General features: G+C 45.0%; 3 protein-coding genes and 1 non-coding gene across 8 annotated transcripts in view; 3 read left to right on the top strand and 1 right to left on the bottom strand.

Annotated features, from left to right (window-relative positions):
• Positions 1-14533, top strand: part of LOC145357606 (uncharacterized) — a 15241-nt gene extending 708 nt beyond the window's left edge. Inside the window, exons 2-3 of the mRNA XM_080211091.1 lie at positions 730-1684; positions 13377-14533. Coding sequence (XP_080067217.1) covers positions 868-1684; positions 13377-14326 — 1767 coding nt within the window. The 5' untranslated portion in view covers positions 730-867 and the 3' untranslated portion in view covers positions 14327-14533. The remainder of the gene's footprint in view (positions 1-729; positions 1685-13376) is intronic.
• Positions 14534-34922: 20389 nt separating this feature from the next.
• LOC145357379 (uncharacterized) lies at positions 34923-135970 on the bottom strand. The gene is given in 8 exon segments (XM_080210698.1): positions 34923-35809; positions 35811-35955; positions 38290-38587; positions 68195-68944; positions 132503-132641; positions 132752-132817; positions 134036-134935; positions 135865-135970. Coding segments are annotated over 7 exon segments (2946 nt in total). The 5' UTR covers positions 134837-134935; positions 135865-135970; the 3' UTR covers positions 34923-35062.
• LOC145357625 (U4 spliceosomal RNA) lies at positions 54977-55117 on the top strand. Its single transcript, XR_013889320.1, has one exon. It is a non-coding gene; the product is annotated as a U4 spliceosomal RNA (small nuclear RNA).
• Positions 100387-107965, top strand: LOC145357602 (uncharacterized). 5 transcript variants are annotated; one of them, XM_080211082.1, is made up of 4 exons: positions 100387-100472; positions 100819-100910; positions 102131-103681; positions 107476-107965. In XM_080211082.1, exons 3-4 carry the CDS (start codon positions 102237-102239, stop codon positions 107558-107560), a joined length of 1530 nt encoding a protein of 509 aa, XP_080067208.1. In that variant the 5' UTR covers positions 100387-100472; positions 100819-100910; positions 102131-102236; the 3' UTR covers positions 107561-107965. The 5 variants fall into 5 exon arrangements, with proteins under 5 accessions (XP_080067208.1, XP_080067210.1, XP_080067213.1 ...); XM_080211084.1 differs by having other exon boundaries at positions 100819-103681; XM_080211087.1 differs by lacking the exon at positions 100819-100910 and having other exon boundaries at positions 100393-100472.
• Positions 135971-144179: the final 8209 nt, after the last annotated feature.

The following is a 144179-nucleotide window of genomic DNA, read 5'->3' as shown; positions in this document are numbered from 1 at the left end:
CCCTTTCTCACTCCATTAAAAAATTGACTTCTGATCATCCTTCAGCATATCCTCATATCTTGTCTTTGGTATTTGTTATGAAAAAATTCTGGTCTTGTTCACCCTCTGGTGAAGGCTGAAAAAGGAAAATGTTACGGGGGCTGTGAAGAAACAGCAGAGACTGACTTCTTTTGAAGATCAGTAAGCCGATAAGCATTTTCGACTACTGCACAAAGAAAGCATGATTTTTTTTTAATTTGAACACTTTAACTTCCGCACAATTTAATTTTCAAACTATGAAGCTTTTTAATTTCAACAAATGCAAGGTAGGTCGATTCAAAGTCTGACAGCAACGGGGAAGAAGCTGTTCTGGTGTCGATTGTTATGTGCTGCAGCAGCGTGAAGTATCGACAGAGTCAATGAGGCTGGTTTTCGCGATGGATTGGGCTCCATTCACAACCTTTTGTAGCTTCTTGCGGTCTTGGGCAGAGAAGGAGCCATACCAAACTGTGATATAAACAAAGAATGTTTTCTATGGTGCATCTGTAAAAGTTGATGAGCATTGATCTGTTAATCAGCCTGAATCTGTACCTTCAGGAGAATTGGGAGGGTGAATATTAGATGCAGCAGAGTGAGAATGGAGGGAGAGTGTGTAGGATGGAGATTTGCAGTTTTTGGGCAATGAGAGACGAAAGAAAGTTTGATTGAAAGTAGAATTGTCTGTTTTGAATTTCTATCTTTTTTTTCCAGTGCACTGACCGCGGAAAGAATTTTAACAGTTGTGCAGCCTGAAAAAAAATCACAGCAATAACAGCAGAGACAGACTGGACTCATGTTCTTTGTGGTCAAGGCTCCACCTGATTGTCTGACCTGAAGGAAACTTAAAACATGCGGAAACCGTGGCAATGTGGGGACTGTAGAAAAAGATACAGATCCCCATCTCTGCTGGAAGCTCATTGGCGCAGTCACACTGGCGAGAGACCGTTCAGCTGCTCTCAGTGTGGGAAGGGATTCAGTGATTCATCCACCCTGCAGAGACACCAGCAAGTTCACACTGGGGAGAGGGGATTCATCTGCTATCAGTGTGGGAAGGGATTTACTCGATCATCAACCCTGCAAACACACCAGCGAGTTCACACTGGGGAGAGGCCATTCACCTGCTCTCAGTGTGGGAAGGGATTCACTCAGTTATCCAATCTGCGGACGCACCAGCGAGTTCACACTGGGGAGAGGCCGTTCACCTGCACTCAGTGTGGGAAGGGATTCAGTCATGCATGCACCCTGCAGACACACCAACGTGTTCACAGCGGGGAGAAGCCATTCACCTGCTCTAGATGTGGGAAGGGATTCAGTAATTCCACAATCCTGTGGAAACATCAGAGAGTTCACACCGGAGAGAGGCCATTCACCTGCTCTCACTGTGGGAAGGGATTTACTCAGCTATATACCCTGCAGTCACACCAGCGAGTTCACACTGGGGAGAGGCCGTTCGCCTGTTTTGGCTGTGGAAAGGGATTCAGTGGTTTATCCACGCTGCAGAGACACCAGCGAGTTCACACTGGGGAGAGGCCGTTCACCTGCTCTCAGTGTGAGAAGAGATTTACTCAGTTATCCACCCTGCAGTCACACCAGCGAGTTCACACTGGGGAGAGACCATTCACCTGCTCTCAGTGTGGAAAGGGATTCAGTGTTTCGTCACACCTGCTGAGACACCAGCGAGTTCACAAGTGATTACTGGGGTTGGATTCTGCTGTTGTTGCTTCTGCTGTCATTTACGACATGCTTCAAGGGGAACAACCCAAGCCTGACATTGACAATAAAGACCAAACTAACAAAGTATGTTAATACCTGAAATCAAATGGGAATGTGGAGTTTGTTTTAATGATTTGGACTGTAAGTGGGGGGGATAGATTTACCCCCTGCTAGAGTAAAATCACAGGCTGGTCAAACACTGATACCCCCAGGTCCTGACATCAGCAGGACTTGCCAACAAGGTTATTTACTTTCTAGAAGAACAGATCATTTTCTAACAAGCTTTTGAGTGAAGGTTTAATGACAAACCTACGTTGGTAAGATTGGTTTAAAATTCCAATGTTCTGTGTATTGAATAATTGTGTAAGCTGTCTTTATCTGTGACTTGAAGCTGAGAGTTGTATTAGAATGCTGTCTGTGTGATTACTGTGTTAGAGAGCTGTATCACAGGAGGGTGCTCCTCCAGAGGTTTCCAGTAGTTCCCCCCCCCACCATGCTTGAATCATGAATTAACTACTGTAACCTGTCCCTGGAAGAAATACACAACAGACAATAAAGGAATTGAAATAACTCAAGTTCAGTGTGCTTGAATGGAATATATCCATCTGGTATCCACCTACCGTCTAGTGAAAGTCAGGAATGTGTCAATGGGACGAATAAGTTGATCATTTTTTTCTGGGAGATATTTACATCCTTGCCCGTGAACTTAACTTAAAACAAACCCGGACCATTGCATGAAATATCAGCACCATACCAGGGGAGATGAGGAAAGCAGACACTCACTTTGATCTTTTCATCAGTACATCTGAGAGTTAAGAATGTGTGACATGATTTGGGGATACCGCAGTGAGTGTGCAGATGTGATTTGTTACATGTGAAAAACAGCAAGTCTAAATTCATGGTGAGATGGAGTGAAGAGCGAGTCCCAAACACACACAGCTACTGGACACACAGCAGGAGATGAAATGGTTAATGTGGCCAGGGGATTGAGACAACACTGTGACACCATCAAGGCAGCAACACGCACTCCAGAGAGAAACTGAGTTCCAAACTATCAGAATCCAATTAAACACACTGCACATGGACACAAAGTGAGGAAAATTAAAGTAAAATGGATAATATTATCGATTGGGAGAAATAATACTGAATAAGAACTGTCCACAAGTTGGATCGGGGTAAAGAGAGAGCTGGAGAATCTTTAACATCCGTGCTCGATCTGTTGTTTGAAGCATCTGTCCTTATGTACAGTAACCTAGAACTCACAGTGTTCCTTCAGGAGAGGAAAAGATCGAGTAGATATTATTGCAGACAGGGCTAGAACAGAACTAGAACATAGAACATTACAGCGCAGAACAGGCCCTTCGGCCCACGATGTTGCGCCGACCAGTTACAAAACAATGACCCACTAACCTAAACCAATCCCTTTTCGTCCATAAACCTATCCACAGATCTCTTAAACGCCCCCAAACTAGGCGCATTTACAACTGCAGCAGGCAGGGCATTCCAATCCCTCACCACCCTCTGGGTAAAGAACCTGCCCCTGACATCCGTCCTATAACTACCACCCCTTAATTTAAAGCCATGCCCCCTCGTGCTAGCTTTCTCCATCCGAGGAAAAAGGCTATCACTATCCACCCTATCTAAACCTCTAATCATCTTATATGTTTCAATAAGATCCCCTCTTAGCCGCCTTCTTTCTAACGAAAACAACCCCAAATCCCTCAGTCTTTCCTCATAGGACCTCCCCTCCATACCAGGCAACATCCTGGTAAACCTCCTCTGCACCCTCTCCAAAGCCTCCACATCCTTCCTGTAATGTGGGGACCAGAACTGCACACAGTACTCCAAGTGCGGCCGCACCAGAGTTGTGTACAGTTGCAACATGACGCTGCGACTCCTAAATTCAATCCCCCTACCAATAAACGCCAAGACACCGTATGCCTTCTTAACAACCTTATCTACTTGATTCCCAACTTTCAGGGATCTATGTACACATACACCTAGATCCCTCTGTTCATCCACACTATTCAAAGTCCTCCCGTTAGCCCTATACTCGACACATCTGTTATTCCTACCAAAGTGAATTACCTCACACTTCTCCGCATTAAACTCCATCCGCCACCTCTCGGCCCAGCTCTGCAACCTGTCTAAGTCTCCCTGTAAACTAAGACACCCTTCCTCACTATCTACCACACCTCCGACTTTGGTGTCATCAGCAAATTTACTAATCCACCCAACTATACCCTCATCCAGATCATTAATAAAAATTACAAACAGCAGTGGCCCCAGAACAGATCCCTGAGGCACACCACTCGTAACTGAACTCCATGATGAATATTTACCATCAACCACCACCCTCTGTCTCCTATCTGCTAGCCAATTCCTGATCCAATTTCCTAGACTACCCTCAATCCCATACATCTGCATTTTCTGCAGAAGCCTACCATGGTGAACCTTATCAAACGCCTTACTAAAATCCATATATACCACGTCAACTGCCTTACCCCCATCCACCTCTTTGGTCACTTTCTCAAAAAACTCAATAAGGTTAGTAAGGCACGACCTACCCACTACAAAACCATGCTGACTATCTCCAATCAATTCATTACTCTCCAAATAACTATAAATCCTGTCCCTAATAATTTTTTCTAAAACCTTGCCCACAACAGAAGTAAGACTCACCGGTCTATAATTCTCGGGGAAGTCTCTGTTCCCCTTCTTAAACAATGGGACAACATTCGCTATCCTCCAATCTTCCGGGACTATACCAGAGACCAACGACGACCTGAAGATCAGAGCCAGAGGCTCTGCAATCACCTCTCTTGCCTCCCAGAGAATCCTAGGGTAAATCCCATCCGGACCAGGGGACTTATCTATTTTCAAACCCTCTAGAATATCCAGCACATCCCCTTATCAACTGCAATACTGTCTATTTTACTCCCCTGCAACCCAGTGTCCTCCTCAGCTATATTCATGTCCCCCTGCGTGAACACCGAAGAGAAATATTGGTTCAATGCCTCTCCAATCTCTTCCGGTTCCACACACAACTTCCCTCTACTGTCTGTAACTGGCCCTAATCTTGCCCTAACCAACCTTCTGTTCTTGACATACCTATAGAACACCTTAGGATTCTCCTTAATCCTATCAGCCAAAGTCTTCTCATGTCCTCTTTTAGCCCTTCTTAACTCACTCTTCAACTCCCTCCTAGCCAATCTAAAGCTTTCTAATGCACTACCTGCACTGGAAAATAATGGAGTGAAATTGAGCGCAGGGTCAGAGAGAGAAAGTTCTCCTCCCCCTCAAGAGGACTAAGAATCCTGGGACCCCAGACTTCTCGGTTTTTTTGTTAAGTAGTGAACATTAAATTAACTTTGACTGTAGTGTTTATTTGGAACTTGATTGTTACACTTCTGTTTTTATTCCTGCTGTGATTACACTCTGGGTAAGGATGGTTGACAGGTGACAGGATGGGAAATTGTGGTTTGGGTCTCCACTGACTAAAGTCAAGGTTTAATATTGGACTTGAACTTTAGTATCCTGTGAGATAAATTATTATTGATTAAGTCAGTGATTAATAACCGTATGAATAAATATTATTGTATTAACAAGAAGTCTACTTGCAGTTCTTTATCCACCATAAAACAATTAAACAGACTGTGTGGCAGGTGCAGCAACAATTGGCGACTCTGGTGGGACATCGATAAGAAGTAACTTTGCTCCAATATTGAAACCCACAGAACTTAATATTCCTGGAAATTTAGCCTAAGCCTGAATTAAGATGCAAATGCTCCACCTGATGGCCAGGATATCAAGTAATTCGAAGGGAGTGGAAGGTCTATATTGATCCATTATTTAAAATTTCAGAGCGAACAGGTATAGAACATAGAACATAGAACATAGAACATTACAGCGCAGAACAGGCCCTTCGGCCCACGATGTTGCGCCGACCAGTTACAAAAACAATGACCCACTAGCCTATACCAATCCCTTTTCGTCCATAAACCTATCCAGAGATCTCTTAAACGCCCCCAAACTAGACGCATCTACAACTGCAGCAGGCAGGGCATTCCAATCCCTCACCACCCGCTGGGTAAAGAACCTACCCCTGACATCCGTCCTGTAGCTACCCCCCTTAATTTAAAGTCATGCCCCCTCGTGCTAGCTTTCTCCATCCGAGGAAAAAGGCTATCACTATCCACCCTATCTAAACCTCTAATCATCTTATATGTTTCAATAAGATCCCCTCTTAGCCGCCTTCTTCCCAACGAAAACAACCCTAGATCCCTCAGTCTCTCCTCATAGGACCTCCCCACCATACCAGGCAACATCCTAGTAAACCTCCTCTGCACCCTCTCCAACGCCTCCACATTCTTATAAACTTATAAACTTATAAACTCCTTATTGGACAAATTACTGCTTTCGGGAAATTGTTACTGTGCATGTGCTGTTACCAACAAAGAGGATGGGGTAAGCTTCATAGGTTTCCATTAGAATCCTGAGGGGTTAGGACTGGAACAAACTCAAAGCCGTACTCGTAGTCCGATCAACTCCCTACCCCTTTGTTGTCAAATATAGAATGGCGGGAAACAGCACAGAGACAGAGAGATATCCCATATGGGAAACAAAACTCAGAGAATACATTAATAAGAAAGGAGGCCCCTATGGGCAGAATCTTGTGCCAATATTGAGATGGGACTGGGGTCTCTAAGACAGAAGTATTGGGACGATTTGAGGACAGTTCTGCAACAGGAATCAGCTGAGTCAGCTCTCAACTGAATTTGGCTGTTGGTTTGTACAAGTAATTAAAACCTGTTCGTAAGTCGTGCTCATAAAAACAATGTCTCAGAGCGCTGCTCCGTCTGCTCGGAGAGCGCTGCTCCGTCTGCTCGGAGAGCGCTGCTCCGTCTGCTCGGAGAGCGCTGCTCCGTCTGCTCGGAGAGCGCTGCTCCTTCTGCTCGGAGAGCGCTGCTCCTTCTGCTCGGAGAGCGCTGCTCCTTCTGCTCGGAGAGTGCTGCTCAGTCTGCTCGGAGAGCGCTGTGAGGGGTGCTCTGTGCATTCATGTTTTATGCATCAAATACTCACATTATTCATAGTTTCTCTGTGAAGCCCACTTTATAAATGTGTCATTTGGTGTTATTAAACTTGTCACAGTAAATGTAACTTTGGTCAGTCCCATTTTCGCCTCTTTGAGATTCTCAATTAATTTAACAAATAGCTCTGAGCTCCAAGCCTGAATCATCTTCTGTTTCCTTATCGACTGTGCATATCTGCTGATGTCAGTGTTCCTCCCCAGGAGATCTCGTTGATACACCTCAGATTCCTCCCAGTCTCTTGGCCTCTTTTAGCACAGTGGTTAACATTGCTGCCTCACAGCCCAAAGGAGCCGGGTTCAGTTCCGGCCTCGGATGTCTGTGTAGTGTTTCCTCCGGGTCTGCGTGGGTTTCCTCTAGGTTCTCTGGTTTCCTTCCACACTCTAAGGATGTACTGGTTAGGTGCATTGACCATGCTGAATTGCCCCAGATTCATTCTGGGGATGAAAGGGCTGACGTATGAGGAGAGATTAAACAGTTTGAGCTTGTACTCACTGGAGGTTAGAAGGATGAGAGGGGATCTGATTGAGATGTATAAAATTTTAAAAGGGATTGATAAAGTTAAGATAGACCAAATGTTTCCTCTAAAGAGACATTTGAGAACAAGTGGTCACAGGTGTAGGTTGAGAGGCAGTAGATTTAAAACTGAGATGAGGTGGAATTATTTCTTGCAGACGTTGGTGAATTAGTGAAACTCGCTGCCCCGTAGCGCAGTGGAGTCTGAATCATTGAATGGTTCCAAGAAGGAGATAGAAGTATTTTCATTAAAAAAGAGATAAGGGAATGTGGGGAATAGGTAGGGGAGTAGATCTGAGACCAGGAACAGATCAGCCATTATCTAATTGAATGGCAGAGCAGGCTCGAAAGGCTGAATTTGCCTAGTGTCCAAAAGGTGTGTCAGTTAGGTGGATTTTCCATGGTAAACGCGGAGGGTTTCAGGAATAGGGCGGATGGGTGGGTCCGAGTCGGATGCTCTTTTGGAGAGTTGGTGTAGACACGATGGGCTGAATGGCCTCTTTCTGCATTGTCAGCATTCTATAGTATAGAATTATAGAATTCTAGAATCCTTACAGTGCAGCAAGAGGCCATTCAGCCCATCAGGTCTGCACCAACCACAACCCCACCCAGGCACTATCCCCATAACCCCATGTATTTACCCCGCTAATCCCCCTGACACTAAGGGGCAATTTAGCATGGCCAATCCACCTAAGTAACACACCTTTCGGACAGCGGGAGAAAACTGGAGCATCCAGAGGAAACCCACACAGACATGGGGGGGACATGTGGACTCCACACAGTCACCCAAGCCAGGAATCGAACCTCGTAAGTAAATCTTTTCCTTCTGATTCACCATTCTTATTATGATGGCTGGCTTTTCCTCTTTTTTTCTCTTCCACGGCTGAGAATATCATTCCTCTCTCAGCTGATCCCTTTATCAGTGAAATAGTTCTATCCCCCAGGAGGCTTCAATTTATCAACCCATCCATCAGGGTCACCTTGTACAGAAGGTGCTGCTTTTGCCTGTGTCTGATGTCTGCTTTCCAATCCATTAACGATGAGATTTTCGCTCCTCGTTTATTACTGCAACTCTTCCACTCGACCACAAGACACAGGAGCTGAAGTAAGCCATTCTGCCCACCCAGTCTGCTCTGCCATTCACTGAGATTGTGGTGACTTGAAACCACAAATAAGGTGGACAAATGTGTTAAGAAGGAACTTCTTCATGTCAATAAGTACAAAAGGTTACCAATTACAGTAACTCAGCAGGATAATGATCACAATGAAAACAGGAGCACTGGTAAAACAGATCTTGTTTACAGGTCATCTTGTTGCAAACTGAAAATCCTGCCCAAACCCTACAGACGCTCAGAACCCTCATCAGAAGCCAGTAAACCAATTACATCAGCTAAAAGGCTTATATAAACACTCTGTATTCAAAATAACACTCGGTTAGAGAGATAATAACTGATATGATGTGATAATCCTCAACTCCATTTTCCCAATTTATCCCCATAACCTTCGATTCCCTTATTGATAAAAACTCTGTTGATCTTAGCCTTAAATACATTGAACAACCCAGTCTCTACAGCCTTCTGTGGTAATGAATTCCACAGATTCACTACCCTCTGAGAGCAGAAATTTCTCATCTCTGTCTTAAATGAGAAATCCTTTCCTCTGAGATTATGCTTTCTGGTCCTAGACTTCCCTACAAGTGGAAATAACATCTCAGCATCTACCCTGTCAAACCTTCCCACGCACCTGCTGAACTTTGTATAATTTATATATGAGGATCCTGAAATCCCTCTGTGCTGCAGCTTTCTGCACTGTTTCCCCATTTAAATAAAATTCAGCTCCTTTTTCCTTCCAACAAAGTGCACCATATTGTACTACATTATACTCCATCTGCTAAGTTTTTACCAATTACACTAAGCCAGCAATGAGCCAATGGATAAATGAATAAATTGAAAGTCTCCTTAAAACAACACTGATAAAGAACATAAATCCCAAAGGAAACTTGCAAACTTTAAACCACAGTAAGCTTCCTTGGGGTGGCAGGAGGGGGTGATGGTGCAGTTCAGCAGGCAGTCAGGCCAGAAAAACCCCTCGATTGCCCGCTGCCTGGACTTGTTGATAAGTTTGGCCAGGCTCAGGAGCAGGTTCACAAGGGGGTCCTCCTCCCTGCAGCATCCCTCTCCCCAAAAATCAGGAATGTGGGACTGAAGTGAAAACAAAACTGGAGTAAAAGCTTTCCAAGTAACTGAGAAGGGGATGCAGTCTGTTACAGCTTACACACATACAGTCCACAGACTCCACAAGGCTGAAAAAGGCACAGCATCTTACAGTGTGTGAACCAATGCAACTTATGGTTGAATGAGACGTGTAATATCCTCCACCCCAGGACACGGATGGAAAACACATTACATGGGCTCAAGTAACCATCCAATCAATGCCCTCCATGTATATAGATTTGACTCAATTGATACAATGAACATCTACAATCTCAATATGAAAAGTCTCCATTTGCTGTGACCGGCCTGGTGTCTACACAGGCTGGATAACCGAGTGAATCCCTTTCCACACTCAGAGCAGGTCAGCGGCCTCTCTCTGTGTGTACATGACTATGCTTCTGCAGGCTGGATGAATCAGTGAATCTATTCCCATGCTCAGAGCAGGTGAACAACCTCTTCCTGGCGTGTATTTACTGGTATCTATGCAGGTTGAATGAATGAGTGAATCCCTTCCCATACACAAAGCAGGCGATCAACCTTTCCCCAGTGTGAATTCGCTGGTGTCTCCCAAGACTGGAGATATCTTCAAAACCCTTCCCACACAGTAACAAGTCTCACAACACCAGGTTAAAGTCCAACCAGTTTATTTGATAGTAAACCCACAGGCTTTTGGGGTTTGCCCCTTTGTCAGGTGAATGGAGAGTTCTGGTCTCAGGGCACATAAAGGCACACACAGTTTACAGATTACTGATTAGAATGTGAGTCTTTACAGCTAACCTGCTATTTCAAGTCTTAAAGATGCTGACAATGTGAATGGGGATTGGGGTGAGGGTGGGGATTGGGGTGAGGGTGCGGATTGGGGTGGGGGTGGGGATTGGGGTGAGGGTGGGGATTTGGGTGGGGGTGGGGATTGGGGTGAGGGTGGGGATTGGGGTGAGGGTGGGGATTTGGGTGGGGGTGGGGATTGGGGTGAGGGTGGGGATTGGGGTGAGGGTGGGGATTTGGGTGGGGGTGGGGGTGGGGATTGGGGTGAGGGTGAGGGTGGGGGTGGGGATTGGGGTGAGGGTGGGGGTGGTTGGGGTGAGGGTGGGGGTGGGGATTGGGGTGGGGGTGGGGGTGGGGATTGGGGTGAGGGTGAGTGTGGGGATGGGGATTGGGGTGAGGGTGGGGATTGGGGTGAGGGTGGGGGTGGGGATTGGGGTGGGGGTGGGGGTGGGGATTGGGGTGGGGGTGGGGATTGGGGTGGGGGTGGGGGTGGGGATTGGGGTGAGGGTGAGGATTGGGGTGAGGGTGGGGATTGGGGTGAGGGTGGGGGTGGGGATTGGGGTGAGGGTGGGGGTGGGGATTGGGGTGAGGGTGGGGGGGGGTTGGGGTGAGGGTGGGGGTGGGGATTGGGGTGGGGGTGGGGATTGGGGTGAGGGTGGGGGTGGGGATTGGGGTGGGGGTGAGTGTGGGGATGGGGATTGGGGTGAGGGTGGGGGGGGGTTGGGGTGAGGGTGGGGGTGGGGATTGGGGTGGGGGTGGGGATTGGGGTGAGGGTGGGGATTGGGGTGGGGGTGAGTGTGGGGATGGGGATTGGGGTGGGGGTGGGGATTGGGGTGGGGGTGAGTGTGGGGATTGGGGTGATGGTGGGGGTGGGGATTGGGGTGAGGGTGGGGATTGGGGTGAGGGTGGGGGTGGGGATTGGGGTGGGGGTGGGGATTTGGGTGGGGGTGGGGGTGGGGATTGGGGCTGATTTTAAAAAGCTATTATCCAATGGGAAAGGCGAGAAGACCCGGCCAGACGATGGTCAGTGCGCTGGCTTTCTCACCACCCAGTCCCCGCCCCCACCCTGACCCCGCCCCGCCCCGAGTCCCCGCCCCGCCCCCTGTCCCCGCGCCCTGTCCCCGCCCCCGCACTCCGTCATGCCGGCGCCCCCCCGCCCTCCCCAAAGCCCCGCCCGCACGCCACACCCGCACATGCGCATTCATGGGCAAGTCAGATTCACGCGCATGTCAGATTTACATGATCTCGCTGGCTCTGGCCAATGGGGAAAGTTGGAGGACCGGAAGGATTCTGGTCCTCCAGCCAATCAGAGTGCGGGCTTTGTGTGAATGAGGATTGAGCTTCAGACAGACTCAAACTCCCTCCTGTCTCCAACATCTGTGAGTAAAACACTTTCTTTCCCCCCCTTCCCATTTCTATTCTCATTCTGGGGGAAACTGGGGACCTGCAGCAACTGAAGGGTAAGGAAGTGAATCCAGGGAGGGAGCAGACTCTGGAAAGGTTGGCCCAGGTCTCTCTCTCTCTCTCTGAAAGACATTGACAGCCTTTGCTCCCTCAGCCTGACACATTTATTGGTCTGGATAAAAGGATGGGCTCTTTCCAAATGTTCACAATTAAAGGGCTGGTTTCCCCAGGGGGTGGCTGACATTTACCGGGACAGTAAATTAATACAGGACAGAGATATGCCTAGAATGGTTATATTGTACAGATTAGATATTTATTGTTGTGTAATAAAGTACATTTATTATTACTAGTCTTGTAATATAGTACTGTAGTTACATTATACATTTCCACTCAGAGTCATTACGGTCAATACATATTTCTAAATAGGTTTCTAGATATTGAAGATTCAGGGAATATGGGAATAATGTGGCAAAATTACTCTTGGAGTACTGTGTTCAGTTCTGGTCGCCTCATTACAGGAGAGATGTGGAAGCTATTGAGAGGGTGCAGAGGAGATTTACAAGGACGTTGCCTGGATTGGGTGGCCTTATGAGGATAGGTTGAGGGGGCTAGGTCTTTTCTCCCTGGAGAGACGAAGGATGACCTGATAGAGGTGTATAAGATGTTGAGAGGTATTGATCGGGTGGATTCTCAGAGGCTTTTTCCCAGGGCTGAAATGGTTGCTACAAGAAGACACTGGTTTAAGGTGCTGAGGAGTAGGTTCAGAGGAGCTATCAGGGGTAAGTTTTTCACTCAGAGTGGTGAGTGAGTGGAATTGGCTGCTGTTGGTGGTGTTGGAGGCAAATTCTACAGGGTCTTTTAACAGACCTCTGGATGAGTGCATGAGACTTAATAGAATTGAGGGCTATAGGTAAGCCTAGTAGGTAGGGATATCATCGGTGCAACTTGTGGGCCAAAGGGCCTGTTTGTGCTGTAGTTTTTCTATGTTCTGAAATGATGCAGAGGTAGATTGGCCAGTGATCTCACGGAGTGGTTGAGCAGACTTGATGGGCTGATTTGCCAACTTCAGGTTCCGTTTGTTGTGATTTTTGTATCCAGGACTGGAAGTAGTGAGCATGGATCTGTTAATCAGTCTGAATCAGCCCCTTGAGGAGAACTGGGAGGGTGAACAGAGTGAGAAAGGAGGGAGATTGTGTGAAATGGAGATTCACATTTTTTGGGGGAATGAGAGAGTAAAGAATGTTCCATAGAAACTCAAATTATCTGTTCTGAATTTTATCCTGTACTGACATTGAGGTATTTTCTAAATTGTTCTTAGAGGCGAATCACAGGAATACGCCCATTTCCTTGGGATCTGAATATCGTTGGCCTTTGAATCTCAAAAGATGAATGTTTGCCCAGTCGGCTGCTGCAAATGATCAGTGTGATTGTAAGAGTATCGAGACACACACACTCCTGAGTGAAATTTCCAGTGCACTGACTGTAGAAAGTTAGACCAGTTACACAGCCTGGACAATATCCATTCACACATGTTTTGAGTAAAGTCAAGGCTTCAGCTGATTGTCTGACCTGGAGAGACACAAGGACATTAATAACATGGAGAAACCATGGAAATGTGTGGACTGTGGGAAGGAATATGGAGCCCCATCTGTGCTGGAAGCTCATCGACGCACTCACACTGGCGAGAGGCCATTCACCTGCTCTCAGTGTGGGAAGGGATTCACTCTGCTATCCCATCTACAGTCACACCAACGAGTTCATACCGCAGAGAAGCTATTCACCTGCTCTCAGTGTGAGAAGGGATTCAGACATTCATCTGCTCTGCAGCGACACCAGTGGATTCACACCATGGAGAAGCCGTTCACCTGCTCTCAGTGTGAGAAGGGATTCGCTCACTTATCCCAACTGCAGACACACCACCGAGTTCACACTGGGGAGAGGCCATTTGCCTGCTCTCAATGTGGGAAGGGATTCACTCACTTATCCCACCTGCGGACACACCAACGACTTCACACTGGGGAGAGACCCTTCACCTGCTTTCGGTGTGGGAAGGGATTCAATCAATTAATCAGCTTGCAGACACACCAGCGAGTTCACACTGGGGAGAGGCCGTTCACCTGCTCTGTGTGTGGGAAGGGATTTACTCAGTTATCCCATTTGCAGACACATCAGCGAGTTCATACTGGAGAGAGACCATTCACCTGCTCTCAGTGTGAGGTGGGATTCAACCAGTTGTCCAATCTGCAGACACACCAGCGAATTCACACTGGGGAGAGACCATTCACCTGCCCTGAGTGTGAGATGGGATTCACTCACTTATCCAATCTGCGAAGACACCAGAGAGTTCACAATGCAGAGAGACCATTCATCTGCTCTCAGTGTGGGAAGGGATTTAGTGAATTATCCAGCCTGCAGACACACCAGCGAGTTCACACTGGGGAGAGGCCATTCATCTGTTCAAAGTGTGGGAAGAGATTCAGCCATTCATCCACCCTGCGGACACACCAGCGAGTTCACACCGGAGAGAGACCCTTCATCTGTTCAGAGTGTGGGAAGGGATTTTGTAATTCATCCCACCTGCTGAGACACAAACAAGTTCACAAGTGACGACAGGGGTTGGATTCTGCTGTTATTGTTTCTGCTCTCAATCACACCCATGACTGCATTTTGTTCATTCTCACAGTTGGTTAATGTGGAGGGTTGGAGGCTTTCTTGATGTTGGACTGACCAGTCTCCAGACTTTGTCTCTAGTGGGTTGATACTCTTTAAACCTTGTTGCAATTGTATGGCTTCAGATCTCTCAAGAATTACAGAATGACAGGGTGTTAGGAAGTTAAAAACATTTTGTTTGCAATTCTGTTTGGAAAAAATCGATTTGCAGGGGAATTTGGCCACACAGTTGTAGGTGTATAAGGAGTATAGTAAGGGGCTGAGAACATAGTCTCCTGGGACACCGGTGTTGAGGATGATCGTGGAGGAGCTGTTGTTGCCTACCTGTCCTTACTGATTGTGATCTGTGGGTTAGGAAGTTCAGGATCCAGTCACAGAGAGAGGAGCCGAGGCCCAGGCCACAGAATTTGGAGATAAGGTTCATGGGAATAATGGTGTTGCAAGCTGACCTGTATTCAATAAATATGAATCTGACATAGGTTTCTTTGTTATCTAGGTGTTCATGGTTTGGTGCAGGACCAGGGAGATGGCATCAGCTGTGGACCTGTTGTGGTAATAAGTGAACTGTACAGGATCCAGGCAATCTGGGAGGCTGGAATTGATTTGTGTCGTGACTAGCCTTTGGAAGCATTTCATAATGATGGATGTCAGCCACCGGCCAGTCCTTCCACCTGAGTCATCTATATCAATTGTGAAATGTTGTTGCCCCAGCACTGTATCCAGTGGCACAGCCAATCAGACCCACTATGTCCTGCTAGCTAGTGAGTCTTCTACCCACACCAATGTTATCCCCACAGCATGAATTTTTATTTGCTGCAATAACCTTTGCTGTGGCACCTTATCAAATGCCTTCTGGAAATCTAAGTATATCCACTTGTTCCCCTTTATCCCATTTTCACAGTAACTTCATTGCAGTGTTAATGTAACACTTGTGACACTAATAAATAAACAAATCCACTTCCTAATGAACTCCAATGCATTGGTTAAACATGATTTCCCTCTCGCATTTTAATGTTGCTTGATTTCCTTGAATTTATTTAAGTGCTGTTCTATAACATCTTTAATAATAACTTCAAATATTTCCCTTGAAGCCAACTGGCCTGTAGTTTCCTGTCTTCCTCCATTTTTGAATAAAGGATTTACATTCACTATTTTCCAATCTAATGAAACCTTCTCCAAATCTAGGGAATTGTAGAAAATTAAAGAAACATTTCAACTTTCTCACTCACCACTGCTGTTAAGACCCTAGAATGAACTCCCCTTGAATCTCGGGAGTCAGCAGAGCAATTTCTCTGGTAATTGTAATTTTACAGAGTTTGTCCCACACTTTTTTCTGAGTTACAAGTGTTTCTGGGTTGTTACATGGATCCTGTATAGTGAAGACCAAAGCATCATACTTGTTCCCTTCATCTGCCAGATCTTTATTTTTCATTATAAATTCCTGGACTCACTTTCTCTAAGACCAGTGCTCAATTTGTTAACTATTTTCTTTTTCAGTTACCTACTCTTACATCTACATTTTGAATTAACTTTTGCTAATGCACTAATTTTTCTTTCCTTATCATTCTCTTGGTGGTTCTTGGCCTTTTTTAATAATCTGACCAGTTGTCTGTTGTGCCAGTTGTCTTTGTGCAATTGTATGTGTTACAGTTGGTCACGGCTGAGGCAGCTGTGTTTTATATATCCATATGTACTATATTAACAAAATGGAGTGTTACTGTTATGTAAAACATCATGGGATTACTATCTAGCTGACCTGACCACATTCCTCTAGCTATACAGTCAATACAGACACAGTCATGAATCATTAAACTTGCCTAGCAGGGCCTCTCGTTTCAGCACACAGGCAGCTGCTTTGTGAGATTGCTGGCAGGACAGACGAGGCAGAGATAAAAGTGTCCTGAGAAGAGAGATTCATTGTGAAGGCTCAGAGATGGTTGATAAGATGTAGATTTTAATGAACATTCTTTCCTGTCTTGTTCCCCAAAAAGCTGTAAATCTCCACCCCACACACTCTCCCTCCATTCTCACTCAACTGCAGTTAGTGAGATTTTGCAAGCCCGGGTAAGTTATGGGGGTTGCAGTTGCCTGGGCTTGCAAAACCTCACTAACTATCTTGGCTGGAGATCATTTCAAACATTGCCTTCCTTCTTGACCATTACACAATAGAAAAGTTTCTCAATTTATTTAACCACTTATCACTGACTCAGCCCTGGTGGTGAAAGCAGACTCTGAACCACTAGACCACCCAGACTCCACTATGACTAGCTCAATGTTGCTGCATCTACCATTCCTTCTGTCAGTTACTCCATTCTGTCTTGTTCTCTATCACAGACTTTTCCTTTTATTCTTTGTTACGGGTTGATCTCTTTACAGAGCAGTGTTTCTATGAGTTAGTGAAGAGCGTGTTCATGTAACACATCAAAACTTGTTCTAAGTGTGGCAGGTTATGCAAACAAGGAATGATAGAACAGGCTCGACATTTGTTCTCTGGGGAGTGGCAGCTGACCTGATCTAATTACAGCCTTTCAGATGGGTGACAGGATAAACAAGAGAAATGTATTTCCACTTGGGAATGGAGGATCAATATAATAGATTGTGTTTCTCCCGCTTCACACACACACTACCTGTACTCTGTCTCGTTATTGTTTGAGATCTGAGTCGCTATGGTGGTGAACTGCATATGCAGTATTTTCCGTTGTTATTTCAGATGTCCAAGATCTGCATAATTTTGCTATTATTTCCCTGCAGTGTGTTGTGAATATGCAGCCCGTCACAAGGTCAGAAAGCCATGAATGAGCTGGTAATCCAGGGGTAAAATCCCACCGTGTAAAGGATGCTCACCAGCTGAAAGTGGAAAAGGATTCACTCAGTCATCCCTTTAACTGACACAGCAGAACAGTCACAAGAGGAAGAGATCATTCAGATACTTCATGTGTGCACAGGGATTTATTCAGTTTCTCCATCTGGGGAAGGTGGGGATCAAGTTAGATGATCACCCATGATCATGTCAGACGGTGGAGTAGGCTCAAGGGGCTGAATGGCCTCATCCTTTGCCTATTATCTATGTTTCTGTGTTAACACTCCAGCTTTAAAATGTCAAAGGATTTGGTTGACAATCAGTGCATGCTTATTGTCAAGAGATGATTGAAACAGTCCATGTGTGGGGACAAAATAAGCACTTGTTTTATTCACAAGCTGAGACTCCAATGGGTTCGTCTTTAATGATTGAAGTTTCTTCTGCTGTTAATTACACCCAGAAATGTGGACTTTGGCTGCTGTGTTCGATATTTTCACAACCCTATACCTTGGTGCTTTGGCTTCAGTGGTTATCAAACCATAAAACGTGATGATCTTTTTCCACAATAACATCATTCAATGGTGGCTGTCTTATCCAGTATTCACAGTGGGTATCGCTCCTGCAGCAAAGCAGTTATGTCGGCTGTGGGTCTCCAGAGAAATGGCTGATTCTGGAGGATAACAAAAGTGGCAGAGTGGCTGCAGAGGTTTGATAAACAAACCCGAATAAGAGCAGCTTGGTACTGCAGTCACATCAATCGGGGTAGCTGCCTGAATTGGAGTCCCTGAGTTACCGGTAGTCAGTAGGGGCAGTAGGGTGTATGTGCGCTCATCCTGCCCTGGGCAACAAGAGGAATTAATGTTATGAATTTCTGTTCTGGACTCACACTGATGGCTTTTGGAAAATTCTTTTTCAGTGGATTACTAGGGGAGCATTTACACACAGAACTCAAGCAACAGAAATTGTTGTCTCTTCTCTATGTATATCCTAGACTGTCTGCGATGGTTTTACAAGATATTAGAATCAGGATTCAATGGGAGAAAACTCAGAACTAACATCTGATCAAAACCTGACAGAGTCACTCTACTTGTCAGAACCTGAATGTAAGTTTGTCTGTGGAAAAAGATTCAAATATCTGCGTGTCTAGAAATAGGGAAGAGCAATGCCTGGGAGGGATTTGAAAAGAAGGATGCAAATTTTAATTTGAGTTGCTGTTTAACCGGTAGCCTGTGTAGGTCAGTGAAGACAGGGTGATAGGTGAGCAAATGGGATTCAGAATCAGAGATTTAGATAAACTAATCTTCATTGAGACGTATAAGATGTTGAATGGGATGGATAGGATAGAGGTGGAGAGGCTCTTCCCGCTCAGTAGGACTAGAGGGCACAGCCTCAGGATAAAGGGGGGGCGGTTTAGAACGGAGTTGAGGAGGAACTTCTTCACTCAAAGGGTGGTGAATCTCTGGAATTCTCTGCCCGTTGAGGTGGTGGAGGCTGCCTCACTAAATATTTTTAAGACGCGGGTTGATAGGTTTTTGATAGGCAAGGGGATTAAGGGTTATGGGGAGAGGGCGGGAATGTGGAACTGAGCCACGACAGATCAGCCATGATCTTACTGAATGGCAGGGCAGGCTCGAGGGGCTAGATGGTCTACTCCTGCTCCTATTTCTTATGTTCTTATCTTGGATTGAATGTCAGACAAGCCAAAATACTGTATGACTTGGAGTTGATGATGTTCACACACACCTGCTAACTTGGTCTTTCAATGTGGTGGATTTGAGAGATGCTGTGAAAGTTCTGGTTGTGCTGTAGAAATGTCTAATGTCTGTCTCCTTGACCCCCTGCTTCTCATCTCTCTATGCCTCTCACAGAATAGAATTCCTATGGTGCAGAAGAGGCCACTTGCTCCATCAAGACTGCACCAACTCTCTGACAGAGTAACGTACTCTGTCTCCCCTGCCTTATCCCTGTAACGCCACACATGGCTAATCCATCTTGGGAATACTAAGGGGCAATTTAGCACAGCCATTCCACTCAACCTTTTGATTTGATTGTTTTATTATCACATGCATTAGTATACAGTAAGAAGTATTGTTTCTTGTGCGCTATACAGACAAAGCATACCATTCATAGAGAAGGTGTAGAATGTAGTGTTACAGTCATAGCTAGGGTTTAGAGAAAGATCAGCTTAATGTGAGATAGGTCCATTCAAAAATCTGCTGGCAGCAGGGAAGAAGCTGTTCTTGAGTTGGTTGGTATGTGACCTCAGACTTTTGCATCTTTTTCCTGATGCAAGCAGATGGATGAGAGAATGGCCAGGGTGCGTGGGGTCCTTCATGATGTTGGTCCTTCATGATGATGTGACATGAACCCAAGGCCGTCCTCAAGAATGTCCCGAGGGCATGGTACATTGGGAAGACCATGCAGACGCTATGACAACAGAACGAACACCGCTCGACAATCACCAGGCAGAAAGTGCTCCCTTCCAATCAGGGAACACTTCAGCAGTCGTGGACATTCAGCCTCTGATCTTTGGGTAAGTATTCTCCAAGGCGGCCTTCACAACCAGGCCAACGCAGAATCGCTGGGCAGAGACTGATAGCCAAATTCTGCACACATGTGGACAGCCTCAACCAGGATCTTGAGTTCATGTCACACTATCTGTAACCCCCACAACTTGCCTGGGCTTATAAAATCTCACTAATTGTCCTGGCTGGAGACAATAGACACTTCTTAAATTTGTGCTTGGCCCTCTCTCCACTCACATTGTACCTTTAAGCTTTGATTACCTGTAAAGACTCGCATTCCAACCACTATCTTGTAAATTGAGTTTGTGTCTATATATGCTCTGTTTGTGAACACAACTCCCACTCACTTGAAGAAGGGGCAGTGCTCCGAAAGTTTGTGCTGCCAAATAAACCTGTTGGACTTTAACTTGGTGTTGTAAGACTTCTTATTGTGCTTACCCCAGTCCAATGGTGGCATCTCCACATCATGGCAAAGGATTCAGTCAGACATCCACCCTAGTGAGACACCAGTGAGTTCACACTGATGAGAAACCTTTTAAATGCCAGACTGTGGGAAGTGTATCAAAATTTCTGGGAGTCTGATGACCCACCAATGTATTCACATTGATGAGAAACCTTTCAGGTGCTGTCACTGTTGGTCAAGACATCATCTGATCTCACTGTACACCACTGAATTCACACTGGGGAGAGTCCATACTCCTCAGACTGTGGGAGGGATTCACTCAGTCATCCGCTCTACTGAGACACCAGTGAGTTCACAGCTAATTACTGGGACTCAATTTTGCTGTTATTCACATTTAGGTCAGATCCGTTCCTTGGGGTCAGTTTCTGCTGATGTTCATCAACTGCAGCCCAGTTATAGGTGTGAATATTCTGAATAAATGTGAAACAAATCAGCTTTGTGAAAACTACCACGTGTGTCAAGTCTTTTTGATACCTCTGAACCAGATTAGTTCCCTTTGAAGGGTCTCCCTCTCTCCTACCTCCTCCATCCTCACCTCCGACAACAGGTGTGAAGAGCTCATGGAGCTTCTTTGTCACTAAGTTGTGACAATCTAATTTAATTCCTTCCACTGTTGGACAAATGGTTTCTAACATCATGCCTTTTCTGAGCCCTGAACCCACATCATTCTTTATTTCATCTCTCCTCTTCATCCATGCCCTCTCTGTGCTCCTCCTGTCCATGAGATCTATCTGCTCACTAAACTGATTATCCTATGCTACCAGGTTCCTTGACATTATCAACAGTCCTCTCTTTCAGTTACTGTTCTTCTCTCTTTCAAATCTTTAATTCTTGATCTGCCATCATCACCTCCTCCAAACAACAACCTTGACCCAATGTCCTTGCGAATACCCTCTCCCATGTCCTGGTCTTCTCCCAAATCCATGCTCATCTTTCCTGGAACTTCCTGTTTGAATGCTGCAGTCAGGTTTGTGTCCCACTCACACTGCTGGAGCAGCTCTCCTCGGTCCTGAATGGAATCGCTGTCAATTCCCCCCATTGTCCACGTCACTGATACTGACACCTAACTCGGTTGATTGACGGTAGCTCCGGGCCAATAGGAAGAAAGGGGGCGGGGCTGGAGTACCGATAGGGGAGGCTGGTCCTCCAGCCAATCAGAATGAATGAGGGGCTCGAGCCGTGATTAGAGCATGCGCAGTGCGAGTAATGGCAATGGAGAAGTGTTTTTCTTAAATGTGCACCCGGTGTGTCTGTGAGCAAGAGTTACCGATCCGGCGGGTGGACAGAAAGGCTTCGGAACCATGCTGTGTAAGCTGAAAATTCTCTTCCCTGTCCCACACTGTTAGGAGCGGAGCCGCCATTTTTTCTGCGGGCAACGCGCGAGGGAGCGCATGCGCGCCGCCATTTTTGCGTAGGGTCATGTTTTGTGCGCATGCGTAGCGGCCATGTTTGTGGTGGTGTTCTTCCGCCTGTCCATAAAACTCATTCATCAACATGTCAACAGTATGGTTCCACCTTGGTCTGTGATCATTGAGAGGGATGGAGTCAATGGTCAGGGAATGCAGTTTGTAGTGGGAACTGAAGATATGTACTTAAGTGTTCCCAAGATTTAAATGTAGTAAATTTCTGTTCTCCCAGTCCTGGATGTCAGTTCTCCAAGTCTGAGTGGTTCTGTTTGGTGGGGGAGGGTGAGGATGTTGGAAACTCTGTCATTGTTCTGGGTGCGTTTTCTATGAAGTACGACTGAGCGCTATCAGCAGAAAGGTATCATATAATCCCTACAGTGCAGAAGCAGGCCATTCGGCCCATCAAGTCTGCACTGACCCAGACTCTATCCTTGTAACCCTAGGTATTTACTCTGCTAATCCCCCTAACCTACACATTTTTGGTCACTAAGGGGCAATTCAGCTTAGCCAATCCGCTGAACCTGCGCATCTTCGTAGTGTGGGAGAAAACTGGAGCACCCAGCCAAAACCTGAGCTGACATAGTGCTTCATAAATCAGTGGAGGCTGCAAAACCCGAGTAAGAGCCAGGAAATGGCAAATGGAATTTAATGTTGGCAAGTGTGAGGTGGTCCACTTTGGTAGGAATAATGGTAGGAAGGACTATTACTTACGGGGCGAAAAACTGCAGCAGGCGACGGTGCAGAGGGACCTCGGGGTCCTTGTGCATGAGTCGCAAAAACCCAGCTTGCAGGTGCAGCAGATGGTCAGGAAGGCGAATGGGATGCTGGCCTTCATAGCGAGGGGGATTGAATATAAAAGTAGGGAGGTCTTGCTGCAGCTGTATAGGGCATTGGTGAGGCCGCAGCTGGAGTACTGTGTGCAGTTTTGGGCGCCGCACCTGCGCAAAGATATTTTGGCCTTGGAGGGAGTGCAGAGGAGGTTTACTAGGCTGATACCGGAGTTGAGGGGGTTGAGCTATGAGGAGAGGCTGAATAAACTGGGCTTGTACTCGTTAGAGTTTAGAAGAATGAGGGGAGATCTCATTGAGACGTATAAGATGATGATTGGGATGGATAGGATCGAGGTGGAGAGGCTCTTCCCGCTCAGAAAGGACAGTAGGACTAGAGAGCACAGCCTCAAGATAAAGGGGGGGTGGTTTAGAACAGAGTTGAGGAGGAACTTCTTCACTCAAAGGGTGGTGAATCTCTGGAATTCTCTGCCCGTTGAAGTGGTGGAGGCTGCCTCGCTCAATATTTTTAAGACGCGGGTTGATGGGTTTTTGATAGGCAAGGGGATTAAGGGTTATGGGGAGAGGGCGGGAATGTGGAACTGAGCCACTTCAGATCAGCCATGATCTTTTTGAATGGCGGGGCAGGCTCGAAGGGCTAGATGGCCTACTCCTGCTCCTATTTCTTATGTTCTTATGTTCTTACGTTCTTAAGAGCTGTTCGGTGACATATTCTTCTCAATTTCCATTCTGGACTGATAGTGATGGGTTTTGTTTTGTAGGAAGAGCAGAATTTGAAGGTGGGAAACACAAACCAAACATCAGATCAAAACCTGACAGCGTCACTGGATTCATCAGAACCTGAATGTAAGTGTGTTGGTGGAAAAACATTCAAACATCTGTGTGACTGGAAATAGGGAAGAGCAGTGCCATGGAGGGATTTTGAAAAGAAGGATGAGAATTTTAAATTAAGCTGCTGTTTAACCAAGAGCCTTTGTCGGTCAGTGAGGACAGAGTGATGGGAGAGTAAATGAGACTCAATGCAGAGGACAGAGTTTCGGATAAGCACAAATTTGAGAGTTGAATGTGAGAGACTGGTCAGAAGTGTGTTGGAATTTTCAATTCTAGAGGTAGCAAAAGAATGGATGTAACAGGGTGAAACTGAGCAAATTGCATCAAATAATATTGGGTTCCTGGAGATGACACAAATACTTTGGACAGAAGCTGATGAAAAGTTCTGAAAATTCACCATAATTATGAATCACCATTTATCAGGGTTATCAGGGAGAGGGGTGGAGTCAATGTGTAGAGAGTGGAGTTTGTAGTGGGGACTGAAGACAATGACTTCAGTCTTCCCAATATTTAAAAGGCGGGCATTTCTGTTCACCCAGTACTGAATGTTAGACAAGTCAAGATGGTGTGTGACTTGGAGGGGAAATTGGAAGTGATACTGTTCACATCCACTTGTCATCCTGGTTCTACTAGGTGCTGGAGATTGAGGGTTTGGGAGATTCAGTCAAATTTCTGTCTGGGTTTTAGATATATAAAATCCATCTCCTTTATCCATTTTGCTCTGAACTCTCTTAATCCCTTCCTCCCATTAAGGCCAGAGTCCTGTGAACATCCAAGCCAATAATAATCTTACAACAATCCAGCAGCTTTTATCGTAACTTTTTCATAATACCAGCCCCACAAATTACCAGATTCATTCACTCAATTGTTTGTGTTTTTGTGGGTTCTCTCTCACTCCCTTTTTTTCTGTTTTAAATCAATCTCACAGAGAAAAGGGGAGAATTTACTGTATGGAAACTAAAGTCAAACATCATATCAGGATCTGACGGTTGCTCAGTTTATCATATCTAAATATCATCGGATTTTGGACATGAAAGGAAAAAGCACCATTCACATTAGGGAGAAGTCGTACACGTGTTCTTTGTGTGGACGAGGATTCAGCCGATCATCTGCCCTGACAAAGCACAGGCGCAGTCACACTGGAGAGAAACCGTGGAAATGTGGGGACTGTGGGAAGGCGTTCACATGTCCATCTGAACTGGAAATTCATCGCCGCATTCACACAGGGGAGAGGCCATTCACCTGCTCTGAATGTGGGAAAGGATTCGCTCAGTCATCCCACCTGCTGAAACACACACTTAATCACACAGACAAGAGAACCTTTATATGCTCAGACTGTGGGAAGTGCTACAAAAGTTCCTGGGAACTGATATCCCATCAACGTGTTCACTCTGATGAGAGACCCTTCAGATGCTGTCAGTGTGGGACTGGCTTCAGACGATCATCTGACCTCACAAAACACCAGCGTACTCACACTGGAGAGAAACCATTCAACTGTTCTGAGTGTGGCAAGGGATTCACACAGTCGTCCAGTTTACTGGCACACCAGCGAGTTCACACTGACAAGGGATCTTTTAAATGCCAAGATTGTGGGAAATGTTGTAAAAGTTCTGGGAAGCTGACTACACATCAACGTGTTCATACTGACAAGAGACCATTCAGCTGCTCTCACTGCGGGATTGGGTTCAGGCGATCATCTGAACTCACTGTACATCAGCGAATTCACACTGGGGAGAAACTGTTCACCTGCTCTGTGTGTGGGAAGGGATTCACTCAGTCCTGTAACATGCTGCGACACCAGCGAGTTCACACGTCACAACAGTGATGGGATTGTTCTCTTAATCTGATCCAGGACTGAATTGTTTTCGTTTGGGTCTGTTTCTGCTGAAGTTGACAAACTCCAGCCCAGCTATCATAGAATAAGATCGTAGAATCCCAACAGTGCAGAAAGAGGCCATTTGGCCCATTGAGTCTGCACTGACCACAATCCCACCCATGTCCTATTCCCGTAACCTCATATATTTATCCCGCTAATCCCCTGACACGAGGGTCAATTTAGATAAAGTTGATAATATTCTGGAAGAAAGTTAAATAAATCAATTTTTTATGAAGTACAGTGTATGTTGACTTTTAATGGCTTATGAGAAGTTTGTTCCTTTTGAAAGTCTCTCCCACACCCCTATCTCCTCTATCCCCATCACCAACAAGAAGTGTGAGGAGCTCATGGAGCTTCTTTGTCACTAATTTTGAGACAATCCCATCAGCTAACTCTGCTGCTTCCTTCCTTTCCAATAGCTCATCAGGACAAACTGTCTCTTAAGTTCTTTCATTTTCTAGCCCTGAACCTTCACATTTCTTATCTATTTATATCAAATAAACTGTTTATATATTTATATTGGGTTTTTAATACATTAAATATCCCAGTGAGCTTCACAGAAGATTTAGTTTGAACAGATTTTATGTTCTCTGGATTTCAGTGATGCAAGAAGAATATGTTTTAGCCAAGAGAAAAATAAATAGATAACTACTTACAAACTGAAAAGAACAAACGTGAGGCAATTAATAGCAGGTCAATCTTTAGCACTGCTACCTCAAAAGTGCCAGGGAACTGGGTTTAATTCCAATATTGGATAACTGTGTTGAGTTTACACATTGTCCCCTTGTCTGCATGGGTTTCCTCCAGGTGCACTGGTTTCCTCCCACACTCCAAAAGATATGCAGGTTAGGTGGAGTGGATGTACTGAATTCTCCCAAAGGTCAAGTTGGATTAGTGGGATAAATACAAAAGAACAACACAGCACGGGAAACAGGCCCTTCGGCCCAACGAGCCCGTGCCACCATTTTAACATTACAAGTTCCCCCCTCCACCCATGACCCTTTTCTATGCTTATGGCATTCCAGATTGAGGGAAAACTAATTTAGGGACATAAGGTTATGCGGATAGGGCCTGAGTGGGATTGATGTTGGTGGTGCAGACTAGATGGGTTGAATGGCCACCTCCTGCACTTCAGGACAATATTGTAAGAAAGTGATGAATTAATGGTCACGGTTTGAAATGGGACCCCTTCAGAATAAATATCCCCCACTGCCAGCACCAACACCTCTCCCCATCCCCCTCCCTGTCAACTGAACATTCTTCTGATTACTCATCCCCCATTGCACATCCACCCAGTGCTCTCAACCTGGACTGATCTTCTGCATTTTCTGATTTTGGGGGTGGGGTGACGGGAGGCGCCGGGGTGGGGGGGTGCTCTGTTACTCTTTTCAGCCTGGAACTAAATACAGCAGCAACTTTTGTGAACTTTTATTGAGGCAAAATCAGGACACATTTTACACACAGTACAAGGGGCCACGGGGTTAAGGTGAGGGGGGAGAGGTATAACACGGATATTAGAGGGAGGTTTTTCACACAGAGGGTAGTGGGGTATGGAATGCTCTGCCAAGTAAGGTGGTGGAGGCAAACACGCTGGAGTTGTTTAAGAGTAACTTAGACAGGCACATGAGTGGGTTGGAGATGGGAAGATATAGGAGATTGTTTTAAATAAAGTTCATAAACAGTGGGACAACTCTGATAATGTAAAAGGATATGGGATGATAATAATGTTTTTTCTCTTTTAATTCACAGGTTTTAAGTCGGTCCACCTCGTGTCCAACGAGGGGCATACACGCGATGGGTCGTACTGGGGCTGCTCTTGGTTGTTCGAGATTGGCCTAGTGCTTCATGTGGTTAGTGTGTGCCTAAACTGGACCAGATACTGGGCAAGACGACAGCTCAGTGACTATCGCTGATTGCTGTGCAGACACATGGATTTGGGCCGGTGTCTGTGGGAGTTTGCGCATTCTCCCCGTGTGCTTGCGTGGGTTTTCTCCGGGTGCTCCGGTTTCCTCCCACACCCCAAAGATGTGCTATTAGGCTGATTGGAAGTAATAAATGGTCCCTAAATCAGTTTCCCTCAATGTGGATGGCCATAAAACATTGGATAAGGGTCATGGGTGGAGGGGGGGACTGGTAATATAAAAATGGCGGCGCGGGCTCGTTGGGCCGAAGGGCCTGTTTCCCGGGCTGTTTTTATTCTTTGTTCTTTGTTTATCAAGTTTCAAGCAAACTACAGTGATGAACATGGACAGTGCTTTACAATTTCACGTCAGTTGCAGTACCCGTGCCGAGAACTGCACAGGAGAGAACAGAAAGGATTCTCCATTTACACAGCACAACCTTTTATCTTCTAGGTTTTTCCCTCCCTTTCACTGGTCCTTCTCCTTTTGGTTCCTTTCCTGCCACAGTCTTTTGGCAGAAGAGTTTCTTTAATCCTGGCTCTAATCTGATTCACCCCTTTGTCACAGTTCATGTGAGCAATGCTAGCTTTATTGAACCTCGATGTCCTGCGTATTCATTGATGTTATCTGTTCCTCTTGTCTCACAGCTGCTTCATCCCGTTGTAAGCTATTTTGTGGCTATCCCTTTATTATTTACACGAGAAACTTCATGGTGTTTCCTTTTTAATCTGTTCTCTATAGTAAACTTTAAAAGGCTTAAAGTTTTTAACTGGATTCGTCTGTCATGGCAGCTTTTCTGCAATGTATCCTAGTTCCTCAGTATTTTACTGCACAATATTACAAAGTAAGTTTCTGGTGAATTTAGACAATAGCTTCTAATAATCAGATTAAATTATCTTGCTAATAATCTAACAAAATCAAACCAGTGAAAGGGTGATCTGGCCCTGGGGGTGTAAGAATAGTCAAAAGTGGCCCTAATCCATACATTTTATTTTACAAAAGGAAACTCAACATTTTGTCAAAGCCCCATGTGCACACACGAGGTGAAATACAATTTTTAGCCAATTCCTTTCCTATGGTTTCAGCTTGGTGCATTCTGTGTGGTTTCAACAGCAGAGAAATACCATCAATTTTAGGAGCAAGAGATGCTGATCTTAGTATCATGAAATAGGCTACAAATAGCACAACTGTCTCTTCCCAGAGGCTGCTCATCACAAAGCTTACGCCTCCCAGAGGCTGCTCCCCACTCTGCCCTCTCTGACCTAAGGCTGTTCCTTGCTCTGTCCAAAATTGTGGAGTTGTATTAATAGGGCTGCAATTTGTTCCTGTGTCTGTTGGCATATAGATTCATTTTTTGTAGTAATTAAAATTATTTAATTATCTGCAGACTTCAAAAAAGGTTCTGCTGACAGTCCATTATATATCCAAGAACACTGCATGAGGCTAGAATGGAAATTAAGAACATAAGAAATAGGAGCAGGAGTAGGCCATCTAGCCCCTCAAGCCTGCCCCGCCATTCAAAAAGATCATGGCTGATCTGAAGTGGCTCAGTTCCACATTCCCGCCCTCTCCCCATAACCCTTAATCCCCTCTCTTATCAAAAACCCATCAACCCGCGTCTTAAAAATATTGAGCGAGGCAGCCTCCACCACTTCAACGGGCAGAGAATTCCAGAGATTCACCACCCTTTGAGTGAAGAAGTTCCTCCTCAACTCCGTTCTAAACCACCCCCCCTTTATCTTGAGGCTGTGCTCTCTAGTCCTACTGTCCTTTCTGAGCGGGAAGAGCCTCTCCACCTCTATCCTATCCATCCCATTCATCATCTTATATGTCTCAATGAGATCTCCCCTCATTCTTCTAAACTCTAACGAGTACAAGCCTAGTTTATTCAGCCTCTCCTCATAGCTCAACCCCCTCAACTCCGGCATCAGCCTAGTAAACCTCCTCTGCACTCCCTCCAAGGCCAAAATATCCTTGCGTAAGTGCAGCGACCAAAACTGCACACAGTACTCCAGCTGCGGCCTCACCAATGCCCTATACAGCTGCAGCAAGACCTCCCTACTTTTATATTCAATCCCCCTCGCTATGAAGGCCAGCATCCCATTCACCTTCCTGACCACCTGCTGCACCTGCAGGCTGGGTTTTTGCGACTCATGCACAAGGACCCCGAGGTCCCTCTGCACCGTCGCCTGCTGCAGTTTTTCGCCACGTAAGTAATAGTCCTTCCTACCATTATTCCTACCAAAGTGGACAACCTCACATTTGCCAACATTTGCCATTTCCTGGCCCATTCGCCCAGCCTATCTAGATCCTTCTGCAGACTCTCCACACCCTCCGCACAATTTGCCATTCCACCAATCTTGGTGTCGTCAGCAAATTTCGACACCATACACTCAGTTCCCTCCTCCAGATCATCTATATAAATGGTGAATAGCTGAGGCCCCAGCACCGACCCCTGGGGCACTCCACTAGTCACCAACCACCAATCAGAATAGCACCCATTGACCCCCACTCTCTGCCTCCTATTTGACAGCCAATCCTCTATCCACGCTAACACCCTACCCCCAACTCCATGCCCCCTGACCTTCTGTAATAACCTCTTGTGAGGCACCTTGTCAAATACCTGAAAATCAAGAAAGACCACATCCTCTAACCACCGCAGGAGCCTTGCTGAGATATTTGCATCTTGTTAGCCATGGGTGAGGTATCAGAAGACTGCAGGGTAGCAAATGTTGTGCCCCTTTTAAATAAGAAGGGCTGCAAAGAAAAACCTGGGAATTATAGAGCAGTACACCTAACATCTGTGGTAGGTAAATTACTGGAGAGAATTCTGAGGGATAAGATATTGGTATTTGGAAAGACAGTGTTTGATTCGGAGTACGCAGCACAGCTTTGTGCATGGAAGATCATGTCTTACAAATTTGTTAGAATTCTTTGATAAAGTGACCAGGAACATTGATGAGGGTAGGGTGGTAGACATAGTCTATATGGACTTCAGTAAGACCTTTGATAAAGTTCCACACAGTAGACTGTTCTGGAAGATTAGATCACGTGGAATCCAGAGAGAGCTGGCAAATTGGGTATACAATTGTCTTGCTGGTAGGAAGCAGAGGGTAATGGTGGAAGGCTTTTTGGACTGGAGGCCGGTGACTGCTGGTGTGCCTCAGGGGTCAGTGCTGGCCCAATTGCTGTTTGTTATTGATATCAATGATTTGGATGAGAATGTACAAGACATAATCAATAAGTTTGCAGATGACGCTAAAATAGGTGGTATTGGAGACAATGGGGAAGGTTATCAAAAATGCAGCAGGATCTTGATCAGCTGGGAAAGTAGGCCAAGAAAGGGCAAATAGAATTCAATAAGAAATCTCACACACCAGGTTAAAGTCCAACAGGTTTATTTAGTAGTAAATGCCTCAGGCTTTCGGGGCTTTGCCCCTTCGTCAGGTGAGTAGAGAGTTCTGATCACAAACAGGGTTCTGATCATATAAAGGCACACACAGTTTACAGAATGCTAATTAGAATGCGAGTCTTTACAGCTAGTTAGCTAATCAAATCTTAAAGATGCAGACAATGTGAGTGGAGATAGCATTAAGCACAGGTTAAAGAGATGGGTATTGTCTCCAGACAGGACAGTAAGTGAGATGTAGCAAGCCCAGGCAAGTCATGGGAGTTACAGATAGTGTGACATGAACTGAAGATCCTGGTTGAGACCGTCCCCATGCGTGCGGAACTTGGCTATCAGTTTCTGCTCAGCGACTCTGTGCTGTCGTATGTCATGAAGGCCGCCTCGGAGAACAGCATTCGGCCTCTGATCTTCAGGTAAACGTTCTCCTGAAAGACTCGCGTTCTAATCAGTATTCTGTAAACTGTGTGTGCCTTTATATGATCAGAACTCTGTGTGTGATCAGAACTCTCCATTCACCTGAAGAAGGGGCAGACCCCCAAAAGCTTGGGGTGTTTACTACCAAATAAACCTGTTGGACTTTAACCTGGTGTTGTGAGACTTCATACTGTGTTTACCCCAGTCCAACGCCAGCATCTCCACATCATAAATAGAATTTTCCATACAGGAAACCTCTGTGTTGGCCTGTCAGTTGCAGTTCAGTATAAAAGATGATGTGAGTCCTGCTTCCTCATGAGTTCACTATTGGCACCAGTATTGGGGTAGGTGCGACCTGTTCAGGTGGGATGGGGTTGGTCTGAACCGTGCTGGGACCAGAATCCTGGCGAATCGTGCAGATAGGACTGTAGACAGGGCTTTAAACTAATTAGGGGGGGAGGGTGCGAGGGTAGGTGAAATTACAGGGTCGAAAGTAAAGGAGAGGGTACAGGTAAGGGAAGAGGCCAAGGATGTCCCAATAAAAGGAGTAGGGGGCGTGAGTAAGGTTGGTGGCGTTCCGGCAAATAGGGTACAGGTGAAGGCTGGGATGAAGGCACTTTATCTGAATGCACGAAGCATTCGGAATAAAGTGGATGAGCTGGTGGCGCAGATCAGCACAAATGGATATGATCTGGTGGCCATTACAGAGACGTGGCTGCAAGGTGACAGGGACTGGGAGATGAATGTCCAGGGGTATCAAGTGTTTAGGAAGGATAGGCGGGAGGGAAAAGGGGGGGAGCGTAGCTCTGCTGATTAAGGATAGCATCAGGGTGGTAGTAAGGGATGATATAGGAACCAAAGAGCAGAAAGTGGAATCATTGTGGGTGGAGATTAGGAACAGCAAAGGGAGGAAGACGCTGGTGGGTGTTGTCTATAGGCCCCCGAATAATGATCTGGAGGTGGGGCGGGCTGTTAACGCGCAAATAAGTGCGGCGTGCAGGAATGGGACAGCGATAATTATGGGGGATTTCAATCTACATATTGATTGGTCGACCCATTCTGGACGCGGTGGGCTTGAGGAAGAGTTCTTGGAATGCTGCCGGGATAGTTTCCTTGAACAGTGTGTGTTGGAGCCGACGAGGGAGCGAGCTATCTTGGATCTGGTGTTATGTAATGAGGCAGGTAGAACTAGGGACCTTGTGGTGAAGGATCCTCTTGGGAAGAGTGATCATTGTATGGTGGAGTTTCTGATGCAGATGGAGGAGGAGAAAGTGGGTTCCCGGACATGTGTCCTTTGTTTGAATAGAGGGGAGTATGGTAGGAAGAGAGAGGAATTGGCGAATGTTGATTGGGGGAGTGCATTGGAAGGTAGGTCTGCTGAGGGACAGTGGAGGATCTTTAAGAAGATCTTTCTTGGTGCTCAGCAGAAATTTATTCCGATGGTTAAAAAGGATCATAGGAGGAGAGATAATCAGCCGTGGATAACGAAGGAGGTAAAGTGTTAAATTAAAAGCGGGTGCGTTTAGAGTAGCTAAGAGGATTGGGAGAGGTTTAAATATCAACAAAGAATGACAAAGAAGTTGATAAAGAAGGGTAGGATAAACTATGAAGCTGGGCTAGCGCTTAATATAAAAAAGGAAAGTAGGAGTTTTTCTAAATATATAAAAAGGAAGAGGCTGACTAGGGTGAACATTGGACCCTTAGAGGATGAGAGGGGGGACTTCATGGTAGGGGATGGGGAAATGGCTGAGGCCTTGAATAACTTTTTTGTTTTGGTCTTCACAGAGGAGGACGTGAATAATTTGCCAGGTGTTAGCAATGGAAAGATGGTAGGAGTGGAGGGCCTGAATGACATTATTGTTACTAGAGAGGCAGTGCTCGAAAGACTGGAGGGACTGATTGTGGACAAGTCCCCAGGACCGGATGGAATGCATCCAAGGGTTCTGAAAGAAATGGCGGAGGTGATAGTGGATGCCTTGGTGATTATTTTCCAAACATCGCTGGATTCCGGGGAAGTGCCAGAAGATTGGAAAACGGCTAATGTTACGCCGTTGTTTAAGAAGGGTGGCAGGCAAAAGGCAGGGAATTATAGGCCGGTTGGTTTAATGTCTGTTGTAGGTAATATGTTAGAATCCGTGATCAAGTAGAAAATAGCAAGGCATCTTGAGGGGAATTGTTTGATAGGGCAGACGCAGCACGGTTTCGTTAAGGGGAAGTCGTGTCTGACAAATTTATTGGAGTTCTATGAGGATGTGTCTAGGGCGGTGGATAGAGGAGAGCCGGTGGATGTGGCGTTTCTTGATTTTCAGAAGGCGTTTGATAAGGTGCCGCACAAGAGGTTATTACAGAAGGTCAGGGGGCATGGAGTTGGGGGTAGGGTGTTAGCGTGTATAGGGGATTGGCTGTCAAATAGGAGGCAGAGAGTGGGGGTCAATGGTTGCTATTCGGATTGGCGGTTGGTGACTAGTGGAGTGCCCAGGGGTCAGTGCTGGGGCCACAGCTATTTACCATTTATATAGATGATCTGGAGGAGGGAACCGAGTGTATGGTGTCGAAATTTGCTGATGACACCAAGATTGGTGGAAAGGCAAATTGTGCGGAGGGTGGGGAGAGCCTACAGAAGGATCTAGATAGGCTGGGCGAATGGGCCAGGAAATGGCAAATGGAATTTAATGTTGGCAAGTGTGAGGTGGTCCACTTTGGTAGGAAGAATGGTAAGAAGGACTATTACTTACGGGGCGAAAAACTGCAGCAGGCGACGGTGCGGAGGGACCTCGGGGTCCTTGTGCATGAGTCGCAAAAACCCAGCCTGCAGGTGCAGCAGGTGGTCAGGAAGGTGAATGGGATGCTGGCCTTCATAGCGAGGGGGATTGAATATAAAAGTAGGGAGGTCTTGCTGCAGCTGTATAGGGCATTGGTGAGGCCGCAGCTGGAGTACTGTGTGCAGTTTTGGGCGCCGCACCTGCGCAAAGATATTTTGGCCTTGGAGGGAGTGCAGAGGAGGTTTACTAGGCTGATACCGGAGTTGAGGGGGTTGAACTATGAGGAGAGGCTGAATAAACCAGGCTTGTACTCGTTAGAGTTTAGAAGAATGAGGGGAGATCTCATTGAGACGTATAAGATGATGAATGGGATGGATAGGATAGAGGTGGAGAGGCTCTTCCCGCTCAGAAAGGACGGTAGGACTAGGGGGCACAGCCTCAAGATAAAGGGGGGGGGGGGGGGCGGTTTAGAACGGAGTTGAGGAGGAACTTCTTCACTCAAAGAGTGGTGAATCTCTGGAATTCTCTGCCCATTGAAGTGGTGGAGGCTGCCTCGCTAAATATATTTAAGACGCGGGTTGATAGGTTTTTGATAGGCAAAGGGATTAAGGGTTATGGGGAGAGGGCGGGAATGTGGAACTGAGACATGACAGATCAGCCATGATCTTATTGAATGGCGGGGCAGGCTCGGAGGGTTCGATGGCCTACTCCTGCTCCTATTTCTTATGTTCTTAGCCCAGAGGTATCATGATCTCATAGATCAGGATGGTTCAGTATTTTTTTCTATTAGATCAATATGCAAAATATGTCATTTGTAAAACTTTTGATTGGATTGTGTCCAGCTGAGTGTGATGCAGGATTGTATAAACTAGGATGGTTTTCTTCGTCCATTGGAGTGACCCATTGTGCCGAGAACCAACCCCCTTGCTGTCAAGTAAAATAAAAACAATCTGTCAGTTAAGTGTCTTGTGTTCATGTGTGTCTGTGTGAAAATCAAACTCGGAAGTCAAGATTCCAACAGTGAATGTGCAAAAGTTGGCTGATCAAGTTAATGGGAACTGGTTCAACATAGCAGAAGTGGGACTCATGGACAACATTCAGAGGGCATGAGGGAAGATGGGCAAGAAACTGGCAAAAGATACACTTCCAAGACTCAGACACTGCGGAATTTTAGAGACAGTCTGTCCCAGTGAGCTCGTGTAAGGGAGAAGCAGCAGAGACTGCTGATGGTATTGTCTCAATCTTAGTGACAAAGAAGCTTCATGAGCTCCTCGCACTTGTGAGAGGTGAAGATGGAGGAGACAAAGGAGAAACTAACTTGTGTCAGAAATGTTACAGAGATACAGACTATGTTCTTAACAGAAGGCGATTTATTTGATTTGATTCAGAATATTAGCACTGATAACTATGTTGGAGGTTACCAACATCAGCAGAATCAGACCCCAACGAACATGGTTCAGCTCTGGATGTGGTTAAGAGTAAAACCCAATCCCTGTAGTTAGTTATGAACTTGCTGATGTCTCAGCAAGTTGGATGAGGTAGTGAATCCCTTCCCACACTGAGAGCAGACAAACGGTCTCTCCCCAGTGTGAATTCCCTGGTGTGCAGTGAGTTGAGATAAATGCCTGAATTCAATCCCACAGTGACAGCATCTGAACGGTTTCTCATCACTGTGAACTCGTTGATGACGCATCAGCTCCCCAGAGCTTTTAAAGCATTTCCCACAGTCTTGACATTGAAAAGGTCTCTCATCAGTGTGAATTCGCTGGTGTGACAGTAGATGGGATGACTGAGTGAATCCTTTCCCACAGTGAAAGCAGGTGAATGGCCTCTCCCCCGTGTGACCTCGCTCGTGTACAGTGAGATCAGACGATTTCTTGAATCCAGTCCCACAGTGGGAGCACCTGAATGGTCTCTCATCTGTGTGAACACGTTGATGGGACATCATATCTCCGGAACTTTTATAACAGTTCCCGCAGTCTGGGCATTTAAAAGGTTTCTCCCCAGTGTGAACTCGCTGGTGTGTCAGTAGGTTGCATAACTGAATGAATCCCTTCCCACACTCGGAGCAGGTGAACGGTCTCTCTCCAGTGTGAACACGCTGATGCTTTTCCAGGTCAGATGGGGATTTGAATCTCTTCCCACAGTTTCCACAGTTCCATGGTTTATTGCCATTCTGACTACATTTACGTCTCAACATGTTAGAAGATCGGCTGAAGCCCCATCCACACACACACGTTTTACGGATTCTCCCCACTGTGAATGGTGCTTTTCCCTTCCATGTTCAAAATCCAGTGATATTCAGGTTGTGATAAATGGGGTGACGCTGTCAGATTCTCATGTGATATTTCGTTTTCGTTTCCCAACTGCAAATCCTCCCCTTCTGATACCCTGTGAAATTCAAAGCAGAATATAAGGGAGTGAGAGAGAACTCACAAAATGACAAAGGCAGGTTGTGAAATTGAGCTGAATGAATCTGGTAATTTGGGAGCCAACAGTAGGAAAAAAATGACCATGAAAGCTGCTGGATTGTTGTAAAAACGCCACTGGGTTGCTAATGTCTTTCAGCAAAGGTAACCTGCCACCCAGTCTGCGTCTACACAAGTCTCAAGCCTCTTCAGGATGAGAAAGATAAGGGGAGAAAAGAGACAGCGAGAGATTTGTCAGAAGCAGTGGTGAAAATGTATTCTATCTAAAATTTCACCAGAACTTTGACAGAATTTCCAACATCATCCACCTCTACCATCTAGAAAGACCAGCATAGCAGGTGTAATGTGAACACCATCAGCTCCAAGGTCCTCTCCAATCATACACTTTCCTGAGAGCTGAAATTTCCCCTCTTTAAATATTGGGAAAACTGAAGCTATTTTATTCAGTCTCCACCCCAAGCTGCACTCCCTAACCACTGTCACCATTGCTCTCCTTGAACACCATTCAAGACTGAAACAGATTGCTCACAAAAATATTTCACCCCAAGATGGGCTTGCAGCCACATCTCCACATCATCATCAAGACTGCCTATTTCCACCTCAGTGTCATCTCCCAACTCCACCCCAGTCTCAGATCTGCTGAAACTCTCATCTCTAGACTTAACTATCCTAACATACTCCCAGCCAGTCTGTAATCTTGAGGCCACCCAAAACTCTGCTGGCTGTGTGTTTACTTGCTCCAAGTCTTGTTCAGCCATCACCCCTATGCTCCCTGATGTGCAATGTTTTCAGGTTGAAAAGCAACATTTTAAAATTCTCATTCTTGCTTTTCTCAATGATTGTGATCATCCCTCTCTCTCGAATCTCCTCCAGACACACATCCTCTGAGATCTGCATTCATCTAACCAGTCCCATGAACCTATATGATTTCAATCAATCCTCCATTGATGACCATTCTTTCATTTGCCTGGGCTATGAGCCGTGGAATTTCCTCCCTAAACCCCTCACTTTCCTCCTTTAAGATTCTGTTAAAAAACATCCTTCTTTGATCAAGCTTTTGCCCACCTGCCCTGATATCTCCCTATGTGGCTCATTGTCAAATGGTACTCTGTATTCTTGTCTATGAAATGACTTCTTTTTGTATCTCTTGATACTTAATTGCTTTTTTTGGATTAGGAATAAAGACCAATCAGAGTCCCCACATAAGGGACAAACCAGATCCACGCTGACAAGAATATATATCCCACCTTGGGCTTCATCAAACAAGATGCAAGCTGACAGGATGAAGCATCACATCCCTTCCCAGGCTCAATTCTCTTAGCCAAAAGGCCGAGATGGCTTTGAAAAATTGCATCAGGTGAAGCCTCAGTTGAACCTCATTGGCTACCCTGAGCATTTACAATTCACCTTAGTCAAAAGGACAAGAAACATTAGTTCTGCAGAGAAACAGGTAGTATTGAGGAAGATGGTTAGAGAGTGAGCAAAGTGGCAGATGCAATACAATGTGGAAAAATGCACTTTGGAAGGTGGAATGGAGGCATTGACTATTTTCTAAATGGGAAAATGCTCAGGAAATCAGAAACACAAAGGGAATTGGAGTTATCAGTCAGCAGTTAGGAAGGCAAATGCCAGGTTAACATTCATGTCGAGAGGGCTAGAATACAAGAGCAGAGATGTACTTCTGAGGCTCTATAACACTGGTCAGACCCCATTTGGAGTAATTTGAGCAGTTTTGGGCCCCATATCTAAGGAAGGATGTGCTGGCCTTGGAAAGGATCCAGAGGTTCACAAGAATGATCCCTGGAATAAAGGGCTTGTTGTATGAGGAACAGTTGAGGACTCTGGGTCTGTACTCACTGAAGTTTAGAAGGATGAAGAGGGAATGTTATTGAAACTTACAGAATACACTGAGAGGCCTGGATAGAGTGAATGTGGAGAGAATGTTTCCGCTAGTAGGAAAAACTAGAACCAGAAGGGGCACATCCTCAGGCTAAAGGGATGATCCTTTAAAACAGAAATGAGGAGGAATTTCTTCAGCCAGAGTGGTGAATCTATGATACTCTGCCACAGAAGGCTTTGGAGGCCAGGCCATTGACTTTCTTTAAGACGTAGACAGATAGGTTCTTGATTACTAAAGGAATCGGGGTTATATGGAAAAGGCAGGAGAATGGGGATGAGAAAAGTATCAGCCATGATTGAATGGCGGAGCAGACTCGATGGGGCTGAGTGGCCTCATTCTGCTCCTATATCTAATGGTCTTATCTAAAAGGCATAAGTACAAATGATAGTCACTGACTTGGAGATGTATCGTTGATGTGCCTCATTAATCAGACATTGTAATTCAGAGTGTGAAGCAGTTTGGTGGACAAGTTGTCCCATTCTGCCCTTGGAAAAGATTGAAGAATGAACATGGCGGACACAAATGCACCGTATGGACGGCAACGGCGCAGACACACATTCTTCACTGGAAACATCAGCAGATCGGCTGGGTAGTGACCGAGTGACCGAGTGAGTGACCGAGTGAGTGAGTGAGTGCGGGGTCACTGTATTCGGCAGTGGCCGGTTTACCCCCTCCTCCGCTCGCACCTTCCCTTCTTTCCGCCATTTTAATTACTTACCCATTCCTTATTCAACTGCGCATGTTCGGTCCCGCCCCTCAGCCAGTCCGATTGGTTGGAAGGTCCTCCGGCCACGCCCCCGTCTTCCTATTGGTCTGGAACTGCGTCAATCAGCCGGGCATTGTGAGGTGTCGGTGTGAGAGGTCAGTCTGACAGGTGGACAATGAGGGAGAGTTCACCTCAGGCACATTGCATCCAAACTGTGAGTGGGACACAAATCTTATTGCAGGATTCAAACATGGAGTTCCAGGATTGATGGACATGGAGATGACCAGGAGAGGAGGTTGGAGATTGGTGGGGAGGGGGGCCTTCACAAGGGTATTGGGGCAAGGTTGGTTTTTTTGATGACCTGCCATCATCACCTCCTCCTCAGTGAAATATTTGAGAGAGGAACGGTTCCTGAACAGAGAGAACCATTGGAAATGTCAGTGAACCTGTGGGGAAAATGTCAATGGAATAGGAGATGGGTCTTGTAGACAAGATGAGCACAGAGAGGACTTGAGTGAAGAGGAGAGATAAAGATTTGGGTTCAAGGCTCAGAGAAGGGGCAATTTTAGAGACTGTTTGTTCAGGGGCTAGTGGAAAGATTAGAAACATAGAAACAAGAAGCAGGAGCAGGCCATTCAGTCCTTTGAGCTTGCTGCACCATTCATTTTGATCATGGCTGATCATCGAATATAATATTTTGATTTCCTCCTTCCCCACCAGCAGGGATGGCAGCTTATCAGATTGTAGCCAAACAGGCCATCTAAAATGGCGTTTTGTAAAGCACTCTGGGACAACTGGGCAAGAAACTAAACCGACAGGCTGCAGTTTAAAGACAGACAAACAGGCTGCAACCCTGATGAGTGAATACACAGGATATGGGCCATCTCCAGGATGAAAGAGACTTTCTGATCACACTGGGTTGTGTGCCAGACGTAAAGGCACCGTGAATCCTTATTTAGGAGGAAGGTATGTGACCTGTGTGCCTACAACACCTACAGGCATGGCCGCCAGGGACACACCCAGAGATCGGTGTGGTAGCACCTGATTGGACTCTTATCGATCAGGGTGATCAAGTCCTGATCGATTGATTGGCAATGGCCAAAAAAAGGGTGTGAAACCAAATGGGGTATAAAGGATGCTGCACAACCAGGAAGCTCTCTCTCTCTGACCCCACGACCGAGCTACAACGACGGAGAGCCACCACACCTGAGAAGGGAGGAAAGGAAGAAGATCAGAGCCAGGGTACCACACCAGACTAAAGGACCAAACTACACAGACAACTACCAAGACCAGCACACAGATAAAGGCCACTATCTGTTTGGGTATTTGTCAGTCACACACAGTTAAGTCAAGGTCTTGTATTGTACTTGAATTCTAGTATTTTCTGTAAGATAACTTATTGTTGGTCGGGTGGGTGATTATTGATTGTGTGGGTTTAAATAAATATTGTTTGTACTAATAAGACATCTACTCAAAAGTTATTTGTCCACCATATAAGGGTTAAAACAGGCTGATTTTTACAACATTTGGCGTCCCTGGGTGGGCCTCGATAAGAAGTAACTTTGTTGCTCCGATATCGAACCCCACAGACTTTAAATTGAATGGTTATTTAAAACTCAGAGCCAACAGGTGTGAACTCCTTATTGGACAAATAACTGCTTTCGGGAAATTGTTTATTGTGCATGTATTGTTACTAACAAGGAGGATAGGGTAAACTCTGTAGGTTTGTATTAGAACCCAGAGGGATTAGGACCGGAACATAGCATAAAGCCGTACCCGCAGTCCGATCGCCTCCCTACCCCTTGTCATTAAATATAGAATGGCAGAGAAGTGTCCCATATGGGAAAAAAAATCAGGGAATATATTAAGAAGAAAGGGTGGCCCCTATGGGCAGAATCTTGTGCCAATACTGAGACCGGACCGGGATCCCTGGGGCAGAAGTATTGGGATGATCTAAGGAAAGTTCAAGGAAAACGGGCAAACAAATATGAGAAACAGATTGCTATTGTGAGCTGCTTCGGACAGCTGCTAGGTACAGAAAAGGAGTTAAACACAGTTCGTAAGGAACTGGAGGAATCAAAACAGGCACAGGTGGAAAAGGAGGAGGAGATTAAGAAACTAAAGGAACAGCAGCAGGAGAGGATAGAACAGATAAAAGCCGAAAAGGACAGAGAGATAGATGAATTAAGGCGAACTAACCAGGCAAATTTATTACATCTGGGCAATTTCCAAACCCAGTATGAGAGAGCCTACCAAGATGCCCAGCGTGCTGTCTTGGCCAGAGACGAAGCTGAGCAGGCAGTAGCACGATTGGAAGCTAAGTGCACTGATCTGCAGGCTGCTATAAAAGCTCTACATCAAGCCAGTAAAGAACAGAGACAGGCAACTGCTGACCACTCAAAATGCCAACGAGAAATCTCAAGGCTGGAATCCCTATTATCAGTTCAAAATGGATTTATGTGTGCCTTCGGGACAGAAAAGGAAAAGGGGATAGAGAGTGCAGACTGGGGAGAGTTAAAGGAGAATGCTAGACTTTATGTTATGCAAACCGAGGGTTGGGGTCCACCACCATCTTTCCCAGGGGAGGTCATACCCACGGCACCCCCAGATTTACCTCCAGTACCGATGTACCCTGTGACGACTGAACGTCGGACAGGAGGGGGTCAGGACTCAGCTGTTACATACACCACTCCATTTACAGTGGCACAATTGGCTGAGATTGCAAATAAAATCACAACTTTTGAGCCATTGGCTGACCCATACAGTTTCTTTGAGGATGTTAGGCAGCAAAAGATAATGCATGGGCTGGATGAGAGAGAGGAGGTGAAGCTGATAGTCATGTGCTTAAGCAAGTCTGTACGGTCTGCCCTGCCAGCCCTTCAAAATGTTGGGGAAGGAACATTAAACGAAATGAAGGAAGCGATATTGACTGTGATAGGATTTAATAAAGGGGATCCTGTAGATGGGTTAAATAAATGCAGACAGAGGAAAGGGGAACATCCGACAGCCTTTGCCAGTCGTTTGTGGATCCACTTCACAGGAGTATATGGGGAATTAGATCGGACTAGATTAAATGAAGCTGATTCATCCAAATGGGCTAGGACATTAGTGTCGCATGCTACAGAGGAAGGTAAGAAAGCCTGTGCTAATTTTGACCCTGCAGAAACCACACACAATGAAGCGTGGGTTCTCCGACGCTTGGCTCGAATCTGGGAACAGGAAGTTCAGGGAGCCCCAACGTCACAGTCAGAAAAGGAGGCAAAAATGTTTCCGATGAGGGCTCGTCAGGGTCCAGTATGGAGAAACAAAGGTAGAGGGAATCACCAATACCAGAGAGGTACAGGTCTACCTTACACAGCAGCCCCAGGGAGAGATAGAGGGACATGTTTTAATTGTGGGCAGTCGGGACACTTTGCCCGAGATTGTAGGGCACCAAATTTTAGAAGACCAGCAAACCCTGCACACCCATACAACCCTGCTGATCACCGACACAGGGGACCACAAGGCCACACAGAACATAGGCCCAATCCCCGACACCGAGAACGATATAGAGCTGAGCCCAGAGGCCCACGCCCACAAGTACAGTGTTACACCTGTGGGCAACCCAACCATTTTGCCCGGGACTGTAGGGCACCACCCAACTACCCCACACCACCATCTCAGAGGTTCCGACGATGGAACCCAACCCATGTCCCTCGCAGGACCGGCCCGACAAGCAGCTACAATCCCCACCCAGTATCCCCAGGGCCAACAGATACACCCACGGTCCCCGCTCCAATTTACAGAGCTTCAGGAATAAAACCATGGCCCAGGCACCCCGACGAAAAGGATGGGGAACCCACAAACCTTACCCCCTATGGCACGCCTGGTACCAGGACTCCCAGAACCGTTTGACCCGGCGCTCACTACCAGGGATGGTACCTGGCAGCCAAAGCCTGCCCAAGTAAGGTCCCTTCACTCAGGAAGAACCAGGACATCACAGTCCAGAATGTAAATAGCTTTATCCGTCCACGCCACGCATCACCCAATTGACATTTTATTTTCACGTTCTGCAAATTCCTCACCCCACTCAACCCCATTAAACACTGATTGCCAACCAACCCTTCGTATGGCACTATTGGGCCTTTATTATTCATTTACTTATTACTTTGTTTTTTTTTGGAAAAAGTTGGGGGGGAGTCATACGACATTCTTGTAATGAAATTGGAAAGAGAATCAGATATTAATAAGAATTAACAGGTGCTACCTTGATCTCCCCCAGAATGAACAACATACTTCTCTGCTATGTGGGATTCCTCGTCTCAGACTGAACCACAGACACCACCTCAACCAAAGAGCAGAAGAGCAGCCTACGATACCCTGGATATATGTGGTTCATCCCACCAGAAGCAGGCAAATGTGAGGATGGCATCCTATGGGTACACCCCAATAAGAGTATCACCGAAGGATGTAATATCCAAGGAGTGGTGTACAGGAAAGATAATGGGAGCTCTGATTACTGCTTCCTAAGGACGACCCTCACTAGTGACTGATGGGTATACACTAACCATGGGTGCGTGGAGCTAGCCTGTCGAGCCTATGGTCCAGAAAAGGGCTGGAATTAGGAAAGAAGGTTATTCAGAACGAGTATAACTACTATGAAATTGAGAATGGGTTAAGACCAACTGTTGGCAAACCCATCTCCACTTGTCCTGAAACCACTCCAGGGCCCCAAAATGGGTTGATACTAAAACACAGGGAAAATCTTGTATGATTTAAATGAGCATGCACTGTGTGGCTTCAGAACAAACACCAGCCTAAATTGCTCAGTAGAAGCTCGTAACCTGGACACAGACATAACTCGGGTAGCTTACAAAGGAGCAGGGAGATACTGTCTTACCACCTCCCTGAAACAATATCAGTATGGCACAACCCATTGTAACATTACTAACACTACGTTCTGCATCAAACCAGACATACCAGCCAGAGTGGGCCTCATTCAACTAATAGACATTCATAAGAGGGAGAGGATAGATGTGAACGCCACTGACAAGCTCCAACAGACTCTAGGGGAGAACCATGAGAAATATGATACAAGCTTAAACCTCCTGCCGGCGGAATTGAACCTGATTCGGGCAAAATTGGCTACAGCCCACAGAACCTTCACCAAAGTAGTACAGCAGACCCAAGAGGTAAAAAAGAGGATTAAGGAAATCAAAGTCACCACTTGGTGGGATGACCTTTGGAACTGGGGATCAAACATCCAAATCCATCCATTTGTTCACTTATTGTCACACCTGGCTGTAGTACTAATTTTGTTCACCCTAGTATATCTGATCATCCTCACAGTCCAATTCAGCCGATGGAAAAAGAGGATGACCCGGAGGCAGAATGTAGGGTTTGCCCTTGAATCATGGCCTCCTCTAATTCAGTAGAACAATGTTTATAGGAAGGCTGCCATTTTACCATTTATATTAATGAGCCATTAGAAATTCTACTACCAACATGTGTCTCAGATATGCGAATACTTTATTCTACCGTTTGTTTAAATGTTGGTTTATAATTAATTTATTTGTTTGGTGTTTGGAATATCTGATTGTCTGTATTTGTGGGTAACTAGCTTATTGTAATAATGGGGTTTAGAATATGTGGTTGTTTATATTTGTATTGTAGACTGTTGTTGTCTGTAGCCTCTGGAATATGTTGTAGGGATGCATTATTACTGTACATGTCAATACCCGGGCCTTGCTTGACTGGAGTGACTGGGGAATTCCTGACAGATATTGGTCCTGAATTTGTGATCCATCACGCTTTGCGTTCAGGATCAAAGGGGGGAATGTAGCCAAACAGGCCATCTAAAATGGCATTTTGTAAAGCACTCTGGGACAACTGGGCAAGAAACTAAACCGACAGGCTGCAGTTTAAAGACAGACAAACAGGCTGCAACCCTGATGAGTGAATACACAGGATATGGGCCATCTCCAGGATGAAAGAGACTTTCTGATCACACTGGGTTGTGTGCCAGACGTAAAGGCACCGTGAATCCTTATTTAGGAGGAAGGTATGTGACCTGTGTGCCTACAACACCTACAGGCATGGCCGCCAGGGACACACCCAGAGATCGGTGTGGTAGCACCTGATTGGACTCTTATCGATCAGGGTGATCAAGTCCTGATCGATTGATTGGCAATGGCCAAAAAATGGGCGTGAAACTAAATGGGGTACAAAGGATGCTGCACAACCAGAAATCTCTCTCTCTCTGACCCCACGAACAAGCTACAACGACGGAGAGCCACCACACCTGAGAAGGGAGGAAAGAAAGAAGATCAGAACCAGGGTACCACACCAGACTAAAGGACCAGACTACGCAGACAACTACCCAGACCAGCACACAGATAAAGGCCACTATCTGTTTGGGTATTTGTCAGTCACACACAGTTAAGTCAAGGTCTTGTATTGTACTTGAATTCTAGTATTTTCTGTAAGATAACTTATTGTTGGTCGGGTGGGTGATTATTGATTGTGTGGGTTTAAATAAATATTGTTTGTACTAATAAGACGTCTACTCAAAGTTATTTGTCCATCGTATAAGGGTTAAAACAGGCTGATTTTTTACAACAAGATTGTCTCAGTCTTAGTGACATAGAAGCCCCATGAGCTCCTCACACTTGTGAGGATGGAGGAGGCAGGAGAGAGGGAGAGCCCATCAAAACGAACAATGGACCAAAACTCATTACTTGTATCCAGCACAATAAAATATTTAGCCTGTGGAATTTGTTTTAACAGCGTAGCCGGACTAGTGGCTACAGTTAACAGAGTAACCCATCAGGCTTTCATACTGGCCAAATTGGAGAATCGTTAATAGTAGTCACTGGATGCAACAACCCCTGCTTTAGCAGACTATCAATCACCTTAGCAACCTTAGGGAAAGCATATTGTCTGTGTAGTTTCAGATGTGGGCCTTTAACCATGATTTCACTCTCTATCCTTCCATAATCATTTTGCATTGCTCAAACCCAGCCTTGTGTTTGTCTATAATTCTTTGCATATTGAAATCATCAGACATGGTCTCAGGATTAAACCAAAATTCACCCACTGTGCAAATTCTGTCTGTGTAAGATGCCACAGCTTCCTCTGCTGGAGCTTCATCTCTATCAGCTATTTGCCAAATACAACAATTAACTGAATCAGAAGAAAGGTTACACTTTGTCATTAAATCAGAACCCAAAATGTGCTCTGCCGCTGGGGAAAGATCGACTAAAATTACAAGGTGGTAACAATCAAAATCCTTATGCTTCTGTAATCAGCCGCTCTTGCAAGTGACCAGTGAATCTGCTGAGTAAGATTGTACCATTAGTACGGCACAATGGTTCAATAATTTTGGGTGTGTTAAGGGTAGTACGGGATCCCCCTGTGTCCCATAGGAACTCAACAGGGTGGCCTCGTACCTCACCATCCACCAAGGGTCACTCTACACCATCCCATCTTGTATTGCACACCCAAGTTGGAGAGACCAGTCACCGTCATTGTCTGACTTCACATGGCGGGAGTTCAGGATAAAGAAAACTGCTCTTTCCTGTTTCTCTCACTGGAGTTAACATAGAACACTACAGCACAAACAGGCCCTTCGGCCCATAAGTTGCACCGATCACATTCATACCTACCAAGCCATAGAATTATCTGTAACTCCCAATCCCATTAAATTCCATATACTCATCCAGAAGTCTTTTAAAAGACCCCAGCAAGTTCGCCTCTATCATCACCAACAGCAGCCTATTCCACTCAGTCACCACCCTCTGAGTGAAAAATTTACCCCTAACATCTCCTCTGTACTTGCTCCCCAGCACCTGAAACCTGTGTCCTCGCGTAACGACCATTTCAGCCCTGGGAAATAGCCTCTGAGAATCCACCCTATCTATTCCTCTCAACATCTTATAAACCTCGATCAGGTCACCTCTCAACCTTTGTCTCTCCAGGGAGAAGAGACCTAGCTCCCTCAACCTATCTTCATAAAGATAGGAGGCTTATGTTCGGATGAGACGTGAGCACTCGGATAGTGCACTAGAGAGCTTTAGATTGGCTAGGAGGGAGTTGAAGAGCGAGCTAAGAAGGGCTAAAAGAGGACATGAGAAGACTTTGGCTGATAGGGTTAAGGAGAATCCTAAGGCGTTGTATAGGTATGTCAAGAACAGAAGGTTGGTTAGGGCAAGGTTAGGGCCAGTTATAGACGGCAGAGGGAAGTTATGTGTGGAACCGGAGGAGATTGGTGAAGCATTGAACCAATATTTCTCTTCGGTGTTCACGCAGGGGGACATGGATATAGCTGAGGAGGACACTGGGTTGCAGGGGAGTAGAATTGACAGTGTTACAGTTGATAAGGAGGATGTGCTGGATATTCTGGAGGGTCTGAAAATAGATAAGTCCCCTGGTCCGGATGGGATTTACCCCAGGATTCTCTGGGAGGCAAGAGAAGTGATTGCAGAGCCTCTGGCTCTGATCTTCAGGTCGTCGTTGGCCTCTGGTATAGTACCAGATGATTGGAGGTTAGCGAATGTTGTCCCATTGTTTAAGAAGGGGAACAGAGACTTCCCCGGGAATTATAGACCGGTGAGTCTCACTTCTGTTGTGGGCAAGGTTTTGGAAAAAATTATTAGGGATAGGATTTATAGTTATTTGGAGAGTAATGAGTTGATTGGAGATAGTCAGCATGGTTTTGTGGCGGGTAGGTCGTGCCTTACTAACCTGATTGAGTTTTTTGAGAAAGTGACCAAAGAGGTGGATGGGGGTAAGGCAGTGGACGTGGTGTATATGGATTTTAGTAAGGCGTTTGATAAGGTTCACCATGGTAGGCTTCTGCACAAAATGCAGATGTATGGGATTGGGGGTGATCTAGGGAACTGGATTAGGAATTGGCTAGCGGATAGGAGACAGAGGGTAGTGGTTGACGGTAAATATTCATCATGGAGTTCGGTTACAAGTGGTGTGCCTCAGGGATCTGTGTTGGGGCCACTGCTGTTTGTGATTTTTATTAATGATCTGGATGAGGGTATAGTTGGGTGGATCAGTAAATTTGCTGATGACACCAAAGTCGGAGGTGTGGTAGATAGTGAGGAAGGGTGTCATAGTTTGCAGGAAGACTTAGACAGGTTGCAGAGCTGGGCCGAGAGGTGGCGGATGGAGTTTAATGCAGAGAAATGTGAGGTAATTCACTTTGGTAGGAATAACAGATGTGTTGAGTATAGGGCTAACGGGAAGACTTTGAATAGTGTGGAGGAGCAGAGGGATCTAGGTGTATGTGTACATAGATCCCTGAAAGTTGGGAATCAAGTAGATAAGGTTGTTAAGAAGGCATAGGGTGTCTTGGCGTTTATTGGTAGGGGGATTGAATTTAGGAGTCGTAGTGTTATGTTGCAACTGTACACAACTCTGGTGCGGCCGCACTTGGAGTATTGTGTGCAGTTCTGGTCCCCACATTACAGGAAGGATGTGGAGGCTTTGGAGAGGGTGCAGAGGAGGTTTACCAGGATGTTGCCTGGTATGGAGGGGAGATCCTATGAGGAGAAGCTGAGGGATTTGTGGTTGTTTTCGCTGGAAAGAAGGCGGCTAAGAGGGGATCTTATTGAAACACATAAGATGATTAGAGGTTTAGACAGGGTGGACAGTGATAGCCTTTTTCCTCTGATGGAAAAATCTAGCACGAGGGGGCATGGCTTTAAACTAAGGGGGGGTAGTTATAGGACAGATGTCAGGGGTAGGTTCTTTACCCAGAGGGTGGTGAGGGATTGGAATGCCCTGCCTGCTGCAGTTGTAAATGCGCCTAGTTTGGGGGCGTTTAAGAGGTCTGTAGATAGGTTTATGGACGAAAAGGGATTGGTTTAGGTTAGTGGGTCATTGTTGTTGTTTTTTTTTAACTGGTCAGCGCAACATCGTGGGCCGAAGGGCCTGTTCTGCGCTGTAATGTTCTATGTTCTATGTTCATAAGGCATGCCTCCCGATCCAGACAACATCCTTGTAATGTTGGCAAGTGTGAGGTGGTCCACTTTGGTAGGAAGAATGGTAGGAAGGACTATTACGTGGCGAAAAACTGCAGCAGGCGACGGTGCAGAGGGACCTCGGGGTCCTTGTGCATGAGTCGCAAAAACCCAGCTTGCAGGTGCAGCAGGTGGTCAGGAAGGCGAATGGGATGCTGGCCTTCATAGCGAGGGGGATTGAATATAAAAGTAGGGAGGTCTTGCTGCAGCTGTATAGGGCATTGGTGAGGCCGCAGCTGGAGTACTGTGTGCAGTTTTGGGCGCCGCACCTGCACAAAGATATTTTGGCCTTGGAGGGAGTGCAGAGGAGGTTCACTAGAGTGATACCGGAGTTGAGGGGGTTGAGCTATGAGGAGAGGCTGAATAAACTAGGCTTGTACTCGTTAGAGTTTAGAAGAATGAGGGGAGATCTCATTGAGACATATAAGATGATGAATGGGATGGATAGGATAGAGGTGGAGAGACTCTTCCCGCTCAAAAAAGACAGTAGGACTAGGGGGCACAGCCTCAAGATAAAGGGGGGGCGGTTTAGAACGGAGTTGAGGAGGAACTTCTTCACTCAAAGGGTGGTGAATCTCTGGAATTCTCTGCCCGTTGAAGTGGTGGAGGCTGCCTCGCTAAATATTTTTAAGAAGCGGGTTGATGGGTTTTTGATAAGAGAGGGGATTAAGGGTTATGGGGAGAGGGCGGGAAAGTGGAACTGAGCCACGACAGATCAGCCATGATCTTATTGAATGGCGGGGCAGGCTCGAAGGGCCAGATGGCCTACTCCTGCTCCTATTTCTTATGTTCTTATGTTCTTAAATCTCCTCTGCACCCTCTCAATAGCCTCCACATCCTTCCTGTTGTGAGGCAACCAGAACTGCACACAGTACTCCAGGTGGGGTCTGACAAGGGTCTTATAAAGTTGCAGCATTACCTCCCGACTACTAAACTCAATCCCTCGATTAATGAAGGCCAGTACACCATACGCCTTCTTGACCACATCCTCCACCTGCGAGGCCGATTTGAGCGTCCTATGGACCCGGACCCCAAGATCCTTCTGCTCCTCCACAGTGCTAAGACTCCTACCCTTGGTATTGTACTCCTTCATCCCATTGGTCCTGCCAAAATGGACCACTATACATTTGAGTTTTGGAGCCATGAGGTCATGTTGCAACTGGACAAAACTCTGGTGTGGCTGCACTTAGAACATAGAACATAGAACATTACAGCGCAGAACAGGCCCTTCTGCCCACGATGTTGCGCCGACCAGCTTTTAAAAAAAAACAACACTAACCCACTAATCTAAACCAATCCCATTTCGTCCATAAACCTATCCACAGATTTCTTAAAATCCCATCCGGACCAGGGGACTTATCTATTTTCAAACCCTCTAGAATATCCAGCACATCCCCCGTATCAATTGCAATACTATCTATTTTACACCCCTGCACCCCAGTGTCCTCCTCAGCTACATTCATGTCCCCTTGCGTGAACACCGAAGAGAAATATTGGTTCAATGCCTCTCCAATCTCCTCCGGTTCCACACACAACTTCCCTCTACTGTCTGTAACTGGCCCTAATCTTGCCCTAACCAACCTTCTGTTCTTGACATACCTGTAAAATGCCTTAGGGTTCTCCTTAATCCTATCAGCCAAAGTCATCTCATGTCCTCTTTTAGCCCTTCTTAACTCCCTCTTCAACTCCCTCCTTGGAGTATTGCGTACAGTTCTGTCGCTGCATTATAGGAAGGATGTGGAAGCATTGGAAAAGGTGCAGAGGAGGTTTACCAGGATGTTGCCTGGTATGGTGGGAAGGTCTCACAAGGAAAGGCTGAGGGACTTGAGGCTGTTTTCGTTAGAGAGAAAAAGGTTAAGAGGTGACTTAATAGAGGCATATAAGATGATCAGAGGCTTAGATAGAGTGGACAGTGAGAGTCTTTTTCCTTGGATGGAGATGGCAAGCACGAGGGGACAGAGCTTTAAATTAAGGGGTGGTAGTTATAGGACGGGTGTCAGAGGTAGGTTCTTTACTCAGAGGGTAGTAAGGGCGTGGAATGCCCTGCCTGCAGCAGTTGTGGACTCGCCAACTTTAAGGGCATTTAAATGATCATTGGATAAACATATGGATAACATTGGAATAATGAAGGTTAAATGGGCTTTAGATTGGTTTCACAGGTTGGTGCAACATTGAGGGCCGAAGGGCCTGTATTTAGCTGTAATATTCCATGTTCTCCCTTCCCATCTACCACCTCACCAGTGTTTGTATCATCTGCGAACTTACTGATTAGTCCTCCTACATTCAAATCCAAAATCATTGAAATAAAACCACTGATGGAAGGTCCCCAACACTGATCATTTTGGCACCCCACTGGACATAGGCTTCCAGTCTGAAAAACAACATTTGACCATCACCCTCTGCTCCCTGCCACTCAGATTCTGGATCCAATTTGCCAAATTTCCTTGTACCCCATCAACGGTGGCGGTAACAACACATTGTCGTCACACCTGCTGTTGCTGTTACATTGAAGAGGTCAAATTCTGAGTGGCCATTTGCACCCTATTGCTGTGGTCTGGGTTCAGTGGTGTAATGGTGAGCACTCGGGACTTTGAATCCAGTGATCCGAGTTCAAGTCTCTGCAGAGCCTTGCGTTTCTTTGCCAGTGCTGGTGACTAATTTGCTGATGGGCATTTTGTTCAATTTTTTCACAGACTCTGAATCGAGTGGACAATTTTTCAACCAGTCCAACTGCTATTACAATGCACATTGCTGAGCTTTTTGTGCCAGAGATGCTTACAAAAGTGGAGTGTTGCATCTTTTCGTTACTCTTTAACTCTTGTTGAAAGAAAGGAGCAGTTGGTGTCACTTATTAGCAACAATTCGATGGAGTCTGGCAATTATTGAACTGTGTGTGTGTGTTTATGTGTGTGTTTGAGTGTATATTGAGTGTCCGTGTGGGTGTGTAAGTGTGCATGTATATGTGTTTGCGTGTATGTGTATATGCATGTGTGCGTATGTATGTGTGTCTGTATGTGCGTGAGTGTGTGTATATATGTGTGTGTACGTATGTGTGTGTATATATATATATTTGTGTGTGTGTGAGTATGTGCGTAATCACCTCTGGGCTACAGAATTTCAAAGATTCACCTTATTTCAAACGTGTAATCGTGAAATGATACAGAGTAAAGATCAGAGTGAAAGATGCAAGAGGAGTTTGTATTGATTGGAAAGAGGGGAAGTTGAGAAGGGTGAAATGTGAAAGATGTTATTGCTGATTTAGGGGAATGCATTGTAATCACACAGCTTTTGTAAGTTGGTTAATTGTAAACTTTGAAATCCAAACAAGTTGCAACACCAGGTGGAAAACAACATTTGGCTCTATGAATGTTATGTTAAGAAATGGAACACGCATCATGATTGCAGTAGCCTGACTATCTCAGTGGTGTGGGTTCGAGCCCCATGTTGGCTGTCGTTATTTTTAAACTTTGCTGTTTTCCTGGGTGAACTCCAGCTCTCCTTTCCTCCTACACTGTCACCACTTAGACGGAGTCTGTCTCCATCCCGCTTTGTTAATCTCAGTTACTGTGAGTAAAAACTGCCTTCGCTTCATTGGAAGTTGGACAGTTTAGGTTTAATTTAGTGAGAAGTTTTCTTATCATTGGGCCTGAGATTTGGATCCAGATCTGGGAGATTTTTGTGTCAGTGTAAACAGTAAAATTACCACCCATATGTTACCGTGCATTACCATTTCTATCATCAGCATTTTACAGTCTACCTCTGTCCATTTCCTTTTCGTTACTGACCTGCTGCACATGTGACATTTTCAACTCAGACAAGAAAAAATCAAATCTCTCTCCCACTGATTCAGGGAGACCTGCTGCTGATTTCCATTCACGCACATCAAATCATTTTCCCCTGGCCGGGGATTGAAACCTGGCGGTGTTAGTGAAACCACTAAACCACCAGGGAAAGTACTGTAACACTTCTAAAATATATTTTCGTAATCTCTTGGCATTTTATTTACATTTCAGACCCTTTTTCACCAGACACAAGTTTCTCCTTCAAATTGCCGTGTTTAAAAGCTGAAGTTTATTTATTAGTCACAAGTAAGGCTTACATTAACACTGCAATGAAGTTAATGTGAAATTCTCCTAGTCACCACACTACATCGCCTGTTCGGGTGAGTGCACCTAACCAGCACATCTTTCAGAAGGAGGATACCCATGCAGGCACAGGGAGAACATGCAAACTCCACACAGACAGTGACCCAAGCTGGTAATCAAACTCAGGTCCCTAGCTCTGTGAGGCAGCAGTGCTAACCACCGTGCCACCATGCCGATTTGTACTTCCAGAAAGTTCTGAACTTGAATCAGACTGCATGATTTGCTATTGCAGGTCTATCACTCTGATCATGAGCTGAGTTTCTGTAGTGAAGGAGTTATCATATACAGTTTATTTTCAGCATAGTCCCCCACTCAAAATCGGACAGAAACATTATCATAACTCACTGTTCTGAAGTTCCCCAATTGAAAGTTATTGTTGAATATGAACTGAATATGATATCCAATGAAATATTGAATATCTCCTCCATAAATGTACTCAATATCCTGATATCCACTGCAAGTTGGATAATGAATTCCATAGTTTCATGACACACTGAGAGAAGTAATTTCTTCTAATCTCTGTTTTAAAACTGCTGCCCCTCATCGTAAAACTATAACATCTACTTCTGGATTGTCCCACGAGTTAACATTCTCTCCCCTCTATCCTGTCAATTTCCTTTAGCATCTTATATTCTTCAATTATATCTCCCCTCATTCATCTAAACTCATTTTTCTTGAGGAGGCATCATGCTGGAGTTGGTGGAAATGGTGGTGGATGATGCATTGATTGCAGAAACTGCGCGGGTGAAAATAGAGGACAAGAGAGAGTCTAACATCATTCTGGGAAGGAGAGAAGGAGATTGAATATAAGAGCAGAGATGTTATGATGGAGTTATATAAAATGTTGGTTAGGCCATAGCTGGAGACCATATGCAGTTCTGTTCACCACGTGCCAGGAAAAAATGATTGCACTAGAGAAAGTGCAGAGGAAATTCACCAGGTTGGTGCCTGGGCTGGAGCATTTCAGCTATTATGAGAGACTGGATAGATTGAGATTGTTTTCTTTGGAGCAGAGAAGGCATTGGGAGGGCCTGATTAAGGTGTATAAAATTATGAGAGGCATAAATATGGTGGAGTGGAATTATTTTTCCCCTTAGCAAGTGGGCCAGTAACTGGGGGAATAGATTAAAGTTCAAGGACGGGAGATTGAGAGGAGACATAGAACATTACAGCGCAGAACAGGCCCTTCGGCCCACGATGTTGCGCCAACCAGTTAAAAAAACAATGACGTCAGAAAAAATATTTTCACCCAGAGGTTGGTGTGAGTCTGGAACACACAGCATGAAAGAGTGGTGGTCTAGGTGGGAACTCTTAAGCATTTAGATGAGCCTTTGAAATGCTAGAATGTGCAAGGCTACAAGTCAAGTATTGGAAAATAGGATTAGAAAAGGTGCTGGATCTCCAGCGTGATGAGCTGATGGGCCTCATTCTGTGCTGTAAAACTCTATGACCAGAAATCTCCAGCCAGTCAAGGTGGCGCAATTCTCTCTGGTGGTATCAGCAGCTCACCCCCAATCATGAGATTTCCCATTGAGAGGGGGGGAACCAGAGAATCCCGCCACTCGCAAACAACACATCACCTCCCAGTGGCGAGAAACATGCGGCTAGGAGGCCGGAGAATCTAGACCAATGACTCTATGGGATTAGAGTTGTGGGACATAAGTTAGAAATGTGGAATGTTCTGTCAACAACAGTGTGAAGATCTCCGTTATCGAAAACTATGAACATTTCCAATGTGCTGTTCTCGAAGGTGGCATCATCAGAACACATGATGCAGAGAAACTTGGAGAATGGGATGAAGGCTTTACAGGAAGCAGCATTTGGGCAGCTGTAGTCAGGGTAGCTGTGGGACTCATTGGGTTAGTGAGTTTGTAATGAATATTGGTCGTTAGCCAACCACCAGAAATGGAAACAGAGAGGTGAAGGAATAAGCTGGATTTGTTGTATTAGGTTTACAAAACTGAACAATCCACTGGGGAGCTCAGTACATTTCACAAAACTTCACAGGTTATATTCTCATCCCATAATCCTTGCCTTCTCATTTCAACATTGTGGTTAATTAATAGTTTCAATTTCCTAGTGGAATCTTATCAAATTATTTAACATTGAAAAAGTTAATCTCTGGTAAGTATGTGTAATGTACACAAATCAATTCACTTTACACACCAATAGTGTGAAGACTTTAGGTTTGATAGATCATCATGTGTCAGGAGAACCACCATTACTTTGCACAGCGGCAGTATTGTAGCCAATGAGGGTTAACTGAGATGCGATTATTGCTTATTGAAAATGTTTCCCAATGTCCCATTATGGTGACTTGTAAGACAGTCAACATCAGCAATTTTTGATAGTCTCTTCGGAGACTGTTTATATGCAGAAAATAAAAGATCAGGTGAACCTTCAACAGGCAAGTTAGCATCTTTCTGATAATAAAATATTTAATGAAATGTTTAATGGAATTTTGCCATTATTTGAATTGCTGAATACCTTTTTTAAAATTCATTTTACCAGATGTGGGCATCATTAGCTGGGCGAGCAGTTATTGCCCATCCCTTACTGTCCTGGGCATTTAAGAGACAACTACATTGATCTGGATATGTAGGCCAGACCACATAAGGCAGGCAGATTTCCTTCCCTAAAGGACATTAGTGAACCAGATGGGTTTTTAGTGCAATTGGCGATGGTTTCATAGTCATCATTAGACTTCTAATTTCAAGTTTTTGTTAAATTGGAATTTCACCATCTGTTGTGGTAGGATTCAAACCTGGGTCCCAGGTTCATTACTCTGGGTCTCTGGATTCCTAATCTTAAACTTTACTGCTTAAATATATTCATGCTCATTGATTTTGTAACTCATGTTTCACCAGATATTTCCTCATGGTTTACAAATGTTGCTGTATTTCCGAGCGAGAGGTTTAGTAGTATAGTTGTTAATTCCTTCATCAAAATAATTATGGAACTCCAAAAAGTCCCTCTTCGGTTTGAAAGCACTTTTTAACATGCACTAGTCTGGAAATGTGCTATATAAATAGAAGTTTGTCTTTCTATAACAAACTTGAATCCAATCCCTGTGGAGTCAGACCCTCATCAGTGGAAAAAGATTCTCACTATCCACTCTATCAAACCATCCATCCCTATTGCCTCCAACTGCATAATCTCAAATTTACAATGAAATTTCCATTGAAAACTCTTTGCTCACTTCAGAGATCTTGGTCTCCATGATTTATCCACAAAACTGAATTTCCTCATCCCTGGACATGGTGCAAGAGGAAGGATAGAGATTTTTTGGTAAATATTTTCAGTTGGCAAGTGAGAAAATCCAGAAGGAAGCAGCCAAAGAATCAGATTTGTGAGTCAATATTGCACACAATACTCCAGCTGTAGTGTAACCAATGCTCTGTAATCAATTACTGTCCTAATGAAGGATACTATTCTATTAGCTTTCCTAATTGCTTGCCTTATCTCTAAGGTAATACTTTGTGATTAATACATTGGGTATATAGATAGTGCTATGCCTCAGAATTATTCAACCTCTCATCATTTAGATGATGAGCTTTATTTTTTGTTCTTCCTGCCAAAAAGGACAATTTCACATTTCCTCAATTATATTCCATTTGCCAGACATTTATCCTCTCTAAAACTATTTACAGCCCATTGTAGCCACCTTACGTTCTCTTCACACTGTTTCTTCACATCTATCTTTGTATTATCAGCAAATTTAGCAACCAGACTTTCAGTCTTTTACATAAGTTATAAACAGTTGAGGCCCCAGCACCAATCCTTGTGGCAGACCATTCGTCACATATCGGCAACCAGATTATTCCCCAATGGTGGCAACTCTCTTTCCTGTTAGCTCTCCAATCCAGGCCTATACATTACACTCTGGACAATAAGATTTTAATTTCTGCAGTAAGCTTTGATGTGACAGCTTTTCAAATATCTTCTTGAAATCAGTGTACAGTACATCCACTGGTTCCCCTCTATTCACAGCACATGAGTCCTATAAAGTACTTTGCAATGGTCTCATCCTGTGGTATAATCATTATGATTCTCTGTTTCCCTCATGCTGAGGCCGTGAACCATGAAGTCTTTTCCCACTTAATCCCTCCTGATTTTCACTCAATCAGAGCCCTTTCCTGTTATGTTTTTTTCTCTCCTGCGTATCGCTTGTTCGAAGCTTCCTAAATTTCTCCAGTTTTAATGAGCAGCCATGGAGGTGAAAAATGAGATGTGATTTCCTGTGCAGAAATGCTACCTGACTTCCGGAGTTTTTCCAGCAGTTTAAACTTTCACAGCTTTAGATGGCAATGAAAGGAACTTTAGTGGGGAATTCCGTCAGTGGCAGCTTCTTTCTCTAGGGGTATGATTCATGCTTTGATTGCTGTGAGCAAAGAGTTTGAATCACAGATGAGCCCTTATTTGCCTGTTGTTTCCTATTGGTCAAGTCATGGGTATGACTGTGTACATGGCGGGATTGTTTTATGTAGGTTTGGTTTGAGAACCTGTATGCAGACTGCAGGGAATCTATCAACACAACACAGTCACAATAAAACAAATACTTTATGCTCTACCTGCCCAGCTAGCTCAGTTGGTGGAGCATGAGACTCTTAATCCCAGAATTGTGAGTTCAAGTCCCGTGATGGAACCATTGTTTTTAAACATTGCTGCTTTCCTGGGTGAACTCCAGTTCTCCATTCCTCTGGCAGTATCACTGCTCAAATTGAATCTTTCTCCATCCCAATTTGTTAATCTCAGTTACTGGTTTCCGAGTGAAAGCTACCTGCACTCCATTGGAAGTCAGACAGGTTAGTATTTAATTTAGTCAGAGATTTTCTTATCATTGAGTCCAAGATTGGACCCAGATCTGAGGGGTATTTAGAAACAATAAAATCTACTCCATTAACAGCCAGGCTTTCCTTGCATCACCATCTGTATCGTTGGTGCTCTGCAGCCTATCACTGTCCTTTTTTTCCTATTCTTGACATGTGACATTTCCAATTCAGACACACGAGAAAATCTCCCTCACAGTGATTCCGACAGATTTAGCGCTGACCAGGAATAACGCAAGGTTTTTACACAGCAAAAGATTTTCATTCCCTGACCGGGAATCGAACCTGGGTCAAAGAACAAAGAACAAAATCAGCCCGGGAAACAGGCCCTTCGGCCCCACGAGCCCACGCCGCCGTCTCAACACCACCAGTCCCCCTCTCCACCCACGACCCCTGTCTAATGTTTATGGCCATCCAGATTGAGGGAAACTGATTTCGGGACAATTTATTCCTGCCAATCAGCCTAATAGCACATCTTTGGGGTGTGGGAGGAAACCGGAGCACCCGGAGAAAACCCACGCAAGCACGGGGAGAATGTGCAAACTCCCACAGACACCGGCCCAAATCCATGTGTCTGCACAGCAATCAGTGATAGTCACTGAGCTGTCGTCTTGCCCAGTATCTGGTCCAGTTTAAGCACACACTAACGACATGAAGCACTAGGCCAATCTCGAACAACCAAGAGCAGTCCCAGTACGACCCATCGCGTGTATGCCCCTCGTTGGACACAAGGCGGACCAACTTAAAACCTGTGAATGAAAAGAGAAAAAACATTATTATCATACCATATCCATTTACATTACCAGAGACACCGCAATGCTAATGACCCTTATTTAAAACAATCTCCTATATTCACCCATCTCCAACTCAGTCATGTGCCTGTCTAAGTTACTCTTAAAGGACTCTAGTGTGTTTGCCTCCACCACCTTATTTGGCAGAGCATTCCATACCCCCACTACACTCTGTGTGAAAAACCTCCCTCTAATATCTGTGTTGTACCTCTCCCCAGTCACCTTAAGTCCATGGCTCCTTGTCCTACGTGTCTCTATCATAGGAAATAGCTTACCTCTGTTTACTCTATCTATACCCTTCATAATCTTATATACCTCTATTAGATCCCCCCTCAGTCGACGTCTTTCAAGGGAAAAGAGCCCCAATTTCTTCAATCTTTCCTCATACCCCAGTCCTTCCATACCAGGCAACATCCTGGTAAACCTCTTCTGCACTCTCTCCAGAGTCTCCACGTCCTTCCGGTAGTAAGGCGACCAGAACTGGACGCAGTACTCCAAATGCGGCCTAACCAACGTTCTGTATAACTGCAACATTAGACTCCAGCTCTTATATTCTATACCCCTTCCTATAAAGGCTAACATACCATAGGCTTTCTTCACCACACTCTCCACTTGCACTGCCACCTTCAAAGACTTGTGCACTTGCACCCCCAGGTCTCGCTGCGATTCTATACTCCTTACGGGCTTATCCTTTATCATATAACTCCCCCCTACATTATTCCGGCCAAAATGCATCACCTCACATTTATCCGGATTAAACTCCATTTGCCATATATCTGCCCAATCAACCAGCCTATCAATATCCCGCTGTATTGCCAGACACTGCTCCTCACTGCCCGCTAATCCAGCCATCTTGGTGTCATCAGCAAATTTGCTGATCACACCACTTACTCCCTCTTCCAAATCATTTATATACACTACAAAGAGAAGAGGTCCCAGTACTGAGCCCTGCGGCACACCACTAGTGACAGACCTCCAGCTAGAAAAAGACCCCTCCACTACTACTCTCTGACTCCTCTTTGCAAGCCAGTTCTCTACCCATCTAGATACCTGACCACATATCCCATGAGCTTTAATCTTCTCTACCAACCTACCATGAGGGACTTTGCCAAACGCCTTACTGAAATCCATATAGACGACATCAACAGCTCGTCCTTCATCGACCGTTTTTGTCACCTCCTCAAAGAATTCTACCAGATCGCAGCAGTAAGAGTGCCAAATCTTAACCGGTAGACAACTAGGGAAATTGCTGTGACTTCTTTAAAAGCCTAACTTATTCCTAACCTTGCCTTTTATTTCAATTTCAGACTTTATTCTCGGAGAATAAATTTCTCCTTCAAATTGTCATGTTTAGCTCGAATACAATTGACTGCTTCAGGCAGTGAAAACAGTGATTGCTGTTAACTGGAGAATGAAATTGGCAGTGACATGAAATAATCCCGCAATCTGCTCCTCTGTAACTTTGAATTTCCAAATCTCCCTCACCCTCATCACTGTGCCTCATGTGAAACTTACAAGGGAACACGTGGCAGATGTTCATCATTGAAAGTAACTGACACAAGACATTTAGAACATAGAACATAGAACACTACAGCACAAACAGGCCCTTCGGCCCACAAGTTGCGCCGATCACATCAATACCTACTAAGCCATAGACCTATCTATAACCCCCAATCCCATTAAACCCCATATACTCATCCAGAAGTCTTTTAAAAGACCCCAGCGAGTTCGCCTCCACCACCACTGACGGCAGCCGATTCCATTCACTCACCACCCTCTGAGTGAAAAACTTACCCCTAACATCACTTCTGTACTTTCCTCCCCGCACCTTAAATCTGTGTCCTCTCGTAGCAACCATTTCAACCCGGGGAAATAGCCTCTGAGAATCCACCCTATCTATTCCTCTCAACATTTTATAAACCTCTATCAGGTCACCTCTCAACCTTCGTCTCTCCAGGGAGAAAAGTCCCAGCTCCCTCAACCTATCTTCATAAGGCATGCCTCCCAGTCCAGGCAACATCCTTGTAAATCTCCTCTGCACCCTTTCGATAGCTTCTACGTCCTTCCTATAGTGAGGCGACCAGAACTGCGCACAGTACTCCAAGTGGGGTCTGACAAGGGTCTTATAAAGTTGCAGCATTACCTCCCGACTCCTAAACTCAATCCCTCGATTAATGAAGGCCAGTACACCATACGCCTTCTTGACCACATCCTCCACCTGCGAGGCCGATTTAAGAGTCCTGTGGACCCGGACGCCAAGATCCTTCTGCTCTTCAACATTGCTAAGACTCCTGCCCTTAATAGTGTACTCCTTCATCCCATTGGTCCTGCCAAAATGGACGACTACACATTTATCCGCGTTGAAGTCCATCTGCCACTTCTCCGCCCAGTCTTGCATCCTATTTATGTCCTGCTGCAACTTCTGACATCCTTCCAGACCATCCACAACACCACCGACCTTCGTGTCATCGGTGAACTTACTAACCCTATTTACTAAACCCTATTTACTAAACACTATCATGATGCATCTCTTTCTGCTTCTATCGCTGCCTTTCCTCCAGCTCCCTCTGACCATCCAGTTCCCAGGGTCAAATTGGCTGCTTGATGTAGACACAGACAGTTGGTGAACCCAAGCTTGATCTGTAAAACAGGGACAGTGAATTTAGGACACACGGTATTGGGAAGAGATGGAGTTTACAGATGACAGTGTAAAGAGACACAGATATGTCATCTTCTTGATTCTTCAAGATATTGATTATAGGAATGTGCACAGTGCCAATTATCTACAGTCGCACTCTCCTCGAGCACAGAGTAAAATATTGAAGTATTTGAAGTTTTGCTATAATTGTTCAGGGTTTTATTGAGAACACTTCTGGAAATAGTTTGTGCAACTTGGGTCTCCACATTGAAGACAGAATAGTAAAATACTGAGGATGCTGGAATCTGAATCAAAAACTGAAAATGTTGGAAAATCTCAACAGGTCTGACAGCATCCGTGGAGAGAGAATAGAATCAACATTTCAGGTCAGGCTGGCCCTTCGTCAGAGGGAGGCTACACTTGTATTGGAGATGGTGTAGCAAAAGTCCACTAAATTCTTCTCTGAGATGAGGTGGTTTCTTTGTGATGACAGGCTGACTAAATTGGGCTGAAATTCTCTGATTTTGATTTGATTTGTTATTGTAACATGTATTAACATGCAGTGAAAAGTATGGTTTCTTGCGCGCTATACAAACAGTGCATACCGTTCATAGAAAAACGAGAGAGTGTAGAACATAGAACATAGAACACTACAGCGCAGAACAGGCCATGTAATAATAATAATAATAATAATAATAACATGTAATGTTATAGTGATAGCTATGATGTAAAAAAGATCAACTTAATGCAAGGTAATTTGGAGTTTAGCAGACTTAGAGGAGATCCCAATGAAACCTACACAGTACTGAGTGAGTTTAGCACTGCTGCCTCACAAGCTCCAAGGATCCAGGTTCAATTCCAGTCTCAGGTGACTGTGTGGAGTTTGCCAATTCTCCCTGTGTCTGCATGGGTTTGTTCTGGTTTCCTCCCACAGTCCAAAGATGTGCGGGTTAGATGGATTGGCCATGCTAAATTACCTCTTAGTGTCAGGGGGATTAAACCATAAGACCTCGGAGCAGAATTAGGCCACCCAGCCCATCAAGTCTCCTCCACCATTCAATCATGGCTGATATTTTTCTTGTCCCGATTCTTCTGCCTTTTCCCCATAACCCCTGATCCCTTATTAATCAAGAAGCTATCTAGCTCTATCTTAAAGACACTCAGTGACCCGGCCTCCACGGCCTTCTGCGGCAAAGAGTTCCACATAATCGCCACTCTCTGGCTGAAGAAATTCCTCCTCACCTCTGTTTTAAAGGATCGTCCCTTTAGCCTGAGGTTGTGCCCTCTGGTTCTAGCTTTTCCTACTAGTGGAAACATCCTCTCCATATCCACTCTATCCAGGCCTTGCAGTATCTCGTAGGTTTTATTAAGATTCCCCTTCATCCTTCTAAACTCCGACAAGTACAGACCCAACTGTTCCTCGTACAACAAGCTCTCCACTCCAGGAGTCATTCTTGTGAACTTCCTCTAGACCCTTTGCAAAGCCAGTGCATCCTTCCTTAGGTACGGGGCCCAAAACTACTCAAATACTCCAAATGGGGTCTGACCAGAGCCTTGTACAGCCTCAGAGGTACATCCCTGCTTTTATTCCAGCCTTCTTGACATGAATGTTAACATTGCATTTGCCTTCCTAACTGTTGACTGACCCTCGCGTTAACATAGAACACTACAGCACAAACAGGCCTTTCGGTCCACAAGTTGCACCAATCACATCCATACCTACCAGGCCTATCTATAACTGAGGTCAGACTCACCCGTCAGTATTTTCCTGGACTATCCCTGTTCCCTTTCTTGAAAATATTCATCACATCCGCAATCCTGCAATCCTCTCCCATCTCCACTGGTGACTCAAAGATCATTGCCAGAGGCTCTACAAAATCTTCCCTCACCTCCCACAGTAACCCGGGGTACATCCCATCTGGTCCCGGTGGCTTATCTATCTTGATGCAATTTAAAAGTTCCAACACATCCTCTTTCTTAACATCCTTCCTCCAACCCGTATACTTCTCTAGATCCTTAACATCTCCTGAACCTTCTTAACCTTAAGAGAATCTTGACCAAAGACTTCCAAGTCCCTTTGTGCTTCTGATTTCCTAAGCATTTCCCCATTTAGAAAATAGTCTATGCCTCCATTCCTCCTTTCAAATTGCAAAACCTCAGACTTATCCATATTGTATTCCATCTAGCACTTCTTTGCCCATTCTCCTGACCTGTCCAAGTCCTTCCGCAGCACCCCCGGTTCCTCAATACTACCTGTCCCTCTTTGTACTACCTGCAAACTTAGTAACTGAGCCTTCAGTTCCTTCTTTCAAATTAATTTATGTTGTGAAAAAGTTGTGGTCCCAGTACCGACCCGTGAGGCACACCACTAGTCACCAGCTGCCATCCTGAAAAAGACTCCTTTATCCTCACTCTCTGCTTTCTGTCAGTGAGCCAATCCTCTAACTGTGCAGGATCTTACCTGTAACACCATAGTCTCTGAACTTATTTAACAGTCTAGTATGTAGCATCTTGTCAAATGTCCCCATGCCAACATTATATTTGAGAAAGCCCACCAATGCCTCTACTTTCTCAGAAGGCTAAGGAAATTTAGCATGTCAGCTATGATTCTCACCAACTTTTACAGATGCCCCATAGAAAGCATTCTTTCTGGTTGTATCATGCAAATCAGTCTCCCATCCATTGACTCTGTCTACACTTCCCGCTGCCTCAGCAAAGCAGCCGGCATAATTAAGGACTCCACGCACCCCGGACATTCTCTCTTCCACTTCTTCCATCAGGAAAAACATACAAAAGTCTGAGGTCACGTACCAACAGACTCAAGAACAGCTTCTTCCCTGCTGCTGTCAGACTTTTGAATGGACTTTTTGCATTAAGTTGATCTTTCTCTACATCTTAGCTATGACTGTAACACTACATTTTGCAGTCTCTTGTTTCCTTCTCTATGACAGTATGCTTTGTCTGCATAGCATACAAGAAACAATACTTTTCCATGTATGTTAAAACATGTGACAATAATAAATCAAATCAAAATTAAAGGCCTTTTGGAAACCTAAGTAAATCATATCTACTGGTTCTCCTTTATTTGACTTGTTACCTCCTCAAAGAACTCTAACAAATTTGTCAGATATGACCCCTTAACGAAGCTATGCTGACTTACTCCTATTTTATCATGCACTTCCAAGTATCCGCGTCTCATCTTTAATAAGGGACTCTTAAATGTTGTCAATGACTGAAGTCAGGCTAGCTGGACTATAATTTCCGCCTGCTGCCTTCCTCAATACTACCTGTCCCTCTACATATCTTTGTAGCTGCCTTCCTCCCTTCTTAAACAGCAATGTTACATTAGCTACTTTCCAGTCCTCTGGAACCCTCCCTGCCTCTAGTGATTCCTGAAAGATCACCACCAATGCCTGTATCATTCCCTCAGCTATCTTTTTTAGAACCCTGGGCCGTAGTCCACTAAGTCCAGGTGATTTATCCACCTTCAGACCTTTCAGTTTCCCCAGAACCTTCTCCTTACTGATGGCCACTACACCCACGTGTGCCCCCTGATTCTCCTGGAGCTCTGGCATCTCACTGGTGTCTTCCGCCATGAAGACTGATGCAAAGTAACTATTCAGCCATTTCTTTGTTTACTATTATTCCTTCTCCAGCCTAATTTTCCAGTGGTCCAAAGTCTATTTTTGCCTTTTATATATTAAAATAACTCTTCCTATCTTCTTTTATATTACTAGCTAGCTTATACTCAAATTTCATCTTCTCTCCCCTTATTACTTTTTTAGTTGTCCTTTGCTTGCTTTTAAAGGCTTCCCACTAATCCTCGATTAACAAGGTAAATACGTGGGGATACGGGGATATGACATAGATGAGATTGTTGTTGATGCAGGCTTCATGTGTCAAATACTCTCTGTACTGCAAGAGTGAGTTTGATAGGGTGGATGCTGAAAGATTATTTTCCCTGGTCAGGCAATCTAAAACATGGGAGCACAATGTCAGGACAAGGCGCTGATGATTTATGAGAATCAGAGAAATTACTTCACTCAAAGTGTAGGTGTAGGTAAAATGAATTTCCAGTACAGTGGAAATCAGCATATGCTGGATAGATGGGAATTGACTAGACGTTGCTTGCTCTGTATTAAACTGAAGATGAATGCAGATCACAGGGGAAAGTCTGCTTTGTAATTCGAGGATGAAGTTGTGTGAGTTCTGAATGTTTAATTACAAACAGGCTTGAGCTATTCGATAGATGGGCTGTTCAAAGCTGTTGACTTGTTAAGATATTGAAGGAATTCTTCTGAAAGTGAACTCACAAATGTCTAACCTGAGACCCTGTTCGGTGCTCTAATTAATACTCAGTATCCATTTATGCTAATTTATAGTGAATCACTGAATAGTGGGTGAAATCTATGTTCCTTATTTAGTGAAATAACTCTCCCCATCAGCACTGAACTGCAGGATAACTCTGCCATTTAGATATTCTAGTAAGAATGTGTGTGCACACATTTAACGGCAAGTTGTGATTTCTGAGTAATAAACAATGTCTATGATATGAATTGTAGTCTGGTATCTTTTAAGGTCAAACCAAATAAACAAACTCAAGTTAAATCAGGACAAAGTAAAAGGAACAGCTCCCCAAAAGGAAGGGTAACAGCCCAAACAAAACCAAAGCACAAAGGAAACTTGAAAACATCAAATTAAAATGTGATTATTAGGGTCGATAATGCATCCCAGGCCCTGCGGTGCCCAACGGCGCAACTGCGCCCATGGACACTGCATGCTCCCTCTCCAGGGACACCTGGCAGTGAACGTAGCCATGGTAGAGGGGCAGACAGTCAGATGGACGGCCCCCTCGACCTGCCTGGACCTGTAAATGGCACGTTTCACCAGGCCGTTTGGTATCTTGGTGATTTGAGAAAAGAAGATGCAACTCATTCACTCAGCAGTTTGTGATGCTCCAGGTTTGTAAATGGAAGGTTTGTATTTATATAACACCTTTCAAACTTCAGGATGTCCAGAAGCGTGTTACAGACAATGAAGCTCTGTGAAAGTGTAGTCACTGTTGTAATGTTGGAAATGGAATGGTCACATTTTACACAGCAAGATCCCACAAATGGAAATGTGATTCTGAGCTGATAATCTGTTCAATGATGAATATCAAAAGTTACAGCAGAGAGAACTCCACTGCTCTTCTGAAGACCATCCTGAGAACATTTACACACAGTTGAGGACAGATGGTGCCACAGTTAAAGGACTGATCTCAAAGATGGGATCTTGGACAGGGCAAGGTTCCCTCAGCATGGGGCACCCTTGGCACAGGCACGTCTCAGGTTAGGGCTCCCTCAGCGCTGCTATAGTGGAATATCAGCCTGGTTTTCTGGATGTGGATTTGAACGCGCATCCGCCTGATTCAGAGATGAGAATGTAACCATTGAGCCACAATTAACACCTTATCATTGCTCTAGATTATTGCAGTTCTCAAACCTCTCACGGAGAAGTGTAAGATTTTAGTCCCTGCTCTCAGATTATCAAAAAGGGGGTCAAATTCATTGGTGATTTTCAAATATTTCATTAAGAAGCAACAGATTAGAAATAGTACATTAACTAAATAGGCAGATGAAACATATATAACAGGTGAGATTGCGGTACTGGCTCAGCTGAGAGTAATGCTGATCCCCAGGGCTGACAGTAGTCTCCTCTGAACCAATAACTAGTGCAAGCTAGAGTGTGGGTGTTGGACTGGAGCCGTACGGATCACTTCAAAATCACTTTACTCTCGTGAAGCAATATACAGGCAGTTGGGTTACATGTGGGTCATAAGATCCAATCATATCAGAGTTATGCCTTGTTTTGGGGCCTGTGCTAGAGACACATCCTTGACAGAGATAACAAACCTGTCCTGTGTTTGTCAGCCAGCAAGCTGCTCTGGAAACTTTCAGAACAGTGCAAGAAATATTTCTATAATAGTCCATAAATTTCTGAAGATTTTATAACAGTATTAGTCAGTGATTTTTGACAGTCCATTACTTGAATTGAACTTGTCTCCATTCCCATTCCAAAGGAATTCCTGTACCACACAGGAGAGTGGTAACATTTGTGAGCTCTCCACGAATTCCCATTCCCTTTCTTTCTGGTAGATAATGGAGATGTTGCTGTGTGTAATGTGCAATCAATAAGAATTGTCAGCTAAGATTAATCAGCACTTTCTAATTGGAGATCTTAATCAGTGAATCTTTCAGACACTGAATTGTCGAGTTTGTATCAAAGATCAATTTAGGATTAGAGTGAAAGTTCAGAATCTTGTTGTAAACTAATTTCTGATGAGAGTTTCTGAATTACAAGGAAAGATCACATACAGTTCTTAAAGTGACACCGCAGCCCCGAGAATACAATTCACTATATGAAACTCCAGCCCAGTTACACGGATGTTTAACATCAGCAGAAACAAACCCTAACTGTCCAGAACATGTTCAGTCCGGGATGTGATTAACAGCAGCAATAACATCAGAATCATAAGAACATAAGAACATAAGAAATAGGAGCAGGAGTAGGCCATCTGGCCCTTCGAGCCTGCCCCGCCATTCAATAAGATCATGGCTGATCTGTCGTGGCTCAGTTCCACTTTCCCGCCCTCTCCCCATAACCCTTAATCCCCTCTCTTATCAAAAACCCATCAACCCGCTTCTTAAAAATATTTAGCGAGGCAGCCTCCACCACTTCAACGGGCAGAGAATTCCAGAGATTCACCACCCTTTGAGTGAAGAAGTTCCTCCTCAACTCCGTTCTGAACCGCCCCCCCTTTATCTTGAGGCTGTGCTCCCTAGTCCTACTGTCTTTTTTGAGCGGGAAGAGTCTTTCCACCTCTATCCTATCCATCCCATTCATCATCTTATACGTCTCAATGAGATCTCCCCTCATTCTTCTAAACTCTAACGAGTACAAGCCTAGTTTATTCAGCCTCTCCTCATAGCTCAACCCCCTCAACTCCGGTATCAGCCTAGTAAACCTCCTCTGCACTCCCTCCAAGGCCAAAATATCCTTGCGCAGGTGCGGCGCCCAAAACTGCACACAGTACTCCAGCTGCGGCCTCACCAATGCCCTATACAGCTGCAGCAAGACCTCCCTACTTTTATATTCAATCCCCCTCGCTATGAAGGCCAGCATCCCATTCCGATAGTCAGTTATGAATTCGTTGGTGTGTCTGCAAGTGGGATAATTGGGCAAATCCCTTCCCGCACTGGGAACAACTGAATGGCCTCTCTCCAGTGTGAACTCGCTGGTGTACATTGAGATTGGCTGAAGACCTGAATCTCTTTCCACAGGAAGTACAGCTGAACGGTCTCTCCTCAGTGTGAATTCGCTGGTGTTTCAGCAGGTCAGAGGACCCAGTGAATCCTCTCCCACATACAGAGCACGTGAATGGTCTCTCCCCAGTGTGCATTCGCTGATGTGTTTGCAGTTGGGATGATCGAATGAACCCCTTCCCACAATCACAACAGGTGAACTGCCTCTCCCCAGTGTGAACTTGCTGATGTCTCCGCAGATTGGATGACTGAGTGAATCCTTTGCCACACCTGGAGCAACTGAATGGCTTTTCCCCAAGGTGAACTCGCTGGTGTCTCAGCAGGTCTGATGACTGAGTAAATCCCATCCCACAAGTAGAGCAGTTGAATGTTATGTCACCAGCGTGAAACCGCTGGTGTGTTAACAGTTGGGCTGACTGAATGAATCCCTTCCCACACTGGGAGCAGGTGAATGGCCTCTCCCCAGTATGAGTGCGTTGATGGTTTTCCAGCTTGGAAGGATAACTGAATCCTTTCCCACAGTCTTCACATTTCCATGGTTTCTCCATTTTGCTGGTGTTCTTGTTTCTCTTCAGGTTTGTTGATCAGTAGGATTGTGGTCCATGCAGAGAATACCTGTATAGTTTCTCTGCACCATGAATGATAAGATTATTTTTCAGGCTGTGTAACTGGTCAATTCACTGGAACATTATTACTCTGGTGTGTGTGTGTGTCTCACTAGTTTTCCAGTCAGAATGATGTTTGAAATGTTTTCTCACAGACATAAAAAAAATCAAACATATCTCTTTCCACATTGATGGCTGACACTATTCAGGCCATGAGGAATGTGACTCTATCAAATTTTGATTTGATGCTTGGTTTGAGTTTCCCATCTGTAAATCTTCCTTTTAATTCTCTGTAAAAAGAGTTTACAAAAGATATCACTGTCAGTACAGGATAGAAATTCATAACAGACAATTCTATGGAACATATCCCGTTCCCTAAATCTGAAAAGCGCCACATACTCCCTCCACCATGAGCTGAAATCTGAATAAAATTTTGGGCGGGTCTTTCTGCGTCCCTCTTAAACAAATATGTACAGTGACATATAATATTTCCTCTTATAATTGTTCCATCACAGGTAATCATGATTTCAATTACCTCAATAAATTGGAACGGTGAAGAATCCTGATACTCTATACGTGTAGAGTATCCCACCCTCCCCCTTCCTCTAGCCTAAAAAAAAGGAGAGTGACTCAGAGTGAGTACAAATAAGTTTTTTTGTTGTTTCTTGGTAAGGGATGTAACAAGGATGGCAGTGCAGGCAATGCGATGGGATGCCTGAGGTGAGGGACACTGGTAGTGTCCCGGCTGATTACACCTGCAGGAAGTGCATCCATTTCCAGCTCCTTGAGGACCGTGTTAGGGACCTGGAGCTGGAACTGGAGGAACTAAGAATCATTCAGGAAGCAGAGGCAGCTATCGACAAAAGTTACAGGGAGATAGTTGCTCCTAAAAGTGATACGTGGGTGACTGCTAGAAGGGGTAAGAAGCAGTCAGAGCAGCGATCCCCCCTGGCTGTTCCTCTCCAAAATAAGTACTCTGTTTTGGATGCTGTTGGGGAGGAAGACTCAACCGGGGTAAGCCATGGAGTACAGGTCTCAGGGGTAGAGCCTGTCCCTGATGCTCAGGTGGGAAAGGGGAAGAAAAGAACTGGATTAGTGATTGGGGATTCCATAGTTAAGGGGACAGACAGGAGAATCTGTGGGAATGAGCGATACTCGCAGTTGGTATGTTGCCTCTCAGGCGCCAGGGTCCGTGATGTCTCTGATCGAGTGTTCGAGATCCTTAAGGGGGAGGGGAACCAGCCCCAAGTCATGGTTCACGTAGGTACCCATGACATAGGTAGGAAAAGGGATGGGAATGTAAGACAGAAATTCAGGGAGTTAGGGTGGAAGCTTAGGGCTAAAACAAGCAGAGTGGTTATCTCTGGTTTATTACGTGTGCCGCGGGATAGCATGGAGAAGAATAGAGAGAGAGAGAACATTTGAACTCGTGGCTAAAGGGATGGTGCAGGAGGGAGGGTTTCAGGTACTTGGACAATTGGGGCTCATTCTGGAGTAGGTGGGACCTCTACAAAAGGGTCTGCACCTGAACCAGAGGGGTACTAATAACTTGGAGGGAAAATTTGCCAATGCTATTCAGGGGGGTTTAAACTGATTCAGAGGGGAGATGGGAACCTGAATTGTAGCTCCAATGTACAGGAGGATGAGAATAGGGAGGTCATGGATAAGGTTTCAAGGTTGCAGCAGAGTATTGGCAGGCAGAAGGGTGGGTTGAAGTGTGTATACTTCAATAAGAACATAAGAAATAGGAGCAGGAGTAGGCCATCTAGCCCTTCGAGCCTGCCCCGCCATTCAATAAGATCATGGCTGATCTGAAGTGGATCAGTTCCACTTTCCCGCTTTCTCCCCATAACCCTTAATTCCCTTGTCTGTCAAAAACCTATCTACCTGTGACTTAAATATATTTAGCGAGGCAGCCTCCACCACTTCAATGGGCAGAGAATTCCAGAGATTCACCACCCTTTGAGTGAAGAAGTTCCTCCTCAACTCTGTTCTAAACTGCATCCCCCTTATCTTGAGGCTGTGCCCTCTTGTCCTGCTATCCTTTCTGAGCAGGAAGAATCTCTCTACCTCTACCCTATCCATCCCTTCCATTATCTTATACGTCTCTATAAGATCCCCCCCTCATCCTTCTAAACTCCAACGAGTACAGACCCAGTCTATTCAGTCTCTCTTCATAGTCTAACCCCCTCATCTCTGGTATCAGCCTAGTGAACCTCCTCTGCACTCCCTCCAAGGCCAAAATATCCTTGCGCAAGTGCGGCGACCAAAACTGCACACTGTACTCCAGCTGCGGCCTCACCAGTGCCCTATACAGTTGCAGCAAGACCTCCCTGCTTTTATATTCTATCCCACTCGCTATAAAGGCCAGCATACCATTCGCCTTCTTGATCACCTGCTGCACCTGCAGACTGGGTTTTTGCGACTCATGCACAAGGACCCCCAGGTCCCTCTGCACCGTAGCATGCTGCAGCTTTTCGCCCTTTAAATAGTAATCCCTCCTACTATTATTTCTGCCAAAGTGGATAACCTCACACTTGCTAACATTATACTCCATCTGCCAGGTCCTCGCCCACTCGCTCAGCCTATCCAGATCCCTCTGCAGACTTTCCACACCCTCTGCACAATTTGCTTTTCCACTCATCTTTGTGTCATCAGCAAATTTCATCACCCTACACTCAGCCCTCTCCTCCAGATCATCTATATAAATGGTAAATAGCTGAGGCCCCAGCACCAATCCCTGCGGCATTCACTATTGCGAGGAGCATACGCAATAAGGTGGACGAACTTGCAGCCTGGATTGGTGCCTGGGACTTCGATGCTGTGGCCATTTCAGAGACATGGATAGAGCAGGGACAGGAATGGTTGTTGCAGGTTCCAGGGTTCAGATGTTTCAGTCAGAGCAGAGAAGGTGGTAGGAGAGGGGGAGGCGTGGCATTGTTAGTCAAGGACAGTATTACGGTGACAGAAAGGACATTTGATGCAGACCTGTCTATTGAGGTAGTATGGGCTGAGATTAGAAACAGGAAAGGAGAGATCACCCTGCTGGGAGTTTTTTTATAGGCCTCCAAAAAGTTCCAGAGATGTAGAGGAAAGGTTTGCAAAGATGATCCTGGATAGGTGCGAAAGTAACAGGGTAGTTGTTATGGGGGACTTTAACTTTACAAATATCGATTGGAAAAGCTATAGTTCAAGCACGTTAGATGGGTCAGTTTTTGTCCAATGTGTGCAGGAAGGTTTCATGACACAGTATGTAGATAGGCCAACCAGAGGTGAGGCTACATTGGATTTGGTACTGGGTAATGAACCAGACCAGGTGTTAGACTTGGAGGTAGGTGAGCACTTTGGTGATAGTGACCACAATTCGGTTACGTTTACCTTACTGATGGAAAAGGATAGGTATATACTGAAGGGCAGAAGTTATAGCTGGGGAAAAGTAATTACATAAGAACATAAGAAATAGGAGCAGGAGTAGGCCATCTAGCCCTTCGAGCCTGCCCCGCCATTCAAAAAGATCATGGCTGATCTGTCGTGGCTCAGTTCCACCTTCCCGCCCTCTCCCCATAACCCTTAATCTCTTATCAAAAACCCATCAACCCGCGTCTTAAAAATATTTAGCGAGGCAGCCTCCATCACTTCAACGGGCAGAGAATTCCAGAGATTCACCACCCTTTGAGTGAAGAAGTTCCTCCTCAACTCCGTTCTAAACCGCCCCCCTTTTATCTTGAGGCTGTGCCCCCTAGTCCTACTGTCTTTTTTGAGCGGGAAGAGTCTCTCCACCTCTATCCTATCCATCCCATTCATCATCTTATACGTCTCAATGAGATCTCCCCTCATTCTTCTAAACTCCAATGAGTACAAGCCTAGTTTATTCAGCCTCTCCTCATAGCTCAACCCCCTCAACTCCGGTATCAGCCTAGTAAACCTCCTCTGCACTCCCTCCAAGGCCAAAATATCTTTGCGCAGGTGCGGCGCCCAAAACTGCACACAGTACTCCAGCTGCGGCCTCACCAATGCCCTATACAGCTGCAGCAAGACCTCCCTACTTTTATATTCAATCCCCCTCGCTATGAAGGCTAGCATCCCATTCGCCTTCCTGACCACCTGCTGCACCTGCAGGCTGGGTTTTTGCGACTCATGCACAAGGACCCCGAGGTCCCTCTGCACCGTCGCCTGCTGCAGTTTTTCGCCACGTAAGTAATAGTCCTTCCTACCATTATTCCTACCAAAGTGGACCACCTCACACTTGCCAACATTAAATTCCATTTGCCATTTCCTGGCCCATTCGCCCAGCCTATCTAGATCCTTCTGCAGACTCTCCACACCCTCCGCACAATTTGCCGTTCCCCCAATCTTGGTGCCATCAGCAAATTTCGACACCCTACACTCGGTTCCCTCCTCCAGATCATCTATATAAATGGTGAATAGCTGAGGCCCCAGCACCGACCCCTGGGGCACTCCACTAGTCACCATCTGCCAATCTGAATAGCACCCGTTGACCCCCACTCTCTGCCTCCTATTTGACAACCAATCCTCTATCCACGCTAACACCCTACCCCCAACTCCATGTCCCTCGACCATCTGCAATAACCTCTTGTGAGGTACTTTGTCAAACGCCTTCTGGAAATCCAGAAAGACCACATCCACCGGCTCTCCTCTATCCACCGCCCTAGACACATCCTCATAGAACTCCAGTAAATTTGTCAGACAAATTATGAGGCTATTAGGCGAGATTTAGGATACATAGGTTGGAGTAGGAAACTGCAGGGGCTGGGAACGACTGAAATGTGGAGCTTATTCAAGGAGCAGCTACTGCAAGTCCTTGATAAATATGTACCTGTCAGGCAGGGAGGAAGTGGTCAAGCTAATAGAGGTGTATAAGATAATCAAGGGTATAGATAGAGTAAACAGTGGTAGGCTTTTTCCTAGATTGGAGACAAATATCACAAGGGGCCATGGGCTTAAGGTGAGGGGGGAGAGGTATAATTTGGATACTAGAGGGAGGTTTTTCACACAGAGGGTCGTGGGGGTATGGAATGCTCTGCCAAGTAAGGTGGTGGAGGCAGGCACGCTGGACTTGTTTAAGGTTTACTTAGATAGACACGTGAGCGAAACAGGGATGGAGGGTTATAGGAGACTGTTTTAAATAAGGATCAGAGCCTCAGGACGTTCCTGGAAATCAACTGTTACATGTGTTGATGTTTTTCTCTTTTACTCCACAGGTACATCGGTCCACCTTGTTGTCTAACGAGGGGCACACACACAGTGGGTCGTGCGTGGGCTGCTCTTGGATGTTTCGAGAGTAGCCTGGTACTTCGCGTCGTTTGTGCACACTTAAAACTGGACCAGCAGATGGGCACCACAACAGCTCAGTGACTATCACTGTTAGCTGTGCAGATACATGGATTTCCTCCGGGTGTTCCAGTTTTCTCCCACACCCCAAAGATGTGCTCTTAGGCTGATTGGTGAAACAAATTGTCCCTAAATTATTCACCCCTTAATCTGGTTTCCAATGGGGTTACCATAAGCATAGACATGGGTCAAGGGTGGAGGAGGAAAAACACATTGTTAAGATGGCGGCACGGGCTCGTTGGGCCTGTTTCCCGTGCTGTGTTGTTCTTTGTTTGAGTGAGAGAACCGTGGTTTACTAAGGAAGTTGAATCTCTGGTGAAGAGGAAGAAGGAGGCTTATGTAAAAATGAGACATGAAGGCTCAGTTAGGGCACTGGAGAGTTATAAATTAGCCAGGAAGGAGCTAAAGAGAGTGTTAAGAAGAGCTAAAAGAGGACATGAGACGACTTTGGCAGATAGGATCAAGGAAAATCCTAAAGCTTTCTATAGGTATGTCAAGAATAAAAGATTGGTTAGGGCAAGATTAGGGCCAGTCAGAGACAGTAGTGGGAAGTTGTGCGTGGAGCTTGAAGAGGGAGGAGAAAAAATGAATATTTTTCGTCAGTATTCACGCAGGAAAAAAATCAATGCAGTCGAGGAGAATACTGAGATACAGGCTTTTAGACTAGACAGGATTGAGGTACATAAGGAGGAAGTGTTAGCAATTCTTGAGTGTATGAAAATAGATATGTCCCCTGAGCCGGATGGGATTTACCCTAGGATTCTCTGGGAGGTGAGGGAGGAGATTGCAGAGCCTTTGGCTTTGATCTTCATGTCATCACTGGCTACAGGTATAGTGCCGGAAGACTGGGGGATAGCAAACGTTGTCCCCTTGCTCAAGAAGGGGAGTAGAGACCATCCTGGGAATTATAGACCAGTGAGCCTTACTTCTGTTGTCGGCAAAGTTTTGGAAAGAATTATAAGAGATAGGATTTATAATCATCTAGAGAGAAATAAATTGATTAGGGATAGTCAACACGGTTTTGTGAAGGGTAGGTCATGCCTCACAAACCTTATCGAGTTCTTTGAGAAGGTGACCAAAGAGGTGGATAAGGGTAAGGCAGTTGACATGGTGTATATGGATTTTAGCAAAGCGTTTGATAAGGTTCCCCCATGGTAGGCTATTGCAGAAAATGCAGATGCATTGAGGGTGCATGGATTGAGGGTGACTGAGCAGTTTGGATCAGGAATTGGCTAGCTGATAGAAGACAGAGGGTGATGGTTAATGGGAAATATTCAAACTGGAGTTCAGCTACAAGTGGTGTACCTCAGAGATCTGTTTTGGGGCCATTGCTGTTTGTCATTTTTATAAATGACCTGGATGAGGGTGTAGAAGGATGGATTAGTAAATTTGCTGACGACACCAAAGTCGGAGGAGTTGTAGACAGTGAGGATGGATGTTACACTTTGCAGAGGGACATAGATAAGCTGCAGAGCTGGGCTGAGAGGTGGCAAATGGAGTTTAATGCGGAAAAGTATGAGGTGATTCAGTTTGATAAGAGTAACAGGAGTACAGAATATAGGGCTAATGGAAGAACTCTTGGTAGTGTCGACGAGAGAGAGATCTCAGTGTACATGTGCATAGATCCCAGGTTGACAAGGTTGTTAAGAAGGTGTATGGTGTGTTAGCTTTTATTGGTAGAAGGATTGAGTTTCGGAGCCGTGAGGTCATGTTGCAACTGTACAAAACTCTGGTGTGGCCGCACTTGGAGTATTGCGTACAGTTCTGGTCGCTGCATTATAAGGCGGCTGTGGAGGCATTGGAAAGGGTGCAAAGGAGGTTTACCAGGATGTTGCCTGGAATGGTGGGAAGGTCTTATGAGGAAAGGCTGAGGGACTTGAAGTTATTTTTGTTAGAAAGAAGAAGGTTAAGAGGTGACCTAATTGAGGCATACAAGATGATCAGAGGGTTAGATAGGGTGGACAGTGAGAGCCTTTTTCCTTGATGGTGATGGCTAACATGAGGGGACATAGCTTTAAATTAAGGGTAATTATAGGACGGATGTCCGAGGTAGGTTCTTTACTCAGAGGGTAGTAAGGGCGTGGAATGCCCTGCCTGCAGCAGTTGTGGACTTGCCAACTTTAAGGGTGTTCAAATGGTCAGTGGATAGGCATATGGATAACATGGGAATAGTTTAGGTTAGAGGGTCATTAGATTGGTTCCACTGGTCGGCGCAACATCAAGGGCCGAAGGGACTGTACTGCGCTGGAATGTTCTATCAACAAAAAACTCTGGAATTCCCTTTGTGGTCCTCTCAATCTCTCGTCCACAATAATTTTCCATAAATCCTATTTCTTTGTCCAAGCATCTGGTCACCTGACCTGACATCTCCTGAGTCTGGCTGACAGAAGTTTGTTTATAACGTTGCTGTGGAGTTTGCTGAGAATTCGAAGCAGTTTCTTGGACAAGTTATTCCCATTCCCATTCCCATTGAAGAACCTCAACCCCACCCCCAATCAGACACAGCCACTGCGCAGACTCCGCACTGTCCCTCGCTAAGATGACGCAGACGCACATTGCGCGCTGGGACATGGTGGCCGTCAACTCAGCGGCTCCGCTCGGAATAAACGGGAGGCCAGGAAATTATCTCACCTGATTTGCGGTTTACACAACATGTTTACAAAGTCTTTCCGCCCACCCGCCAGATCCATCACCCTCTCCCAGCCGCCACTCACCGATGGACATCAGATTACCCGCTGCTCACCGCCATTACTCGCACTGCGCATGCGCCAGGCGTATCACCGCCCCTCATTTACTCTGATTGGTTAAAGGACCAGCCGCACAGCCCAGCCCCCTCGCTTCCTATTGGTCCAGAGCTGTCATCAATCAGTCGGGTATTGTGACGGGTTCACAGGACCGGGGGGGGGCGGGGGGGGCGGGGGGACCGGGGGGGGGCGGGGGGACCGGGGGGGGGGCGGGGGGACCTGGCTGGGGGCGGGGGGACAGTTGGTGGGGGGGCGGTGGGGCGGGGGGACAGTTGGTGGGGGGGCGGTGGGGCGGGGGGACAGTTGGTGGGGGGGCGGTGGGGCGGGGGGACAGTTGGTGGGGGGGCGGGGGGACGGTGGGACAGTTGGTGGGGGGGCGGTGGGGCGGGGGGACAGTTGGTGGGGGGGCGGGGGGACGGTGGGACAGTTGGGGGGGCGGTGGGGCGGGCGCGGGGGTAGTGGGGGCGGGGGGGCAGTTGGCGGGGGGACAGTTGGCGGTGGGGCGGGGGCAGTGGGGGCTATGGCACCTGCTCCGCCATTCAATAAGATCATGGCTGATCTTTCTGTGAACTCAGCTCCTTTTTCCTGCCCGCTCACCATAACCCTTAATTCCTTTACTGTTCAAACATTTATCTATCCTTGCCTTAAAAATATTCAATGAGGGAGCCTCAACTGCTTCACCGGGCAGGGAATTCCACAGATTCACAACCCGTTGTGTGAAGACGTTCCTCCTCAACTCAGTCCTAAATCTGCTTCCCCTTATTTTGAGGCTATGTCCCCTAGTTCTAGTTTCACCTGCCAGTGGAAACAACTTCCCTGCTTCTATCTTATCTATTCCCTTCATAATCTTATATGTTTCTATAAGATCTCCCCTCATTCTTCTGAATTCCAATGAGTATAGCCCCAGTCTTCAGTCTTTCCTCATAAGCCAACCCTCTCAACTCCAGAATCAACCTAGTGAATCCCCTCTGCTCCCCCTCCAATGCGAATATATCCTTTCTCAAGTAAGGAGGACCCAAACTGTACACAGTACTCCAGGCGTGACCTCATCAGCACCTTATACAGCTACAATGTAACCTCACTTTTTAAACTCCATCCCTCTAGCAATAAAGGACAGACCTCCATTTGCCTTCTTAATTACCTGCTGCACCTGCAAACCAACTCCTTGAGATTCCTGCACAAGGACACCCAGGTCCCTCTGCACAGCAACATGCTGCAATTTTTTACCATTTAAATAGTGGTCCATTTTGCTGTCATTCCTACCAAAATGGATGACCTCACATTTACCAACATTGTACTCCATCTGCCAGACCCTCACCCACTTACTTAAGACTATCTGTATCCCTTTGCAGACTTTCAGTGTCCTCTGCACACTTTGCTCTGCCACCTATCTTAATGTCATCTGTGAATTTTGGCACACTGTACTTGGTCCCCAACTCCAAATCATCTATGTAAATCGTAAACAATTGCGGTCCTAACACTGACCCCTGAGGCACACCACTAGTCACTGATCACCAACCAGAAAAACATCCATTTACCCCAAGTTTTTGCTTTCTGATTGTTAACCAATCCTCTATCCAAAGTAGTACATTACCGGTAACACCATGTACCTTTATCTTATGTAGAAGTCTTTGGTGCAGCACCTTGTCAAATGCCTTCTGGAAATCCAGATACACCACATCCACAGGTTCCCCATTGTCCACTGCACATGTAATGTTCTCAAAGAATTCCATCAAATTAGTCAAGCATGACCTTCTCTTCATGTTGTGTCTTACCAATGGGATAATTTATATCCAGATGTCTTGCTATTTCTTCCTTAATGATAGATTCAAGCATTTTCCCTACTGCAGGAGTTAAGCTAACCAACCTATAGTTACCCGCCTTTTGTCTACCTCCTTTTTTAAATAGTGGCATCACATTTGCTGTTTTTCAATCTGCGGGGACCACCCCAGAGTCCAGTGAATTTTGGTAAGTTACCACTAGTGCATTTGCTATTTCTCCCACCACCTCTTTTAGTACCCAGGGATGCATTCCATCAGGACCAGGAGACTTGCCTATCTTTAGCCCCATTAACTTGCCCAACACTCTCTCTTTTGTGATAATGATAGTTTCTAGGTTCTCACCTGCCTTCCTGTCATCAATTTTTGGCATGTTATTTGTGTCTTCCACTGTGAAGACCGACACAAAATACCTGTTCAGTGCCTCAGCCATCTTCTCATTTCCAGTTATTACATCCCCTTCTCTTCCTCTAAAGAACCAATGTTTACTTTAGCCACTCTTTTTTTATATTTGTAGAAACTTTTGCTGTCTGTTTTAATATCCTGAATTAGTTTACTCTCATAATTCATCTTACTTTTCTTTATAGCTTTTTTCGTGGCTTTCTGCTGACCTCTAGGTTCCCACTAATCTTTGCCACTGTGTATGCATTTTCTTTCAAGTTGATACCCTCCTTTATTTCCTTAGATATTGTAAGGAAATTTGTACTCAATATGTAAGCATGTTAGTACTCAGAGAATTTGTACTGAATAATTGTACCTAAACTGGGTATGAAATATGGAATCACGGATAGTATTAGAGTGTTTTCCTTGAAGTAGAATTAGGATGGGTAAGTAGAATTGGGATGGGTAATCAAGTATAGCTGATTTGTAACCTAATATAATCAAGTGTAGCAAATGTGATCAGAGCAGGAGACCCAGAGAAGTAGTATAGCAGTTACTTATTAGCAAATGCAAACAGCAGTCACTTGGGGAGACAATGGGTACTATACAGCTGTCCAGCTTAATATATGATCGTAACAAGCAGGAAAGAATAAAGTGAGCATGTTTTTCTTCACATTCGGCCTAAGTCAGCTAAACCACTATCGTTGTACAAGCAGAGTCGTAAAGATAAGGGCAAAGGATGTAACTACCATGGTTTCGAGAGGAAAAGAGACGTAACAATGGGTGACCAATCTCAAGCAAGGTAAATAAGGGGTCAGTACAGAAACAATGGTGGCTAAACGAGGTCGCATTGTAAAGACAAGATAAGAATCTTGAGATATGGAGCTGAAATGTACTTAAAAGACTGTAAGCCGAGGGCTCTGTGGAATGCTCCGGACATCCCGGCTTTATTCTCTTGTACTGGAAAATAAAGTCTACTGCTTGGAAGATTACAACTCAGACTCTCTGTTTCAATCGGGCTACATAAGTTGTCGTCCTGGGGAACCACGACAATATCCATAGCTGATTATCTCTTTTTCTACAGGTCTTCCTTATCACTGATAGAGACTTTTGCTGAGCACTGTGAAAGATCAGTTTGAAAGTCCTCCACTGTTCCTCAATTGTCCCACCATAAAGTTTTTGCTCCCAGTCTACCTTAGCCAACTCCCGCCTCATCCCTTTGTAATCTCCTTTGTTTAAACACAAGACACTGGGATTGGATTTTACCTTCTCACGCTCCATCTGTATTTTAAATTCAACCATACTGTGATCACTTCTTCCAAGAGGATCCAAGAGGAACTGCAAGATCATTAATTATTCCCATCTCATTACACAGGACCAGATCTAGGATAGCTTGCTCCCTTGTAGGTTCAATTACAGACTGTTCAAGGAAGCTATCATGGACACATTCTGTGAACTCCTCCTCAAGGCTGCCTGGTGACTTTCAAATGGTGAGAGTGGCCACAGACTCAGGCTGACTTTTTTTATTCATTCATGGAACATGGGCATTGCTGGTTGGCCAGCATTTATTGCCCTTGAACTAAATGGCTTGCTAGGTAATTTCAGAAGGCATTTGAGAGTCAACCACATTGCTATAGCTCTGGAATCACATGTAAGCCAGACCAGGTCAGGATGGCAGATTTCCTTCCCTAAAGCGAACCAGATGGATTTTTCTGACAATCAACAGTAATTTCATGGTCATCAGTAAATTCATAATTCCAGACTTTTTAAAAATTGAATTCAAATTCCACATCTGCCATGGCAGGATTTGAACCCAGTCCCCAGAACATTAACTGGGTTTCTGGATTAATAGCCCAGCAATAATTATAGAATCATATAATCCCTCAATTCAATTGTTTGTCCATTGTTGTTGATGAGGACCTCGACACCATTAGTCATTTTGAGGCTGGTTGCGGTGTGTCTGAAGATGACTGATCAGGGCCAATTCAGACATGGAATGTCCTGGCCCATATTGGACAGACTTGTGTAGACACTGTAGTTGTTGTGCTGGTGGCTCTGGACTTGCGCAGCTCGCGCTTAAGTTGTGCTTCACCTTGCTTCGTGAGCTTGACAGCCTTTGTGGATGAGGCAATGTCAGGTAAGGCAGTTTTGTTCCAGTGTTTCCCAAGTGGTCGTGTCAATGTCAAGCGACTTCAGGGAGGTCTTGAGTGTGTCTTTGTAACGTTTCTTCTGCCCTCCATGTGAGTGTCTTCCAGCAGAGAGTTCCCCAAAAAGGAGCTGCTTGGGTATGCGCTCGTCTGACGTACGGATGACATGACCTGCCCACCGGGTCTGCGCTCTCATCAGCAGTGTGTGGACTGGTGGTAGACTTGCTCTAGAGAGAACTTCAGTACTTTGTCTTGCCATCTGATGCGTAATATTCTGCAAAGACAAGTCATGTGGAAATGATTGAGCTGTCCTGCATGCCTTTGATACTCAGTCCATGTTTCAGAGGCATACAGGAGGATAGTGAGTACCGTGGCACTGTAGACCTTCAGTTTTGTTGTTGGGCTGATTCCTCGATGTTCCCATACAGTGGAGCGCAGTCTACCAAAAGCAGAACTTGCTATAGAATCCCTACAGTGCAGAAGGAGGCCATTTGGCCCATCAGGTCTGCACTGACCACAATCCCATTCAGGCCCTATCCCCATAACTCCTAGCTAGTCCACCTGACACTATGTGGCAATTTAGCATGGCCAGTCCACGTACAGGCACATATTTGGAGTGTGGGAGGAAACCAGAGCACCTGGAGGAAACCCACACAGTCACAGGGAGAACATACAGACTCCAAATGCCAGCATTTGTTGGCCATCCCTATTTTCTCTTGAACTGAGCATTTTTTCTAAGCCATTTCAGAGGGCAGTTAAGAGTCAATCACATTGCTGTGGGTCTGGACTCTCCTGCAGGCCACACTGGGTAGGAATAGTAGATTTCCTTCTGCAAAAGGTCCAGATGAGTTTTCGTGTGAATCAGAAAACAATGTCATCACCGAGGCTAGCTTTCACTTCGATTTCAGTTCTAGGCTGTGGTGGGATCTGGACCTGTGTTCCTGGCTGTAGATGGGATTAACAGTAGAAGGGATGAGGTAGACTAAGACTTAGTTATAGGCATCAACTTACCATCAGAAATACAGCTATGTTATATAAGTAACTGAATTATATTAACATTTTTAATATGTTATAACATTTTAAAAAAGGGTTTAATGTGAAAAACAATAATGTTGAATATTCATTCAAGGCCAATGTGCAAGATAAATGAAAGATGTAGCAAATTAGTAAATAGGCTAAGAAACACAATGGACTTTTTGATTAAGAAACTGAAACATAAAGTATGATATATTCTGGGAGGAAAGTCAGACAGCAGATCAATATCAGATATAAGAAAACCAGTTAGGAAAATTGCTAACACATTAGAATTTGTAGTTGAGAATTCTGATTAATTCTAAATACTCAATTTGAGGATAATTAGCAGCTAATGTTTTAATATGTGGTTTGAGAATAATGCAAAATATTTAATTGACATGTTAATAATGTCTCTAAGGAATGAATTTGTAACGTGCCAGTAAAATGAAAAATGTATTCATGAATGATACCAGCACAAGTCAGGCACACATAAAGCAATAAACTAAATTATTGATGCGTATCTAGGCCAGAGAATAATGCCAAAAGATAAAGGTGCCTTCATTTAGTATCAGAGCCAGTTTAAATTGATTAGAGAAATGCTGAATCAAAAGAAGCCATTTTTAAGAACATAAGAAATAGGAGCAGGAGTAGGCCATCTAGCCCTTCGAGCCTGCCCCGCCATTCAATAAGATCATGGCTGGTCTGATAGTGGTTCAGTTCCACTTACCTGTCCGCTCCCCAAAAATCTACCTGTGACTTAAACACAAGGTAGCCGCCACTGCTTCAATGGGCAGAGAATTCCAAAGGTTCACTACCCTCTGGGAAAGAAGATCCTCCTCAACTAAATTGACTCCTTCTTATTTTGAGGCTGTGCCCTCTAGTTCTTGTTTCTAAGCAGAAATAATCTCTCTGCTTCTACCCTGTCTATCTCCTTCATTATCTTATATGTCTCCATCAGATCTTCCCTCAGCCTTCTAAACTCCAATGAGTACAGGCCCAATCTACTTAATCTCTCCTCATGCTAACCCCCTCATCTCTGGTATCAACCTGGTAAACCTTCTCTGTGCTCCCTCCAAAGCTAATATATCCTTTCTCAAATAAGGGGACCAAAATTGCACACAATTTTTGCAGCCTCACCAGTACCTTGTACAATTGCAGCAAGACCTCCTGCTTTTATACTCCCTCTCCCTCGCAATAATGGCCAACATCCCATTTGCCTTCTTGATCACCTGCTGCATCTGCAGACTGAGTTTTTGTGATTCATGCACAAGGACCCCCAGGTCCCTCTGCACAGTAGCATGTTGCAATTTTTCACCATTTAAATAATAGTCCATTTTACTATTTTCCTTCCAAAGTGGATAACCTGACACTTGCCAATATTATACTCCATCTGCCAGATCCTTGCCCACTCACTCAGCCTATCCAAATCTCTCTGCAGACTTTCTATGTCTTCACACAATTTGCTTTCCCACTTGTCTTTGTGTCATCAGCAAACTTTGTTACCCTACACTTGGTCCCCTCCTCCAGGTCGTCTGTGTAAACGGTAACCAGTTGAGGCCCCAGCACCGATCCCTGCAGCACTCCACTAGTCACCAACTGCCAATCAGAAAAGCACCCATTGATTCCAACTCTCTGCTTCCTGTTAGATAACCAATCCTCAATCCACGCTAACACTTTACCCCCAACTCCATGTACCTTAATCTTCTGCAGCAACATTTTGTGTGGCACCTTTTTGAATGCCTTCTGGAAATCTAAAAATACCACATCCACCGGTTCCCCTCTGTCAACCGCTTTCGTTACATTTTTATAAAAATCCAGTAAATTTGTCAGACACGACTTTCCCTTCATGAATCCATGCTGCGTCTGCTTGATTGAACCATTCTTTTCCAGGTGTCCTGCTATTTCTTCTCTTTTCCCTGGAGAGACGAAGGTTGAGAGGCGACCTGATAGAGGTTTATAAAATGTTGAGAGGAATAGATAGGGTGGATTCTCAGAGGCTATTTCCCCGGGTTGAAATGGTCGCTACGAGAGGACACAGATTTAAGGTGCAAGGAGGGAAGTTCAGAAGTGATGTTAGGGGTAAGTTTTTCACTCAGAGGGTGGTGAGTGAATGGAATCGGCTGCTGTCAGTGGTGGTGGAGGCGAACTCGCTGGGGTCTTTTAAAAGACTTCTGGATGAGTATATGGGGTTTTATGGGATTGGGGGTTATAGATAGGTGTTGATGTGATCGGCGCAACTCGTGGGCCGAAGGGCCTGTTTGTGCTGTAGTGTTCTATGTTTCTATGTTTCTATGTTTACAGCACAGGAAACAGGCCCTTCGACCCTCCAAGCCTGTGCCGCTCATTGGTCCAACTAGACCATTCGTTTGTATCCCTCCATTCCCAGGCTGCTCATGTGACTATCCCGGTAATTCTTAAACGATGCCAGCGTGTCTGCCTCCACCACCCTACTTGGCAGCACATTCCAGGCCCCCACCACCCTCTGCGTAAAAAACATCCCTCTGATATCGGAGTTAAACCCCGCCCCTCTCACCCTGAGCCTGTGACCCCTCGTGTTCGCCACCTCCGACCTGGGAAAAAGCTTCCCACTGTTCACCCTGTCCATACCCTTCATAATTTTATTCATCTCTATTAGGTCTCCCCTCATTCTCCGTCTTTCCAGGGAGAACAACCCCAGTTTACCCAATCTCTCCTCATAGCTAAGACCCTCCATACCAGGCAACATCCTGGTAAACCTTTTCTGCACTCTCTCCAAAGCCTCCACGTCCTTCTGGTAGTGCGGCAACCAGAACTGGACGCAGTATTCCAAATGTGGCTTAACCAGCGTTCTACACAGCTGCAACATTAGACTCCAATTTTTACATTCTATACCCCGTCCTATAAAGGCAAACATACCATATGCCTTCTTCACCTCCTTCTCCACCAGTGCTGCCACCTTCAGGGATATGTGGACTTGCACACCCAGGTCCCGATGTGTTTCTATACTCTTGATGGCCCTGCCATTTATTGCAGAGCTCCCCCCTACATTAGTTCTTCCAAAATGCATTACCTCGCATTTATCTGGATTAAATTCCATCTGCCATTTCTCCGCCCAATTTTCATAGAATCATAGAACCCTACAGTGCAGAAAGAGGCCCTTTGGCCCATCAAGTCTGCACCGACTACAATCCCACCCAGACCCTACCCCCATATCCCTACACATTTACCTACTAATCCCTCTAACCTACACATCCCAGGTCACTAAGGGGCAATTTTAGCATGGCCAATCAACCTAACCCGCACATCTTTAGATTGTGGGAGGAAACCGGAACACCCGGAGGAAATCCAAGCAGACATGAGGAGAATGTGCAAACTCCACACAGACAGTGACCCGAGCCGGGAATTGAACGCAGGACCCTGGAGCTGTGAACATAGAACATAGAACATTACAGCGCAGAACAGGCCCTTCGGCCCACGATGTTGCGCCGACCAGTTAAAAAAACAATGACCCACTAATCTAAACCAATCCCTTTTCGTCCATAAACCTATCCACGGATCTCTTAAACGCCCCCAAACTAGGCGCATTTACAACTGCATCAGGCAGGGCATTCCAATCCCTCACCACCCTCTGGGTAAAGAACCTACCCCTGACATCTGTCCTATAACTACCACCCCTTAATTTAAAGCCATGCCCCCTCGTGCTAGCTATCTCCATCCGAGGAAAAAGGCTATCACTATTCTAAACTTCTAATCATCTTATATGTTTCAATAAGATCCCCTCTTAGCCTCCTTCTTTCTAGCGAAAACAACCCCAAATCCCTCAGCCTCTCCTCATAGGACCTCCCCTCCATACCAGGCAACATCCTGGTAAACCTCCTCTGCACCCTCTCCAAAGCCTCCACATCCTTCCTGTAATGTGGGGACCAGAACTGCACACAGTACTCTAAGTGCGGCCGCACCAGAGTTGTGTACAGTTGCAACATGACGCTGCGACTCCTAAGTTCAATCCCCCTACCAATAAACGCCAAGACACCGTATGCCTTCTTAACAACCTTATCTACTTGATTCCCAACTTTCAGGGATCTATGTACACATACACCTAGATCCCTCTGTTCATCCACACTATTCAAAGTCCTCCCGTTAGCCCTATACTCAACACATCTGTTATTCCTACCAAAGTGAATTACCTCACACTTCTCCGCATTAAACTCCATCCGCCACCTCTCGGCCCAGCTCTGCAACCTGTCTAAGTCTCCCTGCAAACTATGACACCCTTCCTCACAATCTACCACACCTCTGACTTTGGTGTCATCAGCAAATTTACTAATCCACCCAACTATACCCTCATCCAGATCATTAATAAAAATTACAAACAGCAGTGGCCCCAGAACAGATCCCTGAGGCACACCACTCGTAACCGAACTCCATGACGAATATTTACCATCAACCACCACCCTCTGTCTCCTATCTGCTAGCCAATTCCTGATCCAATTTCCTAGACTACCCTCAATCCCATACATCTGCATTTTCTGCAGAAGCCTACCATGGTGAACCTTATCAAATGCCTTACTAAAATCCATATATACCACGTCAACTGCCTTACCCCCATCCACCTCTTTGGTCACTTTCTCAAAAAACTCAATAAGGTTAGTAAGGCACGACCTACCCGCTACAAAACCATGCTGACTATCTCCAGTCAATTCATTACTCTCCAAATAACTATAAATCCTATCCCTAATTTTTCTAAAACCTTGCCCACAACAGAAGTAAGACTCACCGGTCTATAATTCCCGGGGAAGTCTCTGTTCCCCTTCTTAAACAATGGGACAACATTCGCTATCCTCCAATCTTCCGGTACTATACCAGAGACCAACGACGACCTGAAGATCAGAGCCAGAGGCTCTGCAATCACCTCTCTTGCCTCCCAGAGAATCCTAGGGTAAATCCCATCCGGACCAGGGGACTTATCTATTTTCAAACCCTCTAGAATATCCAGCACATCCCCCTTATCAACTGCAATACTGTCTATTTTACACCCCTGCAACCCAGTGTCCTCCTCAGCTATATTCATGTCCCCCTGCGTGAACACCGAAGAGAAATATTGGTTCAATGCCTCTCCAATCTCTTCCGGTTCCACACACAACTTCCCTCTACTGTCTGTAACTGGCCCTAATCTTCCCCTGGTATAGTACCGGAAGATTGGAGGTTAGCGAATGTTGTCCCATTGTTTAAGAAGGGGAACAGAGACTTCCCCGGGAATTATAGACCGGTGAGTCTCACTTCTGTTGTGGGCAAGGTTTTAGAAAAAATTATTCGGGATAGGATTTATCGTTATTTGGAGAGTAAAGAATTGATTGGAGATAGTCAGCATGGTTTTGTGGCGGGTAGGTCGTGCCTTACTAACCTTGTTGAGTTTTTTGAGAAAGTGACCAAAGAGGTGGATGGGGGTAAGGCAGTGGACGTGGTGTATATGGATTTTAGTAAGGCGTTTGATAAGGTTCACCATGGTAGGCTTCTGCAGAAAATGCAGATGTATGGGATTGGGGGTGATCTAGGGAATTGGATCAGGAATTGGCTAGCGGATAGGAGACAGAGGGTGGTGGTTGATGGTAAATATTCATCATGGAGTTCGGTTTCGAGTGGTGTGCCTCAGGGATCTGTTTTGGAGCCACTGCTGTTTGTAATTTTTATTAATGATCTGGATGAGGGTATAGTTGGGTGGATTAGTAAGTTTGCGGATGACACCAAAGTCGGAGGTGTGGTAGATAGTGATGAAGGGTGTCATAGCTTGCAGGGTGATATGACAGGTTGCAGAGCTGGGCCGAGAGGTGGCAGATGGAGTTTAATGCGGAGAAGTGTGAGGTAATTCACTTTGGTAGGAATAACAGATGTGTTGAGTATAGGGCTAACGGGAGGACTTTGAATAGTGTGGATGAGCAGAGGGATCTAGGTGTATGTGTACATAGATCCCTGAAAGTTGGGAGTCAAGTAGATAAGGTTGTTAAGAAGGCATACGGTGTCTTGGCGTTTATTGGTAGGGGGATTGAATTTAGGAGTCGCAGCGTCATGTTGCACAACTCTGTACACAACTCTGGTGCGGCCGCACTTGGAGTACTGTGTGCAGTTCTGGTCCCCACATTATAGGAAGGATGTGGAGGCTTTGGAGACGGTGCAAAGGAGGTTTACCAGGATGTTGCCTGGTATGGAGGGGAGGTCCTATGAGGAGAGACTGAGGGATTTGAGGTTGTTTTCGCTGGAAAGAAGGCGGCTAAGAGGGGATCTTATTGAAACATATAAGATGATTAGAGGTTTAGATAGGGTGGATAGTGATAGCCTTTTTCCTCTGATGGAGAAATCTAGCACGAGGGGGCATGGCTTTAAATTAAGGGGTGGTAGTTATAGGACGGATGTCAGGGGTAGGTTCTTTACCCAGAGGGTGGTGAGGGATTGGAATGCCCTGCCTGCTGCAGTTGTAAATGCGCCTAGTTTGGGGGCGTTTAAGAGATCCGTGGATAGGTTTATGGACGAGAAGGGATTGGTTTAGGTTAGTGGGTCATTGTTTGGTAACTGGTCGGCGCAACATCGTGGGCCGAAGGGCCTGTTCTGCGCTGTAATGTTCTATGTTCTATGTTCTAACCAACCTTCTGTTCTTGACATACCTATAGAACGCCTTAGGATTCTCCTTAATCCTATCAGCCAAAGTCTTCTCATGTCCTCTTTTAGCCCTTCTTAACTCACTCTTCAACTCCCTCCTAGCCAATCTAAAGCTTTCTAATGCACTACCTGAGCCCTCAAGCCTCATCCGAACATAAGCCTCCTTTTTCTTTTTAACCAACGAATCAACTTTTTTAGTGCACCACGGTTCCCTAGCCCTACCAATTCCACCTTGCCTGACAGGGACATACATATCACGGACTCGCAGTAGCTGCTCCTTGAAAAAACTCCACATTTCGGACGTTCCCAGTCCCTGTAATCTCCTAGTCCAACCTATGCTTCCTAATTCTCTCCTAATAGCCTCATAATTACCCTTCCCCCAGCTAAAACTACTGACCCGAGGTTCATGCCTATCCCTTTCCATCACTAAGGTGAACATAACCGAATTGTGGTCACTATCACCAAAATGCACACCAACTTCCAAGTCTACCACCTGGTCTGGCTCATTTCCCAGCACCAAATCCAATATAGCCTCACCTCTAGTTGGCCTATCTACATACTAAGTCAAAAAACCCTCCTGCACGCTTTGTACAAAAACTGACCCCTCTAACGAGCTAGAGCTATAGCAATTCCAATCAATATTAGTAAAGTTAAAGTCCCCCATAACAATTACCCTATTACTTTCACCAAGCAGTAGTGCTGACCACTGTTTTACCGTGCCACCCATTTTCCAGCCTATCTATATCCTGTTGTATTGTCCGACAATGTTCATAGCTATCTGCAAGTCCAGCCATCTTCGTGTCATCCGCAAACTTGCTGATAACACCAGTAACACCTTCTTCCAAATCATTTCTATACATCACAAATAGCAGAGGTCCCAGTACAGAGCCCTGCGGAACACCACTGGTCACGGATCTCCAGCCGGAAAAAGACCCTTAGACTGCTACCCTCTGTCTCCTGTGGCCAAGCCAGTTCTCTACCCATCTAGCCACCTCTCCTTGTATTCCATGAGCCTTAACCTTCTTGACCAACCTGCCATGAGGGACTTTGTCAAACGTCTTACTGAAATCCATATAGATGACATCCACGGCCCTTCCTTCGTCAACCGTTTTTGTCACCTCCTCAAAAAACTCCACCAAATTTGTATGGCACGACCTCCCTCTTACATAACCATGCTGTCTATCACTAATGAGATTGTTCCTTCTTCTTAGCTAGCCTTGCCCTGGCCCCCAGCTCGACCCCAGCCTCAGTGCTTACTGTTTTTACACTTATCTGTTATTTGCTTGTTTATTTGCTTGTTTTGTGTGCAGTTTTGGGCGCCGCACCTGCGCAAGGATATTTTGGCCTTGGAGGGAGTGCAGAGGAGGTTTACTAGGCTGATACCGGAGTTGAGGGGGTTGAGCTATGAGGAGAGGCTGAATAAACTAGGCTTGTACTCGTTAGAGTTTAGAAGAATGAGGGGAGATCTCATTGAGACGTATAAGATGATGAATGGGATGGATAGGATAGAGGTGGAAAGACTCTTCCCGCTCAAAAAAGACAGTAGGACTAGGGGGCACAGCCTCAAGATAAAGGGGGGGCAGTTCAGAACGGAGTTGAGGAGGAACTTCTTCACTCAAAGGGTGGTGAATCTCTGGAATTCTCTGCCCGTTGAAGTGGTGGAGGCTGCCTCGCTAAATATTTTTAAGAAGCGGGTTGATGGGTTTTTGATAAGAGAGGGGATTAAGGGTTATGGGGAGAGGGCGGGAAAGTGGAACTGAGCCACGACAGATCAGCCATGATCTTATTGAATGGCGGGGCAGGCTCGAAGGGCCAGATGGCCTACTCCTGCTCCTATTTCTTATGTTCTTATGTTCTTATGTTCTTATAGCCTGTCCCACCTCGAAGTTATTATTTTGGGGGCCTATAGACCACACTCACCAGTGACTTTTCCCCTTATTATTCCTTGTCTCCACTCACATTGATTCCACATTTTGCTCCTTAGAGCCTATATCATCTGTCACTACTGCCCTGATGTTACTCTTGATTAACAGAGCTATCCCGCCTTCTTTTTCTTCCTGTCTATCCTTCTGAAATGTCTGATACCCCTGGATATTCAGTTCCCAGTCCCGGTCACCCTGCAACCATGTTTCTGTAATGGCCACTAGATCATATCCATTTCTACTGATTTGTGCCATCAACTCATTCACTTTGTTTCGAATGCTGTGTGCATTCAGGTAAAGTTCTTTATGTTATTCTTTCTTACTTGCACCCAATTTGTTAGTGCATTCCTTTGTTTGCACGCTCTGTCCCTTCCTGTCGCAAACTGGTTATCCTTGCCCAGACCATCTCCCTGCACTGCATTCTCGTGCTTGTCACCTCTTTCACTCTGCCTGAGGTTAGATTCCTGCCATCTTCTATACTCTCTGTCCTATTACGTGGTCTGGAAACTTTACTAACCTCTCCTGAGCCCTCGACTCCTTTAACTAGTTGGGAGAGAACTTCCATAAAACGGACAGATAAATGACAGATGTATATTTGAAGGTGTCAAAAAATAATTGATTAAAGGACATGCCATCATTAGATTGACAGAACTGTGAATGAATGAAATTGCTTTTAATTAAGTGCTGTGCTGATTAATCTGATAACAAAAAGTATAACTATTTCACATTTTGGCATAAAATCTGAGATTTTTTGTGAAAACCTGTTAGTGCATTAGTTGTGTAGGTGGAACCATTGATTTATCTTAATTGTATGTTTGTCTGAATATTTTTAATTTGTAATGTTTTTGATTCTAACATTTCAATGTTTTAATAAAACTAGTTTAATTGAAGAATTTCATTGAGCTGAAGAAACTTTTTTTTGCCTTTGTGAAATATTTAATGAAAAAATTTAGTCTTTGATCAGGCCACCTAGAAAAATTTCCCAAAACATTAAGCCTCGGAATTCATACTGCACTCATTTTGCCACGATATCATCATCTTCCTGGAAAGATATCTATGTTAATCCTCCACCTGGAATCAAAGCATTGAAAAAACACATTCTGACCAGTGCTGTGCAACAATCAAAGTCAGGCACCCTGGATAGGAAGGACTTGACCAGTCATCTCTGGTTCTATTTCACAAAGAGAAAATGCTGTGAATCCTTGGCAGGTCAGACCCAATCTGTAGCAGGAGAAACAGTGAACGATTCATGTCACAGATCTTTCATCAGAACTGGAAAGCAGTTATCAATGCTACAGATTTTAATTAAATTCACAGACAGGGAACAAGGGAGGGGTGAGAATGGAATAGAAGATTTGTGATCGTATGGAAAGCATGAGAGATTAAATAACAACAGGGATGAAGATGGAAGGGGAAAATGATGGGAATGTGATAAATTCAGAAAATAGGTAAGTCATTCTGTGCATCATCGTTTAAAAATCAACAAAGAATGACTAAGAAGTTGATAAAGGAAGGATAGACGATGAAGCTAAACTAGCACTAAATATAAAAAAGAGTTTTTACAAATATATAAAGAGGAGGAGGCTGGCTAGAGTGAATGTTGGACCCTTAGAGGATGAGAGGGGGGATTTAGTGGTGGGAGATGAAATGGCTGAGGCCTTAAATAAGTTTTTTGCCTCGGTCTTCACGGAGGAGGACGCAAATAGTTTGCCGGGTATTAAAGATAGAAGGATGGTAGGAGTTGAGGGCCTGAATGCGATTACTGTCACTAGAGAGGTAGTGCTTGATAGACTAATGGGACTGATGGTGGACAAGTCCCCAGAACCGGATGGAATGCATCCCAGGGTTCTGAATGAAATGGCAGAGGTGATAGTGGATGCCTTAGTAATTATTTATCAAAATTCACTGGATTCCAGGGAAGTGCTGGAAGATTGGAAAACAGCTAATGTTACGCCGCTGTTTAAAAAAAGTAGCAGACAAAAGGCAGGGAATTATAGGCTGGTTAGTTTAACGTCTGTAGTTGGAAAAATGCTTGAATCCGTCATCAAAGAAGAAATAGCGAGGCACCTAGAAAGGAATGGTTTGATAGAGCAGACGCAGCACGGATTCGTTAAGGGGAAGTCGTGTTTAACAAATTTATTGGATTTCTATGAGGATGTGACTAGTGCGGTAGATGGGGGGAACTGGTGGATGTGGTGTTTCTAGATTTTCAAAAGGCGTTTGATAAGGTGCCTCACAAAAGGTGCACGAAGTTGGGGGTAAGGTGTTAGTGTGGATAGGGGATTGGAGAGACTCTTCCCGCTCAAAAAAGACAGTAGGACTAGGGGGCACAGCCTCAAGATAAAAGGGGGGCGGTTTAGAACGGAGTTGAGGAGGAACTTCTTCACTCAAAGGGTGGTGAATCTCTGGAATTCTCTGCCCGTTGAAGTGGTGGAGGCTGCCTCGCTAAATATTTTTAAGACGCGGGTTGATGGGTTCTTGATAAGAGAGGGGATTAAGGGTTATGGGGAGAGGGCGGGAAAGTGGAACTGAGCAGCGACAGATCAGCCATGATCTTATTGAATGGCGGGGCAGGCTCGAAGGGCTAGATGGCCTACTCCCGCTCCTATTTCTTATGTTCTTATGTTCTTAATAGGAGGCAGAGAGTTGGTATCAATGGGTGCTATTCTGATCGGCAGTTGGTGACTACTGGAGTGCCGCAGGGATCGGTGCTGGGGCCTCAGCTATTTACCAATTATATAGATGATCTGGAGGAGAGGGCTGAGTGTAGGGTGACTGCTGATGACACAAAGATGAGTGGAAAAGCAAATTGCACAGAGGGTGTGGAAAGTCTGCAGAGGGATCTGGATAGGCTGAGCGAGTGGGCGAGGACCTGGCAGATGGAATATAATGTTAGCAAGTGTGAGGTTATCCACTTTGCCAGAAATAATAGTAGGAGGAATTACTATTTAAAGGGCGAAAAGCTGCAGCATGTTACAGTGCAGAAGGACCTGGGGGTCCTTGTGCATGAGTCGCAAAAACCCAGCCTGCAGGTGCAGCAGGTGGTCAAGAAGGTGAATGGTATGCTGGCCTTTATAGCGAGGGGGATTGAATATAAAAGCAGGGAGGTCTTGCTGCAACTGTACAGGGCACTGGTGAGGCCGCAGCTGGAGTACTGTGTGCAGTTTTGGTCGCCGCACTTGCGCAAAGATATTTTGGCCTTGGAGGGAGCGCAGAGGAGGTTCACTAGGCTGATACCGGAGGTGAGGGTGTTGGACTATGAAGAGAGACTAAATAGACTGGGTCTGTACTCATTGGAGTTTGGAAGGATGAGGGGGGATCTTATAGAGAGGTATAAGACAATGAAAGAGATGGATAGGGTAGAGGTAGAGAGATTCTTCCCGCTTAGAAAGGATAGCAGGACTAGAGAACACAGCCTCAAGATAAGGGGGGGGGGTGCAGTTTAGATCAGAGTTGAGGAACCTCTTCACTCAAAGGGTGGTGAGTTTCTGGAACTCTCTGCCCGTTGAAGTGGTGGAGGCTACCTCGCTAAATATATTTAAGTCACGGGTAGATAGGTTTCTGATAGACAAGGGAATTAAGGGTTATGGAGAGAGGGCGGGAAAGTGGAACTGATCCACTTCAGATCAGCCATGATCTTATTGAATGGCGGGGCAGGCTCGAAGAGCTAGATGGCCTACTCCTGCTCCTATTTCTTATGTTCTTATCTGTTTTTGCTTCGATTGGAAATGTGCTGCTTCTCTGTTGACCCATGTTGCTTTTATCCCACACTGAAAAATCTCAATCCTTCTGCAGGGCTACCTATTACCAAATTTTAATTGAACAAAATTATGAGAATTCTGGTAATTTTTAAACATTAAAATGATGAAACATGGAAATATATATTCTAATAAGGAGGACATTCGATCTATCCTGTCTATGCTTTCAGGAGTGAGGAATTCAATCTAATCCTACATTTTATCTGTTTCTCTGTATCTCATTAGGTTATGGGACCTCAATTGTTTTGACAGGTTCTTTTTTAATCCAATGTAGGTTTCTGCCTCAACATAGCTCAGACAGTGAGTTTGACACTCTATCTTCGGCTGCACCATTGAACATAGGTTCACAAGGATGTTGCCGGAACTTGAGAAGCTGAGTTACAGAGAGAGATTGAATAGGTTAGGACTTTATTCCCTGGAACGTAGAAGGGGAGATTTGATAGAGGTGTATAAGATTTTGATGGGTATAGATAGAGTGAATGCAAGCAGGCTTTTTCCACTGAGGCTAGGGGAGAAAAAAACCAGAGGGCATGAGTTAAGGGTGAAAGGAGAAAAGTTTAAAGGGAATATTAGGGAATCTTCTTCACACAGAGAGTCGTGGGAGTGTGGAACGAGCTGCTGGATAAAGTGGTAAATGCGGGGTCACTTTTAACATTTAAGAAAAACTTGGACGGGTTCATGGGTGTGGAGGGATACGGTCCAAGTGCAGGTCAGTGGGACTAGGCAAAAAATGGTTCGGCACAGACAAGAAGGGCCAAAAGGCCCGTTTCTGAGCTGTAATTTTCTATGGTTCTATCTTCTGGGTGAAAAAAATTACTCTACACCTCCCAGCTCACCCTGTCATTAATTATGTTGCATTGAATAATTTAGTTTTCTATGACTCTGTTGGTAAGAACTTCTATGTTGGGAGGTTAAGAGGTCAAATCGCATTACCAGGACTTGTGCACAATAATCTAGGTTAACAGTCCCGCAGAGTACTGAGAGAGTGCTGTAATGTTAGAAGTGTTGCCCTTTGTTTGAGATTTTAAACTGAGATCCCCTCTGTCTGTCAGGTGGATACAGATGATCCCTTAAAGCAACATTTGTTCGGCTGCACCGATGAACATATTCCTCATACGCCCAGTGAAGTAGAGGATGTTTTTCGCAGACAACTTCAATGGATTGAGAAACAGACTGAATCGAGTTGTGCACAGTGCATTTCCAATGGAAGACTAGAAATGTTTTTTACAGTCAGTTTGACTGGAAATTCCACCATTTCCAATATTTTTTACTTCAGATATCAAGCATGTTGTTTTTCTTTAACTAGTGAGTTTTCAGAATGTGGAACTTATTGCAAAAAAATGTTTTGAGATCCTCTCTTACCTGAAAATTGATGGGGAAAATTAAAGTGTGAATAAGATCATTATCAGCTGACAGTGGAAAGGGATTCACTTGGTCATCCCATTTACTGATACAATAGCAGAGTCACATTGGAGAGAGACCATTGTTATTGTGAAAGGATTCACAGCCCGCCCAGGTGTAACCCAGGATTTTCTCAATTTCCCTATTAGCATCCAACTACAAATGTTCCAAGGATTTCATCCACAATTCATGCATCATTACTGACAAGACGCAGTTAAATGTGTCAGGGAAGGAGTCACTTGTTCCCTTCATCTGTTGAGACTGCAGTGAGTTCATATCTACCTTAATGGATTTGTATATTATTAATTACACCCAGGATGGAGATATGGGTGGAGGGTCCCGTGCTCTTTGGCTGCAATATCAATTGATCTAACAATGTTATTTTCTGTTTTTTGATGTTTCAATCAGAATGGATTCAGTAAACAGGATGTGGAGATGCTGGAGTTGGACTGGGGTAAGCACAATAAGAAGTCTTACAACACCAGGTTAAAGTCCAACAGGTTTATTTGGCAGCACGAGCTTTTGGAGTCTCAGGCTCCTTCTTCAGGTGAGTGAGGAGTTGTATTCACAAACAGGCACATACAGACACAACTTCAATTTACAAGATAATGCTTGGAATGCGAGTCTTTAAAGTAATCAAGTCTTAAAGGTACAGACAATGCAAGTGGAGAGAGGTCCGAGCACAGGTTAAAGAGATGTGTATTGTTTCCAGCCAAGACAGTTAGTGAGATTTTGCAAGCCCAGCCAAGACGTGGGGGTTACAGGTAGTTTGACATGAACCCAAGATCCCGGTTGAGGCCGTCCTCACGTGTGTGAAACTTGGTTATCAGTTTCTGCTCAGTGACTCTGCGTTGTGTAACGTGAAGGCCGCCTTGGAGAAAGCTTACCCGAAGATCAGACGCTAAATGCCTGTGACTGCTGAAGTATTACCCAACTGGAAGAGAACACTCCTGCCAGGTGATTGTCAAACGGTGTTCATTCATCCATTGTAGTAGCATCTCCATGGTCTCCCCAATGCACCATGCCTCAGGATATCCCTTTCTGCAGTGTATCAGGTAGACAACATTGGCCGAGTCGCAAGGGTACGTATTGGATGGTGTTCTCACGTGAGATAATGGCATCTGTATTGATGATCCGGCATGTCTTGCAGAGGTTGCTGTGGCAGGGTTGTGGTGGTGGCTTGGTCATTGCTCTTCTGAAGTTTGGGTAGTTTTGCGGCAGACAATGGTCTATTTGAGGTTGTGTGATTGTTTGAAGTATGGGGATGGCTTTGGTGAGATGTTCATCTTCATTGCTGACATGTTGAAGGCTCCAGAGATGTCGTAGCTCCTCCACTCTGGGGAAGAATTGGGTGACGGAGGGTACTCAGGCTGCCGTGTCCCGTGTTTGTCTTCTGAGGAGGTTGGTGTGGTTTTTCACTTTGGCACTTCAGAACTGTCGATCAATGAGTTGAGCGCCGTATCCTGTTTTTATGAGGGCATCTTTCAGTTTCTGTAGGTGTCTATTGCGATCCTCCTCCTCTAAGCAGATTCTGGGTATACAGAGGGCTTGTCCTTAGGGGATGGCTTCTTTAACGTGTTTAGGCTGGAAGCTAGAGAAGTGGAACATCGTGAGCTAATCCATGGGCTTGTGGTGCTGAGGTGACCGTCCTTAATGGAGATGCGTGTGTCCAAGAATGCAACCAATGCCAGAGAGTAGTCCATGGTGAGTCTGATGGTGGGATGGAACTTGTTGATGTCATCATATAGTTGTTTCAGTGATTGTTCACCATGAGTCCAAAGGAAGAAAATGTCATCGATGTGTCCAGTGTGTTGCATCGGTTGAAGGTCCTGTGCGATGAAGGAGGTCTTGTTTGAACCTGTACATCATGATGTTGGCACATTGAGGTGCGAATTTGGTCCCCATGGCTGTTCCGTGTGTCTGGATGAAGAACTGGTTGTTGAAGGTGAAGACATTGTGGTCCAGGATGAAGTGGATGAGTTGTAAAATTACATCTGGAGATTGGCTGTCAACGCTGACAACTTTCAATGAATCGGAACAGCCGTCAGAAGGATCTGCAGTGCAGCAACTGAAGAGGAATCAAATTTTCTCCTCCAGAAGGCCATATGCCCAAGCCATCAGGAGATGCATAAATGCCAGATTTATCAGCTGCACTCACAAGACAGCCCTGAATGTAAGCACAATGTAATGCCATCTACGCTCTCAAGACCAACTGCAACATTGTCCACTGGTTTGATGACAAAGGAGAGGCCACTGTCATACTGAACAGAATGGATTACTGCAAAGAAGTGTACCGACAACTAAACAACAAGGAACACTGCAGGCAGTTACCCACAGATCCGACCAAAGAACACACACATCAACTCAACAGACTGATCAAGACCTTTGATCTGGACCTTCACAGCACCCTCAGTGCTTTCATCCCAAGTGCTCCCTGCGTTGGAGATCTCTACTGCCTCCTGAAGATACACAAGGCAAACACACCTGGCCGTCCCATCGTATTGGGCAATGAGACTGTGTGACAGCCTCTCTGGCTACGTCGGGGGCATCCTGAAACCCATTGTACAAACCCAGCTTCTGTCATGATATTCCTACAGAATCTCAGCACACATGGAGCAGTTGAACCGGGAGCACTCCTCATCACAATGGATGTCTCGGTATTCTATACCAACATCCCCCACGATGACATCATTGTTGCAACTCCCTCAGTACTCAACACTAACAATTTCCAATCTCCAGATGCAATTTTCCAACTCACCTGCTTCATCGTGGACCACATCTTTATCTTCAAAAACCAGTTCTTCATCCAGACACATGGAATAGCCATGGGGACTAAATTTGCACCTCAATATGCCAACATCTTCATGCACAGGTTCGAACAAGACCTCTTCATCGCACAGAACCTTCAACCGATGCTATACACTAGATACATCGATGACATTTTCTTCCTTTGGACTCACGGTGAACAATCACTGAAACAACTATATGATGACATCAACAAGTTCCATCCCACAATCAGACTCACCATGGACTACTCTCTGGAATCGGTTGCATTCTTGAACACACGCATTTCCATGAAGGATGGTCGCATCAGCACTCAGCACCAGAAGCCCATGGATAAGCTCACAATGCTCCACTTCTCCAGCTTCCAGCCTAAACACATTAAAGAAGCCATCCTCTGTGGACAAACCCTCCATATACACAGAATCTGCTCAAATGAGGAGGATCGCAACAGATACCTACAGACGAATGAAAGACGCCTTCATAAGAACATGATATGGCACTCGACTCATCGATTGGTATTTCCGACGTGCCACAGCAAAAAACTGCAATGACCTCCTCAGAAGATAAAAGTGGGACACAGCGAATAGAGTACCCTTCTTCCTCCAGTGCTTCCCTGGAGCAGAGGAGCTACGACATCTTCTCCAGAGCCTTCAACATGTCATCAATGAAGACGAATATTTTGCCAAGGCTATCCTCACACCCACACTTCTTGCCTTCAAACAACCGCCAAACCTCAAACAGTCCACAGCAAACTGCCCAGCCTTCAGAACAGTGACCACGACACCACACAACCCTGCCACAGCAACCTCTGCAAGACATGCTGGATCATCGATACCAATGCCATCATTTCACGTGAGAACACCATCCACCAGGTACACGGTACATACTCTTGCGACTCGGTTAATGTTGTCTACCTGATACAATGTAGCAAAGGATATCCCGCGGCATGGTACATTAGGAAGACCATGCAGACTCTATAACGGATGAATGAACACCACTCGACAATCACCAGGCGAACACTTCAGTGGTCACGGGCATTCAGCCTCTGACCTTCGGGTAAGCGTTCTCCAAGGCGGCCTTCACGACACACGACAGCGCAGAGTCGCTGAGCAGAGACTGATAGCCAAGTTCCGCACACACGAGGACGGCCTCAACCAGGATCTTGGGTTCATGTCGCACTATCTGTAACCCCCGTGACCTGCCTGGGTTTGTAAAACCTCACTCACTATCGCGGCTGGAGACAATACACATCTCTTTAACTTGGGCTCTCTCTCCACTCACATTATACCTTTAAGATTTGATTACCTGTAAAAACTCCAACTATTATCTTGTGAATTGAATTTATGCCCCGTTTGTGAACACAACCCCTCAGGCTGAAGAAACCTGGAACTCCGGAAGCTCCTGCTGCCAGATAGACTTTAACCTGAGGTAGTGAGACTACTTCCGGTTCAGCCCAGTGTAACTCCACCCCTCAGCACAGCGCAGGCGCAGACCAGCGGTAAATTGGTCATGCGCATTGCTGTCTCTGACTGAAGCATGCGCAGATTGGTGCTGCTTTTCCCGGCAGGCGGTTGTCTGGGCTCCGGAATCAGGGACAAATTGTGGATTCTTGGAGGGTAACGGAGGCGGCAGAGTGGGTACGGATGCTTAATAAACACCCAATGCAGATTCTAAACCCAGAATGAAAACATCGCGGTCCCGGGATTGCACCAAACCCGGGCAGTAACCGCGGGGCCGCCTTTCCGCTGCCAGACCCGTTACTGACCGGCATCGTTCTGGGGGAGGGGCTGCGGGGCGCATGCGCGCTCACCCTGCTCCAGGCAGCAGGAGGAGAGAATGTTAAAGCATTTCTATCATGGACTCCTCCCATAGGGGATCAGAACCCTCACCCTAATGCATTCATATACACAAAACCCAAACCAAGAGAAATGTTTGTATCTTTTTAATTTCTGTCTTGGACTAACAGTGATGATTTTCTTACAGGGTATTGGAAGATCAGGATTGAAAGGTGGTAATCTCAAACCAAACATCAGATCAAAACCTGACAGAGACACTCCATTCATCTGAATCTGAATGTAATTTTTTCTGTGGATAAAGTTTCAAACATCTGTGAGGGAATGGGGAAAAACAATGACATGGAGGGATTTGAAAAGAAGAATATGTTTTAATTTGAGTTGCTGTTTAACTGGAGCCTATGTAGGTCATTGAGAACAGGGGGATGGTTGAGTGAATAGGATTCAGAGCAGAGAATATCAGCAGCATAAGTATTACTAATATGGAAAGATGCTGGATTGGGATTAGGTGACTGGAGATAGGAACCTTAGGCTGTGCTGTGACCACTTTTATGAATATGCTATCCATGTAGCTCTCAGCCTTGTGGATGTGTCACAGTGACACATCCCAGCTCTGAAATCCAAGCTCAAGTTTCAGCATTTGGCAGCACTTTGTGCACATATAGTCATCCAGGCCACCAGAAGTGTTTATGACTTTGCACATATTACAGGACACACATTCCAGTGGGGGTGCCATAAGCATAGACATGGGTCAAGGGTGGAGGAGGAAAAGCACGTTGTTAAAATGGCAGCGTGGGCTTGTTGGGCCGAAGGGCCTGTTTCCCATGCTGTGTTGTTCTTTGTACTCCACCAACTGAGCTGCCCTGCCATCTCTTAACTTTACTTCTCTTGCATTAACTCAATTCTATTTTCAATTACTTGTTTCATCTGACTATCTAGGTCCTAACATTTCCTCTCTTCCTCTATGTACTGAATCCCCACTTTGACCTAAATTTCCAAATATACTCACTGCGACTATGCCTTATTCAGAATGAGGTCTCTCTCACTGTTCATACACTACTTACTGATGTAGCTTATGCCTGGAAGCTCAGCTTGGGGTAAAATATGACACCAAATTTGTGATCAGCCAGTTCTGCTGCAGACATTTGCTAGCAAGAGAGGTGGAGTCAGAATTCATTAAGTGGAGATTGTAGCAGGACTGCAGACAATGTCATCAGTCTTTCCAATATTCAACTACAGGAAATGTCTGCTCATCCAGTATGGGATGTCAGACTAGTCAAGACGGTGTATGACTTGAAAAAGCTGATGGTATTGACATAAACCTGCTACCCTGGTCTTCAGTAGATGGAAACTGTGTGTTTGGGAAATTCTGTCAGAAATGTGCTCCAGTTATAGAAACTTAAAACTCCTCACATTGTCCCCTGCATCCCACACTTGCTCCCACTCCCTCTTTCTGTGGGTTCTCTCTCATTCCCATTCTGTGTTTTAAATCAATTTCACAGGTTATTAGAAGGAGAGGATTTGCAATTTGGAAACAAACCAAACATCACATCAAGATCTGACAGAGTCCCCAAATTATCATAAACTGAATATCATTGGATTTTGAACATGGAAGGAAAAAGCACTGTCCATAGTGGGCAGTACACATGTGTGTGTGGACAAGAATTCAGCCAATCATCTGATCTGTCAGAACATAAATGCATTCACAACAGGGAGAAACTGTTGAAATGTGAAGACTGTGGGATGTTATTCAATTACCCATCAGTGCTGGAAATTCATCGACGGTGTCACACAGGAGAGCGACCGTTCACTTGCTCTGAGTGTGGGAAGGGATTCACTCGGTCATCTGACTTGCTGACACACCAGCGAGTTCATACTGGGGAGAGGCCGTACATCTGTTCTGAGTGCGGGAAAGGATTCACTCGATTATCGGACTGTTTAATTCATGAGCGAATTCACACAGGCGAGAGACCGTACACCTGTTCCACATGTGGGAAGGGATTTGGTGTGTTTGCCAGCCTGGTGACACACCAGCGCACTCACACTGGGGAGAGGCCCTTCACCTGCTCCACATGTGGGAAGGGATTCACTACCTCCTCCACTCTGGTGACACACCAGCGAATTCATACAGGGGAGAGACCTTTCAAATGCCCAGACTGCGGGAAGTGCTATAAAAGCTCTAGTGAATGCATGTCCCATCAACGTATTCACACTGATGAGAGACCATTCAGGTGCCCTCATTGTGGAACTGGATTCAAACAATCATTTCATCTCACTGTACACCAGCGAATTCACACAGGTGAGAGACCATTCACCTGCTCCGAGTGTGGGAAAGGATTCACTCGATCATCTGAGCTACTGACACACCAGCAAGTTCACACTGGGGAGAGGTTGTACACCTGCTCCGAGTGTGGTAAGAAATTCACCCGATCATCTGAGCTGCGGACACACCACCGAGTTCACACTGGGGACAGACTGTACACCTGCTCCACGTGTGGGAAAGGATTTACTCGTTTGTCTAACCATTTGGCACATGAGCGAATTCACACTGGGGAGAAACCGTACACCTGCTCCGAGTGTGGGAAGGGATTCAGTGTGTTTTCCAGCCTGGTGATGCACCAGCGCACTCACAATGGGGAGAGACCGTTCACCTGCTTTGAATGTGGGAAAGGATTCATTGCCTCCTCCGCCCTGCTGATACATCAGCGAATTCACACAGGGGAGAGACCTTTCAAATGCCCCATCTGTGGGAAGTGCTATAAAAGCTCTAGTGAATGCATGTCCCACCAACGTATTCACACTGACGAGAGACCGTTTAAATGCTCTGAATGTGGGACCGGGTTCAAACATTCATCTCAGCTCACTGCACACCAGCGAATTCACACAGGTGAGAGACCATACACCTGCTCCAAGTGTGGGAAAGGATTCATTCGGCCATGTGACCTGCGGACACATCAGCGAGTTCACACTGGAGAGAGACCATTCACCTGCTCCAAGTGTGGGATGGGATACAGTACGTCATCCAACCTGCGAGCACACCAGCGGCTTCACAAGTGAGTACAGTGATTGGATTATGATAAATCTTACCCATGTTCATTGAGGTCTTCTTCTGCTGATGTTAATCTCCAGCATAATTTTAGATGCTAGAATTCTGGGTAAAAAAACAAATAAATCAGTTTTAAATAAATACCCCCAACTTTATGTGGGTGGCTGGAAATAGTTTCAAGTTTCAAGAGAACAAAAGAATGGATGAGTTTCAGCAGCAGATGAGCTGAGGCACGAGTGAACGTAGAACATTCCAGCGCAGTACAGGCCCTTCGGTCCTCGATGTTGCACAGACCAGTGGAACCAATCTAATGACCCTCTAACCTAAACTATTCCCATGTTATCCATATGCCTATCGACTGACCATTTGAATACCCTTAAAGTTGGCGAGTCCACAACTGCTGCAGGCAGGGCATTCCACGCCCTTACTACCCTCTGAGTAAAGAACCTACCTCTGACATCCGTCCTATAATTACCACCCCTTAATTTAAAGCTATGTCCCCTCGTGTTAGCCATCACCATCCAAGGAAAAAGGCTCTCACTATCCACCCTATCTAACCCTCTGATCATCTTGTATGCCTCAATTAGGTCACCTCTTAACCTTCTTCTTTCTAATGAAAATAACCTCAAGTCCCTCAGCATTTCCTCGTAAGACCTTCCCACCATACCAGGCAACATCTTGGTAAACCTCCTCTGCACGCTTTCCAATGCCTCCACATCTTTCTTATAATGCGGTGACCAGAACTGTACGCAATACTCCAAGTGCGGCCGCACCAGAGTTTTGTACAGTTGCAACATGACATCACGGCTCCAAAATTCAATCCCTCTACCAATAGAAGCTAACACACCGTACGCCTTCTTAACAACCTTATCAACCCGGGTGCCAACTTTCAGGGATCTCTCTGCTTGTCAACACTGCCAAGAGTCCTTCCATTAGCCCTATATTCTGTACTCCTGTTACTCTTACCAAACTGAATCACCTCATACTTTTCCACATTAAACTCCATTTGCCACCTCTCAGCCCAGCTCTGCAGCTTATCTATGTCCCTCTGCAAAGTGTAACATCCATCCTCACTGTCTCCAACTCATCTGGTAGATGAGCTTTCAGAACTCACTGAGGGAGAATGTTATACAGTATAAACTGCTGCAAACTCCGAGTATAGCATTTAGCATTTGAGATCCATTGCAAAAGTTATAATGTACATTTATAGTCAAAAATAACTGGGAGAATTTAAGGCTGCTATTCCATACTTAATACTCCTCTCAAAAAGGATTTTTCTGTATCACCACATCAATGTTTTTTTATGAAGTAACTTGATATTTGCTGCATAAGAATACTTCCTCCCTCCCCCTCTAAAAATATTTAAAAGTAGGATAATTAAATAAAAAGTATGGATATGACTACACTTCTTGTTAAGCTTTAACTGAAACCTCTCATTCTGACAAATATATGGAGAATCTACATAGTTGGTGCCAGTTGTAGGCATTTCTCTTTATCCAATACTCTGAGCTAAGGCACTTTGTAGCCAAGTACATAGTAAATCTCGGATAAGAGCAAATTACTGCAGATGCTGGAATTTGAAACCTTAAAGAGAAAACGCTGGAAAATCACAGCAGGTATGGCAGCATCTCCAAGGAGAGAAAAGAGCCGACATCGAGTCCAGATGATCCTTTGTGAGCACTGACAAGGGATCATCTGGACTCGAAACATCAGCGCTTCTCTCTCCCCACAGAAGCTACCAGACCTGCTGCAATTTTCTCTTTTGGTTTCATAGTAAAGCTCAGTTTGATGTAAACTAAAAAAAGTAATAAAAACTGCGAAAGGGTTGGCAAAGCTGTGTCCAGCTTCTGCTGAACAGACAGAGTACACATGCTAATTCAGCCCTTATCTGCTGTTAGCTGGGTGGCTTCTGACAACTTTTCAATCCAAAACTGGGGAGGCCCATGAGTAAGTCGAAGGGAAATTCAACTTCGACCCCTTTTTAACAAAAAACCTAGAATGATACCAAGTAAGTATATTTTTTCTATTAAACCTCAAAAAAATCATCAAATCCTATCAATTTATAGACTGCATAAATATTATTTGTAAAAGTTAAAAACAATTTACTTTTTAGTCTATTTAGATGGAGTCAGACAAAGTTACTAAGGTGGAAACTGGCAGTCATAATGATGCATAGTCAGAAGCTCAGCTTGGGTTGAAATATGGCACCAAGATTGTGAACAGTCTGGTTCAGCCTCAAAGCTGTAAGAGAGAGGATTGATGGTTAGGGAGTGGAGTTTGTAGTGGGGACTGAAGACAATGACTTCAGTCTTCCCAATATTTAAATGGAGGAACTTTCTGCCCATCCACTACTGGTTATGAGACAAATCAGGATGCTGTGTAACTTGCAGCAGAACTTGGAGACGATGGAGTCACATGAACCTGGTACCCTAGTGCTTCTAGGTAGTGGAGGTTGAGTTCAGAAGATTTTATCAATGTTCTTGTTGAGTTGTAGATCTATAAGATCCTTTTAAAAGCAGGGAGGTCTTGCTGCAACTGTACAGGGCACTGGTGAGACCGCAGCTGGAGTACTGTGTGCAGTTTTGGTCGTCGCATTTGCGAAAGAATATATTGGCCTTAGAGGGAGTACAGAGAAGGTTCACTAGGCTGATACTGGAGGTGAGGGGGTTAGCCTATGAGGAGAGATTGAATAGACTGTGTACTCTATTGGAGATTAGAAGGCTGAGGGGGGGGGATCTTATAGAGACATATAAGATAATGAAGGGGCTAGGTAGGGTAGAGGTAGAGAGATTCTTCCCGCTTAGAAAGGATAGCAGAACTAGACGGCACAGCCTCAAAATAAGGGGGTGGGGGGGTGCAGTTTAGATCGGAGTTGAGGAGGAACTTCTTCACTCAAAGGGTGATGAGTCTCTGGAATTCTCTGCCCATTGAGGCTACCTCGCTGAATATATTTAAGTCACTGGTAGATAGGTTTCTGATAGACAAGGGAATTAAGGGTTATGGGAAGAAAGTGGGAAAGTGGAACTGTCCACTTCAGATCAGCCATGATCTTATTGAATGGCGGGGCAGGCTCAAAGGGCTAGATGGCCTATTCCTGCTCCTATTTGTTATGTTCTTATGTTTCTCTTCATCCTTGCCTCCCCAGTCTCCCTGTCTATTTCCTTCCAGAGATATTGGAAGCTTGTTTAGAGGTGGGTTAAACTTAGTTTGTCAAGAGGAAACTGAAGGATGGAAGGATGTAATGTTGGTAACAGGAAGTGATAATGGATCTAGAAGGCAGGAGAAACAAAACAAAGCATCAAGTATGTGTCGAATGGTGTCAAAAAGATAGAAGTTAATGGAGCTGTACCTGAATGTGCGCAGCATTCGTGACAAGGTGGATGATCTAAAGACACAAATAGAAGTAACTGAGTTAATTCTCAGTATGGAAACATGGCTGCATAGTAACCAATGGAAGCTCAGTCATTCTGCATGTTTAAAGCAGAGATTAATAGATTTCCGGTTAACAATAACACAAAGCAGATAGTTTGAGTAAAAGGTATTGAAGTATCTGAACAGTCATGATATTAAGTGGTGGAGTAGGATCAACAGCCTGAATGGCCTACTCCTATTTTCAAAGCTGGCAGGTTTCATGAAGGACATTAGTGACTCAGTTGTATTTTTACAACAATCCAATAGCTTTCATAGTCACTTTTTCTTAATGCTGGCCCCACAAGTTACCAGATTCTTTCAGTTCAATTTCACAGCCTGTTTTTGTGGGTTTTCTCACTCCCTTTTTTCTGTTTTAAACCAATTTTACAGCGTGTCAGAAGAGGAAGATCTGCAGTCAGGAAGCTCAGACCTACCATCACCTCAGGATCTGCTGGGGTTTCTCAATTTATTGTAACCTGAGTATCACTGGACTTTGAACATAGAAGGAAAAAGCACAATTCATAGTGAGGAGAAACTGTACTTGTGTTCTGTGCATGGACGAGGCTTCAGCCAGTCACCTGACCTTCATACCACAAATGTCATCACACTGAGGAGAAAGCATGGAAATGTTTGGACTGTGGGATAAGGATTCAATTACCCAGCCCAGCTGGAAATTAAACTCCAATCAATCTAGTGTCTAGTGGACTCAAACAGAAACTCTCTAACCTTTTCTCGTAAGGCAACCAATCCATTCCTGGTATTAGTCCAGTAAACCTCTGAACTGGTTCTAATGTATTTACATCTTTCTATAAATAAAGAAAATGAACTGTAGCCCCAGTTTTACAATTTAATATTGTGGATAAAATTCTAATAAATGAGATCTGAGTTCAATGCAATGTGTTGAATCTTTTTGATACCTTGAATACAATTTTCCCTGTTTCTCCTCCATCCACAAGTATGAGAAGCTCATGGAATAAAAAAGTCTGGAAGAGGTTGGAACTCAGGAGAAACTAAATAACAAAGCTATCATGGATACAAATCAAACAGAGTTGTAATGCTAGCATTAAAGACTAAAACAGGTTTTATTTACAGATAATGGGGGTGGGGGTCAGCCGTGTCTGAAAGCAAAATAATGCAGAGGATTACTGGCAGAACAAAGTATCAGGCTGTATCTTTCTGAAAGCAAAAGATGAGAACAACATACAGACTGACACTTTGGCAGCAGGGGAAGCAGTAGAACTAAAAGAGGCTTGGAGGACAGTGATAAATTTTTGATTTCTCTTTGAAACGAGAAGGCTAATCCTGTTACTGATTGTCCAGTTTGTTGTCATTTGTTTTCCTTTCTTACTTCAGATTACTTCAGTTCCCAGCTCTCCAAAGCAGACCCTGAATGCCCTTTCTCACTGCACTGTGTTAATTCTCTCCAGTAATTCCTGCTGACTGTGCTGAATGTTGTCAATGATGAAGATGAACATCCACAGAACCTGCAGCTCTTATTCCCAGCAATCCTATTAGTGGATTATGTTCCCCCCATCTATGTCAACGAGACAGTGCCCATGCGCCTGGCATTTAGAGCATGCGCAGTGCTGCCCAGTGATTGGCACATCGCAGTGTAAGTGATGGCGATGACACGTATCTGTTTATCTCTGTCGCCAGTAAGTTTATTGGGTGTCGGAAAGGGAGCAATGGGGTGGGTGGAGCGGCTTCACAAACACCCAGCGTAAGCCCTGAACCCGGAATATGGAGCCAGCAGTTCCATGTTGTTCCCGAACTGGATTCCAAGCTATGGGTCTTCCCTGGAGCAGGAATTGGCGTTAACGGCTGCCATTGTGGAGCAGGGTACATGCGCAGCCAGGCTGGCCCTCAGAGCCAATCAGGGAGAGCTGGGAGAAGCCCCGCTCCCTCATTTACTCTGGAGGATTTGTTCGCAGTCATCCAGCCCCGCCCAAGGGTGTACAACACATAGTGATAGAGGTTGCAGTGAAATCAAAGCATTGTAAAATAGGAGCAATAAGAGCTCCATATAGTGTTTTCATTTCATAAAGCATGTCAGTGAATCTTAACATTTATCAAACAAAGCCTGTCACCCAGACACATAACAGCTGCTGACCAAAAATTGGGGGAAACAGCTGGATTTTGAAGAGAATCTTTTAAGGTGGAAAGTAAGGTAGAGGGAGGTAATTCCCGAACTTGGGGACTATAGAGTTCGGGATTTGACTTGATTTATTTTTGTCACATGTATTAACATAAAGTGAAAAGTATTGTTTCTTGCACGCTATAGACTGACTATATTCAGTCAGCTACACTGCTGACACACCAGCAAGTTAACACTGAGGAGAGAACATAAGAAATAGGAGCAGGAGTAGGCCATCCAGCCCTTCGAGCCTGCCCCGCCATTCAATAAGATCATGGCTGATCTGTCGTGTCTCAGTTCCACTTTCCCGCCCTCTCCCCATAACCCTTAATCCCCTCGCTTATCAAAAACCCATCAACCCGCGTCTTAAAAATATTTAGCGAGGCAGCCTCCACCACCTCAACAGGCAGAGAATTCCAGAGATTCACTACCCTTTGAGTGAAGAAGTTCCTCCTCAACTCTGTTCTAAACCGCCCCCCCTTTATCTTGAGGCTGTGCCCCCTAGTCCTACTGTCCTTTCTGAGCGGGAAGAGTCTCTCCACCTCTATCCTATCCATCCCATTCATCATCTTATACGTCTCAATGAGATCTCCCCTCATTCTTCTAAACTCTAACAAGTACAAGCCTAGTTTATTCAGCCTCTCCTCATAGCTCAACCCCCTCAACTCTGCTATCAGCCTAGTAAACCTCCTCTGCACTCCCTCCAAGGCCAAAATATCCTTGCGTAAGGACGGCGACCAAAACTGCACACAGTACTCCAGCTGCGGCCTCACCAAATAGGTGTGTTATGCTGGATAAGACTGAAACAAGTAATTCAAGTTTTTCTTGGACCATTTCAAATAGACATCTAAGATGTTACTAGTGAATCTGAACCTTTTTTGCCACTTTTTAGGCTTCCGTGCAGGCAAATTAGGGCTTAAATTCAAATTTACAAGAATGGGTACAAAAACTGGCATGAATTACTGCATGAATGCGATTCAGGAAATTCTGGGCCATACAAAAATTAACCAAGGTGGAGAAACGAGCAGTGGAAAGTGATAATTATAAAAACTGCAGTTCTTGTGGGATAGCTGCTCCTATTGATTCACACAAATGTAAAAAGGAAACTGTCACGTTTCATCTGGAGTTCATGAAAAAAAATTATAATTTTATTTATACCGTTATAGTTGAACAAAGGCATTGATATACAATGCATTGGCAGGGCTGTTGAGTTTTACCTGTTGCCATCTGCTTTCTTGAAATGCAGCATCAACTTCAGGGAGTTCTTGTCCTTCAGTGTGACCTCTCTGCATTCCTCGTGGGACCAACATAGAACATAGAACATTACAGCGCAGAACAGGCCCTTCGGCCCACGATGTTGTGCCGACCAGTTAAAAAGCAATGACCCTCTAACCTAAACCAAACCCTTTCCATCCATAAACCTATCCACGGATCTCTTAAACGCCCCCAAACTAGGCGCATTTACAACTGCAGCAGGCAGGGCATTCCAATCCCTCACCACCCTCTGGGTAAAGAACCTACCCCTGACATCCGTCCTATAACTACCACCCCTTAATTTAAAGCTATGCCCCCTTGTGCTAGCTTTCTCCATCCGAAGAAAAAGGCTATCACTGTCCACCCTATCTAAACCTCTAATCATCTTATATGTTTCAATAAGGTCCCCTCGTAGCCGCCTTCTTTCTAACGAAAACAACCTCAAATCCCTCAGTCTCTCCTCATAGGACCTCCCCTCCATACCAGGCAACATCCTGGTAAACCTCCTCTGCACCCTCTCCAAAGCCTCCACATCCTTCCTATAATGTGGGGACCAGAACTGCACACAATACTCCAAGTGCAGCCGCACCAGAGTTTTGTAGAGTTGCAACATGACGCTGTGGCTCCTAAATTCAATCCCCCTACCAATAAACGCCAAGACACCATATGCCTTCCTAACAACCCTATCTACTTGATTCCCAACTTTCAGGGATCTATGTACACATACACCTAGATCCCTCTGTTCATCCACACTATTCAGAGTCCTACTGTTAGCCCTATACTCCACACATCTGTTATTCCTACCAAAGTGAATTACCTCACACTTTTCTGCATTAAACTCCATCCGCCACCTCTTGGCCCAGCTCTGCAACTTGTCCAAGTCTCCCTGTAAACTAAGACACCCTTCCTCACTATCTACCACACCTCCGACTTTGGTGTCATCAGCAAATTTACTAATCCACCCAACTATACCCTCATCCAGATCATTTATAAAAATTACAAACAGCAGTGGCCCCAAAACAGATCCCTGAGGCACACCACTCGTAACTGAACTCCATGACGAATACTTACCATCAACCACCACCCTCTGTCTCCTATCCGCCAGCCAATTCCTGATCCAAATTCCTAAATCACCCTCAATCCCATACATCTGATTTTCTGCAGAAGCCTTCCATGGTGAACCTCATCAAACGCCTTACTAAAGTCCATATATACCACGTCAACTGCCTTACCCCCATCCACCTCTTTGGTCACTTTCTCAAAAAACTCAATAAGGTTAGTAAGGCACTGTTTGAAATAAGCTTCCAGTCTATCATCCGGAAATGCCTCAGCATCAAACTCATTGTGGAATGGTCCCATTCAATTGTACGAACTGGAAAGAGGTTTTGGCATTCAGGCCACCTCATTGTACACAAATGAATTCATACTAGGGAGAGATCATTCACCTGCTCCAAGTGTGGGAAGAGATTTAGTAATTCATCCAGCCCTTTGACACACCAGCAAGTTCACACCGGAGACAAACCAAGTGTGACAAGGTATTTACTCAGTCATCCCATTAGAAGTCGTGGGAGCCTGATGTCCCATCAACAGGTTCATAAGAACATAAGAACATAAGAAATAGGAGCAGGAGTAGGCCATCCAGCCCTTTGAGCCTGCCCCGCCATTCAATAAGATCATGGCTGATCTGTCGCTGCTCAGTTCCACTTTCCCGCCCTCTCCCCATAACCCTTAATCCCCTCTCCTATCAAAAACCCATCAACCCGCGTCTTAAAAATATTTAGCGAGGCAGCCTCCACCACTTCAACGGGCAGAGAATTCCAGAGATTCACCACCCTTTGAGTGAAGAAGTTCCTCCTCAACTCCGTTCTAAACCGCCCCCCTTTTATCTTGAGGCTGTGCCCCCTAGTCCTATTGTCTTTTTTGAGCGGGAAGAGTCTTTCCACCTCTATCCTATCCATCCCATTCATCATCTTATACGTCTCAATGAGATCTCCTCTCATTCTTCTAAACTCTAACGAGTACAAGCCCAGTTTATTCAGCCTCTCCTCATAGCTCAACCCCCTCAACTCTGGTATCAGCCTAGTAAACCTCCTCTGCACTCCCTCCAAGGCCAAAATATCTTTGCGCAGGTGCGGCGCCCAAAAATGCACACAGTACTCCAGTTGCGGCCTCACCAATGCCCTATACAGCTGCAGCAAGACCTCCCTACTTTTATATTCAATCCCCTTCGCTATGAAGGCCAGCATCCCATTCGCCTTCCTGACCACCTGCTGCACCTGCAAGCTGGGTTTTTGCGACTCATGCACAAGGACCCCGAGGTCCCTCTGCACCGTCGCCTGCTGCAGTTTTTCAGGTTTTTTTTTAGGTTCACACTAAAGAGAGATCGTTTAAACACCCAGATTGCAGAAAGTGCTTCAAAAGTTCCCAGGAACTGATACGGCATCAACATGTTCACACTGACAAGAGACCGTTCAGGTGCTTTCATTGTGGGGCTGGATTCAGGCATTCATCTTACTACACGCCAGAGAATTCACATCGGAGATAGACCAAAATCCACCTGTTCTGAGTGTGGAGAGGTATTCAGTCTGTCATCCAGCCTGCTGACACAGGGCGAGTTCACACTGGGGAGAGGCCATTCATCTGCCCCAAAGGTGGAAGCTGTTTCACTAACTCATCACATGTGCAGCGACATCAATGAGTTCACAACAGGGAGAGGCAATTCACTTGCACCAAATGAGGGAAGGTATTCAGTCATCCAACCTGCTGACATACCAATGTATTCATACTGGGGAGAGACCGTTCACCTGTTCAACGTGTGGGAAGGGATTCACTACCTTATCCCATTTACTGAGACACCAATGAGTTCACAAGCAACTACAGTGATTGGATTTTGCTGTTAATCACATACAGGACTGAACCATGTTCATTGGAGCTTGTTTCTGCTGGTGTTAATAAACTCCAACACAGTTATAGGGGTAGTATTCTGGACAAAATTCAAATAAATCAGCTTTTTGTTAAATCTTTTTTATTGTTTGCACCACAATTTAGTTCCTGGGGCTGCACATGTCAAGGGCTGTCCCTCTCCCCTGTCTCTTCCATCCTCACCTCCAACAGTTTTCACATGTACATCTGATAACACCCAACTCTATCTCAACACCATTTCTCTTGACTTGTTCACTTTTGTTCAGTTATCAGACAGCTTATCTAACATTCAGCATTGGATTAGCAGAACTATACTCAATTATTGTGAAAATTAAAATCACTATTTTAATTCCCAGGTTACTGACTCCCATTTGCATAGGAAATATCTGAGACTAAACTAGATTTTCACAACCTCACTGTCATCTTTAACAATCACATATTTGAACCATCACAAAGACCCCTTCTTCCCACCTCTGACCTCTCCCCTCTTCTTGTCTCAGCTGATCTGTTACTGAAACCTCCTTCAGATCTTTGTGACTTCCAGACTTGTCAATTCTGGCACACTCCCCACCATCCTCCCCATTTGTACTCTCGAAACTTGAGGTCTGTTATACAGCTTTAATTTAAACACCTTCCAAGCATTCCAGTTTAATGTGACAAACAAAGGCAGTAATTCAACAATTCGTTTATTTAACACTTCTGGCACCCACTCAAATATAAACAGTTGTAACTGATTCACTCTTTCTTGAACATTAACTTTCAACTGAACAAAGAACAAAGAACATCCCAGCACGGGAAACAGGCCCTTCGGCCCAATGAGCCCGTGCCGCTGCATCTTCCCACACCTACCCTGCCCTGTGTGTATGTGAGTGGAACCCCTAATGTAGCCAGATTCAGGGGAGAATAGTGTCCATTTGGTACACCAATCAGCCTAAGAGCACATCTTTGGGGTGTGGGAGGAAACCGGAGCGCCCGGAGGAAACCCACGCAACCACAGGGAGAATGCGCAAACTCCCACAGACACAGGCCCAAATCCATGTATCTGCACAGCTAGCAGTGATAGTCACTGAGCTGTCGTGGTGCCCATCTGCTGGAACTTTAACTCTTAAACTGCATATTAATTTTAACTAAATATCAACTTTAACTAGATACTACCAAGTTTAGGAAAACCTTGGCCAAGAAATATCCTCAATGTAGAATCTATCTTCTAGTTCTCTGAAACATCTATTAGGGTTCTTGCGATGGTTTCTTCCGGTTATCGCTGGCAAACAAAAGCTCACACGTCTCTTTATCCACCATTCTGCACTCACCTCTGGAAGATTCTCTATAATCCAGCCAATGAATTGATCAGAAACCCCAATTGCATCATTTGACTAGGCCAGTAAAATAGCCAGAATAATGTCATTGGTCACTCCAGGCTTCATCATCTCTCGGCCTCTTAACTGCATATTGTTTACATTCCAATGCCTAGATAAGGAATACTGACTCCAAGAGTTTGTACAGAACTCATCCCTGCCAAGGACAAGCTGTTAATTCTGACACTTCCTGTCCTTTAACAAATTCCAGGCCACTGGCTACAAAATATTCCAGCATGGTGAAAAAAATAACTTTTACTCAAAAATCAGGTTTGCTTGATTGAAGATCTTTCAGCATATTAAAAGTTAAAACTCCATTCAGCCACAGGTCACCCAGAATTTTAAGACCCTTGTCAGGCCTCATTTGGAGTACTGTGCGCAGTTCTGGTCGCCTCACTATAGGAAGGATGTAGAAGCTATTGAAAGGGTACAGAGGAGATTTACAAGGATGTTGCCTGGACTGGGAGGCATGCCTTATGAAGTTAGGTTGAGGGAGCTGGGACTCTTTTCCCTGGAGAGACGAAGGTTGAGAGGCGACCTGATAGAAGTTTATAAAATGTTGAGAGGAATGGATAGGGTGGACTCTCAGAGGCTATTTCCCCGGGTTGAAATGGTCGCTACGAGGGGACACAGATTTAAGGTGCGGGGAGGAAAGTACAGAAGTGATGTTAGGGGTAAGTTTTTCACTCAGAGGGTGGTGAGTGAATGGAATCGGCTGCCGTCAGTGGTGGTGGAGGCGAACTCGCTGGGGTCTTTTAAAAGACTTCTGGATGAGTATATGGGGTTTAATGGGATTGGGGGTTATAGATAGGTCTATAGATTGGTAGGTGTTGATGTGATCGGCGCAACTCGTGGGCCGAAGGGCCTGTTTGTGCTATAGTGTTCTATGTTCTATGTTCTAATTCTGCTATCCTAACCCTTCCTCACAGTCCCGCCCAATTGTGCGGAGGGTGTGGAGAGTCTGCAGAAGGATCTAGATAGGCTGGGCGCTTGGGCCAGGAAATGGCAAATGGAATTTAATGTTGGCAAGTGCGAGGTGGTCCACTTTGGTAGGAATAATGGTAGGAAAGGTTATTACTTACGTGGCGAAAAACTGCAGCAGGCGACGGTGCAGAGGGACCTCGGGGTCCTTGTGCATGAGTCGCAAAAACCCAGCTTGCAGGTGGTCAGGAAGGCGAATGGGATGCTGGCCTTCATAGCGAGGGGGATTGAATATAAAAGTAGGGAGGTCTTGCTGCTGCTGTATAGGGCATTGGTGAGGCCGCAGCTGGAGTACTGAGTGCAGTTTTGGGCGCCGTCCTTACGCAAGGATATTTTAGCCTTGGAGGGAGTGCAGAGGAGGTTTACTAGGCTGATGCCGGAGTTGAGGGGGTTGAGCTATGAGGAGAGGCTGAATAAACTAGGCTTGTACTCGTTAGAGTTTAGAAGAATGAGGGGAGATCTCATTGAGACATATAAGATGATGAATGGGATGGATAGGATAGAGGTGGAGAGACTCTTCCCGCTCAGAAAGGATAGTAGGACTAGGGGGCACAGCCTCAAGATAAAGGGGGGGCGGTATAGAACGGAGTTGAGGAGGAACTTCTTCACTCAAAGGGTGGTGAATCTCTGGAATTCTCTACCCGTTGAAGTGGTGGAGGCTGCCTCGCTGAATATTTTTAAGACGCGGGTTGATGGGTTTTTGATAAGAGAGGGGATTAAGGGTTATGGGGAGAGGGCGGGAATGTGGAACTGAGCCACGACAGATCAGCCATGATCTTATTGAATGGCGGGGCAGGCTCGAAGGGCTAGATGGCCTACTCCTGCTCCTATTTCTTATGTTCTTATGATTCCTCATGAAAAAATATCTTGATTTTAAAATTCTCATTATTTTTGAATCCCTCCATGGCTTCACCCCTCGCTAATTCTGTCATCTCTGCCACCCCGAGATTTCTATCCTCACCCCATTCTGACCTCTTGAGCATTGCTGAGGTTTCAGAAACTGATAAGCAAACTCTGGAGCAAGTCTTTTTTCCTGGGAACATACCCAGGGTAAGGTCCAGCAAGGAATAGACTGCATGCAGAACCATCCTGGTTACTCTCTGCCCGAGTGAAGTTCTCCTTTGTCCTTCTCACAATTCACAATATTTCCAAGTTTCATACTGTCTGGAAATAAAAGAAGGAAACCCCAAAACAACTCCAAGGGAGTTCCTCATGCCTCCCACCCCTGGAGGGAGACATTCGCTGACAAAAAGTTTCATGGAGCAGGATCAAAGGGAGTGGGAATGGGACAAGTAAAAACACAAAATATGTGTCCAGATGAGGTGTGAACAGTGCAATAGAAACAGTTTGAATGTAAAGAATTCAGAATAAGTGAGAATAAAAGAGGAAATGAAAGGCACAAAGAATCAAGAAAGAAAATGGAGGCAGGGATTATGATATATAATTGTTGAACTCAATTTTGATTCCTGAAGGCTGTAAAGTGCCTCCTTTTCACTTGATAATAAATGATTACGTTTCTATCTGTTCCCAGTTCAGGTGAAAGATCACACAGCTGTCATGCTAACATCTGTTTCTCTCTTCAGAGGGCAATCTGACTTGCTGGGGACATTATATTCACTGTGTCATATTCCAGTCTAGTGCGGATTAAGATGGGAAGTTTACTTAATTGAGAATATTAACTGCATTTTGGGTTCTGACTTTTAACAAAATAAGCTGTCCTGCTGAGCAGGACAAACATTTTCAGGTTTGCTGCAGGCAGTTAAGACGAGCTTGAAGGTAAATCCTGCAATCCTGTAAATCTAACCTGAACCTAGACAGACAGAAAGCTGCCCCACCAGCGGAAGCATCTGCTCCACGTCTACTTTATCCATATCTTTTATCATCTTGTACACCTCAATTTGATCTTCCCTCATTCTTCTAAATTCCAGACGATATAGGCCTAAACTGTTAATCTCTCTTCATACAATATTGAATCTCTCCCTCTGGGGGTGGGAGGCATGAGGAACTCCCCAGGAGTTGTTTTGGGGTTTCCAGCTTTTATTTCCAGACAGTATGAAACTTGGAAATATTGTGGAAAACTTCACATGGACAGAGAAAGACTATGTAACCAGGATGGTTGTGAATGCACTCTGTTCCTTGCTGGACCTTACCCTAAGGGTTAAACGGGCTGGGGTAGGGGTGGAGGAGGTGTCTGGAGGAAGTCTGATACACACACTGCATAGCGAGAGCAGGGAAAAGGGGAGGAATTACTTGGATAAACAGGGAGCCTGGGGCAACATAAGGTGGGAATCACTGGGAAGGGAGCAGCAAAATAAAGACACATCAGTGAATCATAAATTGGTTACAGCACAGAGGCTTTTCAGCCCGTTGTGTCCATGCTAGCATTTTGAACTTAAAAATTACTTTGTGCCAGCTTTTGCCCTGTAGCCCTGCAATTTATTCCTGGTAATCATAAGACTTGGCTTAGGAAAGGGTAAAAGGGAAAAAAATCAACTGGTTCACAAAGTGAATCAGAGTTGAGATGCAGGGGGATATACTTGTACAGGTCAATGAGGCTCCCCAAAGTCCATCAGCTATTTACATTCAGCGTTTAGAGGGTCCTGGGGTGAGGTAGGAAGAAACCATTTGGGACACACCATAGGGCACACCCCTCCAGCACTCCCCTGGTTACACAAACAATTCACCTTGGACTGTCCCACACCTGGGCAGGGCTGGCTCAGGGAGGCAACGGTTTGGTGGTATTATCACTTGACTATTAATCCAGAAACCCTGAGTTCGATTCCCACGATGTGGATATGCCGGCGTTGGACTTCCCCCCACAGCAAATGGTGGAATTTGAATTCAGTAAAAAAAAATCTGGAATAAAGAGTCTATTGACAACCATGAAACCATTGTCGATTGTTGGAAAAACCCACCTAATTCACTAATGTCTTTCAGGAAGGGAAACCTGCCGTCCTGACATGGTCTGGCCTACATATGATTGCAGAGCCACAGCAGTATCGTGTCGAAATTTGCTGATGACACCAAGATTGGTGGAACGGCAAATTGTGCAGAGGGTGTGGAGAGTCTGCAGAAGGATCTAGATAGGCTGGGCGAATGGGCCAGGAACTGGCAAATGGAATTTAATGTTGGCAAGTGTGAAGTTGTCCACTTTGGTAGGAATAATGGTAGGAAGGACTATCACTTACATGGCAAAAAACTGCAGCATGCGACGGTGCAGAGGGACCTCGGGGTCCTTGTGCATGAGTCGCAAAAACCCAGCCTGCAGGTGCAGCAGGTGGTCAGGAAGGCGAATGGGATGCTGGCCTTCACAGCGAGGGGGATTGAATATAAAAGTAGGGAGGTCTTGCTGCAGCTGTATAGGGCACTGGTGAGGCCACAGCTGGAGTACTGTATGCAGTTTTGGTCGCCGCACTTACGCAAGGATATTTTGGCCTTGGAGGGAGTGCAGAGGAGGTTGACTAGGCTGATGCCGGAGTTGAGGGGGTTGAGCTATGAGAAGAGGCTGAATAAACTAGGCTTGTACTCGTTAGAGTTTAGAAGAATGAGGGGAGATCTCATTGAGACATATAAGATGATGAATGCGATGGATAGGATACAGGTGGAGAGGCTCTTCCTGCTCAGAAAGGACAGTAGGACTAGAGGGCACAGCCTCAAGATAAAGGGGGGGCGGTTTAGAACGGAGTTGAGGAGGAACTTCTTCACTCAAAGGGTGGTGAATCTCTGGAATTCTCTGCCCGTTGAAGCAGTGGAGGCTGCCTCGCTAAATATTTTTAAGACACGGGTAGATAAGTTTTTGATAGGCAAGGGGATTAAGGGTTATGGGGAGAGGGCGGGAATGTGGAACAGAGACATGACAGATCAGCCATGATCTTATTGAATGGCGGGACAGGCTCGAGGGGCTAGATGGCCTACTCCTGCTCCTATTTCTTATGTTCTTATGTTATGTTCAATGTGGTTGACTCTCAATCGCCCTCTGAAATAGCCTAGCAAGCCACTCAGTTGTATTATTTGCTACAAAGTCTCAACAATGAAATGAAAAAGCACGGACCACCTGGCATTGACCTAGGCACCAGAAAAGACATCAGCAAAACAAACAGCCTTGTCGACCCTGCAAAGTCCTCCTTACTAACATCTGGGGCCAAGTGCCAAAATTGGGAGAGCTGTCTCACAGGCTAATCAACCAACAGCTTGACACAGTCATTCTCACAGAGTCGTATCTTACAGATAACACCCCAGACATTACTATTATCATCCCTGGATATGTCCTGTCCCACCAGCAGGTCAGACCCAGCACAGCTGGCAGCACAATTGGGAGGAAGTTGTTCTGGGAGTCCTTAATATTGACTCTGGATCCAATGAAGTCTCATGGCTTCAGGTTAAACATGGGCAAGCAAACCTCTTACTGGTTAGCATGTACTGTTCTCCTTTGGCTGAGGAATCAGTACTCCTTCATGTTGAACAACACTTGGAAGAAGCACTGAGGGTGGCAAGGGCACAGAATGTTCACCATCAAGAGTGGCTCAGTAACAACATTACTGATCGAGCTGGTCGGGCCCTAAACGGTATAACTACTAGACTGGGTCTGTAGCAGATGGTGAAGGAACCAACAAGAGAAAAAAACATATTTGACCTCATCCTTACCAATCTGCCAGCTGCAGATGTATCTGTCCAGGACAGTATCAGTAAGAATGACCACCACACAGTCTTTGTGGATACAAAGTCTAGCCTTCACCTTGAGAATAACCTTCATCATGTTGTGTGACACTATCAAAGTGTTAAATGGGACAGAATTTGAACCGATCTAGCAATTCAAAACATCCATGAGGTGCTGTGGGCCATACTCCAGCACAATTTGCAACCTCATGGCCCATCATATCCCCTTCTCAACCATTACCATCAAGCCAGGGGATCAATCCAGGAAAAATGGAAAGTTCAGGACACCATGCCTGGAGCAGCACCAGGCATTCCTAAAAATGAGGTGGCAACCTGGTGAAGCTGCCAAACAGGACTACTTGCATGCCAAATGGCAAAAACAGTAAGTGATAGACACAGCTAAGCAATTCCACAACCAAGAGATCAGATCTAAGCTCTGCAGTTCTTCCACATCCGGTCGTGAACGGTGGTGAAAATTAAACTACTCACTGGAGGAGGAGGCTCCACAAATATAGATGAGTCCATCACATCAGTGCAAAAGATAAGGCTGAAGTATTTGCAGCAATCTTCAGCCAGAAGTGCCGAATGGATGATCCATCTTGGCCTCCTCCAGTGATCTCCAGCATCTGATGCCAGTTCCCAGTCAATTCAATTCACTCCACATATCAAGAAATGGTTGGAGGCGCTGGATACTGCAAAGGTAATCGGTTCTGATACCATTCCGGTAACAGTACTGAAGACTTGCCGCTCCCCTAGCCAAGTTACAATACTGGCATCTACCCAACAATCTGGAAAATTGCCCAGGTATGTCCTGTTCACAAGAAGCAGAACAAATCCAACCCAGCCAATTATTGCCCAGTCAGTCTACTCTCTCAGTCATCAGTAAAGTGATCAAAGACAGCGCTATCAAGCAGTAGCTGCTCAGCAATAACCTGCTCAGTGATACCCAATTCGGTTACGCCAGGGTCACTCAGCTCCTGACCTCATTAAGCCTTGGTTCAAACATGGACAAAAGAGCTGAATTCCAGAGGTGAGGTAAGAGAGACAGCCCTTGACATCAAGGCTGACTGTGGCATCAAGGAGCCTTTGCTGAACTGGAATCGATGGGTATCAGGGGGCAAACACACCACTGGTTGGAGTCATACCTTAATAAATAGGAAAATGGTTGTGGTTGTGGAAGCTCAGTCATCTCAGCTCCAGGATATCTCTGCACGAGTCTCTCAGGGTAGTATCCTAGGCCCAAGAATCTTCAGCTGCTTCATCAATGACCTTCTGTCCATCATATGGTCAGAAGTAGGGATGTTCGCCGATGATTGCGCAATGCTCAGCACCATTCACAACTCCTCAGACACTGAAGCGGTCCACATTCAAATGCAACAAGATCTGGACAATATCTGGGCTTGGGCTGGCAAGTAACATTCACACCACACAAATGCCAAGCAATGACCATCACCAATAAGAACCATTCTAACCATCGCCACTTGACATTCAGTGGTCTTACCATCACTGAATCCCCCACTGTCAACATCCTGGGGTTACCATTGACCAGAAATTCAATTAGCCTCACCACATAAACACAGTGGCTACAAGAGCAGGTCAGCAGCTGTGACGTGTAACTCACCTCCTGACTTACAGAACATAGAACACGACAGCACAAACAGGCCCTTTGGCCCACAAGTTGCGCCAATCATATCCATACCTACCAGGCCTATCTATAACTCTCAATCCCACTAAATCCCATATACTCATCCAGAAGTCTCTTAAAAGACCCCAGTGAGTTTGCCTCTACCACCACCGACGGCAGCCGATTCCACTCACTCACCACCCTCTGAGTGAAAAACTTATCCCTGACATCTCCTCTGTACCTGCTCCCCAGCACCTTAAACTTGTGTCCAACATGCCAAACTTGCCAAAGCCTTTCCACCATCTTCAAGGCACAAGTCAGGAGTGTGATGGAATACTCCCCATTTGCCTGGATGGGTGCAGCTCCAGCAACACTCAAGAAATTTGACACCATCCAGGGCACAGCTGCCCTCTTGATTGTCATCACATCTACAAAATCCACTCCCTCCACCACCAACGCTCAGTAGCAGCAGTGTGTACTAAGATGCATGGCAGCAATTCACCAAAGATCCTGAGACAGCAACTTCCAAACCCATGACCACTTCCATCATGAAAGGCAAGGGCAACAGATACATGGGAACACCACCACCTGCAATTTCCCCTCCAAGTCACTCACCATCCTGACTTGGAAACATATCGCCATTTCTTCGCAGTTGCTGGTCAAAATCCTGGAATTCCCTCCCTAACAGCGTTGTGAGTCAATCCACAGAACCTGTGATTCAAGAAGGCAGCTCACCACCACCTTCTCAAGGGCAACGAGGAATGGACAATAAATGCTGGCCAGCCACAATGCCTATGTCCCAGGAATGAATAAAAAAGGTGCAGGAAGCTGCAAGCTAGTAGGTTGAGCTGTGAACTGGGCGGGGTTGAGGTGGTTTGAGTGATGGGTCTTGGGTTATATCAGACCAGGTGCAGGTACTGCTTTCCTCCTTTCCTCGTGGTGTTTCAGTGTAAAACTTTTTAGTGTAAACTTTTTCAGCCCATTTTTCAGCAGGTGCAGGTGATCAAGAAGGTGAATGGTATGCTGGCCTTTATAGCGAGGGGGATAGAATATAAAAGCAGGGAGGTCTTGCTGCAACTGTACAGGGCACTGATGAGGCCGCAGCTGGAGTACTGTGTGCAGTTTTGGTCGCCGCACTTGTGCAAGAATATTTTGGCCTTGGAAGGAGTGCAGAGGAGGTTCACTAGGCTGATACCGGAGATGAGGGGGTTGGACTATGGAGAGAGACTAAATAGATTGGGTCTGTACTCATTGGAGTTTAGAAGGATGGGGGGAATCTTATAGCGACGTATAAGATAATGAAGAGAATGGATAGGGTAGAGGTAGAGAGATTCTTCCTGCTCAGAAAGGACAGCTAGACTAGAGGGCACAGCCTCAAGGGGGGGGGGGGGGCAGTTTAGAACGGAGTTGAGGACATAAGAACATAAGAAATAGGAGCAGGAGTAGGCCATCTAGCCCTTCGAGCCTGCCCCGCCATTCAATAAGATCATGGCTGATCTGTTGTGGCTCAGTTCCACTTTCCCGCTTTCTCCCCATAACCCTTAATCCCCTCTCTTATCAAGAACCCATCAACCCGCTTCTTAAAAATATTTAGCGAGGCAGCCTCCACCACTTCAACGGGCAGAGAATTCCAGAGATTCACCACCCTTTGAGTGAAGAAGTTCCTCCTCAACTCCGTTCTAAACCGCCTCCCCTTTATCTTGAGGCTGTGCCCCCTAGTCCTACTGTCTTTTTTGAGCAGGAAGAGTCTCTCCACCTCTATCCTATCCATCCCATTCATCATCTTATACGTCTCAATGAGATCTCCCCTCATTCTTCTAAACTCTAACGAGTACAAGCCTAGTTTATTCAGCCTCTCCTCATAGCTCAATCCCCTCAACTCCGGTATCAGCCTAGTAAACCTCCTCTGCACTCCCTCCAGGGCCAAAATATCCTTGCGCAGGTGCGGCGCCCAAAACTGCACACAGTACTCCAGCTGCGGCCTCACCAATGCCCTATACAGCTGCAGCAAGACCTCCCTACTTTTATATTCAATCCCCTTCGCTATGAAGGCCAGCATCCCATTCGCCTTCCTGACCACCTGCTGCACCTGCAAGCTGGGTTTTTGCGACTCATGCACAAGGACCCCGAGGTCCCTCTGCACCGTCGCCTGCCGCAGTTTTTCGCCACGTAAGTAATAGTCCTTCCTACCATTCTTCCTACCAAAGTGGACCACCTCACACTTGCCAACATTAAATTCCATTTGCCATTTCCTGGCCCATTCGCCCAGCCTATCTAGATCCTTCTGCAGACTCTCCACACCCTCCGCACAATTTGCCTTTCCCCCAATCTTGGTGTCATCAGCAAATTTCGACACCCTACACTCGGTTCCCTCCTCCAGATCATCTATATAAATGGTAAATAGCTGAGGCCCCAGCACCGACCCCTGGGGCACCCCACTAGTCACCAACCGCCAATCCGAATAGCACAATCCGAATAGGAGGAACTTCTTCACTCAAAGGGTGGTGAATCTCTGGAATTCTCTGCCCGTTGATGTGGTGGAGGCTACCTCACTGAATATATTTAAGTCATGGATAGATAGGTTTTTGGTGGACAAGGGAATTAAGGGTTATGGGGAGAAAGCGGGAAAGTGGAACTGATCCACTTCAGATCAGCCATGATCTTATTGAATGGCGGGGCAGGCTCGAAGGGCTAGATGGCCTACTCCTGCTCCTATTTCTTATGTTCTTCTGTTCAGCCGCATGTTGGCACCGTTTTTAGCACTGCAGCCTCACAGCGCCAGAGACACAGGTTTCAATTCCAGTCTGTGTGGAGTTTGCACATTTCCTCCCACACTCCTGTGTTATAGGGATAGGATGGAGAGGATGAGTTTGGTGAGATGATCTTTTGAAGAGTCAATGTGGACTCAATGGGCCCTGCACTAGCGGGATTCTATGATTCTGTCTGACTATCCCGGTAATGGAGGTGGATGCGTGTTGGTGTGTTAGATTAGATTGCTTCTCATAACTGGGGCTCCATGTTTTATAATAATGGTGGATACTCAAACCCAGCCAGTGTCGCGAGGTAGAAAACAATCTCTCTCCATCAGTAGGGATCTAACCCACCTGCATTCCACCATTCTGCATTGTAGTTTCCATTTATCTGTTCCTCTTGAGTCTGTTTCTGCCTTCCTATGTTTTCTGCAGTGCATCCTGACTGTAACTAACCAATTTTTGCCTCCTGCAAATTGCGACAACATAGTTTCAATTTTGCAAGTGTTCAAAAACTTTTAAATAGAGCAGGTTCTGTGTCACACAGAAATCTCTTAGGTTCTCTATAAGATTCCCCTTGGAGCAAAATGATCAAAAGCTTGAATCTTACAGAATGAGCATTCTGTAATACCCAAAAATCACTCGGATTTATTTAAATGGGAGATTTTGGCTCCATTGGTGAGCGCCATCTGCTGGAACTTCTCTCACAGTCTGAAGGCAGGTCAGTGACCTGAGCCCCATCTCTGTTTCTCACTCCATAAATGCTGAATATTTTAGGTATTTTATCTTTATCTACCCTCAGGCAGATCACCCACAGTTATTAAACAACAATGAGTCCTGATTAGGAGAATCAATATAACTAAGATGACCAATAGGATTTAACTAACTGAGATTCACCCTGTGTAGTATTTTGCTTTGGTTTCATCGTTTCATCACATTGAGATTGGAAACTCAGGCAGTTTGAGCAGGTTTGAGTCAGTGTGGGAGTTGGATGCGGACCATTTTTGTTGCCTCAGTTTGAACCAGAGTGGGTCTGGAGGAGTATGTGTTGGGTTTAAACCTGAGAAATATGAAGCCCAATCGGGAACAACAATTTCCAATGTGAGACTGTCAAGGGAAGATGACTGATGAGGGTGGGGCAGTGGATGTTGTCTACATGACTTCAGTAAGGCCTTTGACAAGGATCCTCATGGCAGACTGGTGCAGAAGGTGAAGTCGCATGGGATCAGAGGTGAACTAGCAAGGTGGATACAAAACTGGCTCGGTCAACAAATACAGAGGTTTAGCAGTGGAAGGATGTGTTTCTGAATGGAGGGCTGTGACAAGTGGTGTTCCTCAGGGATCAGTGCTGGGACTCTTTACTATTTGTAATATATATAAATGATTTGGAGGAAAATGTAACTGGTTTGATTAGTAAGTTTGCAGATGACACAAAGGTCACATTTGCAGATAGCGATGAGCACACAGGAAGTATACAATTAATGGCAGAACCCTTAAGAGTATTGATAGACAAAGGGATCTGGGTGTACAGGTACACAGCTCACTGAAAGTGGCAATGCAGGTGGAAAAGACAGTCAAGAAGGCATACAGCATGCTTACCTTCATCAGCTGGGGTATTGAGTTTAAAAATTAGCAAGTCATGTTGACATTTATAGAACCTTACTGAGTCCGCACTTGGAATATGGTGTTCAATTCTCTTCGCCACACTACCAGAAGGATGTAGAGGCTTTGGAGAGGGTACAGAAAAGATTTACCAGGATGTTGCCTGGGATGGAGGGCATTAGCTATGAGGAGAGTTGGAGAAACTTGGTTTGTTCTCACTGGAACGATGGAGGTTGAGGGGAAACCTGATAGAGGTTTACAAAATTATGAGGGACATGGACAGAGTGGATAGTCAGAAGCTTTTTCCCAGGGTGGAAGAGTCAATTACTAGGGGGCACAGGTTTAAGGTGCGAGGGGCAAGGTTTAAAGAAGATGTACGAGACAGATTTTTTTACACAGAGAGTAGTGGGTGCCTGGAACTCGTTGCCAGGGGAGGTAGTGGAAGCGGATACAGTAGTGACTTTTAAGGGACGTCTTGATAAGTAAATGAATAAAACGGAAATAGAGGGATATGGTCCCCAGAAGCATAGTGAGTTTTAGTTAAGTCAGGCAGCATGGTCGGTGCAGGCTTGGAGGGCCAATGGGCCTGTTCCTGTGCAGTAATTTCCTTTTCTCTTTGTTCATCTTGGGCTCGACCCGATGATAAAACACATCATGGTCTGTAGGAAGGCATCATTTCAATAGAACTCAGAGAAATTTTCAATGTCTGATTCTCATAAATCATAACAACTGGAATTCTGATGCCTGAAAAATGAGGGAATACTCGTTACTCTTTTGAGCATTTCAGCACAACAATAAACACAATCATCTTCCAAGAGGAAACAGATTTTTGTTTCACCAGTGCCTGTCTATAATGAGAATCTATTGACTGCCATCTCCTTCTCTGTGGATACAGGAAGTACATCTGCAGAATTGACTGCACCAAAACACGCAGGTTATTTCGACAGCACCTCCCTGCATTGCAACCCTTACATTGACAAGTAGAGCTGCAATGCTGTGAGATGCACCATCTCTAACCATCATCTTGACTTCGACAAATATCCCCTCCCTTCATCAGTGTTCAGGAATTCCGTAACTCTGGGTGGAAGCAACATCAGCAGAAGGAATAATTCAGCTCAGCAAGATGACTTGTCACCAGCTTCCCCACTTACCCCGGATAGATAATAAATGAACTCTGAAACAATCACCCATTTTCCAAGGACTTATTGAGACAACGTGATGCAGAGTGAGATGAATAATTATCTGCAATTCTGAATAAACAATGGCTGAGACAAGGGAGGGAAATGAGGTCTGTGTTGTGAAGTTGGGGAGAGTAACTGTAGAATTGTAAAATTGTAAAATGTCAGGGAGAAAGCATTTTATGGTTCCTTTCAAAGGTGGTGCTTTTTCTGTGCTTACAGGGTTAAAATAAAAAGCAATACACAGAGCTCCAAACTGAAACATTTGTACTGAAAAGCCAAGCAGCGGTGTTACCAAGATAACAGGCTTTTGAATTTAGCCAATCAGTTTGAATTAGGCACTTAGATACCAATTAATACCTATTAAATTTAAGTCTGATGGTTTGGACAACCAGGACCAACTGTAATGTGGGAAATAATTATATGTCATCATGTGTATAGAAGAGGGGCAGTGAGACAAAAATGAGAGAGCAACTGCCACAGCTTACAGCTCAAAGCACCATTTAGACAGCGAAGGGATCAAAGAACAAAGAAGTTCCAGGAAGAAGAATCAACGGAGAAGGCCTAGAATATTCCAGAAGACACAAAACCTGATTGTAATTTAGAGAGTGACTAAATTCATTTTTTTTGTAAATGAGTAGGAATTATATTTATTTGAACAGCATTCCATCAGAATCTTGTTTTATTTGGGAATAGTTAGTAGTTAGAAGGGATTTATTCAGTTTGTTAACAGTTTAGTAAATTTGTTCAGTTAGATAAATGAATTGTTAAGAGTTTATTGATTATTAGAGTGAGTATCAGGGATTTATTTTATATTCAAATACGAAGAGTTGCTGATGCGCAGGTCACACCATTTCACACAACTTTTACAGATTATAAGGCTAGATACTCCTCTTTGGGTGTTTCGGCATTAGTTCTCAGAGGGGGATCAACCTTCGCCCTCTCCCCTCACATTGTCTGTACCTTTAAGACATGATTACCTGTAAAGACCCGCATTTCAACAATTATCTTGTAAGCTGAGTTTTCGTCTGTGTATGCCCTGTTTATGAGCACAAGTCCTCACTCACCTTATGAAGGAGCAGCGCTCCGAAAGCTTGTGCTGCTTAATAAACCTGTTGGACTTGATGTTGTGAGACTTCTTACTGTGCTTACCCCAGTCCAACACCGGTATCAGTCCCCGGTGTGGATTACACATGCCTGAGACTCAGTGTACCACATTCAGTCCCCGGTGTGGATTATAAATAGCTGAGACTCAGTGTACCACACTCAGTCCCCGGTGTGGATTATAAATAGCTGAGACTCAGTGTACCACGCTCAGTCCCCGGTGTGGATTATACATTGCTGAGACTCAGTGTACCACGCTCAGTCCCCGGTGTGGATTATACATTGCTGAGACTCAGTGTACCACGCTCAGTCTCCGGTGTGGATTATAAATCGCTGAGATTTATAATAATTTATAATAGGGATTTAGCCTAGGATTCTCTGGGAGGCTAGAGAGGTGATTGCAGAGCCTCTGGCTCTGATCTTCACGTCATCGTTGGTATCTGGTATAGTACCGGAAGATTGGAGGACAGCGAATGTTGTCCCATTGTTTAAGAAGGGGAACAGAGACTTGCCCGGGAATTATACACCGGTGAGTCTTACTTCTGTTGTGGGCAAGGTTTTAGAAAGAATTATTAGGGATAGGATTTATAGTTATTTGGAGAGTAATGAATTGATTAGAGACAGTCAGCATGGTTTTGTAGCGGGTAGGTCGTGCCTTACTAACCTTATTGAGTTCTTTGAGAAAGTGACCAAAGAGGTGGATAGGGGTAAGGCAGTTGACGTGGTATATATGGATTTTAGTAAGGCGTTTGATAAGGTTCACCATGGTAGGCTTCTGCAGAAAATGCAGATGTATGGGATTGGGGGTAATCTAGGTACTTGGATCAGGAATTGGCTAGCAGATAGGAGACAGAGGGTGGTGGTTGATGGTAAATATTCGTCATGGAGTTCGGTTACGAGTGGTGTGCCTCAGGGATCTGTTTTGGGGCCACTGCTGTTTGTAATTTTTATTAATGATCTGGATGAGGGTACAGTTGGGTGGATTAGTAAGTTTGCTGATGACACCAAAGTCAGAGGCGTGGTAGATTGTGAGGAAGGGTGTCATAGTTTGCAGGGTGACTTAGACAGGTTGCAGAGCTGGGCCGTGAGGTGGCGGATGGAGTTTAATGCGGAGAAGTGTGAGGTAATTCATTTCGGTAGGAGTAACAGATGTGTTGAGTATAGGGCTAACGGGAGGACTTTGAATAGTGTGGAGGAGCAGAGGGATGTAGGTGTATGTGTACATAGATCCCTGAAAGTTGGGAATCAAGTAGATAAGGTTGTTAAGAAGGCATACGGTGTCTTGGCGTTTATTGGTAGGGGGATTGAATTTAGGAGTCGCAGCGTCATGTTGCAACTGTACACAACTCTGGTGTTCTGCGCTGTAATGTTCTATGAGACTCAGTGTACCACACTCTGTCCCCGGTGTGGATTATAAATAGCTGAGACTCAGTGTACCACACTCAGTCCCCAGTGTGGATTATAAATCGCTGAGACTCAGTGTACCACACTCACTCCCCGGTGTGGATTATAAATAGCTGAGACTCAGTGTACCACACTCAGTCCCCGGTGTGCATTATAAATCGCTATGACACAGTGTACCACACTCAGTCCCCAGTGTGGATTATAAATAGCTGAGACTCAGTGTACCACACTCAGTCCCTGGTGTGGATTATAAATCGATAAATCGCTGAGACTGAGTGTACCACACTCAGTCCCTGGTGTGGATTATAAATCGCTGAGACTCAGTGTTCCACATTCAGTCCCCGGTGTGGATTATAAGTAGCTGAGACTCAGTGTACCACACTCAGTCCCCAGAGTGGATTATAAATAGCTGAGACTCAGTGTACCACACTCAGTCCCCGGTGTGGATTTTAAATAGCTGAGACTCAGCGTACCACACTCAGTCCCCAGTGTGGATTATAAATCGCTGAGACTCAGTGTACCACACTCACTCCCCGGTGTGGATTATAAATAGCTGAGACTCAGCGTACCACACTCAGTCCCCAGTGTGGATTATAAATCGCTGAGACTCAGTGTACCACACTCAGTCCCCAGTGTGGATTATAAATCGCTGAGACTCAGTGTACCACACTCACTCCCCGGTGTGGATTATAAATAGCTGAGACTCAGTGTACCACACTCAGTCCCCGGTGTGGATTATAAATAGCTGAGACTCAGTGTACCACACTCAGTCCCCGGTGTGCATTATAAATCACTATGACACAGTGTACCACACTCAGTCCCCAGTGTGGATTGTAAATAGCTGAGACTCAGTGTACCACACTCAGTCCCCGGTGTGCATTATAAATCACTATGACACAGTGTACCACACTCAGTCCCCAGTGTGGATTGTAAATAGCTGAGACTCAGCGTACCACACTCAGTCCCCAGTGTGGATTATAAATCGCTGAGACTCAGTGTACCACATTCATGTCCCCGGTGTGGATTATAAATCGCTGAGACTCAGTGTACCACACTCACTCCCCGGTGTGGATTGTAAATAGCTGACATAAAGTGTACCACACTCTCTCCCTGGTGTGGATTTTAAGTAGCTGCGACTCAGTGTACCACATTCAGTCCCCGGTGTGGATTAAGAGACTCTTCCCACTCAGAAAGGATAGTAGGACTAGGGGGCACAGCCTCAAGATAAAGGGGGGGGCGGCTTAGAACGGAGTTGAGGAGGAGCTTCTTCACTCAAAGGATGGTGAATCTCTGGAATTCTCTGCCCGTTGAAGTGGTGGAGGCTACCTCGCTAAATATTTTTAAGACGCGGGTTGATGAGTTTTTGATAAGAGAGGGGATTAAGGGTTATGGGGAGAGGGCGGGAATGTGGAACTGAGCCAAGACAGATCAGCCATGATCTTATTGAATGGCGGGGCAGGCTCGAAGGGCTAGTTGGCCTACTCCCGCTCCTATTTCTTATGTTCTTATATCATTATAACAAATGAAAAAGGAATAGAGCCAATGGCTGGCGCAGGGAAGAACTATTCTCAAACAATGATTCCAGTTTAAATCCTTGCCTGACTACCTGGATTCAGTGATTCTAGGGCAAAGTGGGAGATGGTCGGAAGGAAGATAGTTGCCCAGAGCTGAATCGTATCAGATGTGTTCCCTAATATGAGAATTATTCATGATCTATATAATCAACTCTGATTTCCAAAGAACATACTCATCAGATATCCATCAAACCATAAAACCAATACCTGCAAAATGTACTTCTGATAGATATTTGGATTCAGTTCAGGCAGTGAACTGCAGGTGTTCAATCAATATAATGCATCACTAATATTTGTGTGAAATATTCAGCGAGCCAACTTCGCAAAAGATCAGTTGCAATAAGTGATGAAATATACAAACAGCTCCTTGAACTGTGGATGAAACATGACAGAAACTCAGAGCATACAATTCACAGAACATAAGAATTACACACAGTACAATTAATTGACATCAAGCATAAAGACAGCACGAACAGTGATAGGTGTTTCATAGAAATAATTTCTAAAATAATCACTGATTTGTAATACCTACAGCGGCAAGAAGTGGATGGTGAATAATTTGTAAATTATAGATTACTTTCAGAATCTGAAGTTCAGTTGGAATATTCCAGACCTGATCTCATTGCTGTGTAATCCAATGATCGATATTTATATTGGTGACCACATTCTGTCAAACACTGATATACACATTGAAAACACTGCTTAGATATTGGTCTCCAGCAATACAATTAAACTACATATACACTGAGGAACACTGACTACAGTCACTGCCTGTGACAACCAAAATCTACGTGCTGTGAATCACCGGAACAAGAAGGTGTTTGGTACTACCATCAGTAATATTACCTCCCTGAAACTGGCAGGTAGTGAATTACTCACTTATTGAATAAACAGATGTCCCACTGGGTTGAACACTGTTGTGAACTTTACGCCCATGAGACAGACATCTCCCAGTCTCTGACGTTCTTCTGCAGCTTCCCTCCATGGTTAAGTTGGACGAGGAAGCCTCATCACTTAGCTGGAAAAGGCCATTGATTGCTGAGTCAGCAGAAAGGCACCTGGCAAGGATGGAATTCCAGTTAAACTGCTCCAGCCCAGAAAGCCCCATCTACTACCACACCTTCATACCTCTTCCTCCTCCTCTGCTGGAGGATAATATCCATTCCACAGGACACATGTGACACAAAAATCATTCTAGAAGAAACAACAATGACAGAGGAGATTGCTACAACTACAGGATATCTCACTCCTTAGCATCACTGTGAAGACCTTTGCTAGGTTCAGGCAAGACTCCATCTATTCACAGCCAAGTGTGCCCAGAAACACAGTGTGGTTTCTGTGCTGGCTGATCTACAGTGGACATGATCTTCTCCATATACCAGCTACAAGATAAACCTTCAATTGGGATTCAATCTAAAATGCTGCCAGCTTCTGTGCTGAGAGAAGTCAAACTGAGTGAAAGCAAAGCTTTCAGTATGAATTCCGTTTACTGGTATAACTGTAAAATACACCAAACTTTTTCATTCCCTGAAGCTTCAGCCTTGAGGTTATGTTTCACAGCTCACAAACTTTGTGAACCTACACCCTCTTCAACTCATTTTAGTCTCAGGTGATTGAGGCTTCTGTTTACCAGTGGAAGTGAATTATGCTAGTCTCATTTTCCTTCGGTTCAAGTGTAATGATTCTGAAAGACGCCTTAAGAAATTCAAAAGAAAACATTTGGGCAAAACTGAGAAAAATACCAAAAGAATTGTTGAAAACAAAGATGAGAATGGTGTTTGGTCCATCTTTGATCTGAAAATAAAGTTAATACAGTCATGTGCATTTGAGGATTTTTGCTTCCCTCTTTTACAAACAAGCAGAGATATCAACTCTTTCTACTGCCAGCATGGGGACAAATGAAACTGAAGATCTGCCTTCATCAAATTTGTTATTGCAGCAAGCAGAATGCCTGAGAACGGAAGAATATGGGAATCAAACTGATTGTAATTATCTGTACTTCTGCCTCTGATCTACAAATACCATATTATGCAATTGTTTAATTAGACAGGAAAGTGCCTGCAAACTCCAGAAACAAATAGACTGACTCCAATGTGCATGGTTCAGTCTTTTGTTGGGCATCAGTGGTTAGGACAGCATTCATTGTCTATCCCTAGTTGCCCTTGAGGAGGTGGTGATGACCTGTCTTCTTGAAGTGCTATGTCCCTTCTTGATAATGATGAACAGTAAAATCCAGTCAGTGTAATTACATGTGGACTCAATAGTGTCTTAGTAATGGAAATTGCTGAGTGAATCCCCGAACCCCACCACACACACACACAGACACACACACACACAGACACAATAGCTGACTGGTCTCTCAGAAGTGTGAACGTGATGGTGTCTCAGTTAATTAAACCAATGTCAGGGTAATTGAGTAGTCCTTTCCCTAGTGTGAACTTGCTGGTGTCTCAGTAGGTTAGATGACTGAGTGAAGCCCTTTCCACAAACAGAGCAGGTGAATGGCCTCTCTCCAGTGTGGCTGCGTTGGTGTACCAGGAGGTCATTTGATCGCCTGAACCGTGCCTCACAGTGAGGGCATCCAAATGGTCTCACATCAGTGTGAATACCTTGATGGGACTTCAGGTCTTGCGAACTTCCATAGGTCTTCCCACAGTCGGTACATATAAACAGGGTCTTAGGTGTGTGAACATGCTGGTGTCTCAGTAGGTAGGATGACCTAGCGAATCTCTTCCCACACTTGGTGCAGATGAATGGTTTCTCCCCAGTATGAATTTGCTGGTGTGTCAGCAGGTCAAATGACTGAATGAATTCTTTCCCGCATTTGGAGCAGATAAACGACTTCCCCTGAATATGGTGTCTCTTGTGCGTCTGTAGGTTTGTCAGATTAATGAACCCCATCCCACACTCGGAGCAGGTGAATGGTCTCTCCCCAGTGTGAACTCTCTTATGCGTCTGCAGATGGGATGACTGAGTGAATCCCTTCCCACAATCAGAGCAAGTGAACGGTCTCTCCCCAGAATGAACCCGCAGGTGTTTCTGCAGAGCAGATGACTGAGTAAACCCCTTACCACACTTGGGGCAGATGATCGGCCTCTCCCCAGTGTGAGTGCGTCGATGAGTTTTCAGACCAGAGGGATAATTGAATCCCTTCCCACAGTCTACGCATTTCCACGGTTTCTCCACAATGTGAACAGTGTTGTTTTCTTCCATATTCAAAAACCACTGACGTTCAGGTCCTGATGGATCGAGCAACTCTTGGTAGATATTGACGAGGTGTTTGAATTGAGTTTCCAATCTTCATTACATATCCTGCAAAAATACAGTCAGTATCAGTCCAGGATATTAATTGAAAAGATAGAAAGATTCCTCTTGGTTTGAGTTTTGTGTGTGTAAACGCTCCCCTTTTAATCCCCTGTAAAAGGAGTTTCCAAAGCCAACAGTATGAGTCCAGGATAAAAATTCACAAAATTTTCTCTTCTGTTGTGGGTCAGATCTCAAATAATGGCAAGACATAGAACAGGAAAGAGATAGAGAATCTGGTGAATTGGTGCGACTGCAGTAATCTCTCCCTCAATGTCAACAAGACAAAGGAGATAGTTATCATGCAGTAACAGGCATAGGGTCTGGGTCAGAGCAGACTCGATGGGCTGAATGTCCTGCCTCTGCACTCTTGAGATTCTGCAATATCAGTCTGCTGACATAGTGCTCAATTGTACTTCGTGCAGAACACAACCAAAACCATGATAAAATCTCCAAAATCCTCATCCTCCACCACCTAGAACAACCAGCAGAGCAGGTGTATGTGAAAACCATCACCTTGAAGTCATACTTGGAGAGGAACTGATTGGTCTAACATCCAGAACTGGCTGAGTAGAAATTTACTGCATTTAAATTTTGGGAAGACTGAAGTCATTGCCATCTGTTCCCACTGCAAACTCCACTCCCTGACTCCATCCCTCTCCCTGATAACTGTCAGAGCGGAACCAGACTGTTCACATATTGATGGAGCAGTTTGATGGACAAGTTGTTCACATTGAAAAGGGTGAAGAACATTGCTCCTCACAAATATGGCGACCAAGCAGGTGCTCATTGCCCCCGACAAACATGGCCGCGGCGCATGCGCTCTCACGCGCAGCGGAAAAACGGTGGACACACACACAGGTTTCGGGAACATAAACTACGGCCCGCTCCGGGCAAATGGGAACCGGGAAGAGGATTTTCGGGACTTTGTAACTTACACAATATGTTTACAAAACCTTTCCGTTCACTCGTCGGATCCATAGCTCCTGCTCACGGCCATTTATTTCCCTCACCGAGAACTCATCGCACTAACAATCATCTCCATCGTCAAGCTCACAGTGCGCATACTCCATTTCCGGTCCCGCCCCTCAACCACTCCGATTGGTTGGAGGACCAGCCGCTGCAGTACGGTCCTCCAGCCACGCCCCCGTCTTCCTATTGGTCTGGAACTGCGTCAATCAGCCGGGCATTGTGAGGTGTCGGTGTGAGAGGTCAGTCTGACAGGTGGACAATGAGGGAGAGTTCACCTCAGGCACATTGCATCCAAACTGTGAGTGGGACACAAATCTTATTGCAGGATTCAAACATGGAGTTCCAGCATTGATGGACATGGAGATGACCAGGAGAGGAGGTTGGAGATTGGGCAGGAGATTCGCAAGGAGATTGGGTCAATTTTTTTTGAGGAGATGATGATGGCAAATCATCAATGAAAGAGTTGAAAGAGAATGGCACCTGAACAAAGAGAACCAGTGAAAATATTAGTGATACCTGGTGGCATAGGGTGATCAGTTCAGTGGAGAAAAAAAATCAATGGAACAGGAGATGGGTCTCGTGGACAGGATGAGCACAGAGAGAGAATGAGGAGGGGAGATATAATAAAGAAAGATGTGGGTTCAGGGCTCAAAGGGGCAATTTTAGAAACCATATTTGATTTTATTTAATTTGATTTATTATTATCACATGTATACAGTGAAAAGTATTGTTTCTTGTGTTCTATACAGACAAAGCATTACAGAGTACAGGAAAGCAATAGAGAATCTGGTGAACTAGTATGACGACAATAATTTCTCAATGTCAACAATATGAAGGAGATAATCATCAACGTCAGGAAGTGTAGTGGAGGACTCCCTGTCTATACCAATAGGGATGAAATAGAAACTGTCATGAGCTTCAAGAACCTTAACTGTCCAGATCACCAACAACCTGTCCTGGCCCCCCAGGCGGACACTATAGTTAAGAAAGCCCACCAACGCCTTTATTTTCTCAGAACGCTAAGGAAATTTGGTATGTCCACAATGACTCTCACCAAATTTTACAAATGCACCATAGAAAGAATTCTTTCTGGTTGTATCACAGCTTGGTAAGGCTGCTGCTCTGCGTCATCATGGAGGGACCAGGACAGGTTTTTGGTGATGTGGAAATCTAAAAACTTGAATTTCTCAACCATTTGTACTTCATTCCCATTGAAATAGAACAGAAGATTCCCTCCACTATGTTTCCTGATATGTCCAGGGTGCTAGTGGAAGGGATAGAAGCAGGAAAGGCAGCTGATCAAATTGTTTCATTCACAGTGACAAAGAAGCTTCATCAGCTCCTTACTCTTGTTGGAAATGAGAATAAAGGAGGCAGGAGAGAGGGAGGGACCTTCAAAATGAACAAACGTGGTTCAGAGATATTAAAAAGTCTTCACACACATCGTAACTTACACAAAGCAGATTTATTTGATTTTTATTCCAAATATTAACACCTAGAACTGAGTTGGAGTTGGTGGGCATCAGCAGAAACTGATCCCAAGAAACATGGATCTGATCTAATTTGAATAACGGCAAAACAGCATGATGTAGCTAGTTGTGAACTCACTGATGTCTCACCAGATTGGATAACTGACTGAATGCTTTGCCACACTTGGAGCAGATGAACGGTGTCTCCTCAGTGTGAACTCACTGGTGTAAAGTAAGCTCAGATGATGTCTTGAACCCAGAGCCATAGTGAGAGCAACTGAATGGTTTCTCATCCACGTGAACCTGTTGATGAGACATCAATTCCCTGGAACTTTGGAAGCATTTTCCACATTCTGGGCATTTAAAAAGTTTCTCGTCAGTGTGAACTTATTGAATCCCTTTCCACGTTGGAGACAGGTGAACGGCCTCTCTCCAGTATGAACTCACTGGTGTCTCAGCAGGTCAGATGACTGAGTGAATGTCTTCCTGCATGTGGGGCAGGTGACAGATCTCTCCCCAGTGTGATTGTGTTGATGTTTTTACAGGTCACTTGGGTATTTGAATCCCTTCCTGCAGTCTCCACATTTGTACATCATCTCCCCAATGTGCCAGAAGATTGTCTGAATTCTTGTCTGTTGTAGGTAAAGATACCTCTGAGACCAAATGTGAGTCAAAGTACAGCAAGTTTATTCAAAAGCTTTTGGGAGATCACCTGGTACCTAACAGTGGTTCCCCAGGCTTCTCTCCGAACACAAATTAAGAGCATATATTTATACCCCCCAGTCACATACACTTCTTCTCATTCTCAGCAGCTTCCTAGGCTGTGGGTTGTCCTCCATCGTGGGAACATGGCTGCCTCGGCATTTCTTCATGGTTATCTCAAGGCTGCAATTGTCGATGGTGTGATTAGCCCTTAGCTAACACACAGGCTGGCAAAACAAGTTAAAGTTAACAGGGCTGGTATAACAATTTTATATTCATAAGTTGTATAGTATATAATATGTTGGTACATGACACATAAGCAGTACATAACAAGTATATATGAATATATTTATGGCATGGAAGTTTCACTATGTTAGGCAGAAGTCCATAATGTTAAAGACACAAACATAGATACGAGCTGGGTCAGCTACATTTCTGAACGGACTATTATAAACTTGTGTAAACAGCAAGGACAGCCGCAGTCTCCCTGTCTGGGATACATGAAAACAAATCTTACAATACTTTTTTTACCAATCTCCAAGTATTACAAAGTTCATTAACCCATTCTTACTGCATGTCCAAACACAGAACATGTGAGGGTTTTCCCCCACTGTGAACAGTGCTTTTCCCTTCCCTGTTTAATATCCAATGACTTGCAGGTTACAATCAATCAGACAACTCTGTCAGGTCCTGATGTGATATCCCCTTCCGATACCCTGTGAAATTGATTTAAAACAGAGAAAAGGTAGTGGTTAGGCTGCATTTGGAATACTGTGTCCAGTTCTGGTCACCTTACTACCGGAAGGACGTGGAGACCCTGGAGAGGGTGCAGAGGAGGTTTACGAGGATGCTGCCTGGTATGGAAGGACTGGGTTATGAGGAAAGATTGGGTAAACTGGGGCACTTCTCCTTAGAAAGACGGAGATTAAGGGGGGATCTGATAGAGGTGTATAAGATAATGAAGGGTATAGATAAACAGTGGCAGGCTTTTTCCTAGATTGGAGACAAATATCACGAGAGGTCACAAGCTAAGGGTGAGGGGGGAGAGGTATAATATGGATACTCGAGGGAGGTTTTTCACACAGAGGGTCTCCCTTGAAAGATGAAACCGGACAGTTAGTAGTGGGGAACACTGAAATGGCAGAGATGCTAAATCAATATTTTGCCTCAATTTTCATGTGGGAGGAGATAGTACCATTCTTATCAGGATGGGCAAGTCAGAGGTGATAGAAAGAGTAAAACTTAGAACAATCAAAATCAATAGGGAAAAGGTACTCAGCAAACTATTGGGATCAAGGGCAGACAAGTCCCCTGGCCCTGATGGTCTACATCCTAGTGTATTAAAGGAAGTGGTGGCAGAGATAATGGATCCATTGGTTGTAATATTCCATAATTCACTGGACACTGGAAAGGATTGGAAAAATGCTAATAAATGCTTATTTAAAAAAAAGCGTGGGGTCAAAATGAGGGAAATTACAGACCAGTCAGTTTAACATGGTTTGTTGCGAAAGCGTTGGAATCAATTATCATGGAAGCAATATCAGGACATTTGAAAAGTCAAGACACTCTCCATCAGAGTCAGCGTGGTTTTATGAAGGGAAAATCATATTTGACTAATTTGCTAGAGTTCTTTGATGATGTAACAAGCAAAATGGGTGATGGGGATTCTGTAGATGTGGTATATCTGGACTTCTGGAAGATGTTTGATAAGGTTAATTTACAAGGTTAGATCACATGGGATTGGGGGTAATTTATTAGTTTGGATAGGTCACTGGCTGATGGACAGAAGACAGAGAGTCAGGACAAATGATTTTTTTTTCTGAATGGCAAGAAATGACTAGTGGGGTGCCAGAGGATTCGGTCCTTGGGCCCCAAGTATTTACAATCTTTCTTAACAACTTTGATACAGGGATAGAAGGCTCTACAGTCAAATTTGCAAATGACACAACAATAGGTGGGGTAGTAAGTTTCAATGAGGAACTAGGAACCCTACAAAATGCATATAGATAGGTTAGGAGAGTAGGCGAAAACACGGTGGATGGAGTTTAATGTGGATAAGTATGAGGTCATGCATTTTGGTCAGAAAAACAGGAAGGCAACTTATTTTCTAAATGAGGAGAGAATTCAGGTTGCTCTGATGCAAAGGGGTCTGGGGTCCTTGTTCAAGAGTCACAGAAAACTAGCATGCAGATACAGCAGAAAGTAAAGAAAGTGAAGGGAATGTAGGCATTTATAGGTAAAGGAAGAAAATATAAAAGTAAGGAAGTACTGTTACAACGATGCAAGGGCATTTGTGAGGCTGCACCTTGAATATTGTGCACAGTTTTGGTCCCCTTATTTGAGGAAAGACGTAGTGCATTGGAGGCAGTTCAGAGGATGTTCACTAGATTGATTCCAGAGATGAGGGGTTTGTCGTATGAAGAGAGATTGAACAGTTTAGGCCCAGACCCTCTGGAATTTAGAAGTATGAGGGGAGATCAAATTGGGTTATATAAGATGACAGAAGGTCTGAATGAAGTAGACATGGAGTGAATGCTAAGTGAAGGTAGAGCAGTTGTCTGGTGATTGTTCAGCGGTGTTCATTCATCCACTGATGTTCTACGACATCATCTCCAGAGTCTTCAACATGTCATTGATGAAGACAAACATCTCACCAAGGCCATTCCCACACCCCCACTTCTTGCCTTCAAACAACCACACAACCTCAGACTATTGTCCGCAGCAAACTACCCAGCCTTCAGGAGAACAGTGACCACAACACCACACAACCCTGCCACAGCAATCTCTGCAAGACAAGCCGGATCATCGACATGGATGCCATCACCTCACGTGAGAACGCCATCCACCGTACATCCTCTTGCAACTCGGCCAACGTTGTCTACCTGATACGCTGCAGGAAAGGATGTCCCGAAGCATGGTACACTGGAGAGACCATGCAGATGCTATGACAATGGATGAATGAACATCGCTGAACAATCACCAGGCAAAAGTATTTTCTTCCTGTTGGGGAACACTTCAGTGGTCACAGGCATTCGGCCTCTGATCTTCGGGTAAGCGTTCTCTAAGGCAGCCTTCACGACACATGACAGCGCAGAGTCGCTGAGCAGAGACAGCAAAGTTCTGTACACATGAGGACGGCCTCAACCAGGATCTTGGGTTCATGTCACACTATCTGTAACCCCCACGACTTGTCTGGACTTGCAAAATCTCACTAACTGTCCTGTCTGGAGACAATACACATCTCTTTAACATATGTTTAATGCTATCTCCACTCGCATTGTCTGTACCTTTGAGACTTGATTACCTGTAAAGACTCGCATTCCAACCATTATTTTGTAAATTGAGTTTGTTTATGTGCCCTGTTTGCGTATAGAACTCCCACTCACCTGACGAAGGAGCAGCAAGCACTACAAAAGCTGGTGGATTTTGGTGACTTCTTACTCTCTTTGAGAGTCTCAGAGAAGATCAGGCATTCAAGCCTACTTGTGACACTAATAAAGTTTAATGTTCCAATATAATTGTCTAAATTTCATGCATTGTGAAATGGGAAAAATGATTGTTTGAAGATTGAGAACACAACCATTTTGAGGCTCAATTTATGAAATATATTTATAACCTTTATTCACATTGTGTCCATGCTCGATCAAAAGAAGAGGCAAACAAACCATTTCTATTTTGCAGCTCTTGACCCACAATTCCATACATAACAGAGATACAGGAAAAAAACATGAATTGCAATCTAAATGTTCAACTTCCATTCTTTTCCCAATTTACCCTACCATTTATAAACCTCACCAAAGTTTACACATATTCATATGGGAAGGTTTCAGTGTTGATTCTTGTGAAAGAAATGGACTGTTCCCTAACACACAATAAACATAGAGGTTAAATGACACTTCAATTGTTTCTGGAGCTGTTAACATCCAGATTGGTTAAAATGATTTTCATAGAAATCATAGAAACCCTTCAGTACAGAGAGAGGCCCTTCGGCCCATCGAGTCTGCACCAACCACAATCCCACTTAGGCCCTATCCCCCATCACTACATATTTTACCCGCTAATCCTCTCTAACCTATGCATCTATGGTCAATTTTAGCATAGCCAATCAACCTAACCCGCACATCTTTGGACTGTGGGAGGAAACCGGAGCACCCAGAGGAAACCCACACAGACATGAGGAGAATGTGCAAACTCCACACAGACAACAACCCAAGCTGGGAATTGAACACAGGTCCCTGCAGCTGTGAAGCAGCAGTGCTAACCACTGTGCTACCGTGCTGCCCAAATTTTGATCCAAAGGTGAAATATGTTTCTGTTTTACAATGTCTCAATGTCACAAAGACACTGACACTCACAAACAGACATGTGCTCACACACACACACACACACACACAGAGTCACATTTAGGTGCATTTTTTCACACACACATGCTGCCATACACACTCACACACATACATCAACACATGTACATACTCACAAGCACACACACACATGGGTTCAGACTGAGAGAAGCAGAGAACCTCACAGATACAGGGACACGCACAGATACAGGAGCTTACACATAGAAACAGAGGTACACACACAGATGAAGTGGCACAAATACAGGGACAGAAACAGTTGGGATATGAGTGAATCTTCAACTAATGACATCACCAATTGCAGTTAGCTGGAACATGACATTGACAGTGGGGGGAAAAAATTCCACAAACTGCTCATGTGTGTCTTTCAATTTCCAAAATCCAAAAACATCATCATTGTGGCTCCAGTGAAACACAAGACACACAAATGACCTGACACACATTTAGTTTAAACTCCCTACTTTCTATCTCAGAATTTTGCAGTTCTGAAAAAAGCATTCTGGTGAATGTTTAACTTTGTCATCATTCTGATGATCATTACCAACTTGCTGTGTGTTTTCTTATATTATAACACTTCTATCATAAAAGTCTGCAGATGGTGGAAATCCTCGGCACTGTGTTTCTGTATCTCCATGCATGGCCCAGCATGGCACAATATATTTGTGTGTGTTCTCCTCTATCTACACCCCTGAATCTGTGTGTACCCTAGTATCTATGTGTGTCCCTATAACTGTGTGTACCACAATATCTCTGTGTGTGTGTGTGTGTGTGTGTGTCCCTCTACCTGTGTGTCCTTGAATCTGTGAGTGGTCCTCTGTGTGTTCTCCTTGATTTGTGTGTGCTCCTGAATCTGTATCTATCCCAGTATTTGTGTGTATGTGTGTGTGTATCCCTGTATCTATGTGTATGCCAGTATCTATGTGTGTGTCCCTGTATCTCTGTGTGACCCTCTATCTCTGTATCCCTGAATCTGTGAGTGGCCCTCTGTGTGTGCCCCTGAATCTGTGTGTACACTAGTATCTCTATGTGTGTGCCTCTCTATCTGTGTGTGTCCCTGAATCACCCTGTATTTGTGAGTCACGCTGTATTTGTGTCTAGCACTACAGGAGCACACGTACAGTGATACAGGAGCACAGTGATGAGACCAAAGATGCTGCCAAACTGACTGAGAATTTCCACCATCTGCAGTTTTTCTTATAAATACAGGTTTTATAATAACATGAAATACACAGCAAGTCAGCAATGATCAATGGAATAAGGTCAAAGTTCAACATTCACCAGAATGGAACTGCAAAATTCTGAGATGGAAAGTAGGGAGCTTAAACTAAATATGTATAAGTTCCTTTGTGTGTCTTGCATGTTTCACTGGAGCCACATTGATGAGGCTGGTATGTTTTGGAAATTGAAAGTTACACATGAGCAACTGGTGGGACAATATCACCTCATGTTGACCGCTGTCATATTCCAGCTAACACCAATTGGTTATGTCATTGGCTGAAAGAGTCACTCATGTTCCATCTAAACATGACATTTTGTCTGTCTTGGGTGTTAAAAAACACAAACTAAAATAAAGCATAAAATTAGCATAAATAGATGAGGTTCAATTGCATGCAGACACCTTCCCTGGTGGTCTAGTGGTTAGGATTCAATACTTCCACTGCTGTGGCCCTGGTTCAATTTCCAGTCAGGGGATACAGATCTATTGCTCTCATGCAGCACATGAATGAAAAGGGGCTGGAATTACTTCATGAT

The sequence above is a fragment of the Carcharhinus amblyrhynchos genome, chromosome 23 (genome assembly GCF_965287045.1).
Source record: "Carcharhinus amblyrhynchos chromosome 23, sCarAmb.v2.hapA, whole genome shotgun sequence".
Classification (NCBI taxonomy): domain Eukaryota; kingdom Metazoa; phylum Chordata; class Chondrichthyes; order Carcharhiniformes; family Carcharhinidae; genus Carcharhinus; species Carcharhinus amblyrhynchos.
Note: the sequence above shows the minus strand (reverse complement) of the source record. Positions and strands in the feature narration are given on the sequence as shown.

Bases quoted from the DNA above. Each gene is read 5' to 3' on its own strand.
- LOC145357602 (XM_080211082.1), top strand. From the start codon at position 102,237: ATGGAAGGAAAAAGCACTGTCCATAGTGGGCAGTACACATGTGTGTGT. The intron at 103,682-107,475 runs GTGAGTACAGTG...CCAATTTTACAG, and splicing joins GCACACCAGCGGCTTCACAA to CGTGTCAGAAGAGGAAGATC.